The sequence below is a fragment of the Marmota monax genome, unplaced genomic scaffold (genome assembly GCF_021218885.2).
Source record: "Marmota monax isolate L192 unplaced genomic scaffold, Marmota_monax_Labrador192_F-V1.1 WCK01_AAM20220418_F8-fsc00041, whole genome shotgun sequence".
Taxonomy (NCBI): Eukaryota; Metazoa; Chordata; class Mammalia; order Rodentia; family Sciuridae; genus Marmota; species Marmota monax.
Genome location: NW_026695238.1, coordinates 6,964,570 through 7,108,748, shown reverse-complemented (window position 1 = coordinate 7,108,748; position 144,179 = coordinate 6,964,570). Strand labels below are relative to the sequence as shown.

The 144,179-nt window shown below is 38.8% G+C and overlaps 1 protein-coding gene across 3 annotated transcripts; it reads right to left on the bottom strand.

Annotated features, from left to right (window-relative positions):
- Positions 1 to 29,415: 29,415 nt before the first annotated feature.
- On the bottom strand, positions 29,416 to 102,678 carry Acsl3 (acyl-CoA synthetase long chain family member 3). Of its 3 annotated transcripts, XM_046439875.2 has the most exons (17): positions 102,471 to 102,678; positions 77,966 to 78,034; positions 77,292 to 77,349; positions 56,350 to 56,767; positions 49,699 to 49,876; positions 48,573 to 48,682; positions 47,613 to 47,751; positions 46,003 to 46,153; positions 44,646 to 44,769; positions 44,342 to 44,413; positions 42,731 to 42,870; positions 41,285 to 41,457; positions 40,016 to 40,090; positions 38,795 to 38,986; positions 37,358 to 37,472; positions 35,567 to 35,724; positions 29,416 to 30,158 (listed from the first exon to the last, which is right to left on the bottom strand). In XM_046439875.2, the coding sequence occupies exons 4-17, from the start codon at positions 56,725 to 56,727 to the stop codon at positions 30,001 to 30,003; spliced, it is 2,163 nt and encodes a 720-aa protein (XP_046295831.1). In that variant the 5' UTR covers positions 56,728 to 56,767; positions 77,292 to 77,349; positions 77,966 to 78,034; positions 102,471 to 102,678; the 3' UTR covers positions 29,416 to 30,000. The 3 variants fall into 3 exon arrangements, with proteins under 3 accessions (XP_046295831.1, XP_046295832.1, XP_046295833.1); XM_046439876.2 differs by lacking the exon at positions 77,966 to 78,034; XM_046439877.2 differs by lacking the exons at positions 77,292 to 77,349; positions 77,966 to 78,034.
- Positions 102,679 to 144,179: the final 41,501 nt, after the last annotated feature.

Genomic DNA, 144,179 nt, shown 5'->3' with positions numbered 1-144,179 from the left:
GGTGTAGATGGGAACAGATTGGCTAACAGGTGCTAAGTCACAGCCAGATAAGAGAAATAAGTTCTGGCACATGATTATGCAGGGAGATGATTATAGTCAGCCAATATTGTACTATATAATTCAAAATAGCTACAAGAGTGGATTTTGAATTTACTCACCACAAGGAAATGATAAATGCTTGAGATGACAGAGAAGGTTACCATCCTGGGTTGGACGTTATACCGTGTATAAAGGGGCCAACACATCACACTGCACTCCATCAATACGTACGCTTTTTAACAGTCTGAGCAAAGGCACTTTCACACTTGCAGCATTTTGCTGGGAGAGGGAAAATCAAAGCTGATGTTGCCCTTGAATGAAGCACTCAGATCTGCTGCGAGTTCAGAAACAAAGAAGCTGGGTGCTAGGTGGTTATCCACGCTGCTCCTCACCTGAAGAAGAGACGGGCTGGGTCAGGGTTCCGAGGGGCAGGTGGAGGGGGAAGCAGCCGGTGGGCTGGTGACTAATGGCTGGAGCACTACCCGCGGGCAGCTGGGAGGACAGAAGCAGCAGGAGCCAGGGCCAGGCATCCAGAGGAAGTGGTTTTCCTAAGAGCAACAGAGGTTCTGGGAAAACAGAGGACGCCGTGGGAAGGTGGGTGACCCAGAACTCATAATGGGAGCTTCTCGGGATCAGAAGATGTCTACTCACGGTGACATTTTTTAAATTGGAGCCCCGATAGATAAACAAGTCTTCCGAATCTGAAATCTTCATTTTAGTCAAAATACAGCCTGACCCTCCCTGAAGGCTGTCCTGCCATGGCTTCAAAATGCCTTCGTTCTCCTAGACGTCAAAGGTCAGGCTTTCAAACAGGCACCTCTGCCACCGAGATCAGAGGAAAAAGCAAACGAGAAAGGGGCGGAAAACACAGCCGCTGTGGGAGGCGCTGGGGTGGCATCAGGGCTGCAAGGTCCTGTGGAAATCAGGGAGAATGAAGTGCCCTCCCCTGGCCAAAGAGGTGGCCTCTGGATCCCCGGTGGCCCATGTTACTGCGAAACGGGGTTTGAAAAGACAGTTCTACGCGTTGCTTCCTCTTAGACCCCGGGGTTCAAAGGTGTCAAGGATGTCTCCAATGGGAGAAAACTAGTCCATGGTATTGTTCTTTAATCCAAGCTTTTAATTTAATTTTATATGGAAAGTTCTCTCTAATCTTACAGTAAGGGCATTTATTTTAAGTCTTTTTTTTTTAATCCTTAAATGAACGTTGGAGCCTCAGGGCCCAAAGTGCTCCATACAAGAAACTATCCCAGACTCCTCGTGCATCGTATCCTGTGCTGTTCTATGTGCTTGTTTCCAGGCGATTTACTAAAACGACCCAGTTCTACAGATAAAGCTGAGAGCAGGTTCCTTTCCCCAGCAGCTGTGCCTCCATCTCTGAACCCAGACCCAGCAGACATGAGGGAGGAAGGAGGGGCTCCCTGGCGACCTTGCTGTGCCCGCAGACACACGGGGAAGGAGGTGAGGGTCTTAGGGCAGGAGAGAGGGGTACCTCGCTCACCCCTCCCAGGCAAAGTCTGGACACTTGTCAGAGCCGAGTTAGGCGGAAAGGCTAGAGCTGGGCTGGAAGTTGTCCCAGAAGCCTTTGAACATTGCGGATATTCCCCAAGGACAGCAATGTCTCCTGAGGACCAGCTCCACTGGTCAGGGAGGGGCAGCAGGGCTTCCACCAGGCACACAAGCTTTCCCAGTGGGTGGAGCGCAGTTGGGGTAGGTCAGGCTGCCCCGCAGACATGGCCTGAAGTGTGCTTCTTTTATTTATTTTTTTCCAGTTTTATTGAGACTTAATTGACAAAATTGTATCAGTTGAAGATGTAGACGATGATTTAAATATGTGTATATATTATGAAATCACCACCACCATCAGGCTGGTTAACAGCACATCTATCACCTCACCCAGTGTTATGGTTATGTTATGAGATATCCCCCAAAAGCTCTTGTGTGAGATAATGAAAGGCAATTTAAATTTGGAGATGAAATGATTTGATTATGAGAGGTGTAACCTAATCCGTGGACTGACCCACTGATACGGATTAACGGGGCAGTGACTGGATGCAGATAGGGCATGGCTGGAGGAAGCGGGTCACTGGGGATGTGCCTTTGGGTTTACATTTTGTCCTTGGTGAATGGAGCTCTCTTCGGCTTCCTGGTGCCCTGTCCTAAGCAGTTTTCCACCACCAAGCCCTTCCACCATGTGGGTCTGCCTCACCTTGGGCCCAGAGCAATGCAGTTGGCAGACCTGGAACTGAAACCTCTGACACAGTGAGCCATAACTTTTTCTCTTCTAAATTGTCCTGCTCAGGTGTTTTGGTCACAGCAATGGAAAGCTAACCAAAACACCCAGTTACCATTTTGTGCATGAGTGTGGTGAGAAGGAAAGAAATCAGTGGCTCAAAGGAATAGTTGCACTCCCACGTTCTTTGAGGCATTATTCACAACAGCCAGATATGGAATCAAACTATGTTTCTATTGACAGATGCACAAAGAAATTGCAGTATATGTATATGCAGTGGAATATTATTCAGCATTAAAAAAGGAGGAAATCCTGCCACCTGTGGAAACATGGATGAACTTGGAGGACATTATACTAAGTGAAATAAGTCATACAGAGAATGACATATACTATATGATCTCACATGTGGAATCTTTAAAAAAAAAAAAAAGTCCAATTCATAGAGAAAAGAGTCGAATGGTGGTTTCCAGGGGTGGAGCTTGGGGAACTGGGCAATTGTTTGTTAAAGTTTACTCCTTTGAGAGAACTGAATGCACAGAAAGCTGCTAGCCAGTTACAGGTTAAGCCACTTGAATACAAATAACCTTCCCAGTTTCTCAAATCAAATCACTAGAAAGCAATCCTACTATTATATTGAAGATAGAGCATTAGCTGCACTATGAAAGAAGAGTATCATATTGTTTTCCACCTAGTCCTAAAATCTTCAGTGGTTTATGGGAGAATGTGGTGACCAAAGAAGAAAGTCTAATTGCAAATACCCAGACATACCAACAAAGTGAGGGTGGGTGCCCAGCAACCAATATCCATGCAGAACCCTGAGGGGACACTTACACTCTGCAGTGTCATGAGACTCGTCCTCCAGTGCGGTTTTTCCATTAGCTGCAAAGAGACCTTCGTCTAGTCAATTTCCCCAGGAGCACCGTCTCCTCGTTTGTTCAATATCCAGTAAGTACATTTTGAGCCCCAAATACTTTCTAAGTTAAATAAGCTGAGATGGTTTCTATACTGCTCCAGGTATAAAAGATCATATCTTAACACCAGAAAACTTCTAAAACTCTTCCCTATGAATGTCGCCACGCTCTTCCTATTGCTTTAGAAACTTTCTAAAGGGCAGAAAGCAATGGACTCAATGATTCTTTTAATACATTCATATTTGCTAATTAGAAAGGCATCAAGACAGATAGTAAAAACAGCAGTAAATCCTTTTGCAAGACCTGGAATTGTATAAACAGGACAAGTGCCCAGGGCACACACAGCTCCACTGGTTCCTCACAGGGATTTAAAGGTCCCAGGACCTCCAGGTCCTAACTCTGCTCAAAGATGTTCAACCATTCAACAAACACCAGGGCTCTGGATCTATGATGTGGACATTATCCTCTCCAGGAAAACCACTCCAATGCCCCTGTCAAGTTAAAGTACCATTGCACTCTGGCTTAAACCACTCTGGCTAGACTTTGACCATCAAAGAGTCCTACCGCCTGAGATAATCTTCAGATCCTCAAACTCTTGGGAATTCCCAGGTCTACTCAGCAGATGTGGTACCACTGATGTTTCTGTCTGTAATTTCAGTTTTTCTCCACTGGAATGCACATGCTCATAAGACAATGATCATTTAGATATAGATAACATCTAAAATGACCTCAATTAAAAAGAAGATGCCACAGAAACATATAACTTGGGTGAATTTCAGACATGTTAAATGAAAGAAAGTAAACATGAAAGAGTGCAGACTGCATGATTCTATTCACATGAAGATCAGAAGTAAATAAAGCTGACCTGTGGTGAGGGAGGTCAAAAAAGGCTCCCCTGGAAAGCCCTGGCCCAGAAGGTCATGCTGGACATTTCCTAGGTACTAGCGATGCTCCAGTTTAGATGCAGGTGACGGTTACACAGTTGCACACCTACATAAAAATTCATCACATATATGTTAAGGAATGTGTCCTTGAATGCAAATACAACATGTTTCAGATTTTGCAAATGAAGGGAAAGGGAAGGAGAATTCAACCAGGGAAGTGGCTGAGAGACAGAAAGAGAGTCCAAGAGCAAATCTTGATGCCCTCAGCTCAGGGAGGGGAGCATGGAACCATTAGTAAAGAGCACTAAGACAGAGAATTCAGAGGAGAGGAGGAGAGGGCTTAGGACAGATCAGGGAGGCCAGCTGCAAGATATTCTCAGTAACTTGCAGGTAAAGAAGGATGGAGACAGAATGACCAGGGAAGAGCAGCCAGGCTCGCCTGTGGAAGTAACATGAAAGAAACGCCTTCTCGTTTGTCAAGTTTTAGAAATTATCTGGGTGATTTTTAAAGCCTGCGGAAAAAAACTTCAAGTCTCTGTTCAAGGAAACTTGAGTGTCACGTCCAGGGACCACCGCCAGCATCCAGAGTAACCCGAGGACCAGTCTTCCGGGCCCTTCAGAGATACCCATCCAACAGTCTGTTTCCACCTGGACAGGACACGCTCACCACTGGGAACTAGTCAGCCAGGTGACCTTCGTCACTGCTCTGATGACCCTCAGGGACAACAAGCCCACGGTAGGGACATAAGGGGCTGAGAGAAGCACAGCAGCGCTGATCCCCACAGGTAATGAAGGGACTCAGTGTTACACACGCTCCCTTAGAAAGAACAGAACCCAGGTGGGTTCAGGCTGCACAGTGTGTTCAGTCCCTTGCGGAGAAGAGTTTTCAAAGTAGGGAATCAAACAGTTCATTCGACCAAAGACTTTGCTTGTATGAATATACTGTTTTCTTAACTTCTATAAAATTTTGGTACAAATCTCAAGACTCCTATTCTGATCTTCCTGTATTGTATCTATTTGGAGAACTCTTTTTACTCCAAATTCGATGGTAACCACCCTGAGCACCAAATATGGGTCTTTCCACATTGTAGACACCTGCCCCCCACTCCTCAATGGCTGCACATAGTTGGAACTCATTAATTGCAGAATACAGCAGGTACATCCCCCTTGATAGCGATGACTAATAACTTGGTGTGTTCCAGATTTAATCTTTAACTGGATTTCTGGGGTGATTAGATGATGAAGAGCAGAACGGCTTGCTTCTCTCACTGATGGGTCCTTTAGGTGATGCTATTGGCACCGCAGTAAAGGAAAGACAGCCCTGGAGCCTGGACCTCCATCTGAACGGAGCCTCTACCCTGAGGAGGGACCCCGAGGGTCCAGTTGTACTGAGATGCACCCTCTGTGGCCAAAGGCATTCTGCTTTTCTGAAAGAGGTAAAAATGAGTTGTTTAAAATCCAAGAAGATATTTCAGAGAAACAGAGACTCGATGAAGACAGTTCTGTGGCAATAAATAGCAGAGAGAGAAAGACAGAGGCTGAGCTCTGAAGGGGACAACAAGGTTGCCTTGCCCTCGGGTCTCATTACTGGAAATAACACTTTCAGGGAGGTAACATCTTTAAAGGTATTTAGAAGTTTCCTGAGGGATTGTGAAATTGCCGGTGGCAGAATGAGGCTTTCCGAACACACAGAGCAAGCCCTCAGAGAGCAGCTCCATTGGCAATTAGGACAACGTAGTGTCACGGAGCTCTTCTTCTCTTCTCTAGCTATGAGTCACAAGCTGCTAATTAAGAAATCAGTGACATGTCAGGGGCTGGATGCTCTCTAATGGGCTATCGCTCTTGATGGCGATGACTAATAATATTGGTGTGTTCGGGATTTAATCCTTAGCTTGATTTCCTGGGGTGATTAGATGATGAACAGCAGGATGGTTATTTCACTTTGACAGGTCCTTTCTGTGAGGATATTGGCGATGCAGTAAAGCAAGGGGAATAAAGAAGTTATGGCCTCGCACTCCCCCTTCACCCCGACCCTCCCACAGCCACGTCGGGGTAGCAGTCTTCACATGCAAACGGGGTTCTGGGTAAGATGGACAGGAATCCCCGTGGGCCAGACTCCAGGTGGACTCGGCACCCTTACTGTGCAGACATCACGTCAAAGCCATGAAGAGAGCAGAGCCAAGACATCTGAAGAGCACGGACTCAGAGTCAAGCTGACCCGGTTTGACCCCTTGCCAGCCTCAATCCAGCTTCTTAACCCCTCTGAGACCCGGCTTCACTCATCTGTGTAATGGTGATGACTATAGTACCCACCTCACACGACTGTTAAGTGAGATACAACATGTAAAAGTTTTCATGTAGAACCTCGTTCCTGATGCAGTGCTAGCAGAAATCTGCTAATATTATTGTTATCTTTGCTAGCCTCTAAAAAATTTCTGATAATTTAACCATTTTTCTTTACCGAATAGAAAATATTTGCAGTCATTACTCCATCCAGGGAGAGAAGGGACCCCTAATGATGGAGGAAGACCACAAATGAGTTGCTCCTCTGTACAGATTCCTACCATCAGGCCTAGAAGGCAACTCTTTGATCTAAGCTAGTTGGGACCTGGCAGGGAGCCATTAAGATCCAACAGAGGAGACATTCATTAAGTGCCACACATCCTTGTGGGATAATGGTTCCAAAGCAAGGCAAGACCTTCAAAGACTGGTTCCCTATCAGTCTCAGTCTTTCCACAGCTGGGGAGGGATCTCTAGGATTGGTGCTGGGATTTTGTCATAAAAATAGAAATGGCGGGCCCAGGGCAGCCAGACTCCCGCAACCTGAGTTTGTGTAACTACTAATGCAAAAGGGAGGCAGTGGCAGTGGCCATTCATCAGGAGACTCTTGGCCCTTCCCACCCCTGATACGTAGTTTTCCAACCTTGCTTCCTCGGGACACTCTGAAGAGGGCAATATGAGAAGTGGGCATTTCTTCAGGGCTGATGGACCTCAAAAGGGGAAAACGCATGAAGTCACTGTCCCCTGTATCACTGACAAGTGCACATCAATATATAGAGACACACTTGGCAGAGTCTCAGTTCTGACCTGGACACCAGGATGGTTTGCCAGGGCATCTCAGACCATACCGTGAACAGTCCTTGGTCACAGCGTCCACTGCCAAGCCAAAGTGGAAGGAAAAGAAGAGGAAGGAAAAAGGTTCCCATGTGCTCAACAGAACTCGCCTAAAATAAAAGTAGAAAATTCATTTTCTCACCTGTGTTTCTGCTAAGATCTGACCATCATCATTGAGATACCAAATTGTTTTTTGACTATTTTTTAAATGGAGAAGTCAGTTTCACAAAATTACAGGATTCCCTTCTTGTCTTAGACCTGAAACTCCTTCGTTTCTATTTAATAGAAACTCCTTCATTTCTATTAAATGACACTGTGGTGTCCAAGGGCCAGTCAGAACCACCTGGGGAAGGTTTTACCAACTACAGATGACTTGAGGGTACCCCCGTATGGATTCACCCAGAATCTCCAGGGCAGGGACACATTGTTTTGAGCATCCCTGATGCTGGTGAAGGATGACTCCCTTTGGGAACCCCTGATGAAAGCCATTTCCATGTCCAGATTCACAGGGTCCACCCCGAATGTCAGGTTAATCAATTGGTGTTACTCCTTATAAATGGCCATCAGAAGGCTTTGTCAAGCAGGATCCAAGAAGACAATGTGCTGCAGCCAGCCACTCCCCCACCTCCCCCACCTCCACCCCCCACCCCCACCTCCCCCACCCCTACCCCCCACCCCACCCCACCCTCATTTTCCCCAAGGTGTCCCTGTGCCTCTACTGGAAAGATCCCTCCTCCTTCTAAAGACCCTAGCCCTTCCCTCCTAAGCTGACCTTTACCTTGAGTTGCATCTGAACCATCCCCTCCTCAAAGTGGAATCCACATTACCCCTTCCCATTTTGAAGACTTTCTCTGATGAGATTTGTGACATGAGCTTGTCCTCTGAAAAATAACAGCAAATGTCTAGGAACTGAATTGCTGAGAATAATCACTCCAGTAAGTGCTCAGTAAAACCTCCTACTGAACCCACGGTTAGCTGCTTTACAAAAATGAATTGTGTGTCTCTGTGTGTGTGTTTGTGTGTGTGTGTGTGTGTGCATACACGTGCACATATCTGTCTAAGGGAAGGAGAGGTTTTTTTAAAAAATCAAATTTAAGCAAGGTTATACATTAATTTTATATTCCAATAATGGAAAAGCAATCTGATCTCATATCTGAAAACTAAGAGAAAAACAAGTTTCTTATTTATCATTTTGGAAAGATGCCAAGGCCCAGGAAATGGGAGGGGTGAGGGCAGGGCAAAGGTGCAGGTTTTCCTTTTTCAATCTCAGTTTTTAAAAAAATTAAAAAAGAGTGTTCCATGTATTGTCATGCCTAAACCTCCCTTAACTAAAGTTTGGAGAGAAACAATCATTTAACCTAGAGTCTTGCTAGGTTAAAAAGACAGATGTCATGGAAACACAACTGTGTCTAAAGCAAATGATCGTTAAAATGACATAACTGTTTCCATGACTCCAAAAGGGACACTGGTCTCCACACAGAGACACTTATTTAGCACTGGGGACATTGCTCTGGCTGGGTGTCTTCCCCACTGAAACCCAGCCACTTTCTGTGGACATTCTACCCAGCCTTCAAAGTCCAACTCAAATGTCTCTGCCTCCCTAGAAGCTTCCTCTGCCCCCAGTCAAAAGAGGTCTTCCTTCCCCAGAAGGAACAGGCAGTTTTGTCCCAGAGGGGAATGTGGCAAAGTCTGAAGATGGTTCTGGTTGTGGGTAAAGACAGGGATGCCACTAACCCTCCTCTGATCCACAGAACAGCCCTCCACAACCAAAGACTATCGAGCCCCAAACATGGACCATGCTGGGTTGAGAAGCCAGGCTAGGAGGACTTGAGATGGCCTGCTAGCCACAGTGGACATGGCTGACCACACTCTCTAGATTCAGGTTTTCTCCAACCACATTGGCCCACCCTTCTTGATCTCCTCAATGCCTCTACTTCTAAATGTTAGAGTACACACGGCTCCATCCTTGACCTTCATCCCTTGCCTCCTCTTTCTCACTCCAGTCTGTGCCTTTAAATATTAGTTATGGGCCCTATTCCAAGCATAAATCTCAGTCTGGACACCACCCCTGAAGTTCAGGTTCATAGATCTACACCCACCACTTGGACATCACCAAGGCACGTCCAACTCAGCATCCCCAGAACTGAGCCCCTGATCTTTCCCCCAGAAACCTGTTCCTCCAAGTCAGCTCAGTTAATGGCAATTCCATCTGTCAGTTGCTCAGGGAAATAGCTGTGGGGTTTCCTTGACCTTGTTCTTCCTCTCAAATACTCATTCCAGCTACCATCAGGTCTGCGGACTCAAAAAATGACCAAAATTTGACCACTTCTCCCCGCGTCCACCATTGTGACCTTGGTCCCAGCCAACACCATCTTGCAACTGAACATGGCAGTTGTCTCCCAACTGGTCCCCTGTTCCTGCCTTATCTCCTTCTCAGCACAGGAACCAGAGTGGTCCTCATAAAATATAAACCAGGGTGCTGGGGTTATGGCTCAGTGCTAGAGCACTTGCCTAGCATGGATGAGGCACTGGGTTCAATTCTCAGCACCACATATAAATAAATGAATAAAATAAAGGTCCAACAACATCTTAAACACACACACACACACACACCAGATCTTGCCAATCCCGTCTCCAGAACCCTCTGTAGCATTCATCAATCCCAAAGTAAAAGCCAAAATCCACAGATTTTAGTCAGTTTTTCACTGTTGTGACTAAAGAAAGTGACAAGAACAATTAGGAGATTTAAAGTTTATTTGGGGACTCACGGTTTCAGAGGTTTCGATCCATAGATGGCCAGCTCCATTCCTCCATTTCAGGCTCGAGGTAAGGCAGGAAATCGTGGCAGAAGAGTGTGGTGGAGGGAAGCCACTCACATGATGATCAGAAAGAGAAAGACCCACTCACCAGATACAGAATATAAACCCCAAAGCCACACCCTCAATGACCCACCTCCTGCAGCCACACCCCACCTGCCTTCAGGCCCCACTCAGTTAATCCCATCAGGGATTAATTCACTGGTTGGGTTAAGACCCTCACAACCCAATCATTTCACCTCTGAATGTTCTTACATTGTCTCACACTTGAGCTTCTGGGGGACACCTCACATCCAAACCATAATACCACATTATATTCTACACAACCTTGAAGGCTCCATCCTGCTACCCAGGCGCACTCCACTCCCCAGCAGATCTCCACCTTGTATCCTGCTCTCCTCCTTCCTCTGCCCCAGCACCCACACCGGCCTCCTTGTTGTTCCTAGAGTCCACCCAGCACCTTCCAACCTCAGGACCTGTGCCTTCCTTGTGCCCTCTGCCTAGAACAGTCTCCCTCTAAAATCATCATGGCTTACCCCATCAATCCTTCAGGTCTTCCTGAACTGTCACCTTCTCAGGTCACTTTCTATGACCTTGCTGTCTAAGTGTGGCTCTCTACCTCCACCTATCGGTGTCGATATTTTTCCCATAGTGTTTATCACCATCTGGCACATTCTAATTTTATGTCTGATTCTCCCAATCGGATAAGCTATTATCTTAAGCTCTATAAAGGCTGGAACTGGTTTTTTGTTTGTTTTTTATTGAGGGAATATTTATACATCCTTATGGGGTACATTATGGTAATTCAATACATACATACAATGTGTAATGATCAAATCAGAGTCATGAGCATTTGCATCTCTCAAACATTAATCATCTCCATGTGTTGGGAACTTCATTCTCTCCTAGTCATTTTTATTACTTTCTCTGCAGCATGACACACTGTCCACAGGAAAGACCCAGTGTGGTGGACAATCAGATCCCCAGTTAGACATCAAGGCTCTCTAGGAGTCCCAGGTGCTTTGCACCACTCAACACAGCCCGGGGCTCAGGTTTCCTTTGCATCTCCTTCTCTGACCATGATCTCTTGTACAAGCCAAGCTTCTGCCAGGAGTTTGTGAGCACATTTGTCATTTCATGTATATATATATATATATATATATATATATATAACTCAAATTTTTAATTAACTATTCAATCACAATGCTTAAAATGTCAAAGACATCTTTGCCAAGGTGAAGGCTTCGTCCTGCTCTCCAAAACAGCATATCCACTGCCAGGAGTCTAGCAGTGGCTGCAAACCTGCACCCAGAGTGGTTTTGTCAAACTGTGAGCGGAGCTTCTGCACCATCTTGTGGAAAATCTGGGAATTACACCTACTCCACAGGACGTTTTCCTATGCCAGGGTTGTATGAGGAGGGCCTCTATTTACTGTCTCCTCTCCACTCAGAAAGAAACCCCTTACTTCCTTTCCTCACCAGCTCTTGTCTTCCCAAATGCTCCTTGCCTGGGGGCGAGTTAACTTTGGTGATTCTCACTTTCAGAAGGAAGGAAAAAAAAAATCTTTCTCCAGGTCCCGCAAGGAGGGAACTGAAAGCCTTTTAAGTTCCCTCAGAGCTCTCAGCCACCCACTTCAGTTCCTTCATCAGGGAGCCCTGTGGGTCAGGTCACCCTTCAATGCCCGACATGTCTGTCCTGTGAGGCCTGAGTCCAGCTGACCTCCAGCCTCAAACCTCGGTACCAAGAGATCGATGGGGAGTTCTGTGATATTCCACCGTGGGAACTCAGGTTTCAGATGTAAGTAACTCCTGGGAGAAGTGACAGCTTGATTCCATTCATCCCAAACAGCCAACAGCCGACCTACATGCTTCAGAGGGCCGGGGCAGAGGTGAAGGATCACTGGTCGCCTAAAAGGCAGGACATACTAACAGTGGACATGAAGAAGCAGCCTTGTGACAAAGAAAGGCCAGTGGAATCCCAGATTCAACTTCATAGTCCTTACAAATTACTTCACACTCAGCCTGCCCACCCCCAGTATGACCTCACTAATTCTACCCTGTGTGTTTGGGATTGAGGACAGCGAAGGGCCAGATTGATTTTCAGTTGTGAAAAGTCTGCATTACAATAACTTATAGAGTACTTCTCCAGACCCTCCAGCTCTCTTGACTCTCACCAGCAAAGCCTTCTGGGAAAAGACTCAATTGAGAAGGATGGTTTGTAATTAGCACATGAAGTCTTTCAAAGGTCCATGTGCTTGTCCAGGTTGGCCTTGAACTTGTAATTATGAGAAGTTTCTTTCATTATTTTAGCCAAGATTAGGGGGATTGTTCACTCTTGTGGTATCTAGAAGACAACGAAAGAAAATGTATACAGTCTTAAGTCAATTTAAACTTTAAGCCAGTGTATCTGAACTACCATCAGAAGGGGAAAGGAAAAGAATAACCATTAATCGAGAGTCTTTATCAGGAAAGCACTCCCTGGGCACATTACTACTTACCTCTTTAGGAGCCTGCCACATGATGGTGGACAAGTAGCACAACCTCTCCAAGCCTCATTTCCTCATCTGTAAAATAGTATTCTGCTGCTATAGAAAACAGTTTGGTGGCTCCTCAAGACCTTTAAACAGAATTACTGTACAATCGCACAATTCCACCTGTGGATTTGTACCCAAAGAAGTGGAAACAGGAAATCGAGCAGGTGCTCATAACATTTGTGTGCAGGTGTTCATCAGATTTTTCACAGTAGCCAAAAAACGAAGCAACCCAAATGTCCATTACCAGATGAATGAACAAACAAAATCTGGTGTCTACATACACTGGATTATCATTAAGACTAAAAGGTGATGAGCCAGGTGCAGTGGCACATACCTGCAATCCCAGCTACACAGGACCCTGAGGCAGGAGGATCACAAGTCCAAGGCCAGCTTGGACAACACAGCAAGCTCCTATCTCGAAAAAGGCAGGGTGAAATTCTGACGCATGCTCCAGCACGGATGAACCACTCACACTAGGTGAAGTCAGCCAGGACCGAGGACAAACAGCCAATGACTCCATGAGACGGCTAGGATTAGAAAGGTCACAGAGACAAGGACGGAGTGGGGTTACCAAGAGCTGTAGAGAGAGTGGGATGGGAGATAGTGCTTAATGGGTGTGGAGCTTCAGTTTGAAATAATGACATTCTGGAAATGGATATTGAGAATGACTACAAAACATTGTGAGTGCCTTCAATGCCACTGGTCTAAATTTGCTAAGTTTAATTCTCCCCCCCACCACCAAAATAAAAGTGTTGAAAATATGTTGTAAACTAATTGGGGATAGTTTTCCCAAAATAGAACGACATAGAAAGAAACCACCCAGTTTTCCCTCTGAGCCAATTCCATCCTGGACCAGTCACCTGCCCCAAAAGACCTCCGCAGGACAGGAAATGTCTTTCTTCTATCTTCAGTGACAAGCCCGTCAGATACTTTTTCCCACCTATAATGTAGACAAATGACTGTTTTTCCTCCATTTTTAATTGAGATGGAACTTTTCGTGGCCAAGAGAGTGTCGTGCACCAGGCGAGAAAGCCAAACATGACGGGAATAACAGGGAAGGGACACAGCATTGCCAGAAACGTGACCTGAGAGACTCACGGAGCATGTCACACTGCTCTGCTTGATGGTTTTTATTTGGATGAACTGAAACCACCAATTTGGTTTTCTTTTGAAGGGGAAACATCTAAAGTATACTAAAGTATGGGGCGGGGGTGAGTCAGAGGAGGATGAGCATGTGCCATGGATGTGGGGAAGGGAGGAAGGATACCCCACAACTCAGAAAACTCTGAAAACTATAAGAGGAAATAACCTTCTTCGCCTAGCAAACCAAACAACCACCAAAAAAAAAAAAAAGTCAGAGATAAGGGATCATAAAATGCCCAAGTTGTTCTTTTCTGAAAGGGAAGGAATCCCAAAGGACTGCAGCTTTGAAGGAAAGTTAGAATCTGAATCTCTCCACAAAGAATACTTCCCATATTTTCTCATCTCTTTCAAATCCTGCACCAGGGCAGAGTCAAGACTGGAAATACGAAAGGCCATAAACTGGAGATGCAAATGGCTCCCCAGAAGTGTGACTCCATCTATGAGAAACACATTGGTGAGGCAGATAAAAATGTGAACCAGAAAGGGCAAGGGAACCAAAATGTTAAAGCCAACTGAACCACAGAGCGCCTTACCCCACAGGCACCAGGCCCCTGCCTTCCCCAAGGTGGATTTCAGTCCAATTGTGCCATTTTTCCAACCAGGTCCCATTTCACAGAAAGCTACCTTGATTCGAAGAGTTAATTCAATCAACTATGCAGAAAGCAAAAATTCCAGCTCCAAACACAAAATGTGTTTCATTTCTCCCTCATCTGAGTTGACATTCAATCGCTACAAAACAATTTTAAAGGCTATAAACCCCAAAATAGAGAAAATAAAGAGGACAGGGCTGCATTCAGTGGACATTCAAGTGACCAGGAGATGGAGAATGGAAGAAGCATAGTGAAATGAAGCCAATCAGGGGAAGCCACGGCTTGGAGTCTGCATGGAAGGGGGTGCACTCCAGGGAAATGCCCCACAGCCATGCCCACCCCAGAGATGCAAAAACAGGAGAGGCGAGTGCAGGGGGCCAAAGGCGTGGGCTTTGGGTGGGGCCTTGCTGAACTTCCTCAGATCACCAGGAAGCTAGATGTCTCCCCACTGTCCTGCCCCCAAGTCTAATCATCAAAGACTTATCCTCAAAGCAAATAAAAATGCTCCACTGGAAACATCACATTCTGGCATCTAGAACGTCCCCAGCCTCCCAGAGGCAAAGCCACCCAGCTGATAGGTTCTGTGCTTATGCAACACCCCTTCAACCTGAATGGACAAGGTTGACCAGTCACTTCAGGACACGACAATTTATTAATGATGCCATCCAATACAAAACAAAATAAAACAAAAACCTCTAATTAGTCATTATACCCATAAGACAAAAATATGATACTCTATCATGAGAAAAAAATCAGAAACAAAAGGAAAGCCATTGGAAATTTTTAAATGAGGACAAACAAAATTCCAATGAGGATTAGAAAATAAAATCCAGATGATCAAATAAAAAAAAATAGGTTCACAAAAACAAAGAAAAGATAAGAGATGTAGAAGACCCAATGTTAGATTAATAGAACTGCGGGGAAAAGAGAGATTCGAGAAAAGAAATCATCAGAGACTTAAAACAGAATAGTGAGAACTGAAGTGGGACCGGTCACTGGCGGTTCAGGATGCGGGGGTTTCAGACCAGCCGTGGAGGATGTGCAGGACTCTGCCCAATGGGGAGAGGCAAGGCCCTTCGGCTTGTAGCCCAGCAAGGAAAATATTCAGACCAGAAAAAAAGCAGCTGTGGCATAGGGAAACTGCAGCGCCTCAGCCCCTTTGCCCAGGCTTGGAGCATCTCCGGACACCGGGCTGAGCCCCGTCACCCTGTGCCCACTGGAACCTTCCAACTGTCCCTCGGCCTGGGAGAGAGAAGTGATGCATCGCTATGTCCAAGGGTGGCTGGTGCTGGGCAGAATCACACCCAGGGTGCCCTCCCTCGGTCATCTGACCGGGATGAGGGACCTCTGTGACAGAAAGGTACGTTGAGGCTAGATTTTCAAAGACCTCAAAGTTAGGCCAAGGAGTTTTAAGTATATCACTAAAACAAGGAGAAGCCTTGGGGTGGGGGAGGTATGAAATGGTGCAAATAGTGTTTTAGGAAAAGCTTAACCAGCAGCACTTGGGGTGTTGGGGTGAGAGGAGAGAAAAGAGGGCTCTGAAGCCACTGTAGTGGCTGCGGCCGCAAGGAGCCGGGTGCAGGTGGCGGTGGCAGTGGAGATCCAGCAAGTTCCAGCAGAGCACACTCAGTGTGCTCCCGTGGTGGCCCTTTAGCCACGATCCACACCCTAGGAGAGGCAAGCCCGCACTGCCCTGCTCCCCACTTTGAGTACTTTCTGTGCTATTTTTGCGGACCCCATCTTGTTTCCTGTGCTTTTGATTCTAACGAAGGACACTTTTTTTTTTTTTTTTTTTGATTCTAAGGAAGGCTGGCCCTCAGGCTCCCGGGGTGGGTTTGTCTCCAGACGCAGGCTGCGGCGTCTGCGCTCTGCACCCCACGGCCCTTCACCAGCGGCCCCTGCAGATGGGATACAGCAGCCCTCTCGCTGGCCCTGCTCGGGCATTTCTGCAGTGGGACTTGGACTCCAAGGTCCTCTGCGGGACCCAGAGAGGCTCCCTTCTGTGGACGTTGCCCAGAGCCACGCGGTCGCTTGCCCTCCTCTGCCTCTAATTCCTCTACCACTCTGTCCTGGGCGCACACCTCCCTCTGTCGTGGGCGCACACCTGTCCATCTCATGGAGTGCTTCTGAGGACGCCAACAAGAGACGAGGGAGAAAGGGCAAGCGAGGACCAGGTAGAGGAGAAGGATGCGGAGGAGCAGCCAGATCACTCGCAGCCACATCACCCGCGGCGTGGTGCGGAGCAGGCTTCGGGACCACCCTGCGCAGGCGCAGTGGCCTCTGCAGGTCGCACCGCTAACCCTGCGTGGCAGCCTTTTCCGGAGACTCGAGAGGGGAGGCTGCTCCCAGAAGTCTGGAAACGTTCTTCCGGTGGCCCAGGCCACCCTCGCACACCACCATTCCCCAGGGGCTCCTCCGAGATGTCTGCAGTAGTGCTCCAGGACCCACCTACCTGGAAGAGATGTCCTGTCCCAGAGTTTAGAAAACCTTCCAAGTTCAGAAGACAGTTAGACTTTTGCTCCCAGAGAGCTACATTTATCTCCTTCCAATTTCCTTTTAAAACGCGCTCGGGGCGAAAAATTCTCCTGTTTCAGTTTAAGGGAGGAGACGAGAAGCGGCTTACATTCTGATCTAATTAAATTAGATCCTCTGAGGCAGATGCAGGGACCAGACAGGAAGTCAGTGGAGGTGTCTCAAAACCAAGCTGTGTGCTCCTCTCCCTGAGAAATACACATCGCTTCTCACCCTTGAGGAATTCAGTTAAATGGCAGATCTGGGGTTCCCTTCACCATGGGAAGCAATAGTCTTATCCCTGATGAGCTTGTTTTTCCAGTAAACCTTATGAGGTCATCCACTGTTGAGTAGTCACCTCCCACCAGTGAAGTTCTGCTCATCTGCTGGTGTGGGCTTTGGGAAGCTTATGCCCTTTTATTCTTTGAAGCTATGTCATAGTTTAGCTGTAATCATTGGATAGATTCATGTTTCCATAACAGAAAGACCAAAAACACTTAGCTGAACTGGATATGGCTTGAGATGTAATCATAAATGTGGAGATGATGACATTTTCTATCCAATGATGGGAAAATATTTTTGAGTACCTACTATGTCCTGGGCACTGAATAGATGCTAGAGCTACAAAGGGAGGTGTGAAAAAAATAGACATGGTTGACATATTAGTGGGGGTTCTCCAATGGAATCAACAGGATATGTATAGAGATATATGAGGGGAGACTTATTGGGGCAATTGGCTCACACCATTATGGCAGCTGAGAAGTCCCACAACAGGTGGTCTGCAGGCTGCAGACCCTGGATGCTGGTAGCACTCGCTCAGTCCAAGTCAAGTGTGAAAATCTCAGACCCAGGGAAGTTAATGGTACGACTTTCCATTTGAAGTCAGAAGCCTGAATCCCCAAGGAGAGGGCCACTTGTGTAAGTCCTGGATTCCAAAGGACAGAAAGCCTGGAATTTTGATGTTCCAGGCTGGATAGACCAGTATGTCCAATCCCTCAGGGAGGGAAACCAATCTGCCTTCTGTATTTATTCTCTCTGGGCACCCCCAGCTGATTGGATGCACCCATCACACTGAGGGCTGACTAGAGGTGCCCATCCACACTGAGGGCAGGTGTTCCCCACCCAGGGCACTGACTCACCTCCACTGGCAACACCCTCACAGATGCACCCAAGATAATGCTCTGCCAGGCCTCAGGGCAGACTTTAATCAAGTCAAGTTGACGCCCAGAAAGACAGAAAGGCAGTGGGTTAAAAGTTACAAACAAGTACTACAGAGGGCTACATGGTACAATGGTGGTGTGAAAGGGGAAGTTGATGTCATCATGGAGCTTAAAGAAGGCTTCCTGGAGGAAGTGACATCGCTACACCCTGAAGGAGAGAGTCAACCCAGGGAAGAAGGCAGGCGTGGGAAGACAGGGACCAGCCCAAGGCCACAGTGGCCCAAATCCTGGAACACAGTGAGGAGACTGGCAAGGCAGGCGGGGTCAGACCATGAGGGAACATGATCACCAGGAAAAGAGGAGCCAAATTCATCCTAAGAGCATGGAATGCCATTGAAAAGCTTACGAAAGAGGTGTGATTTACCTTATGATCAAGTGATCCCATTCCTAGATCTGTGACACCCAGGAGAAATGAAAACGTACCTACAGACACTTGTACATGAATGTGCATGTCAGCAGCAGCGTTCATAAGAAAAAAGTGCCCATCAAGTGATTGATACATAAGCAAAATGTGGTATACCCTACGAGGCAATACCATTCAGCCAGTAAAAAAAGAATGAGGTACGATACATGTTGCAACATCCACGCACTTTGAAAACCCACCGAGTCAAAGAAGCCAGTCACAAAAGACCACATATTATATGGTTATGTTTGTTTGAAATGTTCAGAATAGGCACATCCATAGAGAAAGCAGATTAGTGGTTGCCTAGGGCTGCAGAGGGGGAAATGGAAGTGGGGGCTAATGGGTACAAGGGTTCTTGGGGGATGATGGAAAGTTTCTTAAAATTAGATTGTGGTGATGTTTACACAACTCTGAATACACTAAAAGGCATGAATTTTATGCTTTGAATGGGTGATTATATTTCAATGAAATCATTTTTTAAGGCATAATTAAATTTGCATTTTGGAAAGATCAGCCTGGGAGCAATGTGGGGAAAAAAATGGATATAAAAATGCATGCAGGAAGGCCAGCAAGGAGGCTGGTTTTGAGACGGTAGTCGATGAAGACAGTCTGGACTCCAGGGGTGGAGCTGAAGGTGGAGGTAGAGGGAAAAGAGTCCCAGTCCTCCACGCCCAGCAGTTGGTGCCCCTTGGCTACCCGGCGGCTCCCAGGTCTTGGCCAGGATGGACAAGTGTCTGCATGCACAACGCTGGAACCGAGGGCAAGAGGACCGCCTGCTTTCATGGACTAGATCTGACAAATTTAGCTCAGAAGTGCTTTTGAGAACATCCACGTGCAGATTTAACAGACAAGGGCTTGGCACTCAGAGAAGATGGTGCTGAGGCAGAAGGTGTGGCTACTGCTGGTTGCCACCATGAGGCTTGGGGTGTGGAGTTCACCAGGGAGGACAGCAGGGGGCGCAGGGCTGAGCCTGGGGACTCCTATTTCAATGGCTGATGAGAGGAGGACAAGCTTACCTGGAAACACCGAAGAAAGGTCACAAAATGAAAGAGGAAAGCCAGGGAGGGGGCACCAGAGAATAGCGTCCATGGCATCCAGTGGGGCTGTGCACCTTGGGTTCGTCTACATGGCGTCACTGGGGCTCCACGCAAGAGCTGCCTCCTTAGAGTGATGGGGCCCAAAGCCAGAGTGCCCTGGGCCAAGGAGGGAATGAGAGATGGGAAATGGAGGTCGTGTTTGGAATTAGCTCCCCAAATGCAGACTCTGGAACATGCCTTCAAGAGCAAGTGATTGATTCAAAGACCCCAGGAAAATACGTGTCAGAAAGGGAGGGAAGAACAGAGGGGGACAAAGCCCTGCAGGAAGCTCCAGCCAGGGCCCGTCCCAACCTGACACAAACCATAGGTTCCTGCCTTAGTTACCCAAAATAAATTCCCGGAACTTTCTGGATCCTATGGGAATTGCCTGGAGCAGATCTCAGGCTCTTCTGGCTCTGGGGATGAAGAGGTGGGGACAAAGTGTATCCCGGAGCCCGAGGGCAGGACCTGCAGAAGTGCAGAGCTGGGAGTCAGAGGAGGAGGCTCTGAAGGGAGGCTGCCCCCACGGCCAGGCTCCAGGGGCCTGCGGAGAGGGCAGCACTGCTCAGACAGCAGGTGAGGAAAGTCGACTTTGAAAAGTTAGAGTTGGAAGAATAAGAAAAAGATGGAATGGAGGACTGGAGGGGTGACGGGCAGCTTTGATTTAACACGAACAACTCGCACACGTTTAAAATCAATGTGAAAAAAACAGAAAAACAAATAAAATGTATATAATAGTCAAATTGAAAGAAAGAGGCTGACTCTTCAAGAAAAGATCATCATGATTTCAGAAAGGAGGAGGGCGAGTGCAGGCGGGCTGCAAGCCTTCCACTGACGACTGGCAGAGGGCACTTGAACACCATGCCATCTAGTCCCACAGCAGACGTGGGCACGCTGTCTCCTGTACCTCCCATGGACAGGCTTCTTCTTTCATGAACTATTTCATTTAGTCCTGAGAACAGCAGGTAGACTGTTATCACTCAACAGATGAAGAAGCTCAGGTTTCATTAAAATTAACTGGCTGCATGTGACTGGAAACTCCAACAACATCCACTCAAACAAGGTAAAAGTGTTTTGTTGGTTTTTTTGTTTGTTTTTGTTTTAATCTGGGACTGATATGACAGTGCTTAATGATCAGCGACACAGGCTCCATTTCTCTTGCTAATGTAGCCACCTGGATGCATGATTCCCATTCACAAACCCACCTCATGGCCCAAAATGACTTCTAGGGTTCCAGTCATTACATTCAAATTCTAAGCAGTAGCAAAGAGAGAGGAAGGAGATGGATCTAAAGTATCCCATGATTTGATTTGCAATAAGTAGCTTGATACAATCATTGCACTTTGTACACATATATTACAGCATCACTTTGTACCCCAACAATATACATAGCTATACTCTATCAATATACAATAAAATAAAATTTGTCTTAAAAAATAAAGTTTCACAAAATGATTCACTTTTTTGGTTTGTTTTTGGGTTTTGGTACTGAATATTGAACCCCAGGGGAACTTTACCACTGAGCTATCTATCCCCAACCCTTTTTATTTTTTAATTTTGAGACAGGGCCTCACTAAGTTGGTTAGGGCTTTGATAAATTGTTGAGGCCAGCCTTGAATTTGCAATTCTCCTGTCTCAGCCTCCCAAGTGGCTGGGACCACAGGCATGTGCCACCCCACCTGGCTATCCATTATTTCTTGACCAAAACTTACGTTTTATTACCATACCGAGGTAAAGTAATATCTGGAATATCATCCTTTGGCTAAACACTCTGCTCAGTAAATTTGAGGTTCTATTACCAAGAAGGAATGGGAAAGTGGGGTGGGCAGCTAGCACCCTGAGACAGAGTACCCTGTTGAGAGCCATCTGCACCGATACCTGCTCTGCTCAGCATCGTATCTGAGACACTGGACAGTACAACTAGAAGAAATGGCGCAGAGCGTAGAGTGTCCTTGTCACCTGTTTACATCCCTGCTCGCCATCAACACCCTTCCAAGAACTCAACTGGGAACAGCCCAGCAAGTCGGAGTCCTTCCTCCTTACACACTGAAGGAAGGTGCTGCAATGGCGTGGATGTGATTTGAGTACCCCACCCAAGGTCCATGTGCAGAGGCGTGGTACTGGAAAGTGCTGGAGACCTCTAAGAATGGGGCCTTGTGGGAGGTTCCCGTGTCTCTGGGGACACGCCTCCAAAAGGGGATTGTAGGACCCCTGTCTCTCAGTCTCCCTTTGCTTCCTGGCTCAAGATACGAACACTCAAATAGACGCTCCTGCCATGATGTGCTGCCCTCGCCAGAGACCCACTCCCTCGGGCCACCCAGCCCTGCACATGAGTCTCCAGAACTGTGAGCCAAACAAGTCACTTCTCTGTACCAGAGGCCTCAGGCATTTCGTTATAGTGATGCAAAGCTGATTAATAAAGGAGCCGGTTGCAAATACTCATAGGATAAGTAATTATTACCCTCATTAGATGTTAAGGAGCATGATCTAATGATGAACAGGTAAATGAGAGGGTAAGAGAGAGAATATTAAATATTAGATGAAGGGTACCATTTAAGGGCCACATAACTTTAAAAGGAGGAGTCATCGCCAAGGGAAAAAGGATTTTTTCCCAATGAAAATTATTTTCAGGGGCTGGGGTTATAGCTCAGCGGTAGAGCGCTTGCCTCACACACATGAGGCACTGGGTTTGATCTTCAGCACCACATAAAAATAGACAAAATAAAGATATTGTGTCCATCTTTTTAAAAAAAACTTTAAAAAAAAGAAAATTATTTTCGGTCTTACATATTTATAGGGCACAGCATGACAGCAATACATGTGTATAATGTGCAATGATCAAATCAGGGCAATTAGCATTTCCACCTCCTTAAACGTTTATCATTCTTTGTGCTGGGAACCTTGGAAGCCTTCTCTCCCAATTCTTTGTAAAATACGTAATAAGTTATTGTGGACTGTGTCATCAGCAAATTGTAGAAGGCTGGTATTCATTCCTCTTACCTAACTGCACTTTGGCACCTGTTATCCAACCTTCCTTCCCTTCCTATCCTGCCTTTCCTATCCTCTAGTGGACACTACTCTCCACCTCTACCAGATCCACTTTTTAGCTTCCACACATGAGTGAGAAGGTGTGGTATTTGTCTTTCTATGCTGGGCTTATTTCACTTAACGCAATTCCTCCTGTTCTGTCCATATTGCCACACATGACGGGATTGCCCTTCTTTTTATGGCTAAATAATATCCCACTGTGTATAAACAGCATATTTTCTTTATCCATCTATCCATCAATGTGACACCTAGTTGAATCCATATCTTGGCTATTGTGAATGATGCTGGCAATAAACTTGGGGGTGCAGAGTATCTCTTGCACATATAGATTTTGTTTCCTTTCTGTTGTACCCGGGAGCTGATGGCTGAATCATATGATAGTTTTCTGGTGACTTTTTTAGACATCCCTAGACTGTTTTTTCCTAATGGCTCTATTAATTTACGTCCCTACCAACAGTGTCTAAGAACCCTTTGGGTTCCACCCCAGCTCTATCACATGCTAACTGAGCCCCTGTGAGCCCCAGGGTCAATCAGCAGGAAGGTGATTGACATGATAAGGACATGCAGCTAAGCAGCAGCATCAGGAGGCTTCATGGTGGTAACAGGCACCAAGCTGATTCTCAGTCATCGCTATTCCAGCACACAAGCATGAAGACTGAGTGTCACCCAAGGCACAGCTTCTCAACACAGGTTCTTAATAGAATCACAGCGATCTTTCTGTATCTTTAAAGCATGGGGTGGGGGGAGGAGAACAGGGCAAGAAGGACTAATCATATGCCTAATCATAAAATTCAGAAAGCAAGTCTCATTACCAGTATTGCAATAAAAATTTTTGAACTTGAGAGCATTATGTTAAGCAAAATGATTTGGATTCAGAAAGACGAGAGTTGTATATGTGGAAGCGAGAGAGAAAAAAGCGGAGCAAAGGGAGTAGGGGATCTTATGAGAACAGAAGAGAGACCTAGAATAGAGGAAGGGGACTAGGAGGAGGGACAAAAAGGGAGGTCCTGGGAAATGAAGTTGACCAAATTCACTGTGTGTGTGTACAAACATGTAACAATCAATCCCACTAGTAAGTATAATTATAATGCACCTATTAAAAAGAAGAAGAAGAAAAATCCTTTTTACACCTGCCCGTGATCAGACCTAATTGTCCATTCCAACAACAAGGGCACATAGGGGTCTAGTGCTCATGGGTATCTTATGGTGGCGAGCTGCTCCTTCATCCTCTCTACCTGTGCACACAGCGCTGCCTGCTGCAGCACATCCCCTCTGTTCACAGAAAGCTCCGGGAAGTGGCAGAGCTGGGGTATGTCAGCAGTCGGGTGGCCACAGTCACAGACAGCAGCATCAGTTATCCCCACGCAGCAGGGCCACAGTCTTCCTGTCATGTGGGGGAGGGAGGCAGGACACAGGAGCACGAGGCTGCCCGCCTTCAGGAATTCCTCCTAAGCCCTCTTGATTGACAGTACTGCATCCAGCTTTCCTTTACTCACTATTACTGTATTCCTAAGAAAGCCAAGAACTAAACACTCCTTCAAATGATTCAGAAGGCACATGAAGTTATGGCTTATAGTTAAGGATGGGAAGAGAAGGGACAGAGGAAGAAAGGAAGGAGGGAGGAGAGAGGGGGAGGGAGTCTCTGGTACCTCTTGCCTAATCAGGTTTAAAAACATACTTGCATTGAATATCACACTGTATCCCAAAAATGTGTACAATTACCTGTCAGTTAAAACTTAAATGATTAAAATCACTCAAAGCAAGAGAGGATAGTGGGTGGTGATGGGGTCACACTGCAGCTGAAAAACAGGATATGATGCAGGCAAACAAAGCAGAGCAGAGTGAGGGCCTGAGCCTGGGAAGCCTGGGAGGCACTCAGTGCTCAGAAGAAGAGAGCAGCCCATGGTGGGTGGGTTAGGAGTCTGAGGGACCCCGAGGACCATCTCTTAGCACCAGACACAGGGGCTTTGGGGACGCACTTGCTGGGGTGTTTTATTCGTGAGAAACTTCCCATCTCTGCCCTCTTTTCCCAGCCTGAACCCTGTCCTCCAGTCCTTTTTTGATCTCATTCAGACCTTCAGTCTTCAATATTCACCTGTTCTCAGGTGGCAGACATTGGGTACTTCTGGGGAGGACAGGGCCCAGGTTGTGGCCATGGGATGGTGAAGAGGTGTGACTCAGAGAGCACTGGAACTCTGGACTTATTCTTGAAAAGTTTAAAAGTGGGGAATCAACTATTCAGAAAACATAGGGGTCGGCTTTCCATTTCAATTTTAAGAATATGGGGTTTTGCATCTATCACCAAACGAATCTTTCTCAGTTGTGTTCTAACAGCTATGAAGTTTTCCCCCAAGTGAAGGTGGAAGGCAAGGTATCCACAGGTACAGCCCCCCCCCTTGAATTCTTGTCTTTGTTTCCCGTATCTATATGTACACACAAGCGCGTGCGCGCACACACACACACACACACACAGACTATGGTCATCACTAAGGAAAATCAAAGTGAATGATTGAAAATTCTCCATGTATCATGGTGAAGTACAAGTTCTTTAGAAAAAAAATATGAAACTTAAAAATAGCCCCAGATATAGGCCACATGCACAAAAGTTTTCTGGGATCCACAATAATTTCATCAATCATTTCTTTCAGAACAAAGGGATCCCGAAACAAAAAAGAACCACTGCCTTAATCAAGTGAAAAATCATACAGGTAGCCAGTACCATAAGTATTGATAAATTATCTTCCTAAAGACTGACCCTGCCTTTTTCATCAACTGAGAACACTAGTTTTAAAGGGTTGCAGTGGGGCGGGGCAGAGCTCTGTGGAGAAGCTCGCCCTTGACTGCACATCAAGATCTCACAGGGCTGGTAGCCTGTGAAGGCTGACAGTGTGGGAAACCTGCAGCTCCTGCCTCTCAGCACTAGAGGGCACTCTTCAGAGAGGAAAACTGCGAGTGCACGAACCACGGAAAACCTTCCACCATCAAAACTCTCACACTGTAAAGAACCCCTATTTCTGTAAAATTTATGCAGGAAAGTCTTCAAGCTGAGATCTCCTAACATTGGTTAACAAAAAGCCACGCAGAACCTTTCCTTTCTTCACAGAGGGCTAATATAAAAAGGTATCACCAAATGCGAGGAGTCGCTTCTGGATTCATCGGCAATCCTTATTCAAAGGATTGTCACTAATTAAGGACACAAATGGGGAAGGGGTTGCTGAAAAATGTTTTGAATAAAAGTCTGAACTAGAAAAAGGCATGACATTAGAGGCACATACATGCATTGTCACTATAATTTGGTTAACATTTTAATTCACTCAACAGTTCTTAACGCCTACTATGGGTCAGGCACCACGTTATGGCACTGGGTTTACAGAGGGAGTCTGAAATGGACAGGCGTTTTTAGCCTACACGTAGCATGTGAACTGACCAGCAGGGAACCAGAGCTTGTTCTTTTCCTTCTCAGTCTATGCATTTTATTATTTAAATCAAGCTGTTGGTCCATAGCCTGTTCTTTAGGCTCGTGTGTTGAAGGACTGGCCCCAGCTGATAGTGGTGGCGGAACTTAATTTAGCAGATGGGGCTGGTGGAAGGAGATTAGGTCACTGGTGGCATGCCCTTGCGGGGACACTGGGACCTTGGGCCCCGGGGCCAGTCGAGGTGAGCAACTTCACTCCACAAGCTCCCCTCACGATGCGCGGCCTCACCTCAAGTGAGGTGGGCTGAGGCCTCTGAAATCACAAGCCAAAATAAACTTTTCCCCTTGGAATTGTGTCACCTCGATGGAAAGTTAACTGAATCTAGATCCAGAAAACAGATCTACCTCATATTTGATGTGTATATTTGATCACAGAGTATTAAGCAACCAGTGTTTTAAAATAGAGCCAAGTGAATGAACAGAAAATTGACACAATTGTTAATACAAAAAACAAAACATACAAAACACACATTGAAACTTCCAGATGCTTACAAAAAATTACTTTAACTGGGTTTGCTGCAGGACTACACAAAAAGGCGTACTTTTTTATAAAAAGTATGTTACCATCAAGTTACACAGGCTGTTTCCCCTGACTGGCAGGGAGGGGTTAGCTCCTGAGATCATGGCATAAAATTTTTCCTCCCCATTCACAGGAGTAAATGATGTCACAAAAGGTGGGCATTTTATTGCTGGCACACTTCTCTACCCCACAAGTTTTAACACTGTTTACTTCCAATCTCTATTTTCACCCGCACTGACTTGTACCTGCTGACAGCATGAACCCAACACCAAAAGGGAAGGAAGATGGGGTAGGGCAAGGCACAAGAATCCTAGGAAACAAAGAACAGAACTTCTAGAAATAAAAATGTCCCCTCAGATGGGTGGATAGGCCAGGAAAGAAAATTCCCCAAACTTCTTTTTCAGCAGGTATTTCAGGAAGGTCAACTCAAGTTTGACTTTTAAAGGAAGAGCTTTTCTTTTTCTTCAACATTTTTAAAATACTGAGGCTTTAATATCAGAAACTTTAATTTTTTTATACATCTTTATTCTTCAAATTTCATGTCAAGTTACACATAAATAGTCCATACCAATATAACTATGGGGCTTCTTTATGATGCACTTTCTTAGGCAGAAAACACCAGTAACTAAGAATACACTGGAAATGAACTCAGAGTGAATAACAAGTATAGAAAGGATGCATTACATTTCAGTGTGGTCCAGTATGTACACTGTTTAAAAGTGGATCCCCCTTTAAAACATCACAGGTGTACATAAATTGTCTTACAAAAGGAACCCACACATCAGATTTTTTCCAAAAAAAAGTTTTAAAGTTGTATCATAGGGACTAATTGTTTAAAAACCTGTAAAACCTTGAGTAGTGTTAGTAGCAAACAAAGTTATTCCCAGTTCATTCATTTTTAAACATGGCTGAAAATTTATAAGAATGGAGAACATCATGGATATCAACTCCACGACTTAAAAACAAGGTAGTATTTAAAAAGTAGATACCACTTCCAGTTTTACTGTCTGTTAAACAACAACAACAACAACAAAAAACCTTTCTAATTCAATTTGTTTAAAAAAAAATGCCAACGGGCATGGGGTGGGGAGGTGGCCACCAGTCTAGTGTGCTATAAACTGCTAAACTTACTTGGACAGAAACGTCTATAGATTCTTCATATAGTTTATTTCCAGAAAACAATAGTTCTGAAGCAACATTCTTCTAGGATTCATACTGTATTTTTATATATGCATATAAATTTAGCAGTTTATTTGAAATTCCTTAAAGTTCTCCTCCTCAAACATCAACTGGTCATACCAGTCTTTCTCATAATTGTTGAATGGATGTGGTTTTTGTTTTTTCTCATTGGTCAACCTTTTCTCCGTGAAAGGGAGTATTGAAATAATTGGATTTTTCAAGTCATTAAAGATGGTTTGAGTTAGAGAATAATTTGTTTGAAAGGGGATTCTACTTCATTTCCTGTTCTCCTGTGACATCTGACCCTGCTATCTGACATTTTTAAGACTGTGAATTATAAATGTTAATCATGAGAAAACAAATGGAACTTGATATGGATTAAAACAGCCTCATTAGACGTTTCTGAAAAGAAATAATTTTTATTCTGAATCAGTGATAAGCTACCTATTCAACTGGTATTATTTCATGTCAATGAATATCGTTCCTTTAAAGCATTAAAGCTTTCATTCTAAGTAAATACAACCTTTTAATCATTTGAACAATCATTTATATTCTAAAGACAAAGCATCAGGAACAAACGCTTCTATCTACCCTGGACTAATGTTTAGATCACAGCATCCTGATAGAGAAGTTCCATGTATTTTTTCATATTTTTATTTTTTTGGCATTTCCCTAAACATTATTAAAATTTAAACTATGACAAGAAAAAAGCATCCAAAACACAATACAATAACACAACAATACGAGAAAAGTTGAAAACAAAACACTGTATTGCAATGTCTTCAGATACATTGTTTTTTATGTAACCCAAAACCACCAGGTCTTAGCTGCTCTCAACATTCCCACTACTGGATGAACAGATTTATGTTCATATTTTTTTTCTTTCTTTCCTTTTTTGCCTTTTATTGCCTAAAGTAACAGAATCAAGAAAATAGTTGGTCTGACATGAAAAATGCGGTGCCTATGACTTTTTAAATCCTAATTTGAGCATATCTTAAATGATGCAATATTATTTATATCTAGAATAAGACAAGCAATATATATGAAAGACTTACTACATACCATATAAGCAATGTTTTAATCTACACTGACATGAAAATCTACAAATCAAATATTAAATCTCCTCATTATAAAGCTAAATTCTCTTGTATCCAAAATTTCTCTTCGTGAGAATGCTACTAGAAGCAGCATTCTAAATTACTTCATTTTCTAGTATAGAAAGAAAAGGTGCTTTTTAATATAAGCTACCACCCCTGAATATATGTCTTTCTCTCCCCTCTCTCCCTCTCTCTCTCTCTCTCACACACACACACACACCAGTGCAAACTACTCTAAAAATTCTAATTTTAAAATTAAGTATTAAAAGTGGAAGAGTTTGGAGTAGAATAATTTCCACAACTGATGTGTTCATACAGACAAGTAAATGTACATATGATTAAATAAAGAATAACTTTTTATACTTTGTTCTTAAAATTCTACCCTATCTTTCAGAATTGCTCCGATTTAATTTTGGATATTTTCCTAATTTCAATAGCTAAACAGAAAACAGCGAACATCTTGAGAGTGACCTACTGGGACCAATCACCAACTGGTGTGGCACTGGCTGTTCTGTCCCCTATACTGTTAAATCCATCCCTTCTCTGCTATCTGTGTCATGCAATACCAACCGAACTACATTTATTCCTAATAAAAAATATATAAAGAAGACACTGTCAGGCATATATTCACAAGTTCTCAATTTCTTAAAACATAAGTATGGGTATATTTATTTCTCTCAAATGCATACAAGACAATAATTACACAGCAACAAATCTTTTGTTCAACAATGATTTGATTCATAGCATTTGAAATTTACATAATTTCACAATGATACCCTTGTATTTTTAAATACAATAAGTAAAAAAGCCCCCCCATAACCAATTCTTATTATTTCCTATTTATCCTTCTATACATCCAAACTTTAAAAAGTTACAAACTGAACATTATACAGAACATATAAATCATGTTTAAAAACTTGAGGTTTTTAAAATCACTTCTTCCCCAATCTGATTCAGAAAAATTCTCCTACTGACAAGTACAATTGTAGGTGGTAAACTGGAGGAGGGAGAAAGAAAGAAGAGACAGACACAAGTTTGCTGTCTTAACATTTTACTAATCTTGTCAGTTAAAAAATGGTGATGTCATGAGAAAGAACAGTTTAGGCTTAATATGAGGAATGGAGTTTGCCTCACAATTTGAGACAGGCATTTCAAGTATTTTCCTATTTGATCTGAGCTCACTGTAGCAAACTGACGCCAAAAGGGAATAATTACTTTCTTCCATACATTCGTTCAATGTCCGCCTGGTAATGTGTTTTAAGCTCTTTGCGTTTCAACTTGAAGGCATCTGTCACCAAACCCGTTTCAGGGGTCCATGGTTCAGGGCTCAAACGAATTTTTACTGGAATTTCAAATTTTTCCAGACTCGCTGAGATGATGAAGGGGAAAAAAAAGACATTAAAGCTGTATAATTAAAATTCTTAACAAATAGTATAACTTCCCCAGTGGGGTACCCACCAAAATGCCCAACCATTTAGCCCATGAATCTTTGTTGTGGAGAATGCAGGAGGTGGGACCCGAGCCCAAGGGAGTGGATGCTTGAGTATCTGTCTTGGGGAACTCCATCCTGTCTCCAAACCCTTGTCTCCCTTCCCTCTGCGTTTCCCAGTTGGCATGAGATGAGCAATTTTCCTTCACCACACCCTTCTGCATGATGTTCTGCTTCATCACAAACCCAAAGGAAAAGGAGCTGGCTAACAATGGACTAAAACTATAAGCCAAAATAAATCTTTCCCCCTTTAAAGTTGTTTTTCTCAGGTATTTTCTCACAGCGACAAAAAGCTAACTAGCAAATACACAAACACAATTTTAAAAAGAGGTGATATGAACCCCATGGTGCATACCCTGGCAATTCAGGAGGCTGAGACAGGAGGATCCCAAGTTAGGGGCCAGCCTCAGCAACTTAGCGAGACACTCTCAAAATTTTAAAAAAGGGCTGAGGATTTAGTTCAGTGGTAAAGCTCTCCTAGGTTATATCCCTAGCGCAAAAAAAAAAAAAAAAAAAAAAAAAAAAGTGAGTAGTATTTAAGTAACAACATCAAGGGAGAAGCAGGAATATAAAGTAGAGTTTTATGAGATTGGAGGTAAGTTAATATCAACATAGTTCAAGACATTTTAAGTAACTGCACTGGAAAAGAAAACAACAGAAGAAGACAGAAAAGGTAAATGTTATAAAACATACAGAACACAGATAACAAAATAGCAACAGTTAAATCTGTTCAGATCAGTAATTACCCTTAATCTAAATAGATTAAATGTCCAATTGAAGACATGAAATCACCAAATGGATCTCTCTCTCTCTCTCTTTCTCTCTCTCTCTCTCTCTCTCTCTCTCTCTCTCTCACACACACACACACACACACACACACACACTCAAAAGCTGTCAATAAGAAACTTACTTTAACTGCAAACACAAACCTGGGCTATAAAATGAAAGGATAGAGAAAGATACATGATGGAAATAGGACCTGAAAAGCAAAGGGATGGCCATACTTACATCAGATAACACAAGAGATAACACTAAGATAACATAAGACCAAAGGGCATTATATAATGATAAAAAGGTCAGTTCTCAAAGGAAGATGTAAGAAATGTATATTTTTCTCAATTATACATGAAACACTCTTTAAGACAACCACAGGTTAGGCCACAAAACAAGTCTTAACAGATTTAAGATGACTGAAATTATATAAAACATCTTGTCCAACCACAATGAAATGAAATTAGAAATCAACAGCAGTTGGAAAAATATATAATTATATGGAAATTTAAAAAAGAATCTCAAATCAACCACCTGACTTTACAATTCAAAGAACTACAAAAAAAAAAAGAACCTAAATACTAAAATGCAATTCAAAATCACAATACCCTGTCCTCCCTATTAGAATGGCAAGTGTTAGTGAGGATGTGAAGAAAGGGAAATCTTATACACATTGTCAGGAATGTAAATTAGTAGTCATAATCAGATGCTTCAAAAAAATTAATAAAGCTACCATATGATCAACAATCCCATTTCTAGATATAGTTCCAAAAAAATTCAAGGAGATATTTGAATACCCATTTTCATCACTCTATTATTCACAATAAGCCATGAGGTGGAAGTAACCCAAATATCCACTGAGAGATGAATGGATAAGGAAAAATGTAGTATATACACACAATGGAACATGATAAGCCTTACAAAGGAGGGAAATCCTGCTCCATGCCATTACATGGATAAATCTTGAAGACATCCTGCCAAGCAAAATAAGCCAGAAGCCAAAGAACAAATAGTCTACGATTCCATTCATGAAAGTCAAGTAGCCAAAATTATAAAAACAGAAAATAGGAAGGTGTTGCCAAGGGCAGGGGAAGGATAAAAGGAGAATCAATGCTTAGTGTGTACAACGTACCAGTTCTGCAAGAAAGTTCTAGAGATCTGTTGCATAATAATATAAATATATTTAGCATTACAGAATTCTACACTTAAAACTGGTTAAGATGGCCCAAAAAACCAAAGGCCAACGTTTTCTCTGATAAGCAGATGCTAATCCATAATGTGGAGTGGTTGGGTGGGGAAGAATGAAGGAACTTTGGATTGTAGGGAGGGCAGCAGGAGGTGTGGGGGGGATAAGAAGGGCGGTGGAATGAGACAGACATTAACACCCTATATACATGTATAATTACACTACTGGGGTGATCTACACCATGTTCAGCCAGAGGAAGGAGAAAATGGGCTCCATTTGTGTACAATGTGTCAAAATGCAGTCTACTGTCATGTATAAGTAATTAGAACAAATAAAAAAATAAAATTTTAAAAAAGGGTTAAAATGGAAATTCAATATTATGATTTTCACTACAAATTTGAAAAAAATAAATGTGCTAAATTAAGGGCACAAGATGCCTTACAAGTAAAAAACATCTATTAACTCTAGTTGTAAAAGTAAACATGGAGACAGAACACAAGTTTTGACTCTTCAAAGATTAAAAGTATTTCAGGAGATGTTTCCAAGAGGAAATACAAACACATGAGCAAAATCAGGAAGGCACATATCATTAAGACAGAATGGACAGAGTCTGATACTACTGAGATATGGGGAGACTGTAAAGTAATTGCTGGATTATTATTATTATTTTTTTAATTTCAAACCAGTCAGCATTCTCCTCTAGGAACCAACTTAAAATTATCTTCTTCAGTAGGTACTGAAACCACCTGAACCAGTGCTTTAAAAAAAAAAAAAAATCACACACAGCAAGACTGCAGGGCAGGCTGGAGAAATGAGGACTCTCAACAGCTATTTCTTTTTCAGTTATGAATATTTTTACTCCCTTATCTATAACATGCTTGAATAAAGTCACAGCACATAAGTTACAGGCTACCAAAGGACATGACTAAAAATCATCCCAGGAATTTGCATCCTCCTCTGGGAAAGGATTAGTGTTTTTGGTTGTAAGCAGGATAATTGTATCCTATTAGACAAAAGTCTAAACTTTGTTATTGCCTTTATTTGGAAACTGTGATTTAAGTAGATACCTCTGAATGCTTTGTGATGTTCATTTGTATGTTTCAACTGCCTACACTAAAGTGCCTGGTTATTCAATTAAACACTAATCTAGGGATTGGTGTGAGGATATTTCTTATAGTATAAACAATCTTACTGGGCCTTATTCAATCAGTTTGATGGGCCTTAAGAGCGGAAATGAGACTTCTGCAAACAAGAAGAAATTCTGCCTTTCAAAAACAGCTTCAGCTAATGCCTGAAAGTCCAGCCTACCCTTTCTCAAAGTCTGCTCTACACATTTCAGGCTTTGCTTAGGAAGTCCCCACAATCACATAAGCCTATTATTGGCAATACATCACTTAATAGATGTAGATATAGATACAGATATAGATAGATATTATATATAGATAAATGGTTTTCTGTTTAGGAATAAAGATCAATCCCTTCTTTCTATCATATACAAAATCCTATTCAAAATGGATGAGAGCTTAAACTACAAAACTCTTAGAAGAAAAAAGGGGAATGTTTTTGTGACTTCGATTAGGCAATAATTTCTTACATGTGAAACCAAAAGCAAAAGCAAGAAGAGATAAACTGTACAACTACAAATTAAAAACTTTGTGTTTCAAAGAACACCATCAAGAACATAAGAACACAGAAGGCGGACAAATATTTTTGCAAATCATATACCTGATCATCAACTTGCATTTAGAATATGTAAAAGATCCATACCAAATCAGTACTAAAAAGACAAATAGTACCATTAAAAAAGGGAGACAAGATCTGAATAAACACCTTCCAAAGAAGATATACATCAATAATCACATTAAAAGATACTTGACATTAGCCATCAGAGAAATGCCAAACCATAAGAAGATAACATTTAGGATAGCTAGCATTAAAAGAACAAATGATAGCAAGTGTTGATGAGAATGTACAAAAATTGAAACCCTGATAAGCCCATTTGGGAAGGTAAATAGTACCAACATATTGCAAAATACTGGAAAAAAATATTTTAGAAAATAGTTTTGACTCTTCTATTATTCAAAACAGTTTAAATATAAAGTTAACATATGTCAAATCAATTCCACTCATAGGAATCTATCCAAGAAAAACAGACACATGTTCATACAAAAGCTTGAACCTGCATGTTCATAGCAGCATTTCTCACATCAGCCCAGAGTGGAAACAAAAGAAATGTCCATCAATTGATGAATGTATTAAACAAAATGCGGCATATATCCACTTATAATACAAATATAACAAATATTTATATGACATATAACATTTATGTAATATGTTATATATCTATATATTTATATCAATAAAAGGGAATTAAGTATCATTGATACATACTATAAGGGAGAATGACTGCTAACGGGTATGGGGTCTCTGTGGGGTAATAACAATGTTGTGAAATTGATTGTGGTAATGGTTCTACAACTTAATGAATAAACTAAAAAATATCTTATTACACATATTAATTGGGTGAGCTGTACGGCAGACTAATTATATTTCAAAAACGTTATTATATAAAAATAAGCAAAAAAGTATATTATGCTTAGTTATTAATGTTTGGATATTTCACTTTATTGGGAGATAATATAGGTTTTTAATGAACATCCATTAATTAATTAAATCAATTTAGCATTGGTTCAAAGTTTTCTGCTACCTAAAAATTACTTTCAATCTTGATATACTCTTGAAATAAAGGGCCACAATAACTACTCCTTTTGTCTCAATGCAAATTTACATTTCTCATGATCTTACATAACATATTCAGGTAAACTAAAAATGCATGTTTGTGTTACATTTAATGCTTAACTCAAAAGATACTGCTGTTTTTACCAAATCAACAATTTAGTCTTGGACCAAAAAAAAAAAAAGGAGAGAGAGAGAGAGAGACAGTATAGGACATATCAATATAGTAAACTGCCAATACATTAACAATGTATACAATTCCAAAAGGAGTTTTAGACCTTTCACTGTGAGCTGGCATGCTTATGAAGCTCAGGAGAGCCTTGAAGAATAGCTAAGTGGAGAAAGGGCCATCCGAGAGAACAAAGGCTACAATGATTACAATATTAAAGAGACATGTACATCAGGTTGGTAGGAGTGGATGATTTGTGTGTACTGTAGGAGAGCTGAAATGGAAACTGGTAAGTATATATTCTTCTATCTAGTAATAGTAGAAATGGTTTCTGAGCAGAAAATGATGTACCCAAACTCCTATAACATGACAGGTTAAACCGATAAGAAAAGCAGTTCTTAAGAGTTAGTTTAACAAAACACTCACCTGAAATAGCAGCTTCTGAAAGCACTTTCAGGACCTCATTTTCCATTTCACTACTGTTACACAGCTCTTCCCAAGTCCCTTTAAGTCCTTTCTTTCGAGCTAGTTCTGTTAGTTCCTTTTGATTTGGCACAACAAATCCAATGACGTAAGAATGGTAGCTGAAATACATAAAGGACAACAACCGAGAAACAAGATAGTATCATGAGTTAAGTGAAGTTACTGATACCTTGATATTTTTTAACTAAATCTTTTGTTTTTTTTTTATTAAAATGCATGTGCCAGTACATCTGTAACCCTAAGCAACTCAGGAGGCTGGGGCAAGAGGACCACAAGTTGGAGGCCAGTCTCAGCTACTTAGTAAAATTGTCTCAAGATAAAAAATAAAAAGGGGTAGGAGAGTAGCACAGTGGGAAAACACCCCTGGGTTCAATCCCTAGTATCAAAACAAAACAAAAAAATGCATGTGCCATATTTGGTATGACATACTTTTTTCAAGCAAGAGCCAGTTTTACTGTCTGATTTATAATATATTCTAGGGGAGAGTTTACTATTTAAAAGCTCAATCTGACATTGCATGATAAATTTCAAATATACATAACTAATGTGAATAGTGCTGGATATACCTTTTTGAAAAGAAAATTGCAAATAAATAATTTATCTTAAAAAAATCAGTATTTCATAGCAACAGGTAAAACAAACATAAAATCTGACATATATTAGGAACTGTATCTAAAAAAATTTGGTGGCAAATCAAAATAACATCATTACATTCATTTTCTCTTAGTATGAACATCTGTATTCACTGAGGAACTCTGAACTCTGAGTATGCTCAAAGGCAGAGATTTTTTTTGAAGACTTTATAAAATAGTAACTGGAAGAATAGTAACAGCATCAAGAAGAGGAGAACAGTTGTGATAATTAAAGGTAAAATTTTATGATATTTATAAGTAAAATCCAGATCTGTAGTTTCACTAAAGAAAATACTAACTGGCTAATTAAATGGCAGAAGCATTTATAAATCAAAGTACAGCTTGCTCAGTCAGTCAAGTCTTTGCAAATATCCTTTGCAAACACTGTGAAAACAAAACACTTCCTGTCCCAAACATTTCAAATAAGGGGTATTCAACCTGAAATTCATCCCTAACTTGGGCTATAACACCAAAGTCCATTTCTAAATTGGTTTATCTGATACCCGATTTTCTTTTTCCAATTATGTCAACAGTTATACCCACAAAATATCTGATCATTATATCACCGGAGAATAATTATGCTGTGCAATACTGTTATGAAAAATGCAATCAAGAGTTCTAATCTGAAATTCTAACACACTTCCCAAGAATGTAGATCTGAGATTTTAACTTTAAATCCCCTTTCCAGCTCTCTGCTATCATCTGGACCATGATGCACAGCTGTAGGTGGGTCATTCCTGGCTCCACTGACAAGCCAGGGCCTAAGCAAGCTCGAGCTGAAAGCAGGGCACTAAGTACTAGCCAGAGGACCACTTGCTGACATTTCTTTACTCCTCTTTCCTCAGGCTGGTTCTGTGAAACTTCCCTAGGCAAAGAGACAGATAATTAACAATATCTAAGCACCCATAAGAAAGGTTTTATTTTATTTTATGCTCTACCACATAGGATCAGCTACAGCTGTAAGAAGGAGACTGTTCCCAGAAATCACAGAGGAGGGGAAAGAGTTTTTAGAATAATTTTACAAAGAAGCCCATACAGGCTGAAAATGCTTATGGCACACCCAGTGTTTTCAGTATAAATAGTACAAAGTCTACTTTCTTACCTGTTTGCATATGCACAAATGTTATCTATCAGTGGGAGATTCTTCAAAGCTGCCTCCACTTTCCCAAGAGAAACATATTCTCCTGCCTGCAGTTTTACAAGATCCTTTTTACGATCTGTGCAAAAGGGAGGGAAAAACAATGAGAATATTAATACATGTAAATACCTTCCACTCCCTGAATAATATGCTATCAAATTATTTAACTTTGCTAAATTAAACATTACCAGCTATACTAAAATTAAAAACATAATAAAATTGGGCTCCAACTTTTATAGAAGTAAATATTCTTTTAAAGAAAAATAATTAACTTCTATTTAAGGAACCCCATCATGAGGGCTTCAGGTGTATTCTGCTGAATAGGTATGTTCCTGGTATTCATCAATACCAGGAAAAAGAAATGAAATGCCATCAGTAAGCTCTCATTCTGTCTGAAGAAAGGCATAACACAGAAACATAGTATGCCAATACAATAGGTAGTGCTAAGTGTCAAGTCTCTCCAACCTGTAGATTCAGAGTTATTTCTGTAAGTGGAGTCTGAGCTGAGTCTGAAGGGAAGAGTGAGAAGTAGCCAAGTGGAACAGCACTGCCAAAGGCCAGAACCTGGTCAGCTTGTATTATTGCAGGATAGGGGAGAAGACAGGAAAAGAAAGAGGTAGGAGGTGAACAATGGTCATTTGGCAGAGGCACCCTGAACTGAACTTGGAGCAGCCACTGAATGATTTTAAGCAAGAAAGTGATCGGGCAAGGTCTATGGTTAGTAACCATAGAGTATCAGTGAGAAGCATGAAGAAGGGTGGGGACACAAGCAAACAACAGAGAGGAACAGAGTGGCAGAACAGCCTGACCTATGAACATAGCAAGAAGGACAGTGAAAGGAGGAGTGTACTTCTGAAGCACATCTCATAAGCTAACTCTGGGCTATGAAACAGGTATGGAGAGCTGGTTAAAGGGAGAGTCTCACCTCCTTCAAGGCTTCTAGTTAGCATGACCAGCATAGTCATGAACACAAAAAGTCCTAAGAAAACCCGAGGAAGGTATTTTTCACACCATATGGGCCATAGCACTGGAGCTGTCAGGATTTCCTTCATTTAACTGGGCAAGGTAAGACTAGGTTCAGACAGGAAACCCCTGACCAATAATCTATAGATGTCAAGTAAGTCACAAAAAGGAGCATTCCCTACAGAAGCAGGACAGAATGGTAAAGTCACCTAAGAGTAACTAAAAACACCAATGCTGCAGCTTTTGAGACCTCAAAGTAAAACCTCATAAATCCTCAGTTCCTACTAAAAATGTTTTTATATTCCAGAGATGGCATAGCAGACCACACCAACATTACACAAAGATATACCCCTGCACTGACGGCAGCTTCTCTAAACACAGCCCTCTAGCATAAGCCCAAGTGAACATTCACTTTCAAAAAAAAATCTGATGGCTCACCAACAATCTTCAAACAACCATCAGGGTCAAACTCTCCAATATCTCCAGTACAGAGCCACCTCTGCCCATTTTCATCTTCAAAGAAATCAGCTTTTGTTTTTGCTTCATTTTTGTAGTAACCCATTGTCACATTTTGGCCACCAATAAGAATTTCGCCCCTGGGGTGTGGTTTATCAGTATTAAAGTATCCACCTAACAGAATAATTTAAGAGTTAATTCACCATTTTTATCCTATATGTATCACATGAACATTTAACACTATCAGTTTCCTAATAGGAATATCTTATTTTAATCCAGAGTTTTCTAAAGTAAACAAGGCAAACATAGAGATTGAATGAGGTGTATCAATATAAAAACCAAGGGCAATATTTCAGTTGCTTAACCCTAAGCATTTATGCTTTTAAGGTCTATTACAAGGGGGAAAAGAATGTAATTAATCTACTACATAAATTACAAATACTACACAGGTAAATGTTTCTGTAGTCTTAAATGTCATGCTAATAAAGCAATAAAAGTACTGTCATGAATTAAATAATAGAACAAATCCATGTATAAAACTAAATTACTATAGATGTAGAAGATTTATTCTTACAGAAACTTCAGACTGACTCAAAGCTTAATTTTATTGAACATTATCATTAATTCTGCTAAAAATAATTGGAGCCTTAGAACTGATTTATCTTTACTTTGAATATAAGAAAGGTACATCCCAATAAATCATAGGCAATTTTTACACTTTAATATGATCAAACAAATTTTTAAAAAGTGATTTGTATTTTCAAGAGCAAAAGCAACAAACAAACTTATGTGGATTATAAGAAAATTTCCTTCTGACAAATTCTAAGTTGAAGTCCTCAGGAAAAAGAAAAAAAAAAAAAACACGTAAAACTCCTCAAAGGATTAATTTTATGATTCTGCTTCTATAAAATAATGTTATGATCACTCCTAATTTATTAACATTATGCATTTAGTACATTTCAAGTTTCTGCCATAATCTTACTTGTATTTATGTGATAATAAGCAAAATTAAAACATTTATAATTCTATAGAAACAAGCAAAATAAATGTATCTGACATTTCTGGATAAATGTAACTATTATAAATAACAAAAAAGAGTACCTGTAGGTAATTTTATATTCTAAAATAAGAAAATGAAGTATGCTTCTAATTTCACAATTTAATCATATAAAAATTAATGCTCTGGTTAAAATGGGTTATTACCTTCTTCCCAGTTCTTTAATTTGATTTCACAGCAAACTAATGGTGCTCCCACTCTGCCAGTATTGTAGTCCCACACTAAGATGCAAAGGGGAAAAAGTTATTTCAGAACAGTAGTTAATGAGTTGATTTTTCTACATTACGAAAAATGAAAAGCTTAGACAGCCCTAAAGCATCCTGAACAGCAAAGCTGCAAACTGCCAGCTGTGAGGCCAACACAGGGGTACTATTTGACCCACAGAGTGTTTTGCAAACCCCAAATTACTAGACACTATTATGAATTACTACAACAAATTTTCTCCATGAAAATCATCAAATATCAGAAATCAAAGACTGTTATTTATAACATATACTGATACTAATTAATAACACATTAAGCTTAAATCTTAAAATCAGAAATTAAGGATCCACAGAAGAAACCATATGAATGTATTTAGGACTGTTTATTTCGTACAAATGATATTTGTAAGTTACAAAAATATGTAAAATATAGAGAACACAACAAAGACACAGAAATATAAAAAAATCAATGCAAAGTAGACCAGACATAAGAAAGGTGTAATAGAAGCTCTCGTGATAAAGAGGGGGAAAAACTGCTCAGTTAAGAGGTTTAGCCTCTATCACTATCTAGAAAATGCACAGTAGTTTCTTCTAGGAGTAGAATTCTCTGAAATGAGATTCGCCAGGAACCACTGAAGAGGTAGTAGAAGAGCCCCTCCTCAACCATGACACCATGATAAACTCTGGCATTATATTATCTAGACCTGAATATAATTTCTCTACATACTTAGGAAGACTCCCATAAACATTTCTGGAATCTGAGTCTTACTACACTTACCCAAACAACTAGGAAAAAAGAAGAAATTTAACAGAAAATTAAATTTCTTCTACAAGAAATTAAAATTAAAATTTAAATTAAATTTCTTCTAGAAAGAAGAAATTTAATAACTGCTGTAAGAAAACTAATGTATACAATACAAGCAACATTTGTTACTAAAGCTTCTTTTCCAGAATGTTGATCATTTTTTAATATTATACATCCCATAGTTTAATATTAAAAATTCTTCTAAATGAATTATTGACTACTGATCCACATAATACATCCTAATAAACCAATAGTAATAATCACAGTATCTGGAATTTACCATCATTCTGCTACACAAAAACCTTACTTTCTTTCTTCTTTCATATATTATAAAAAATAAAAAAAGGCCTAAAGCTGTGCCCCAGCCTCCAATGGCACTCAGAGGACATTTCATGGACAACACTGACCTTCTGTAATTGTTCCAGCCCCAGTTGATTCAGTGAGTCCATATCCCTGACCAACAGGACAGCAAAAACAGATATTCATGAATCGCTGTGTGGTTGGAGAAAGCGGAGCACCGCCACACAATAAAAGGCGAATATTTCCACCTAGCAAGCCTCGAACTTTGCGGAAAACAAATCTAAAAAAAATTAATCGGAGAATCAAAGGATTTTAAAGCTGAATGGAATTTTTTCAAATATTTAGATTAACCTCTCAATTTTGTTATATGAGATTTTAAAATTAAGTTACCTATCCAAATTCAGAAGATATCATGACTCACTATTAAATCTTATTTTTAGTATATCATCAACCAGGTAAAAAAGTATGGCTTCCTTTTAAGAAATTTTCAAGTAACATTTGAACTCAAAATTGCCAGATTTAATTTTATAAAGTAATGGAAATCCCTTATGGCCAGAGCAACTTATATCATTTTATACGTATGTGTGAAAATATCTATCATTGTTTACTATATATTAATACTAAACAATCTCACATCTTTATAAAATTTATTAAAGGCAAACTAATTTTTTGCTTTAACTTAATTAGAATTTTATAATTCTATGATACAGCAATCTAATTTTTTTAAAAAAGTTCAGGATAATTGAAGTTTTAAAGTAGTTATTGCTTATTTAAAATCTGGCAAAGTATTTGGTATGAATAAAAAATGCAAACATTTTTTGATATGTTTCTGAAAATGCACGTTAGAGATGGTTTACTACACCTCAGTCAAAAAATGGAGAAGAGGGAGACAGGGATGTAGCTCAGAGTAGGGTGTTTGCCTTGCATGAGCAGCACCCTAGGTTCCATCCCCAGAAATGCATGGGGTGGGGATGGCAGACACTTTGAAAAAGATTAAGACCAAGTGACAATTCATTTGAAAAAGAAAAGATAGATGAACAGACTTCCCATAGCAATTATTTTATCTCACTAAAAATAGGTAATTAAAGTAAGGCAGGGAAAAAACATAAAATTTTAAATAATGTGAAGCATCTTAAAACTGTATTTATATTCCCATAAAAAATAATTTGAATGTAATAGCTTCATATTCTAATTTCTAAACTATTTGATAAGAAAATCATAAATCTACTGAATATAGGCAGGGGTAAAACCTGTCATTTAAAACTTTAAACATGAAATATTAATTATATTTAGTTATCACTTTATATTCATATTGAATTAAATTTTAAAACAAAAATGTGATAAAATTTAAGCATAATATTAAATATAACAAAATTATAAGTGAAAAATTTCAAATTCTTATGCAGGTAAATTTTTAAATAGTCCCTTGACTTTTAAAAATAAATTTATTTCTCACAATTATCATATTAACAACCCTTCACTTACCAAAGGGAATAGGAAGGGAAGATAGAAAGTGGGTGAGAGGGATAGAGAGTAGATGGGTCTTTACTTACCTGTCACATAGTGGAGTACTATGCCCTTTGGAAATCTGTTCCATTTTGTAATTATAGGCCAGAATAAACAGATTTCGTTGAAAACTACTCATTTCATTTACTTTATTCATGACATTTTTGTAGATCCGATCCATGATTTCCTACATGTATGAGTTAATAATGATATCATATCAGCTGCCTCATGTATTTACATAACCACCAATTGCTATTTCTATCAATATTAAGACATTTTCAAAGATGTATTCTATCAAGACAAGAATTTTAAATAGAGTCACAGTTAGCTTAAAAGTGAGATTTCTGCAGATAGTATTTAATAGCAGAAATAGATACACAAATGAATAAGAAAAACAAATGCTTTAAGGCAGGAATATACCATTAGTAATTGTTTATATTGCTTTGCTTGTTTATCTTACTTATTCTTAACTAAAAACTAAATTTATAAAATAAATGAACAACTATTTGAAATATTTTTTAAAATCTCCTAAAATTATCACATAAATATATAGACGTACCACCTATTTCATTCACAAAAGGATCATAGATAGCATTTTTTGTTTTGTTCTTTGGTTTTTGGTTTTCTTTTTAATGCTGCACCCATGAAATTTCCCTTGTCTGAAATGCAATTTGCTTTAATAAAAAAATAATTTTTCCTTTACAATTTTAAGTTACATTAACTTCTAAGTGAACTAAGAATTTAAAGTAGGTTACTACTTAGGAAATTGTAATTATACTCACACAAATTCCAAAACTACTAACCATTTTCATTTGATTTTGGAAGAACTATGTAATAATATTGTTCTGAGCATTCAAGTACCCAACACTTCAAAGCAAAATGAGAAAACTACATGAAGCCCACATGAGGAACAGACAGAAAATCGTTGCTGTCCCTTATCTATTATCTTATTCCCAGACCCATTCCACTCTCATATTATAATTGGATTCATGGTACTTCTCAGGTAATTCAAAGTTGGAATAGCTTCTCTGTCACTCTTTTTGGTAACTTGGTCAGACTTTCTGAGGACTCAGGAGGGAATATGTGTAGGTAAATGTGGCCTACCTCAGTGGTAGAGCACTTGCCTGACGTGTGAGGCACTGGTTTGATCCTCAGTACCACATAAAAATAAATAACAATAAAGGTACCGTGTCTATCTCCAATAAAAATATTTAAAAAGAAAAAAAAAAGTGGCCTTGTTCCTTCCTCCTATCTCCTACTGCACTTTACTTAAGGTTTGTACTAATCAGCAAATAGGTATCAGAAAAATGATTTTAACAAGAAGCTATTTAAGGGGCTGGGAGTAGAGCGCTTGCCTAGCACGTTCAAAGCCCTGGGTTCAATCCTTAGCACCACATAAAAATAAATAAAAAATAAAGTTTTTTTTTTTTTTTTTTTTAAAGAAGCTATTTAAGTAAATTAACTGACTATCAGGTAGAAGCTGAAACTAAATTGAGTATTTAGTAAATAAAAAGATAAAGCAAGAGTAAGTAAATCTATCATAACACTTAAGGCAATATTGATATTCGATATGGAATAAATCCTACATAAGCTGCCTTGTCAAGTGGGGTTGCTGATAGTTCTTTAGTACTCAATATTAAATAATCATCAATTCTTACCGGGACAGCTGCCATCAGTGTTGGTTTCAACATGGATGTATCCCCTTTGCTTCCTTTTTTTATTTTTGAAGACTATGAAACAGAAAGAAAAAGTGATCCTTATTTTAAAAACTCAATGGAATTCTTAGATTAAAAAAGCCTATTGTAAATTTATCCTTTTAATGTACTTATATTCTAAAGAGCAATTAAAAAGAGCTTATTTTTAAATGATTGTCATTCTTCTAATATAGTGTCATACTGACAGGAAAAAATTGCTAAAAATTAATTATTCTAGATAAGTATTTCAAGTTATAGACAGATTTACCTGATCTGCTAAAGTCTGTGGTGAAGAGTAGCCAATGCGGCAGCCGTGAGAAAGACAAACAAGCTCAGCACTTAATTCTAAAACATGGGCCAGGGGCAAATATCCAATGTATACATCTTCCTCTCTAAAAGAAAAGAGAGATATAAAAAGCAAAGTTCAGGTGCATTCTCCCTGCCACAGAAGGCACATGGAAGGGCCATAAAGTATCAGTTTGGGCTCCCTGTTGTTAGAGGAAGAAAAAGAAACACTGAGACAGACAAACAGACATAGAATATTAAGAAAAAAGCACTACAGCCCAACCTAAAACTGAGATGGTGGGTACCCTGGGCAGTGGCTGTTTCCAGTCCTACTTGAAGGCACACACTGAGTGCTACAGACACAAAGTACTAAGACATAGAAAGAGGAGACAGAAGAACAGAAGAAATCCGAGGAGGAGATGGTCTTTAGTGGTTTGCCAACCCAAAGAACTCAAATAGATTTCACAAGTGTCTTCCAGGAATTTTACAGAAAACATGCCTATTCTGGGAGCTAGATATAATTAAGAATAATAATATCTTAACATGTAAGAAAATATGTACATACCTATGTGTATATTTTTCAAGAACTGCCCCCACAACTAAAATCTGAAGGGCAACTGAGGCAAAAATTATAAAGAAAACTGTTGCTCTTAATTTTTTCCTGAAGTATATATAAATATATATAAAAAAGAAAAATTTCTCTCCATCCCCAAGTTCAATCCCACAGTAACTCCATGTGTATGTGTGTGATTTCTATACATAATGGCATCAAAAATATCCATCCACGGCACCAGATCACTCATTACAATACTGATATCATCTAGGATGTTTCCTTTACAGTCCCTCAAACTTCCATCCAGTTTCCTCCATCAGTCTCTTCCCACTTCATTATACCCTACCGTATGCCACTGGAGTCAGTCTTAAAAACATAAATCAGAGACTGTAAATACAGAAACTTAATAAATATTTCCGGGTTAGATTATCTGTTCACCTAAATTGTATTTAGATATAAAAATCACTATGCTTGTAAGGCTCACCTAAATTGTATTTAGATATAAAAATGACTACGTATGTAGGGAAACCATACCAACTGACTAAAATAATTTAAACTAGGGGATTTACAATTATAAAATCAGATAAAATATGCACTTTAAAAAACCTGCAAATTACATTTCAAGCCTCATACAAGTAACTGTTTTGTAACTGGTTTTAATAAACTTAAGGAAATGCCTACTATGAATAGACTGAAGAAATACTTTAATGATATACTAAAATGACACAAACATTATAACAACAGGTACGAATACTGAACTACTCAGTGCTATTTCACTATGACATACCCCAGTTTGGGAATCCTTTTCGCCATCCCAGTTATACCAGCAATGATGTTACTGTGTGAAATCATGACTCCCTTTGGAAGTCCTGTGGATCCACTGGTATACATGATTACTGCAATATCTGAGGGCAATGGTTTGCAATAAGATCTGTTTTCTGTATTGAAGGAAAAGAAAAAATGCATACTTTTAAGAAATTCAGCCACATCAAGTTTTTTCATAATCATTTATTTGTTAACACAATTACTCATACAGTGGCCAACATATAAAGGACATAAATTCTATTGGGACAGACAGGTTAGGTCCATAAAGAAAATAAAGACAAGGTGAGAAAATGACAGTAGATGCTATTTAGATGGATAGGTCAGAAAAAGCCTCTCTGTAGCGTTATTTTAGCGAATACCTGAATAAAGTGAGGAAGAGAGCCATGAAAACCTGGAATTGGGAAGACAGAAATCCAAGTAGAGGTAAATAAGCAAGTACAAAGGCTCTCAGGTAGGAATATGTATGGAATGGAATGAGCAAGAGGAAGAATGGCAGAAATTATGGTGAAGGAACATCCAGGACTCCACAGGCCTCAGAGGGCCAGGCTAAGGACTTTGGATTTCTTTCTCAAACAGAAATCAACATGTTTTAAACATAGCTATCATCAACTGTGACAAAGAGAACTATACTGCCGTGTGGCTACCTAACTTTAGAAAAGGTAGAAAGGAATTAAGGAGACAAAAGGCTATTCTAGTAATTCAACTAAGAAACAGAATAGGGTATCTGGATATTTGCTAAAAAATGTTCTCTGTTTCACAGAGGTGAAATTCACTTGATTACACTCAAGAACTTCCTAACATACAGACTTCAAGGGAAAAAAAAACTCTTTTCAACAGGTTCCCAAGAGAATGACCACCTGTCTCTCCAGTCACTACTTCTGCATCTGCCATTCACTCCTTCAGCTCACAGCATAATTATCTGCCACCATATCAAAACACTGCCCTTTCTAAGATGACATTTGCTAACTCTGATGATGGTCCTTGTCTCTGAACTTCAGAGGAAATAGTCCAAATATCCCAAGAGACTTTGCAACATCTCAAAACAATTGTAAATTCTCTAACTTTTTAATGCTTATTTGACAATCCTAACTTCTAGATTTACCATTCCTAATTGTGCTTATCATTGGAGGAAAATATCTGACCCCTCTAGAAGGTTACAGTTGGAGCAGGAAGTAAAAGGAGGAGTTCTAGGATTAGCCATCTGTTAATAACAGTGATTCACATGGGCAAACGGCATCATGGCATCACTTTATAAAATTAACTATAAACTCTCCAAAACTATCAGAAAAAGGAAACAAGAAAAATGAATGATGTAAGGGAAAAAGTTTTAAAATTCATTTCAATTAAGTACTATTTTCAGAATACCAATAAATTAATGTTGATGTTGGTGCTTTCCTTAAACTTTTCTTTTCAAAGGCAAGATGAAAAGTATTTCTAGAAGAGCCCACCTTCCCCAACTATGCCTAGACAAATGTGATTTTTGATCTAACCTGAGAATCAAATCTTTGGAGTAATTCTGGAGAACATGGTGATTGGAGACTGCACATAAGGAATGAGGGAAATGTGACATACCCATGCTGCCCTTTGCTCCAAGAGCCTGCACTGCAGCCATGGTGTGCACGATGACACCCTTGGGGAACTCGGACCAGGTCGGTGGCTTCCCATCAACAGTGATGATGTGCCGCAGGCGTGGGATCAAAGAAACTATATCCTGGAAAAACACATTTACCACATTCCTTATTCAAACAGTTCAGGATCCAATAAAAGAAGTTTACTATATTTAGTGACTTATTAATTTCTTGCCTCAAAAAAAGCAAGAGGGAGACGTGCACTAGCTAAAGATCTGTTTTTAGATCAATAAATACTGGTCTAACTCACTACTGCATTGTACTAGATTTACAGTGTGTACCCTGTTCTTGGGTCAAATCCTAATCAACAAAGTTACTGCCTAACAAAATGGGCAGGTAAATACAGGATAAAGTTTGCAGAGGCAAAGCCAGAAAGGAGAAGGGTGCAGGAAGGAGCTATAAGGAGAGGGTGTAGGAGGAGGAGGGGGATTTCTCTTGTAAATTTATTTTAAAAGAATATCCCAGATGTTGCTCTTTTTAGAGGAAGCTATCTAGAAACTAAAGATAGCCTTTTCCTATTTTATTAAGAATCTCCCTTTTGGGCAGATTTCTCCTAGAAATCATCATTACTCAGTGATTTAAACTCAGTGAATTACTGATTTTAAATATAGCCCTTCAAAATAACAAATTTATTTAAAATACACTAGAAAATAAAGGAGTATTATACAAGAAAAAGTTGTAGCCTCTTCAATTTAGATACAGGCCTATTAGCAATTTGTAACTCGAGTCTATCTGAATATATATGAAATCTAAGTTTTCTATTTCAAAGGAAAGGAATAAAATCTGATATTTTAAAAGCTTGCAAAAATATTAAAAATGTTAAAAAGATCAAAAAAGAACTAAGTTATCAATAATAAGGTTCATCATAGTAAAAATTTTGAAGTAAATTAACTACAATCCTCACCTTCAACTTTGTTTGTAAGAGCTCTTTACTAGTGATAATATTGGTCACCTCTGTTTCATTTAATCCATGAACAATGGCTGGACCTCCTAGGGTGGCATATAATGTAACAACTACAAGGAAAAGAAACACAAGTCAGATATTCAAAACACCTCATGAACTACCAAATGCAAACAGCATCCCTGGAAATGGATGTGAGTCACAAAGGAGCTTTCTGAACACTAGATTATTAAATAAATAAGTCCATGAGAAATGGTGTTATGTTTCCTAAAATTATTTTGAAGTATTAATCAAATTTTTATTTTTATTTTGTTTCACCTACAGCTATTACAATAACATGGATTTTTTTTCACTTTCTGCCTAACTGAAAAACGTGAGACATAAAATGACTTCGAAAATAATTCTTTTAAAGCTTCTTAAAATAAACAATGCAAATCCAAACCTGTGAAAACAAAAAGACAATGCTTATTTAAAGAAAAATTGGAAGATTTTACAGCAAGAAATCTGGTGAAAATTTTTTGTTCTGTTTCATCTGAAAGACGAAAGATTTCTGAACTAAGCTTCCAGGACCATCTCACAGATTGACCCATCATAGTTGCTGTCCAAATAACAACAACATTAAAATTACCAATCATTCCATTAAGCACCCTGAAGTCCACCAGTTTCAGTATGGACATGTTTTAGAGGTCAACTGTTGCTACTGACCGAAGTGGCATTAATGAGATGCCAGTAACTTCAACGGGGGCTCCTCAGAGAGGGCAGCAGAGCAATAAGCCCTAGGTACAGATGTAGTTCCCTAGACCCAGAAAGTCTCCTATTAATAGGTCCAAGTAGGGCTGGGAATGTGTCTCAGATGTAAGAGCATTTGGTTGGCACATGTAAGACATGGGTGCAATTCCCAGCACCATACACCCACCCCTGCAAAGATTCAAGTCCCCTTACTACATTTGACAGGTACAATTTACTCCACAACTGATTCCTTCTCCAAGAGACCAAAATATCCAAATCCTAACAAAGAGTTCTCCACTGATTGGATACAAGAATGTTAACCTTTTAATTTTAAAAAAAAAAATCACCTCTCCCAAATTACAAAAGTTCACTCTTTCAGAAAATAAGAAAGCTTACTTACGCTGAAAATTATACATAAAACACGCCTGTGCAGCAATCATCCACTCGGCCCTGGTCTCACAGAAGATGGCGATATTGGTCTTTGCTTTCTGACCCAACATCTGTAAGCCATTTCCAAAATTAAAGGCTCGGACAAAGACATCTTCATAGGACAGCCAATTATAATTTCCCAGAATAACCTAATAAACATCAAAAAAAGATACAAATAGCTTTTAATATAATCAAAATATTATTTACAGACAGAAGTCAGAATGTTTCAAATTTAATAACTACATCTGCATAAAACATTTTGCCCAATAAAAAGCTAGAAATTGAGTTTCAAGTGAAAATCTATTTTAAAAATCAGCTATTTTGTGATATCTTCTAGAACAACTCAAATCCTATTCTAAATCTTTAACTGTGACAGAATTTTTTTTAAAATAGGGGAGTACTTTTTGTTTTCAAAAATATCCAGTTTGATGGAATTTTATAGGTCAATTTCTTGGCCATCTACTAATAATTCACTTGCAGATTTCCTTTACTTAAATGATTTAGCTGTTAATTTAATGTCCGGCCTGGTACTAAGTACTACTAATGCCAAAATTTGACTTTCTTTCCCTTAGGAACATCTTTATTTCAATACTAAATGATACAACATGACCCTTAAATAGAAATTGGTCCTGCTCCCCCAAAGTAATAGAAATATTTATGGCTGTTCAATTTGAATCGCTATATACAGAATAAATAAGTCTTGATTCCAGCCTTTCATCCGTGTTTATAGCATGAGTGCAGGTAATAATGAAGTTTGAGTTAGAAATAATGTCCTTTAAAGCTAGTTAACATATTTTTGTCTTTAGGAATTTTCTTTAGACAAGACCATAAATTCCCCTTCACAAGTAAAGACTGAATAAAAAGCCCACTCTGCAGAAGCATGCTAGCTCCCAAACACAGCTTTAGTAATGTGCATCTAAACACCTTCAAAAACATCTGACTATATTCATTTTTTAAAATGCAAAAAATAGTCAGAAATTTCCAGACAAGATGGGATGAAGACAAAAAGGACAAATGCTGCCCTCTAGTGTCCTATTTAAAGATAGTTTTAATAAATAAAATTTTTATTTTGATGAATAAAGTAATTGTACCTAAGATGGTACTTACTTAACTCTAATGGTCCCAAACTCTCACCCTGCTTTGCACCCCTATGAAATGCTCAGCACAGGGAGCTCCAATGACTTCAAAAGGAGCTCTGCAGGTGTGAGAAGACAGTTGAGAATTGGGCCAAAATGCGCAAAAACTGCATTATAATTATTAATTGTATAATCCGAAATATAAGACTGAGTGACTTTTCAAAAGAGTCCAGAATCTAAATGACAAGCTTTCTAAATTTCAAAGAATATGTGTGTTCTGAAAAGGTATTAGATATATAATTAAAATATGTAAACTCATGTGATTTCACCATGTGGCAAAGAAATCAAATCAAATTTAATTCAAGGGTTTCCTTATATATAGAAAACATAAGTTAAAATCTTTGCAGATTTTGGGGTGGGGATGTGGCTCAAGGGGTAGCGCGCTCGCCTGGCATGCGTGTGGCCTGGGTTCGATCCTCAGCACCACATACACACACAGATGTGTCTGCCGAAAACTAAAAAAAAAAAAATCTTTGCAGATTTAAATATAAAGTGAATTCTTTAAACCACTGAGTCTTCTAGTAATTATATTTCTCATAAAGATTTCATTAAGATAACAATATTCACTCCTTAGTTTTATCTGACTTGCTCTGAAAATTTTCTAATCCTAACTCTGTACTGTTGTCCCTATGGTTAGCCCAATCCTAGACTAAACTCATTAAGTTATTCTGCCTTTGTTGTTAAATACTGCTGCAGGGGAAAAAAAAAAAATCACCTTATTAAATATAGCACACAGATCTCTGCAGCTCACAATCATATTATTTATTCTACCCTAGTATATTCATTTTCTCACCCTCTGAAATATCTTTGAAACCTTCTGTTTACTTCCTCCCTTTCATACATCCATCTGGTCACCCTGTCTCATATTTCACTGAGCAATTAAACAGAAATTCCCTAAGCTTCCTATCATTAAATTTAATAACCTACATTGATCTGTACTTAGACTCTGTAGTCCACATGGCTGAGTATTCCTGTCAAAAGCCAGATTCTGAAGAGCTTACTTCAAAGTCTTCAGAATTTTCATTTCCAGTCCAGACCCTTAACTTGGATACCCATTTTTTTTACATTCAAGTAGGCTATCTAACAGTCCTACAAAACTCAGCAAGTTTTGAAAAAGAAAAAAAAAAAAATTCTCATTCATTGTCCTCCCCGTTTTTTCTCTTGGTCATTCCTGTCAGTATTGTACCATCCCCTCAACTGTTCAACACAAAAATTAGGAGACACTCTCCATGACATTTATCTTCACAACTCATTTCTAAATCCACCTATAAGTTCTACCAACTCAATCTACAAAGTATGCTCAGAATCTAGTCATTTCTTTCCACCTCCATCCCTGTCATCCTGGTCCATCTTTCCCCTGAACTCCTACCAATTGGTCAAACTGCCCTCATTCTTTTTCCCTTCAATCCACTTAAATGAGGTCACTCCCCTGTTTAACATTCTGCAGGTTTCCCCTTCCAGCAGCACTAAAAAAGAAACCAAACACCTTACCCTGGCCTAACAAGCAGTAGGGGATCTAGAAGTGACATGCCTCTCTGTATTCCTCTCAAATCCTCTTCCCTGACTACTTCCTATTAATTCACTTTGTCTTCTCTATTCTTCAGACTAGCTAGGCTAGGGCAAGACAGGTATGTAGGGCACTCAGAATCTAAATGCTTTCTTAAATTCTACACCCCAAAGACAGACCTCATTCAACTGAGTAGTGCCTCTGAGACACTACTCTACTCTATCCCACTACAAAGAACTTTCTTTACCCATATCTTTGAAAAGTTGGTTCTTTCTTGTTATTCAGGCCTCAGCTGAATCATAACATACTAAGATGGGATGGTTTTCCTTGATCACCAATCCTCTTTATTTTTTTCACAAAAGATCACATTTCTGTTATCTTATTGTCTCTTTTCCTCCCATGCAAATGTTAAGATCCAGAGAAGAGTAACCACCATAACCTGTTCACTATTGTTAGAGGCCCTCAACAATTATTTGATAAATATGGAATGGATGGTATAATTAAGTACAACTTCATTTTGAGCCCAAGGAAGTCTATCTGTCTCCCCTCTGGCTGGCTGCCTCACTTTTTAAGACTGATTTAAAAAAAAAAAAAAGCCATGCCCATCTGAACATTTAACTACCATAGTTCTGTTGTGATCAACAATCACATACATTCTCTGCCTGTCACTTCTTAAATATTCTTACCTGTGCCCCAATACATGATGTAAACATGGTCAACTTTCCTCACAGCATGGTTATCTGAATGACTTGTCAGGGAATCTTTGAGCAATTATGTCATCAAAACTTAGGGAGGGGATTAAGATGACTCCAAAGATCACTTTCCTCTCTCACACTTGTCTATATTCCTATTTTATGAAAGGTATAACATACATTTATAACATCAATGTTATTCTGACTATTACTTCCTGGAATATATCAACTCAGTAATTTAGTTTTGTTCAGGAACCTATAGTCTTAGATGCTCTGACCATGGTCACTTACTTTAAAAGAAAACTATAAAAATACAATGGTGACAACATAGAGAACATACTATAAGATAAAAGCACACAAATATGTAACCATTCAGGACTCAGAAGGATGAGACAGTCTAGTGAGGATCAAGATTTCAGACAGCTGAGTCAAACCTTTTTATTAAGTACTAGGTCTTTTTTTCCTTTCACTATTTGGGAAAGAACTATTCAAAAATTGTACTTTTTCTGGGGGTTAGGGTTGTGGCTCAGTGATAGAGCACTTGCCTCGCATGGGTGAGGCAGTATTCTGTCCATCTATAACTTATCAAGAAAGTCCATCTAGCTTCATTTAGCTTCTATGCACTCTAAATAAAAGATCTTGCTTGAGCAACTTGGTATACCCAATTGTGCCTTTCATAAATAAAATGACAAGAAAAAGAACAAGTTTCAAAGGGAAAACCAAGAAGAGACAGATATAATACCAAACCACAGATCCTGGCCAAGATACCCATTACTTTTTACATGAATTATGATGTTAAAGTTCTTACAAATCGGGAAGTAAATATCACATACATACACATTAAAGGGTAAAAAAAATGACTGGAGGAAGAGGCAACACAAAGGAAGGCACTGAGGAAAAGAAAGTGAGGTCAATTTACAAGGACAGAAATAAGTGTTTCTATTATCTTTTTGGATCAATTTATAAGGAATGTCAGTAAAGTCTTCTGTGAGCACTATGATTATATAATCCTCTAATATGTAACAAATACACAAGAAAAAAATTAAAAGTATTTCAGATATTTAGCTCAAAAAATATCTGAACCAGACGTGTGGTCTTTTCCATTTCTGATATGTTCATTTTTTGCAACTCTTTTCTATTCAGGTTCACATGCATTTTTAAAGTTGCTCTGAAATCCAATCTTCCACAGTTCTTCATTTCAACAAAACATTATTGCTACTGGGACAGTGAGAATCAGGTGATACACACACACACACACACACACATACACACACACACCTGCCAAGATGTTTATCTTGCTATATAGTTTTATAAAACATAGAGCTTGGAAGAATAGGCAAATAGTCATGAAAAGGCTCACCAAGCCTCAAAATCATAGCAGAATTTGCTCTGTGCCTTTGTTTCTCAGTTGGTGCAAAACAAAGCTATGAAATTCACAAATGGGAATATAGCTCAGTGGTAGAGTGCCAGCCTCACATGCATGAGACCCTGGGTTGGATTCCTACCATCGCAAAAAAAATAAATAAATAAAATAAAATCATTATTTTGAAATAAGGTTTGTAAGGGTATGGTATACAATATTTATAGCTTTGCTTTACCATATCAGATACATCCCAGCTTAAACAAGCCCTAAAAGTGTTGTCTCCCAAAGCCTTCAAGTATGGTAATCATTTTAATGAAAATACTTCATCAAAAGTATATCTTCTAACCCTCCTGCTGAGCTATCTTTGTTTTGATCGGTGGCAGGGTGGCAGGGTAGCAGGCACGATGGACAGAAGTCAGGATACTTAATACCCTGTCATGACAAAGGCTGTTACAACCACAATACAATGGGTTTAACGAGAAACCATGGGCCAGGGAAGCCCAGAATGTTTAACATGCAGCTGAGATACCCACCTCCTCTCCTGTGTGCCACAAGGCAACACAGGGCCAAGAGAAATGCAAGGCTTAGCTAACTGGTGGCCAAGCACACTTTCTTCTCCAGGAAGACCAAAAGAAAATATCTGCTTCATTTATTACACACAAAACCTAAAAATTAATTCAATTTCCCAATGAACTTGATTTCAGACAAGAAAAATATTCCATTTTTTTTAGTCAGTCTATATACAACCTTTTGAAGAGTTTGAGGCAAATACTAACAATAGGTGAATCTTCTTGACATAAGGAAACTTAAAAACTTCCTATACTGAATAGAGCCTCATAATATTGTACTACAGACAGAAAAGACTGCTGATTAAAAACAGTATGTCTCGCTGTCTAACCTTTTTTATTTTAGTACAAAAACTTCCTGCTTTGTGGAATCTATGCATACAGCAGGGTCAAATTACCTAACCCATCTCTGCCTCAATGCTATAATCTGAAGAGACATTAATATTAATTCTTAGGGTCATTTAAACTCTAGAAAGTTGATGAATGTAAAGATCTCAAAACAGCTTGGCTCACAAAAAATAACAACAAATGTGATGATCATTATCTCCATATTAAAGATAAAAGAACTGAGGCAAATTTGACTTTTCCAAAGTCACAGACCAGTAAGAGGCAAAGATAAAATTCAAATCTACAGTCTGCATCTGGAGTCCAGGCTTTCCCCCCGCCCCCTGGGAATTGAACCCAGGGGCACCACTATGCTACATCCCCAGCCCGTTTGGGGGGTTTTGTTTTTGTTTTTAATTTTGTGAGAGGGTCTTGAGTTTCCAAGGCCAGCTTGGAACTTGCAATCCTCTTGCTTTGGCTTCCTGGTCACTGGGATTACAGGCAGGATTCCAGGCTCTTAATAACTATGTTTCTCTAACTCTGGGGACAGCTTGTTCTGTTTCAAATCAATAATGGCAGGTTCCTCTATAGTTATAAAAAGATATTTTTTAAACCATTCAATTGCCATAATCAAAGTATTAAGACATTATGTACCCACAGCAACCCACATGAAAATCAGAAACAGAAGGTCCACACCCAAAACATGGAGGCATCTCAAGTACCCAGGTGCTTCTGGAAACCAGGGAATACAGTTTCATAGCCAAAACTACATGACATTCTATTCTAAGCCCTGTGAGATAATCAGATTCAAAAAAGCCCCAGAGCAGGGGGCATTCTAAATATCTTTCTGAAAATTGCAGAATAAATTAGGTTTATGAGGTTCAGAGAGATGAAAACATAGTCTAGTCCCCTTTCTCCTCCAACATCAGCAAATTCCAGCAGAAGAAGGCTATACTTGTCACTTGTCCCTTGCCACCACTTCTAAAGTACACTGTATTCAGAGGGAAGTCAAAAGCAATGAAATATTACCTTACCTTTTTAAAAAGTTTTCCATTTGGTTGTATTTCATCTTCCTCGTTTAATATTTCACGTGTTCCCAAGAGTCTTTTGTCCTTAAATTTGTTTTTTGCATACATAAAAATTTTATCTAGTGTATCACATCCAGGGTACAATACTGAAACCAAACCATCTAAACTATTAATAGCTCTGTATGCAGACTCAGGGTTTGAATTTACAGGTTTTGCTTTAATTTGGTTTGATTTCTCTTGTCTTGACTCAGATAAAAAATAAAATGGAATATATGTTATAATAGTATAAAGTAATATTATAAAATGTATGAAATACAAAAGAATGGGATTGATAGTCTGTTTTAGCTTCATGGTAGATGATTTTGAAGACACGTGGTTATTCATAAGTGTTCAAGAAGTAGAATTAACAGGTTTCAACAAAAATCTAGAAGGAAGGAAAATACATTAGTTTGAAATTATTTTAAAATAACTTTAACGAACAGTTCTTCATATTAGTCAAGCAAACAAACTTTCCCAATCAGGCAGGAATTAATATTCTGTCCCCTACCAATATCCTGAAGCTTCTAATAGTCTCATTTGTACCAAATTCAGTAACAATGAAATTAGAGAAGTTTCCACATCACACTGTAAACTGGTGGCCTTTCCAACCTAACCCTTCCCAGTAGTTAAGTAGGGGAGCAAGCCAGAAAGGGGTGGGGGACCAAAAATTTACTCATTTCCTGTCCTTTAGCATCCCACTACATTAAAGATGGTAAATATTGTGCATAAATGCCACATTCTTCTCTTTCATGACTCAAGCAGAAGCCATTACTAAATAATCCCTGAACTCTTACCCTGTGAACACCATTCTCACTCTAGCAAGTACTGGAGTTGGCAAACATGTAAAATTCATTTTTCACAGTACTTCTAAATATCTGCCAACTGAGGCAGTAAAATGAAGCAACAAGGCGATAAACTGTGGTCATTTTATACTCTTCATTCATCAAATTTATTGAAACTTTACTGTGTTAGATACTGTTCTAGGATGTGAGCTGCTCTAGCTGCAACATCTGTCACCCTACTGATCACCAGGTTGATTCAGCTCATCTGGCTGATTAGGTGGGTATCCCTTCCCTCCTCACTGCTCCACCTGTGTCCCTCCTGAAGCTGCACGCTCAGTCAAAGAGGATGAAGAGGACAAACTTCCCCAATGAAGGAGGGCTGTTCTTCAATCAAGGGTACAGGAGGAGCTGTGCTTCCCTGATAGAACCTCCAAACAGGCTCTCAAGACACTATTCTAAATATGGGTTATACAATGGTGAACAAAACAGACAAAGTCCCTGCTCTTAAGAGACCCACACTTTTACTGGGAGAGGTAGACAAGCAAATGCATACATGTGTATGTACACATGCCCAATGGTATTAAATGCTATTAGGAAAAAATAAACCCAAGTAAGTGAAAGATAAAATGATGGCGACAATGTTGGAAAGGTAATTTGTATGGAAACTTAGGGAAAGCTTCCCTGGCTCTAAACAGAGACTCAGAAGGAAAAGAGTGTTCCATGTGCCTATGTGGAGATAAAGAGTGCCCAAGGCAGAGGAAATACCATTGTGTGGTACATGGGGAATAATGTCATTCTTGAAAAAAACTGAAGCAAACTACTAACTCGTTGTCTGCCCTGATCCAAATTCTGGACTATGAGTTCACCTCAGCAACACGTTACAAAAATTCTATTCCAGCAAAGTGTAGTCAAGAGATCTGAGGAATCCCTTCTTTAACCCAATCTCCACTTATAAGACAAGAGTTCTATCCCAGGTGCAGCAGGACAAGAACGGTGAGTACAGATTATTATTTTTTAAGTGCATCATGGAGATATATATATATATATATAACCAGTAGGGTTCATTTTAACATATGAATCAATACACATAACATAGTTCTGTCCATTTCAGTCCTTAGTACTACCCCATTTCCTCCCATCTTCCCTCCCTCTGATCCCCTTCCTCTATTCTATTTATTTTTAATGGATGCAGTTATATATAAAATTGAAATGCATTGTGGTATATTCATACATGCACCTAGCTTAGTTTGATCAACTTCATTCCCCAGTTCTTCCCCTCCTTCTTCCCCCTCCCTCCTTCTTGGTTCCCTTCTTCTACTCTACTGATCTCCCTTCTATTTTCACAAGATCCATTTTGTTCCTTACTTTCTAACTTCCACACATGAAGAAATTATATTTGACTCTCTGAGTCTGGCTTATTTCACTTAGCATGATGCACTCCAGTTCTAACCATTTAACAGTAAATAAAAATTTCATTGTTCTTTATGGATGAGCAAACTCCATTGTGTATATATACCATATTTTCTTTATCCATTCATCTACTGATGCACACCTAGGCTGGTTCCTTAATTTGGCTATCGTTGACTGTGTTGCTACAAACAATGACATGCATGTATTACAACAGTGTGCTGATTTTAGTTCTTTAGGATAAATACCACGGAGTGGAATAGCTGGGTAATATGGTGGTTCTGTTCCTAATCTTTTGAAGGATCCCTATACTGCTTTCCGAAATGATTTTAGTTCGCTTTTAAGGCAGAGGTTCCAGGCAGGTAGAGAAACTCCAAACTGACATCAGTACCTAAATCCATGGCCTAGCATACCACTCATAAGCAGAGAAGAAAAACCAAGCCACTGCCCCAGCCTCCATATCAATGGCATAAAGGTTCTGCACAGGCCAGAGACACAGGCAGCAAGAACAGAAAACTCCTTAGTAATTTCTAAGATTGACTTTATGTGGAACAGAAAATGGAGTAGTTCATGTCTGATGGCACTGTCAAAAATTACAAAGACTTTGGTGGTGAGCAATTAACACGAAGTTGATGGCAACATGAAAGCATTTAAGTAAAAGAATAAGCCAATCAAATTTTTAACAGAAAACCAGGAAGAACCCTCTAAGGTTCCTGAAAAACCCAAAAGACCAGCCTCTGGTACAACCCCTATGAAAAGGCATGTATTTTAAGGAGCTATTTATGGCCCAGAGCTCTGTCCAAAATGATTTTTTTTTTAATTACCCAACAATTAATTAGTAAAGAATAACTGCTGGCTGTGATACCAACAGAGACAGAATACTTACAAACTTAACAAGGAAAGCAGAGAAAGAGACAGTTAAAGTGAACTCTGCTAAAACTGCTGTCACCACTTGAGAAGGGAAGACTGTGTGCGGGCCCAAGAATGTGCCCTCAGAGGAGCAGTATCAGTATACTATGCAAGAAAGAAAAAGCTCAGTGAACTACTTTAACCAAGTCACTAAGCAAACAAACACCACAATAGCAAGAAGTCCTGGAAGAAAAGGGAGATCACTAATCAGAGTTGTTATACAATACTATCTAAAATGTCCAGTTTACAACACAAAATTATGAGGCATGCAAACAAATAGCAAATATGACACATATAAAATGGAAGCAAGCAGGCAGAAGTTGTCCCTGAGAAGACCCAGATGTCAGACTTAATTTAAAAGAGATCAAAGCATGAATACGTTCAAGGAAATAAAGAAAACTATGCTTTAAAAATTAAAAATCCAATTCTCTTACAAGATAAGAAACACCTCCAAATTTGCTCATGCACAACTGGGGAGAAGCTAGGACTCCAAATGGGGCCCAGGTTCTGTTCACCCTCCCAGGCTGTTTTCTTAGACAACATATTGTATAATATTTTGAAGACCAGTCCAAAGAATATGGATCATTGCCATAAAGGTCATGGAGAGACAATGAAGGTCTCCATTCAGGAAAATGGCACATAAAACAAATGGTCTTGCTATTTTGAGGACATCAGAGTAACAACAACAAAAAAAAAATGTACACTAATAACCAGGAGAATGATATTATTTAAGTACTCTGAAATTTATTTTCTGTATTTTTATTGGTGCATCATAATTATACCTAATGGGGGGATTTGTTGTTACATATTCATACATACACAAAAATTTGGCCAATATTATTCCCCAGTATTTCCCCGTTCCTTCCCTTCCACCCTTCCCCTAGTCCCTTTCTTCTACTCTATTGATCTCCCTTTGACTTTCATGAGATTCCACCACCACCACCTTTCTTGTCCTCTATCCTCTCTAGCTTCCACATGAGAATAAAACATATGACCTTTGACGTTCTGACTTATTGCACTTAAAATAATATTCTCAAGCTCCATCCATTTTCCTGCAAATGACCTAATTTCATTCTTCTTTGTGGCTGAATAAAATTCCATTTTATATTACACACCACATTTTCTTTATCCATTCATCCATTGATGAGCACCTAGTCTGGTTACATAGTTTGGCTGTTGTGAATTGTGCTACTATAAACATGGGAACATATGTATCACTGTAGTATGATGACTTCAATTCTTCAGGATAAATACTGAGGACTGGTACAGCTGGATCATATGTAGTTCCATTCCTAGTCTTTTGAGGAACCTACATACTCATTTCCTTAGTAGATGTACTAATTTTATCCTACCAACAAATGTTCCTTTTTCTCCACATCATTTCCAACATTTATATTTTTTATATTCTTAATGGCAGCCATTCTAACTGGAATAAGATGAAATCTCAGTGTAATTTTGATTTGAAGTTCCCTAATTGTTAAAGATGTTGAACTTTTTGTCTATGTTTGTTGATCACTTGTATTTCTTCTTTGAGAAAGAAATACAAATCAGTTTAGTTCATTTGCCCATTTATTACTTAGGTTGTCTGTTTGGGATTTTGTTTTGTTTTTTGAGTTCTTTATATGCCCTAGATATCAATCCTGTCAGAAGAGTAGCTGACAAATATTTTCTCCCATTCTTAGCTGTTTCCTTTGTTGTATAGAAGCTTTTCAATTTGATGTCATCCTACTTATTAATTCTGGGCATTATTTCCTGAGCTTTAGATGTTGCCTGTGCCTATATATTGGGAGTGCTAACCCTACATTTTCTTTAGGAATTGCATAGTTTCTCTCTAATTCCTAGGTTTTTGATCCATTTTTTTTAGTTGATTTTTGTGCAAGGTAAGAGATAAGGATCTAGTCTCATCATTGTACATGTTTTCCCAACGTCATTTATTTAAAAGTTTGTCTTTTCTCCAATGTATGTTTTGGGCACCTCTGTCAAGGATCAGATGACTACGTGTGTGGGTTTGTCTCTGCCTTCTGTTGTGTAGCTTGGTCTATGTGTCTATTTTATGTTACTATAGCTCCATAGTATATAATTTGAAGTCAGGTATTATGATGCTTTGAGCATTGCTTTTTTGGCTTAGAACTGCTTTGGCTATTCAGGGTCTTTTATTCTTCCAAATTAATTTAGGACTGTTTTTTCCAGTTCTGTGAAGAATGTCATTGGCATTGTGATGAGGACTGCACTGAATCGGTATATTGCTTTTGTAATATGGTCACTTTAATTATATTAATTCTTCCCATTTACAAACATGGGAGGTCTTTCTATCTTATTATATCTTCAATTTTTTTCTTCAGCATTTTGGTTTTCATCATAAAGGACTTTCACCTCCTTGGTTAGATTTATTTCCAGGTTTGCTTGATTTCTGTTTGGATTTTTTGAGGTTATTTTGAGTGGGATTATTTTTCTGATTTCTTTCTCAGCAGACTGTTGGTATATAAAAAAAACTATTGATTTTTGTAGGTTTGTATGTATATTAAGCTATTTTGCTTAATTTGTTAGCTACAGCAATCTCCTAGTAGAACTTTTTTTTTGACCTTCTAAATATAGAACTATATCATCTGCAAACGCAGTAATTTAAATTCTTCCTTTTCTATTTATCCCTTTATTTCCTTGTTTTGCCTAATTACTCTGGCTAGAATTTCTAGTACTATATTGAATAAGAGTGGTGAGAGTGGACATCCTTTTCTTGTTCCAGATTTTAAAGCAAATGCTTTCCGTTTTCCCCCATTCACTATGACCTGACTTTGTTGTATACAGCCTTTATGATGTTAAGTTCCTTTGATGCCTAATTTCTTCAGTGCATTTTCATGAATGGGTGCTGAATTTTGTCAAAGGCTACTGAGATGACTAAGTGATTTTTGTCCATGATTCTATTTATGTGGTGAATTACATTTATTGACTTGCATATATTAAGCCATCAATGCAACCTTGGAATAAAAGCTACTTGGTTATGATGTACAATCTTCTTAGTATGTTATTGAATATAATTTGCTAGTATTTTATTAAGGATTTTTTATTTATTAAGGATTTTTCATTAGGCATACTGGTCTTTAGTTTTCTTTCCTTGATGTATCCTTATCTGAATTGGGTATTAGGGTGATACTGGCCTCACAAAATGAATCTGGAAGTGTCCTATCCCTTTTTATTTAATGGAATTATTTGAGGAGCACTGGCATTAGTTCTTCTTTAAATGTCTGGTAGAATTCACCTGAGAATTCATCGGTCCTGGACTTTTCTTTGTTGGAAGGCTTTTATTATTGCTTCTACCTCACTGCAAGTCATTGGGCTGTTTAGGCTTTCTCTGTCCTCTTGATTCAACTGTGGCAGGTCATGCGTCTAGAAATGTATCCAATTCTTCTAGTGGAGTGTAGGTTTCCAAAATAGTCCCTAATCATCCTCTGGATTTCTCTGATGTCTGTGGTGATTTCTCCTCTTTCATTTATTTTTTTAATATTTATTTTATAGTTGTAGTTGGACACATAACTTTATTTTATTTATTTATATATGGTGCTGAGGATCAAACTCAGGGCCTTGCACATTCGAGGCTAGCACTCCACCACTGAGCCATAACCCCAGCCCCTCCTCTTTCATTTCTAATTTCATTAATTTGGGTCTTCTTTTTCTTTTGGTTAGTTTAGCTAAGGACTTATCAATCTCGTTTATCTTTCTGTTTTCTGAAATTTAACTTTGCAAGTTTGCATTTTGAACTTAAAATATCATGATTTAACTTAAAAACTATTCATAAAATCATAAGAAATCCACTAAAAAGCAATTCAAATATAGGATTCAGCAAGATTGTAGGGATACAAGATTGTGTTATTATGAAAGAATGATATAGATAGTGCATATTTGGTCTTTATTCCTGGTTCCTGGCACAGAAGTCCTAAAATCCTTGGAGTTTCTGAGTGATAAGGGAGGGATAAGGGTCTTTTATTATTCCATAACACACTCTTTACCTCAAATTTTATTAATGAAGTGACTGTTGGAGGATGGGGGCTAGTTACCACAAGGGGCTAGTTGCTAGTAGCTACATGACTAGAACTGGAGCTTTCAACCCTATCTCTTACCTATGGGGAATAATGACGGGCTGGAGATTGAGCTAATACCAATGTCCAATGATTTCATCAATTATGTAACAGAATCTGTAAAAATCCTAAACAATGTGCTATAGAGTGGCACACCGCAGTTCCACATGTACTAAAGCCCTGCACTCCAGAGACCCTTCGAGACTTCAACCTATGTACTTGGTCATGTGGCTTCATCTGTATCCTTTATTATATTCTTTATAATAAACTGGCAATTGGAAATAAAGTGTTTCCTTGAGTATATTACAGCAAATTATCAAACTTGACAAGAAGGCTAGCTCCCAATTTTTGTAGCCACATCAGACAGCAGTGTGGGTGACCTGGGGACCCACTACTTGTAATTAGTGTCTGAAGGACAAGGACAATCTTGTCAGAATGAGTCCTTAATCTATGAAACATGTGCTAACTCTGGGTAGTTGTCAGAACTAAAGTAAAATGTACCCAATTGGTATCCAGAGAACTGGAGAAGTGTTTGATGTAGAAAATCCATACATTTGGTGTCAGAAATGTTCTGACAAGAGATAAGAGACATCCTTTTACCTTTAAGGATGCATAAGCTAAGAACTGATAAACAACGCTAAAATAAAAGCAAAGATAGTTTTACTTGGTACAAAACAAATTTGCCAATCAAGAAACACAGGCTCAGAACAAGCATCCACCAAAGAAAGTGAACTTGGTCTTTTTTAACCATAAGTGGATCCATGCAGCTTGGCATCATTCTTTGGGGGAGGTAAGCAGGACTGAGATAAGTTGGAAACTGATGCAAATTAGTGGTGGTAAAAATGTTTAAGTCCACTGAAAATGCCAGGTCAGGAGGCAAAACTGAACTCTGTTATTTCTCCATTCTTGCAAGATATTAGGTTTGGGAAAATAGCTCCCTCTGGTGGAATCAATTTCTAACATGATATCTGTGTGGTCATCTACCTCTTTTCAGCAAATCTCTGGCTCAGAAAAGGATTTCTCCTCTCCTATTGTAGTTTCTACAATCTCCTCTGTGTATAGTGGGGCCTGGGCGGTGGCGGGGGAGTGGTATTAGGAATTGAACCCTGGGCATTCTGCCACTAAACTATATCCCTAGCCCTTCATATCTTTTATTTTGAGACAGGGTCTCACCAAGTTGCCAAAGCTGACCTAAAACTTGCAATTCTTCTGCCTTAGCCTCCAGAGTAACTGGGATTACTCGTGTGCACCACAGCACCCAGCTTCCATTTTGATTTTTATATTCTACTATCAGATAAATATAGAAAAGTCAATTTATGTTTATATACTAGCAATGACAAATAAGAAAATGAAATTAAAGTAACAATTTATAATATCAGAAATAATACTTAAATAATAATACTTATATAATAATACTTTTAAATAATACTTAGATAATAATACTCTTAACTATATCAAGAACTATAAAATTTGTACCCTGAAAACCACAAAACATTGTTCAAGGATATTAAAGAAGATCTAAATAAATAGAAAAATATCCCCTGTTCACAGACTAGAAGATTTAATGTTAAAATGGCAATATGCCTTGGGGCTGGAGCTGTAGCTCAGTGGCAGAGTACTTGCCTAGCATGTGTGAGGCTCTGGGGTCGATCACCAACACCGCATACAAAAATAAATAATAAAAATAATAATAATAAATGGCAATATGCCTCAAATCAATATATAGACTCATTAAAATTTCAGCTTTTTTTTTCAGAAACTGGTAAATTGATCCTATACAATTCATATGGAATCTCAAATTATCTAATATAGCTAAAACAATCAAAAAAGAAGAATGAACTTGAAGGACCTATATATTTTCATTCCAAAACTTATCACAAAGCAACTGTAATCATCACAATGAGGGTATTAGGAAAAGGACAGACATACTGATCAGTGGAACAGATCTTCAAGTCCAGAAATAAACACTTATATTATGGACAACTGGATTTCATAAGGGTGACAGTATTTAGAGAAAGAACAGTCTTTTCAACAAATGACACTAAAACAAATAAATATCAACATAAGAGAATAAAGTTGGACCTCCTTCCTTATACCATATAAAAAAATTAACAATAATGGATCATAGGCATAATATAAAATAAATCATAGGTTAAAATATAAAACTTTTTGTAAGTATTAATCACTGAGCATAAATAGCACTTCAGGAAGAATGCAGTAAAAAGCACAAATAACAATTTATTAAAATCATGAAAATTAAGTGAGGACAGGGATAGGAAAAAAGGGGCTTGAACAAGTACCAGAAGCAGCATGTGTTCAGGAAGCAATATGTAAACCAGGCCCAGTACACATCTGTAATCCCAGCTACCCAGGTGAAGTAAGACGGAGGTGGAATTTTTATTTTAGAAAAATTAGGTAGAATTATAAATCTTTGGCAAATTGCACCCTATTTATTGGCTATAGAAAAATGTAAAGAACTTAGAAATCTAGTCAAGGGCAATTTTTCATATTTCTACATTTGTATTAACTCTGAAAAGTAAACAGATCTGTCAATCTTTTCTTTCTAGGTTGCCAGTCTAACTGGTTTTATCTATCCAAAGATTAAGCTAATAGACTCATATTTTTTCTAGTATTTACATAATTTTTCATCCAGATTTTTAAAAAAATTTTTTTAGTTGTTGATGGGTCATACTTTATTCATTTATTTATATGTGATGCTGAGAATCAAACCCAGTGCCTCACACATGAGGTAAGGGCTCTACCACTGAGCCACAGCCCCAGCCCTTCATCCAGATTTTTAAACAGACTTTACTTTCCTATAAAGAATGTTTTTTTCTCAAGAACCTCCTAAACTTCTCCCAGTTAACCAAAATACCACGTTCACTAAAAACTTCTCATTTACCCTTGGATATTTATAACAGCTATTCTGTCTCTCTGATCTATTTTTCTACTGCTTTGCTAATATTTTACTACTCTGAATATAGATTTACAACAGTGTCTCTCAAACATGGTCCATGTACTAACCAATTACAGTATCAGAATTACCTTAGAGGTTATTTGAAATAAGGTTTACTCAAATATGCCTCTTCCTTACCACCCCAACAGCTATAAAATGCAAACTCTAATGGCGTGCGTATCTTCAAATAGAAACCACGTGAGTTTTATGTATAATAATGCTTGGGAACTACAATTTTAAAGACCCATATTTTTCAAATTTTTCTCACAAATTCTTCTCCTCCATAAACTTTAAAGATTTAACAGTTTTGTAAGTTGAAACAATTTAAAAATCAAAAGGAAAACAAGACTCGGGGGGAAAAGTAACAATGACAAAATATGAAAAGTGTCCATAAATTTAAAAAGCAACAAGAGGAAAACTGGGCTGTAGAGAAAGAAAATGCAGATGGCTAATACTCACATGACAATGTGCTTTCTTTACTTTGTAAGCAAGTGCAAAGTGAGGAAGGGAACATGAGCAAGAAGGCTAACCAGAGATGTCTGGCACACTTCCCTCCAGAGCAAAGTACCAAAACAAGGAAAAACCAGGAACTATTCCACTGGAATGTCTGAGGCAGAGCACCTGAGTGCAATGTGGATGTGACAGAGATGTTGTAAAGCACAGAAACACAAAACAGCCTCATAAAGAAGGAAGTTAAGCACAAAGCAGCTACCATCCTGTCTGTGGAGATCAACCCTGAACCAAGAACTTGACCAAGTGGGGAATTCCCCCACACACCACAAATACCTAAGGCATTTGCTGTTGGAAAAGCCTGCAATCTTTACAAGCCTCCTAGTTACTACAGCACTGCATTGCCCTGGATAAAGGGCACAGTACATCCCCCACCCTGCCAACCCCAACCAGGATCCTGATGCATAGCTCTATCTGGAGAATCCACCCACACAGGGTCCCATGAAACAGCAGGGCAGCTGCACCCAGCAGCTTCACTGACCCAGCCTTGGGAATCTTCCAGGTACCCCACCTACCCAACCTTAACTCCAGAAAAGAGTGTGGCAGCCCACACTGGGCAGTTTGGCCCACAGAGGCCCCAGGAACAAATGGAAAGGAGAGAGAGGACAAAGGGAACTGAGATTGTTTCTAATGATGTGATTATAATGATTCATCAGAGAATTAAGTTAAGGAAGGCAAGCAAGCACACTCATCAGCCTGAGGAGACAGTTTATCAAAAGACAGAATCAATAAAATTAGATCCTGGGTCACATTAGAACCATAAGAGGTGACAGTCTGAGACCAATCCTTTAAATTCCGATTACAGAGAATGAGAGTTGGGTTCCTGTGGAGATCCAGGTTATGATCAGGAAGAAGGGGGTAACAAATGCAAAATGGAATACAAAATCACTTAAAGGCAGGCTGTCAAGGAAGTGAAGACCAGAGTATTGGAAAGATACTGAAATCATTCATCTCTAGAGTAACAGGAAGCCTACTATTCTGGTATTCAGCTATTTAAGGCTTTAGAAGGAAGAAGGAGGTATAGATGACTACATCAAGAAGGGGTAGTAAGTGGCCCAGTCTAAAGGCAAAGCTTGGAAGATATGGAAGTATTGTTTCAGTGACCAAAAAAGGAAAAAAATAAACAACTAAAAGAGGAAAACAATCTAAAGATCTACTTATCAAAGAATGACTGAGAAACTAAATGGACTGTGATGCAGCCACTTATAGAGATTTATAGGTACAATCATCCCTGTATATTAATGGGTTCTTCATCCACAGATTCAAACAACCATGGTTGAATATATTGAAACAACTTTTAATTGTGTCTAAACTGAAAAAAATTATATTTTTGTCATTATTCTCCAGTCAGTAAAGTTAAAACAACTATCTACATAGCATCACATTGTATTAGGTATTCTAAGTAATTTACAGACTATTTAAAATATATAGGAGGATGTGCACAGGTAATATACAAATAGCCCCTTCTGTAAGAAATTTAAGCATCCTCATATTTTGGTACGTACAGAGGTCTCAGAACAAATTCCCTGATGATACTGAAGGAAGAGTATACATGCATTGGCCCAGAAGGAGTCTATATCTTGCTCATTTTAGTGAAAGGGCAAGAAAAGAAAAATGCATACACAGGTACACTAGGTTATATGACTGACCATAGTGGAAAAAATAAACAACTCAAGATTTTAAAGCAATTATCTCTAAATATATAAATGCGGGTCAAAGTATATTAATCTTGCATCACGAAAAATATAATAACTCCCTTCTTTACTATTCTCAGAATTGCTCATTAAAATAACAAGAAGAGTCAAGTTTAACAGCATTAAAAGAAAATGACCTATTATTATTCATAAAATGATAGATGAGCAAACACCAATTCTTAAAATGTGAAACTGTGTGATAATGGATAGCTAGGTTCAAACACTTCAAATGTGTTTTTAAAATGTCCTATGTAAATGATCAGCTGCATTATGTCAAGAGTTTACATCTTGTATCACTTTAATTAGTAATTGTCTAAAATCTTAATAATCAAATAGTAAGGAAGATCTTTCTCTGTGTGACCTCTATTATTTGAGATACAAGAGTCTTGGAAGGAATGAAGAATACAAAAGCCTTCGAAAAAATGAAGGAGCAGAAGGATTTTCTGTCATTGACAGAAAAGTGAGGACAAATCTTTGGATTATGGAAACAACTATACATAAAATAAGGAAGATTAACGTCCACCCACAAAATTGCTCTCAAATGATACATTTTCAGAGTGTATAAAAATGATGTTAAGTAAAGTTTTACGCTAAACGGTTACTAAAGAGTACTAATAGTATCACAGTCCCACCACCTGCTCATTTTTTAAAAGAAAAAAATTTGCTGTAATTTCTTATCTGAAAACAGAGATGGCATGTTTTAGTAACAGAAAAATGGTGACTAGGAATCACATTTATATGTATATCAAATGGTTCTACTTACTAAGATCTGTTTGCAGCTAAAGGGAGACATTTCAAGATCATTGTAAGCTTGAAAGATGCAGCACAATACCTCAATCCAAACTTGGTAGATCTGTGAAATTATTCTCTACAAAGTTGGTGAACTGAGCAAAGAAAGAGGAGTCACCCTCAGAATTGAAGACATTTGCAGTATCCACAGGATAGAAATAAAAGTCATTAAATTCATTCTATAGCAAAAGGGTCTTCTGGGTCCCTATAAATGCAACCAACAACTCTTATTTGCTATCTGGAAAGTTTCTTTAGAGTAGCACCATAGTTCTAGTGAAAATATTCACTTATCTATCCCTAAAGTCTAAAAGCATGATAAAAACATATATTTGATTTAGGAGAATGGATTTAAAACATTCACTGACTGTATACCCTATATTGGCCTGTTTTCCATTACTATTAGAAACACCTGAGATAAATCAGTTTATGAAGAGGAAAAGTTTCTTTTGGATCACTGTTTTGAAGGTTAGGTCTATAACTGACTAGCCCCATTGCTCTGGGCCTGTGGTGGCACAGTCCAAAATGGTGGGAGCATATGGCAGAGAAGAAGGTCCACTCAGTTCAAAGTCAGATGGAAGGAGGAAGAAGTCTAGGGTCTCAAAATTCCCTTTGAAGGAAGGCCCCCACTGACTTCAAATCTCCCTGTAGGTCTCACCTCCCAAAAGAGCCATGAGCAGGGAACAAACTTTAGCACATGGGCCTTTGAGGAAACATTTAAGATCAAAACCATAGCACTCTGGTGTACCCAGCACCACCACAAGAAAGAAAAACCCAACCAGACAGAACACATGCATGGATACATACATGCAAAAATATCACACACATCTTAGCTCTGCCACCAGTACCTTGATCAGGACAATAAATCTTAATTTGCTTGCCATTAATAGTGATGGGATTTAAGATTCAACTATCACAGATCAATTTTAATAATATATTCTATTGATGTCTAAAGCTCCCCAAAATCAATTATTGATAGCCACCAAATAATGAAGATATAAGTGACCTAAATATTTCCCTTTTTGGAAGGTGAGGGTGAGAGGGTTGGGAAAGAGTTCCATTGGATTTATTTTCACATTGCCCATTAAAAAAAAAAAAAGTCTAAGATCCTTTTCAAGACTTCTTACCTTCTCCAATCAAACCAGATTATCTCCATGATGAGTTAGTAAATAGGTACAAGAAAGAAGAAAGATTTTAATTCCTTTTCATTTTTGAATCACATGAATGGACTATCTTAACAACAACAAATGCTTTTCTAACATGCAGTCTAAAGATAATATGCCAAGCCACAAGAACTGCTGGTTTGAAGGAGTGATCCAACAAAGAACGGATGGGCTCAGGCCTGGGTTAAGTTTACAGTCAAGTAAAGGAGAACTGTTTGTTTCAAACTACAACCCCCACGTACCACTGAAGACACACCAGTTTTACTGAACTGGGTAAAATCTAATTTTATACATTCATCCTGACTTCTCTGTCCACACAGCTAAAAGCCCAAGAGCCAAGTATCCTAGAAAAGGAACCTACCAGAGGGTGTTCCTTCAAGCAGATAAATGTGTGAAGCCCAAGGTCCACAAACAAAAGCAGTTAAGTGAACTTTTTACACACAGGAATGTCCCTTCATTCCTACTATGGTTGCCATGTTTATCAAATGTGAACTAACATTTAACTTGTCTTGTATTTTATACGGCAACTCTATGCCAATTTCCAATCTACCATATGTTAAAATTAATTAAGATGAGCAACTACCCTAATTTGCCAGAGCAGCAGGGTTTCCCAAAACACAGAACTTTCAATACTAAAAACCAAGGAAGTCGAAGGCAAGCCAGGATATGCTGGTCATCATAACTTACCCAATACACAAAACTAAAGTATGAATAAGATGTGAAATGCAGTAGATGCAAAGGGATTTTAAAAACTAGTTATCAATATAGAAGGTACAGATACAAAGTTCAGTCGGTGTCATTCAGAGTTTCAAAGCAGACAGTACCTGTTGTATTTACATACTCTATAGGATTCACTGGCAGTGCTATTACTTGCAACTCTAGTTTGATTACATACAATGTTTAAAATGGACTCATTCCTTTTAGAACTATGGCAATACGCTCTGGGTTTGATGCCAGCTTTTAATTTAATAATTATGTGACATGGGGCAAGTCCCTTCACACCCTCATGCTTTAGGACCAACTATAAAACCAGCACGATGACAATGCCCCACAAAACTCCTATTAGTAACAAGTAGGTGAAAGTCCTCTAATAGAGAGAGTACAAAACTTAACAAAAGTGTTGACAGTACTTTAAGTGCTGTTGATCATACAACCATGTATATACCACTATTCTTTTGTCTGGATTAAATAAACACTGAAGTCAATTCAACTTAAAAAGTATACCTAGGCTACTACATTTAAGGTTTTAAGGTTGGTTGGAAGAGGATAAAATCATGTCTATCCATTAAGTCCCTTATAAAACATAAAATAATAACAAGCAAAAGTAAGAATGATACTTAACACATCTTATATTGAAATTGGTAGTATTCCACTTGGCATCTCTGGCTAGCTAGTCAGTTTTGGGGATCTCGCTCCATGAGCTTCAGCGAGTTGATTACAAAATTCATTTTTGTTTAAGATGTCATCACATGCTAAGAATATTTTCCTGTTTTGGGTACTTTGTGCTAAAATTTAAACATTTGGATTTTATAACATAGAACTACTGAATTCCACTTTCTGGATCCCACTCTAGTCCCAAAGGTAAAGAATACTTTTGGATAACACTCAAAACTGTTTAACCAACCATCATATATTTAAAAGAGATGTTCCTTAACAAACTTCCCTAACAAGATACAGCAGAAGTGACTCTGTACTTCAAAAGTGCTCTGTAGTCCACTCAGCCATCTCAGTTGCCATGAAGTGTGCTGCTAACCACCTCCAGTCCCAGCACCCAAACACTTATCCTCCAATCAGTTCTGGGTTCTGAATCATTTTGCTTCAACTTGCTCACCTACAGGAAAGCCTACTCCTGTTTTCCTTTCTACTTACTTTCCCAAGCAGTATTCACCTATTATATCTAAAAAGAAGTGACATGAAGGTTTCTCCATTCAGAAGTATAACTTTTTATATTAGAATTTTGTTCAAATTTGACACATTGAAGGGGAGTGGGGAGGGATGACAAGACATGTAAAGCTGTAGGGCATGATGTAACACGTGGGGCATGTTGCATCAGAAAAGAGGAAACCTAACTTGCTACCCACATCCCGGTCCTGGGGCCACAAGTGGCTGAGATAGCGCCTAGCAATCAGCCAGAAGGCGTTGCCTGGGTTGTGAGGAAAAATCTGAGGACCTCTAGGATAGGCTCAGAACCCTTCCAACCTTGTGGACAGCTCCTGTCACCCATTACTGCCTGTAGGATGGGTGTACACGTGAACTCTCCCCACCCTGCTGACCTTTATCCTGATTTATCCTGTATAATATATTAGCTGTGTGTGTTTTCTCAATAAACGAGATCCTGCTTTGACTGGTCTCCCTGACATGTCTGATTGTCCTCCAGCGGGGGAGTGCTAGGTGTGGGCGGTCAGTTGGCCTTTTCCTTTCCTGGTCCGGGCATGCTCTCCCAATCTCTCCCGCAGGTCAGGAGGGAATGTGTGTGTGTGGGGGGGGGGGGGGGCGGCTAAAAACCCGGACATCAAGCAATCATTGCATTATCCAAATGGTGGAGTAGAGAAACTAGACTCTAGTGCCCTATTCAGTAGCACGATTTTGTATATGCCAGCTAGAAAAAAATGAATACCTTAACTATATTAAGAAAATATAGAATAGGACTATTCACCCTGTTGGTACTATTCTTTATTTATTCCAATCATCCTTAGTAAAATGGTTATTGAGAGTAAGCTGTAGACATACTTACGGAGAACATAAACTATTAAAATTACATAATGACATCAATCTGGCTGGTTGATAATCTATGTCTATCAGAATCCCACTCCTTTTAATTTGGCTCGCTAAGATTTCTTGAATGTTTCCTTATCTTTTCCTTCATTCCCCTCCTGCCCAAAAAGCCCATTTACCTTTATTTTGGGCAAATCAGCTAAAAAACAAACTGAATAAAAGGCAAATAACATATAGCATAACTGGAATTTATAAAAATATTGGAGAAATATAGCTTAACTATGGAATGAATTACCTGCATCACGACTAACATAATTTCACTTTTATACGTACTACTTAAAGGTTAAATAGTTAGGAAAAAAGTTCAAACATGCAACTATTTCCTTTGGTCAAGTCTTACTATTTTGTTTTTTCCTTTTTAATGCTTAACAGTGCTTTATTTTCTCATAAATCTTCAATTGTTTTACCTCTAATAAAGCTTTTCCTAAGTCTTATTACTATTTTTTTTATTATTTTTTAGTTGTAGTTGGACACAATACCTTTATTACCCTTATTTATTTTTAGATGGTACTAAGATCAAACCTAGGGTCACAACCCCAACCCATCCTAAGTCTTATTACTTTATTCATACAATGTTATCTACTTTTATGTTAGAGTCTGTAAACAAGTCAGGATGGCGCCTGGCAAATGTTAGAGTCTATAAACAAGTCAGGATGGCGCCTGGCATTTTGCCAGAGGGAGTGGTTTGAAAAGTAACGCCAGCGAGCCATTAAGTGTGGAGATTTCTTATTGGTTGACTGCTGTATCTAGTTTATGCTAATTAAGATAAGCTGTGTGGAATGTATAAATACCTCTGTTGTCCTACAATAAAAGGCTCCCACTCCTGCTGTATCAATCTACACAAGTTGCTCATCACCCCCCGGTTATTTTGCTGCAACTTTTTTCCTGATAATCCTTCTTCTTCTGAACTTTCTTTTTCTTTCTGACTAGAGTTCCTGGGCTTTCATCAACACATGCCCTAACTATTTTTGGTTTCACTGAGGTGCCTCTTTCCCTTATCAATTTACTTAACACCCCTTCCATATTTTCATCACAAAGACAATACAACATTTCAAGACAAAACAAGACACAAACATACTGTATCAATCTTCTCCATTTTCTCAAAATGGCCATTTTTCCTCTCGCCCTATCTGCCTAGGGACGAGCAGATTTGCTCCCATCCTATCTAGGGACAGGCAGCTTTTTTTTTTGTCACTTACCCCCGAGTGTCCCGGGGCTCCCCGTAACGGGCCACCATCTGCCGCAGTCTGGCTGCAGCAAAATAACCGGGGGGTGACGAGCAACTTGTGTAGATTGATACAGCAGGAGTGGGAGCCTTTTATTGTAGGACAACAGAGGTATTTATACATTCCACACAGCTTATCTTAATTAGCATAAACTAGATACAGCAGTCAACCAATAAGAAATCTCCACACTTAATGGCTTGCTGGCGTTACTTCTCAAACCACTCCCTCTGGCAAAATGCCAGGTGCCATCCTGACTTGTTTACAGACTCTAACATTTATGTTTTTCCCCTTTTTTTGGTGGTGGTGCTGGGGATTGAACCCAGGGCCCTTGCACATGCCAGGAGAGCACTCTACCAACTGAGCTATAGCCCCAGCCCATATGTTTTCCCTTTTTAATTCTTAACTGTGCTTTCTTTTCTCATAAATTTTCTATTGTTTTAACACTAATAAAGCTTTTCCTAAACAACATGTTTCAAAACAAAAGCTACTAAGATAAATAATTGTCTTCTCTCTCCTCTTTTCCATTCTCTGGTGTACCATTTTCTGGCCTCTGAAGTTTTAAGTATTCAAAATCCAGATTACATTTTTTAAAAAGATACAAGAGAAAGCAATCCCAGTTAAATTCCTATGTGGAATGTTTGGCCCAATTCTAAGAAACCTTTTCCAGATAAACCCTACTTGCTGTCATACCCATTCCTTTAACTTCTCATCACTTTCACATACAAATAAAAAGTTTCTGAACAATTTCTCTAATGCAGGGCTATACACATAGGTAACACTTTCTGATGCCAAGTGAACACAGAACATTGAATAGCAAAATAAGTTATTAAAAGCTGAAGGTCATTAAAAACGTCTACTGTACAAAATATTTAAATATGAATTATTACTATAATCATGACAGGATGATTTTTATTATCAACAGAACTGAGCATCAAGGGAAAAAACTGAGAGTAACAAACTTGCTGAGAATCCATACATAGACTTAACACATTTTACAATAGCTGTGATGAAGGTCTATAAATTTATTCATATACAATTCTATTTCTTAATGATATCTTTGAAATTCTAAAGTCATTTTTAGATAGACTATTAAAAACATGAAATGAATATAAAATTCTGTATTTAAAAATCTGCTTTCCTAGGGTGTTTAAGGAGTTTTAAATCTGACAATCTCACATAGGACATGTACAGATATAAATCAGTTTCAGTGCTGACATCATTTCTTAATTCATGGGACTTCCGAACATAGGCAGTTCCTAATTGTGAAAGGTTTGAGTTCTAGTTCCAGAATTCAAGATACTGGGTTCCCCAAGTAGTTCATGACATCCCCTTTAATTCATCACATAAATAACTTATGAAATATGACTCTGAGCTTCCTTTCCACTTTTGGTTACCTGGTCAAACCTAGGCAAAATTATGATAGGGACAAAGTTACTCTTGTCACCATATGATACCACTGTTTCCCCATGTACCATTCCCTACCCCCAGTTATGTCATCCTACTTTTACAGGAAGACCCTCAAGTGTCCTAAGTGTCCTACATTGAGCACATATAAATGTACTAAATCTCCCAAACCCACTTCTCCATCCACCACAAGCTAGGCAATACTAATTATAATCATTTCTATAAATGCCTTACTATTTACTACCTATTTTTTAATGTCATAAGTTACCTTGGTAATTTCAATTTGATTGTAAATCTAAACTCTAATTATGTATTCTTAGCTAGGATCAAAGTTTGGTAACCTACTGACCACTAAAAGAAATTTGTTGAGGGGGTTGAGGACTACTGTATTGTTCTAATATGTTCGCTTAGTAACTTCAAAGCACTAATAGTTTTGCAACATATATCCCTCAAAGAGACACAGCAAAGAATGTCTAAAGTGAAGGACATCAACGGGCAAAGTATATTCTTTTATCTAACACCCAGCTTCGTCAAAAGATGGTAAAATTAGTTATGCACACAAAAGGTCTGAAAGGACACACTCCATACTGTTAAGGGGTAGGCCCTAGCAAAAGAACAAGGGAAACTATCTAATTTTATTTTCATATCACAGAATGCTAAAAACTTTCAGGTCACTTGATCCTTAAACTATTGCCCCCAATCTCACGAATCTATTTCAGAAACCATAATAACGAAAACTTTGATATATTTTGGCATGCCCAAGACTACTGTAATTATCATGTAGAACCTTCTAAAGGTTAACAAAAAGCCCATTGCTGTTTTCTAACCTTGAAACTACCATTTCTGTTAAAATGTCCAGTTAGAAATTTATAATAACACTAGTACAAATTTAAAGTGACTATCAGAGGTTGAAATGGTTAACATTAGTATAATTAGCGATAAACTTAATAAAATAAAGAGGTTACTTAGTTCATATCTTTTGTACAAACACTTCATGAAATCCAAACTGAGGAAAGGAAGGTACACAACGGTGCTAAACAACATGCTTTAATGCTCAATGGGTTTGTATGGAGTTAAAATAAGTATGAAACTACTGTCTCATAATGTTCCTAATTCTACAACACAAAATGGAAAGCGTTTTCATCAGTTTAGCCATAACTTATTTTAACTTAATATATTTTATGCTTAAAGCAATATTTCATAATAAAAAATTAAATATTTTACCAGTTGACAATGGTAGGAGGTACTAGTGCCTTCAAGATAAGGGCCTTTGGGTCACTACCTGTCAAAACAAACACATGAAGACAATAAGCATTTTAACTAATCACAGTTTAGTTAAAAATATGAACCTTTCCCCAAAGATATTTTACTTCTAAAACTCATAGGAAAATTTTTGGAGAGTTTTTCTAGAAATACCTTCTATCATAATAGCAAATAATATTTTATCATGTAATCTTTCTCAAACAACAACAACAAAAGTGTAGTATATTTACTGCATATCTACTAGCATAGCCAACGTCCAATATACTGACAATACCTAATGCCAGCAAAAATGAGGAGCAAGGGCTGGGGTTGTAGCTCAGTAGTAGAGCACTTGCCCCACACACATGAGGTCCAAGGTTCAATCCTCAGCACCATAGAAAACTAAAATAAAGATATTGTGTCCATTTACAATTAAAAAAAAAAAAATTTAAACGAGGAGCAACAGGAATTCTCATTCATTGCACATGAGAATGAAAAATAGTATAACCACTATGGAAGAGAGAGAGAAGTGTCTTACAAAACTAATATACTCTTAACATATGATGTAGCAATCATACTTCTTGCTATTTACCAAAAAGAGGTGAAAACACGTTCACAAAAAAACATGCACATGAGCCAAGTATAATGACACACACCTGTTATCCCAGCTACAGAGGATCACACAAGCTTTAGGCCAACCTCGGCGCAACTCAGCAAGACCCTCCCTGTCTCAAAATAAAAAATAAAAAGGTATGGTAATGTAGCTTGGTTACTAAAGCACCCCTGGCTTAAGTCCCCAGTACCAAAAAATAAAACTGCACATGAATGTTTATAACAGCTTTATTCATAATCACAAACTTGGAAGCAACCAACAAAGCCTTCATTAGATGGATGGATAAATAAATTGTGGTACATTCAAACAATGGAATATGATTCAATGCTAAAAAGAAAGGAAACCTATATATCGATCCACGAAAAGGGAAGAAATGTAAATATATATTACTAATTGAAAGAAAACAATCTAAGGACTACCTCCTGTATAATGTCAACTATATAACATTAAGGAAAAGGCAAACATATGGTGACAGTAAAAAGGATCAGTAGACACCAGAAGCTTGGAGGTAAGGAGAGATGAACATGTAGAGCACAAAGGATTTTAGAGAGGTGAAAATACTCTGAATGGTATGTAATGGCAGACACATATCATCATACATTTGTCAAAACTCAGAGAATATACAACACCAATAGTGAATGTTGATGTAAATAACAGACATCCAGTGAAGGTAATGTGTCAATGCATGTTCAACTGTAACAAATGTACCACTGGTGTGGGATGGTGATAATGAAGGCAGCTGTATGTATCCTGCAGTAAATTTCTCTTAAAACTGAGAAGAAGGTATAGAGATTTGGTTGTGACCCTAAACCTGCTTTAAAAAAAATAAAGTCCATTAAAAACAAAGGACTTCCAAAATTAAAAAAAAAAAACGAAAAACAAGAAAAGATCAAATTTATTTACTCATTAAAATGATGATAATAAAGAATAATAATTACTGGGGGGGGTGGGGGGCTGTGGATATATAACTCAGCTGGTAGAGTGCTTGCCTTGCATGCACAAGGCGATGGACTCAATCTCCAGAATCACCAAAAACAAAACAAAATTTTTAAAAAGAATAATAATTACTAAAATTATTCATAGCAGCATACTGTACATAAAATACATTTTTACATTATCCCAATGTTTTTTCTCAATCAACTATAAAGCAAATTGACTGTCATTGATGGTCATTTTTAAAAATATTTTAACACCAACCCGAAGTCACAGAGCTAGAAAGTAGAGCTAAAAGTTAAATCTTTTGGATCAAACTTCAGCATACCACTGCAATATTAATTTTCTCATGTTCTGTAAGGCAGCCTAATATAGAGAGGAAAGAAGAAATAGGCCTTAAAGCCAGATATAACTGAGTTCAAAATCCCTGCTCTGTTTCCTATTAGCTATAACGCTAGACATGTTCAAATATCCATCTGGGAGGAAAACATCTTATAAATGTCCTTGCTAATATCTTCTGCCAGTTTCCCCATATATAAGTGAGAACGGCAACATCATTCATATCCATATTTGTACAATTTCTGTAGATAAAAGAAAGCAGACTACATTAACAGAATTTCACATACTGAAAAAACAATGGTCAACCTCACTATCACGGAAATGTAAAGTAAAACATTATCATTCTCCCCATTAATTTTCTTTTAATGAAAAAAAATACAGGAATTGAAAAGGATATAGGGAACAGAATAGAGCTTAGTACTTAGGGGGAAGTGTAGCTGGTTTGGAGGGCAATTTGGCAGCATCTAGCAAAGGCTGAAAATGTAAATTCCTATGACCTAGCAAATGCCTCTTAAGTAAGTAATTTGCCCTGGAGAAAGTATGGCACGTGTGTATACTTACTTTGGCCTACTTTGTTGTGTTAATTAAACGGTCCAATGGACAGTCCCTAGTGTTTAATTAGTCTTCAAAAAGTTCCTAGACTTTTTGTAAAGCCTGACAAGGCAAAATGCTTTAAGGTGACAAATACTGTTAGAAGAAGTACAAAGACTATAGTACAAAATCTGACAGGCAAATGCAGTCCTCTGTCTAGGAGGAAGAAAGTCAAAGAAGTCATTATGAACTGAATACATACATTTTTGTCTAAAAACAGAACAATAAATAATGACATTTGCAAAAGCACAGAGGCATACAAACAAAAGAGAAACTAGAGGGACTGGGGTTGTGGCTCAGTGGTAGAGCACTTGCCTAGCATGTGAGGCACTGGGTTCGAGTCTCAGCACCACATATAAACAAATAAATAAATAAAGGTCCATCAGTAAATAATAAAAAAAAAATTAAAGAGAGAGAGAGAGAGAGAGAGAAATTAAAGAAAACTCAGAAGTACTGACAGAAAGCTAAACAAACAACCTCAGAGGTACCAGGCTGTAATATCTGGAACCTGCGAATGTTACCTTATTTAAAGGATCATTGCAAATGTGATTAAATTAAGGATTATGTGACAGGAACATGATCCTGGATTATCCAGTGAACCCTAAAACAATCACAAGTACCCTTGTAAGAGAGCAACAGAGGGATATGAGACACACACATACACAGATGATGTGAAACAGAAAGATTTGACAACTCTGGCCTAAGAGACTAGACTGAATGCCAACAGCCAACAGAAGCTGGAAAATATAAGGGACAGATTCCTGCACAGAGCTTCAGAGGGTCAGAACCTCTGCTGGTACCTTGATTTGGCCCGTAATACTGATTCAGACTTCTGGCCTACATCACTATAAGAGGATAAATTTCTGCTCTTTTAAGTCACCAGCACTGTGGTGATGTGTTGCAGCAGCCCTAGGAAGCAAACACAGGGCTGCCACTGCAAATGAATGTCATGCAAAGTGGCTGAGACGTCAACCAGGTTTCTGAAGAGGTATCATTTTCATGCATAGAATGACAAAATCAGATCTATGTTTCACAATGTTAAATCTGGTGGCAAAAGAAACAGAGTAGCCATTAAAACTAAAAATCTAGACAGAAGATAAAACTTCTGGATCACCAGATAGATGAGAAAAACCACTGCTTTAAAAGAAAGAGAAACAGAGGGGAAGAGGAACCTCAATGGAAATATATAATGTAGAAAGTGGGGGGAAATTTTAAATATGTATATGTAATTGATATTCAATGGGAAAGAGACTCTCATATATGTCTACAAAACAAGACTGGGATGCTACGTAGAAGGAATAAAAATAAGAAAAGCTCTTGGAAATTAATAATAGCAGCTGAAATCAAAAAGTCAACATAAGTATCAGAAAATGAGATTAAGAATATTTCCCAGAAAGGAAGAAAAAAGCAAAGAGAGAAGACTAATCAAAGAATTTGACTTCTATTTAAAAATAAGGTGTCAAATGTATCTAAGAGATCCAAGTGCCACTACAAGGAGTTCTAGAAAGGAAAAGTAAGAGAGGAGAGGAGAGGAGGAGGAGGAGGAAGATAATGAGGAGGAGAAAGAGGAGGCAGAAATCACTGAAGCAGTCTACAATAAAATACTTTGGAGCTGACAGACAGTAGTCTTCAAACTTAAAGAGGAGAGCAGATGAATGATGGAAAAACTTGACCTCTTGATACAGCCTGCTGAATTCTCAGAGCACAAGGTGTAAGAATACCCTAGAGGTTTCCAAAAAGACACAAAAAGCAGATCATCTAACAAATAAGGTGTGCCGGTAAGTGATCAACAACAAGGATACTTCTCAGAGTAAAAGCAGGTGTTATTAGAAAGTATAATTTGAGGGTGCTTCCAACAAATCAGGATACATTGTGGAGCTTTCCATAAAAGAATGAGAATCACACTGTAGCAAACAGCTGAGCACCCTGAAGCCAGGTGGCTATGAACAATTTGCCTTAAAAGGTTTGAGGGATATTAATTTTAACCTGGAATTCCACTCCCAAATAAGCTGCCCATCAATTACAAGTAGAATAAAGAAATTCTCCATACATGTAGGGACCCAAAGTCCCTCAACCATGTGAATATATACCTTTGTTAAAAGTTCTCAGACAGTTTTTAAGCAAGAATTGATCTCAAGTTTTATTATCTATTTTACAAGCATACATATGATGCTAATTCCAAAACTAAACATAACCACACAGGACAACCACTCTAGGGAAAAAATCTCCAAACACCAGCAGATCTAGTCTAGCAGAGTTAAAAGAATACTACACCACTGCAGGTGGATCTCCATTTCAAAGCCACCCTCTGCTAAGCAACTCAGTGAGACCCTGTCTCTAAATAAAATATAAAATAGAGCTGAGAATTTGGCTCAGAGGTCAAGTGCCCCTGAATTCAATCCCCAGTGCCCTCCCCGCAAAAAGATACATCACATTCAAACATGGTTTCTTTACAAGTATAAAGTTGCTTCACAACTAGGACTCCACAATTATCATTCTCTATATTAACAGGCTAAATGGGAGGGAAAAGGAATAAAATTAAAAAATAAAAGAAAGGATAAAAATAAGAAAAAGCTCTTAGAAATTAATAATAGCAGCTGAAATTAAAAAGTCAACATAAGTATCAGAAAACTTTTTATGTTTTTCCCTATATAGTATTAACAGCCAGTTAGCAAATAAAAAGAAACAAGATCTTAGTCGCAACAACAAAACAACCTTAAAACATTTCATGTTATAAAACACCCATACTAGGACACCCATACATCCCCTGTGATCATGTCAGTGTATGTTTTTTAGAAGTATTTAAGAGAAGTAATGTAAATCATTAACTTTAATAGATACTTTTTCAATTTTGTTAAATTTGTTCTAATTAGTTATACATGACATAGAATGCATTTTGACATATCATACATAAACTTCTCATTCTTCTGGTTGTACATGATGTAGAATTACACCAGTCATGTAATCATATATGCACATAGGATAATAATGTCCCATTCATTCAAAACTGTCCTATCCACCCCCAAACCCCCTCCCCTCCTTCACTCCCCTTTGTCTAATCTAAAGTACCTGTTCCTCCCTACCCTGACCTTATTGTGAATTAGCATCCACACATCAGAGAAAACATTCGGCCTTTGGTTCTTTGGAATTGTCTTATTTCGCTTAGCACAATAGTCTCCAGCTCTTCCCATTTACTGGCAAATGACATAATTTTATTCTTCTTTAAGGCTGAGTAATATTCCATTGTGTGTGTGTGTGTGTATATATATATATGTATATATATATATATTTTTTATTTATTTATTTATTTATTTATGTAAATTCACTCATCTGCTGAAGGACATCTAGGTTGGTTCCATAGTTTAGCTATTGTGAATTGAGCTGCTATAAACACTGATGTAACTATACCACTATAGTATGCTGATTTTAAGTCCTTTGGGTAGAAATTCAGGAGTGGGATAACTGGGTCAAATGGTGGTGCCATTCCAAATTTTCTGAGGAATCTTCACACTGCTTTCCAGAGTGGTTGCATCAGTTTGCCGCCCCACCAGCAATGTATGAGTGAACCCTTTTCCTCACATCCTCTCCAACATTTATTGTTGCTTGTATTCTTGATGACTGCCATTCTGACTGCAGAGATATTGAACGTTTTTTCATATATTTGTTGGTTGATTGTATTTCTTCTTCTGTGAAGTGTATGTTCAGATCCTTAGCCAATTTACTGATTGGGTTATTTGGATATTTTGATGTTATGTTTTTTGAGTTTAAAAGATACTTCTTAACAAAAGAAAACTATCCAAAAAAAAAGGAGTATTTATCAGAAATGAACAAAAGCTATTTCCATTAAAGTAAAACTAAGACAAGGAAGCCCACTATGAACATAACTACTGTATATTATTAAGAAGACTCTAACACGTGTTAACCAATGAATTAACAACTAACCACAGCACTACTGAGCACTTGGGATGAGGCTTGTCCAAACTGAAGTATACTCAAAGTGTAAAATACACAGAGGTTCCAAAGACTAAGTTTTAAAAAAAGAATATAAAATTGATCATTAGTAAGTTTTGTACTAGTTACACTGAAATATTATGGATTTACTGCATTAAATAAAATTAAATTTACCTGTTTCCTTTCATTATCATGTATCAACTAGAAACTTAAAATTATACATATATGGCTTATATATATACTTGGCTTTCACTACATTCTTTTGGACAGTACTGTGGTCTAGCCAATACAATGACAAGTTAAAAAAAAAAAAAGAGAGAGAGAAGTATAAATGCTAGAAAAGGAAAAACAAACAACATCACTCAGCATGGATAAGTGGCTATCAGGCAAAATCCAAAACAATCATCTGAATACTATCCCACCAGAGGCAGAATTCACTAAGGCATCTGGACATAATAATAATAGTTGTGTTTTTCTCTATATAGTATTAACAGCCAGTTAGCAAATGAAAAGAAACAAGATCTTCATCACAACAACAAAAACAACCTTAAAACATTTCATGTTATAAAACACCCATACCAGGACAGGGGATGTAGCTCAGTGACAGTCTGCTTCCCCAGCATGCACGAGACCTTGGAAAGGTTACACACACACAGACACACAGACACACACACACGTACACATGAAAAATGCTATTGTGATAGGCACTAAATATCCTAAACATAAAGACAGGCTTATTTCTGAGTGGAAAGGAAAAATATATTTCTGCCAAAATTAACCTGTTATCCAAATGTAATCCCAATCAAAATCCTAGTGAGATTTTTCTAACTTTTTGTTTTGTATGGTTTCTTAATATATCTTAATATATTAATACTAATATATTAATATATGGAAGAAAAATTAAGATTATCTATTAAAATTTGAGAAAAAAGAATACTTAATGCACATTTGTCCTACTAGATATCAAAACAAACACTATTATTCTGGTACAGAATTTGAAAACCAAACATATTCACGCAATTTTTTAACTAACAATTGTGGAGTTTTAGATCAGTGAGTAAAACTGATTATAAGTTGCAAAGCAGCTGGCTTCCACATCCACCCCAGCATCACGGCAAATATGGACATCCACAGTTATCTAGAGTGACGCTTATATCAAAAATATGAATGTGTGGGCACATTCTTGGCTTCACCTTGTGTGTGTCTTCACCTTGAAATTGAAATTGGGATATGGAACTGGAGAGAAACAAAAGAAGCTAAGAGGACTGCCAAAGTAAACTCATCCTTCAAGATTCAGTTTAAACCTCCATGAAGTCCTCCTTGGACCAAGAGATGAGCTGAATCACTCCTCTATGCTGATTCCTCCACCATGCCAGCCCAACAAACAGAAGCTCGAATGAACACAATGAGGAACCACAAGCAGCCCAAAATGGCTGGAACACAGAAAACCTGGGAGGGGTTAGAAAATGCTGAAGACAGAATGAGCTAGGTTTTTAAGTAAGGCATTTGAACAAATGGGTTTTTTTAGATTGACTGCTCGGGTCTACATAGAAAATAAACCAGAAGGGATTTCAAGCACACACAGAATGAAGAGGTGCAGAATTTAAGGCAGCAGAGGATAAACAGGACCAACTGTAGAAACTTTTATGAGGCAAAATGAACAGGAGGGAATTCCGGAGGAGGGAATTCCTGTTGGGGTCCGGGAGAACACCGCGTGTGTTGGTCGGCATATTTCCCGGGAGCATACGGGGCATTGGCGGCACTTTCAAAAATAAAGTTTGTTCCTGCTTGAGTGGCTCGTGATTTTGTGCCCAGCCAGACTGCGGCAATTGGTGGCCCGTGCGGGGGACGCCTGAAGCTTGGAGGTGAGTAAAATTGCTCGCCCCTGAGGGAAGGCAAGAGAATGGGTGACCATTTCAAAAAACAATGTGTTCTTGTTTTGATTTATTTTGTTTTTGTTTCAAGCTGCCTATCCTTAGAACTTTCTCAGGCAAACTGGGAAAAACGGCTGGCTCAAGGTTTGAAGATGTTCAGCCCTGAGAAAGAGAAAATTGATACAACGATTTTTTGTTCCGTTTTTGTTTCATTCTATTTCGGTTTTGTTTTATGTTATCTTATTGGGTTGCATTACCTTTATAGTACATTAGAAATTAGTAAAAAACAAACCGAAAGACTGTTAAGTAAATTGTTAGAGGTCCAGACTATGGTAGAAAACATGTTAGGTCAAGCAAAAGAGAAGGTCTCTCGAGCTAGTCAGACAGAGGAAAATTTAAAGGAAGAAAGTTTGAAGGACAAACAACCATGGGGGGGAGCTACAACAGGAGGCTGCTACTAACTCCGTTCTATCACCAGAGGGCGTAATTCAACCAACAGCTCCATCTACAGCTGAGTGGCCCTCAACTCCAGTAGTTGATGGATGGAATCCTGAGGCAGGACCCCAAAGATTAGCATGCCCTGTACTTGAGCAGGCAGGAGGGCAACGAATTCAACGTGCTTTAGATTTCGAAACAGTGAAGCAATTAAAGGAGGCTGGAACAACCTATGGTCTGCAAGCACCCTTCACTGTGAGCATGGTCGAATCCATTACCAACTTGGACATGACGCCAGCAGATTGGGCTAACGTGTCGATCTGTGCTAAATGGAAGACAATATTTGTTATGGAAGGTTGCCAATGAGGAATTTTGCATGGAGACAGCTAGGCGAAATGCAGCAGCCGGTTACCCTCAAAGAAATCTAGATATGTTGTTAGGAAAAGGACCTTATGAGGGTCAACGGCAACAAATTGAATATGATCCTGGCGTATACGCACAAATTGCTATAGATGTGGTTAGGGCATGGAAAACTTTACAGGGGCATGGAGATTTACAAGGACAATTATCTAAGGTAATACAAGGAACTAATGAACCTTACGCTGAATTTGTAGATAGGCTTATTCAAACAGCTTCCAGAATTTTGGGGGATACAGAACAAGCAATGCCATTTATAAAACAACTGGCTTATGACCAAGCAAATTGTTGCTGCAGAGAGGTCATTAGACCATGGAGACATGAAGATTTAAACACATATATTAAATTATGTAGAGACATTAATGAACAAGGGCAAGTCTTGGCAGCAGTACAACAGGCTTTAGATGCTAGGCCAAAAACATGCTACAATTGTGAACAAACAGGACATTTTAAAAGGAGTTGCCCCATAGGAGGAGGATTTAACAAAGCTAGGTATCAAAGGAATAGAATACTGGGTATTTGCCCACGATGCCGTAGAGGGAGACATTGGGCTAATGAATGCCGTTCTCCAGCCACCATAGAGGGTATTCCGTTATCAAAAAACGGACAAGGACCAAGTGTTTACCCACGATATTGTGGAGAAAGGCATCAGGCTCCATTGCCAAAAAACGGACTGGGGGGCCCAATGCTCCGGGGCCCACAACCACAAATATACGGAGCACTGGAGGAACCCAGCAACACCATCAGGGTAGTGCCCAGGACACATTATCCATTAAATCCTTCATCAGACAAACTAGAGGGAGCACAGGGTTGGACATCTGCGCCTCTGCCAGAGCAGTACTAACTCCAGAGATGAGAGTTCAAATAATTCCCACAGGAGTAAAAGGACCTCTTCCCCAAGGAACAGTAGGCTTATTATTGGGACGCAGTTCTTCTACACTAAAAGGACTTATGATAAGTCCTGGGGTAATTGATCCCAATTATGAAGGTGAAATAAAAATTATAGCTAGTTCTCCAAGAGGTATATCAGTAATTTCACAAGGAGATAGAATAGCACAGTTATTAATAATACCCAGCCTGCATGATAAATTTTCCAGTTGTACTGTAGAAAGAGGTTCCAGGGGATTAGGCTCCACAGGTGTGGATTGGGCTATGCTGTCTTTAAATTTAGATTCTCGCCCAATGCTAAAACTAAATATTCAAGGACATGAATTTAATGGACTACTGGACACAGGAGCTGACCTTAGCATCATATCTCGTCAAGAATGGCCAAAACATTGGCCATTACAACAAGCCACTCAAACGTTTCGAGGCCTAGGAGTGGCAACTAATCCCCATAGAAGTGCAATGGTATTAGATTGGAAGGATCCTGAAGGATGTGAATGAACTATACAGCCATATGTATTGGATCATCTTCCTATAAATTTATGAGGACGAGATGTCCTAGATCAATTAGGTTTGACATTAACAAATAACATCAATCCTAACACGCCCACTACTAGGGCTAGACAAGGCTTTAGGAAAGAAAAAAGATTAAGAGAACAAGAACAAGGTATAGCAGCACCAATTCAAATAGATCAAGGAATAAATAGACATGGATTGGGTTTTCAGAAAGGGCCACTGAGACAATCAAAATTACTTGGAAATCAGAAAGACCAGTGTGGGTTCCTCGGTGGCCCCTGACTAAAGAAAAGATACAAGTAGCCCATGACCTGGTCAAACAACAATTAGCGGAGGGACATATACAACCTTCCGTATCTCCCCATAATACTCCCATTTTTGTCATTAAAAAGAAATCTGGTAAATGGAGATTATTGCAAGATTTAAGAGCCATTAATAATGAGATGGTTATTATGGGACCTGCTCAATCAGGGATTCCCCAATTTTCTGCTTTGCCAAAAACCTGGTATGTTTTAGCTATAGATATTAAAGATTGTTTTTTTTTTTTTTCAATTCCAATTCATCCTGAGGATAGTCCACGTTTTGCATTTACTATCCCTGCACTAAATCATTTTTGTCCTGATCAGAGATATGAATGGAAAGTACTCCCTCAAGGGATGGCTAATAGTCCAACTATGTGTCAAATTTATGTTAACAAAGCAATCCAGCCACTTAGAAATCAAAATCCTAAACTACAAATATTTCACTATATGGATGATGTATTATTGGCACATAAAGATAAAAACACATTGCTAGAATGTTATGCCACACTTACAAATTTATTAAAAAATTATAATCTAGAGATAGCAATAGATAAAGTACAATTAAATCTTCCAATTAATTATTTAGGAGTTCTATTATCCTCAACCATGGTCCGTCCACCAAAAATTCAAATACGAGTAGATCAACTCAAATCACTTAACGACTTTCAAAAGTTATTGGGAGACATAAATTGGATAAGGCCTTATCTAGGCATACCAACAGGAGAGTTAGGACCTTTATTTGATATCCTAAAAGGTCCATCAGATACAAATTCGCCCCGCATGTTAACACCTGAAGCAAGAAAGGCATTAAAAATCATTGAAATATATATGGAAAATATGCATTTAGATAGAATTGATATAAGTTTGCCTTTATTATTTATTGTACTACCAAGAAAAAATATTCCTACAGGAGTACTTTGGCAAGAAGGTCCATTATTGTGGATACATTTATCTTATTCTCCTAACACTATTCTTACTAGGTATCCTGAAGCTGTAGGACAATTAATACTCTAAGGAATAAAAGCAGCAAAGGGAGTGTTTGGGATTTCTCCCAATAAAATTATTACTCCATATACTATGGATCAAATTGATGAGTTAGCTAATGAGTTAAATACTTGGGCAATAATCATGTGTAAATCTAATGTTACATTTGATAATCATTTACCATCTAATCCTTTGTTGTCTTTTTGGTCTTCGCATCCTGTAGTTTTTCCAAAAATTACAAAAAAAAACCCTATCATGAATGCTCCAAATATATTCACTGATGGGTCAAATAATGGTACAGCAGCAGTAGTTACCCCTTATCAAACTTTTACATTTTTAGTACCCAAACAATCAGCTCAAAAGGTAGAGCTTAATGCAGTATTACAAGCTTTTGTGATGTTTAAAGATACTGTATTTAATTTATTTTCTGATAGTCAGTATGTAGTTAATGCTATAGTATCCCTTGAAGATGCTGGTAGGATTTCCCCTTCCTCTACTGTTTCCTCTTTGTTTTCCACTATACAAAGTCTAATCTAGGACAGAAAAGATCCATTCTTTATAGGACATATCAGGGCACATACAGGATTGCCTGGAGCCCTTAGTTTGGGCAATGAATTAGCAGATAAATCTACACATGACATACATATTTTCTCCACAATAGAAGAAGCTATAAATTTTCATAAAAGGTTCCATGTCAATGCTAATACTTTACAAAAGCGTTTTAAAATAACTAAAGAACAAGCCAGACATATAATAAAACAATGTCAAAATTGTGTGACATTTTTACCACAAGTTAATCTTGGAGTCAATCCTAGAGGATTGATACCTAACCATATTTGGCAGATGGACGTCAGACACTTGCCAGAATTTGGAAAATTAAAATATTTGCATGTTACAGTTGATACTTCTTCCGGATTTTTGATGGGATCCCTTCATGCCGGAGAAAAAACTAAAGATGTTATAGCTCATTGCTTACAAAATTTTGCCACTGTGGGCGTTCCAAAACAGTTAAAAACAGATAATGGTCCTGGTTATACTTCTAACTCTTTTAAACAATTTTGCTCATCATTTGGCATTACTCACATAACAGGAATTCCATACAATCCATAGGGACAAGGCATAGTTGAAAGAGCTCATCAAACTATTAAAATGTACTTATTAAAACAAAAGGAGGGAATTGGAAAGGGGTATATATCCCCCAAAGATAAACTTAAAATAACCCTTTTTACTCTAAACTTTTTAAATTTGGATTCATCAGGGCTTAGTGCTGCGGAAAGACATTTGTATCCAAAAAATGTACATAAGCCTAAGGTACTTTGGAAGGATATTCTAACAGGACAATGGAAAGGTCCTGACCCAGTGATTGTCTGGAGTCGGGGCTCTGTTTGTGTTTCCACAGGGAGAACAGCAGCCGATTTGGATTCCAGAGAGACTAACCAAAACAATTTCTACAGACCAAAAAAGATGATGATTTGACTCAAATCCATAACAGCTGATATCCAGAGCTCCAGCTTGGCTATTCTTACATCTGCGACAGTGATTAACCAGGATGCTTTTTTCAATATCTATTTTATTATCGCTTTTTCCCACATCATAAAGTTCTATTTTATTTTTGAGCTTATACAGACCTAGGTTAATGTTTTTCTGATCAGTTTTATTTTTTGACTGTGGAGTTTTTAAACATTGCAATGGAGATTTCACCTATGTAAAGCTACAAGGCCTTTACTATTGTCTTATGTGTTGTATGTTATGTGTGCACACTTCTGTTTTGTGTTGTATGTCTGTATATACGTATGTCCATGTATCATATATGAGGAGCGCTCATGAATAAATGGATCCAAATTTTTTTTTATTATTCACGTGATTTTAATGGTTTAATTTAAATTGGGTAAACAGCTGTTGAGGATTGTCTTAATATGTGTACACATAAGCAGGTTAACAGACCTGTTTGTTTACTTTCACCTTTCCTTTTCATTATATTTAATAATTCTATTCAGGATAATGTAAATTGTTCAGAAAATTGTTTTCTTAATACCTGTTGGAATGTTACATAATTTTTTTTTTAGCATCATTGTCAGAATTCCTATCTTCATCCCAGTGCCGGTGAAGACAAAGATGAAACCAAACTACAGCTTCTTCGATAGTTATCCCAACAAACTGTATAAACTGATGCATCAATGAATAATAACTCAACAAGTAATGCTCAATCAAGGAGTCGATTTACTTTGGGAGGAAATGGACATATTGATAGATTCCTCTGCTTTGAACTGCTTGTAGAACTTGCCTGGACTATGTATCACTTGTATGCATTGTGATCTATCTGTTGATGCAGTGAATTATGGTAGTGCTGGCGTATCTTTGCTGATGTGTCATCAGTGATGCAATTTTTCCTAAGGAGCCGTCAATTGGCTTGGTGTCCTGGCATTTCTGTATCCTCCTCCCTTCTACTAGTGATGGTCTAATTTTGGGGGCCAACAGAGGTGAGGCAAAGAACCTCACCCCACCCACCGGCACCAAGGCCAAATTTGGGGGCCAACAGAGGTGAGGCAAAGAACCTCACCCCTCCCCCACTAGTGCATAGGCCTATCCACAAGTATGGCTATATGCTGGACCGGTAGTCAGTGACGGGTATGATCCAATTGCAGTGGTATCAACATAAGACAGGAGGCTGACGCCTAGAGGTCAGTTCATCCGATGACGGGTAAGAACCATATGTTGAATTGGACAACCTAACAGGCAAGGTCCCTAGCCACATTGCTTGTTGCTTAATTAAACAGAAGGGGGGAGATGCTAAGAGCCACAGCCAAGTAATATGATACATGGCATTTTTGGTTGAAAGGTGATGCCAGCAAGCCATTGAGATGATATGATTATGTTAAGATCTGCATTCATATGGATATTGGACTCCTGCTGTCCACCTCGGCCTGCTACGGGACTCCTGGAGAGTTCCCATTGGTTGGGGAAGTGTGGTAGGAGGGAATTCCGGAGGAGGGACTTCCTGTGGGGGTCCGGGAGAACGCTGCCTGGGTTGGTCGGCAATCTTCCCGGGAGCGTACAGGGCATTGGCGGCAGTTTCAAAAATAAAGTTTGTTCCTACTTGAGTGGCTCGTGATTTTGTGCCCAGCCAGACTGCGGCAAATTTTTACTTTTATACCTTTAAATAGAATTTTAAATCTTGAAATTTTCTGTTCTCCAAATTCTTAGCAGGGAAGGATGCACAGAGCTAATGAATTTAAAAAAAAAAAATTTAAGTAGGGCAATTATTTAAATCAGACCTAGATTAAGACTGGTTCAACCAAAATAAATATTTGGGCTGCTAAGAAAAAAGTTTTTAATTTCACAAAATATTCTTAATATGAAAAAATATTTCTCCTCATTTTCAATACATACAGGTACTACGTGAAAACACTCTTACTAGCCACTAGAGGGCACAAAAATAAGTACAGCAACTGTGGAAAGCAGTTTTATAATTTTTATTAAGAGCCTTAAATTTTTTCATACATTTTGACCCAACAATTTCACTTCTGGGAATCTTTAGTGAGGAAAAAAGTTTCCTGAAGATTTCCATTATGGTTATTTATAATAAGGGAAATAAAGGAATTAAGCAAATATCCAATAACTGAGAAATGGTCAAATACGTCATGATATATATATAACACTATATTATTATGTAGCCATGAAAAATATTTTCAAAGAATATTTAATAACATGGAAATTGCTCCTGATAAATGAAGAAAGTTAATTAAAAATTAAATACAACTCCACTTTTGTTATTAACACATACAAATATACATCAACACTAAAGCACCAAAATTTCAGCAGTGGCTATATCCGGAAAGTAAAATTACTGGTGATTTTTATTTTCTCCTTTATGTTTTTATGTTTTCTAATCTTTTTCATGTAGTCATTTTGTGATGAAGAAAAACTTTAAGCATATATATAAATGCATTATAATTTCTACAAATTTATATAGAAACAGTACTAAAATCCTGTTTTACACAAGAAATGAACAGAATCTGGCAAATAAACATTTATTTAAAATATGTGCTCAAAACATACAACACTACAAAATATTATAAAGTATTACATAATCCAGCTGGAAAATTTTACTAACAACTTACTATGTGAGTAATACCAAAACCAAAGCAATAAATTACAATTAGATATATTGTTGCAAGTTTATAGATGTTTAATAGTGCTAAAGATTATTTTGGTAAATTCTAACATTACAAATCATACAATTCAAACCACAAGAAGAAAAAAGTTATTACTATATAATAATAAAAATTAAACTTTCTGTAGTAAATGAGAACCAAAACAACACACTGACTTGGTATAGCTACTCTTAGTTGGCACCACAGAGCCTCCAAGTTCCTGAATATACCTACACACTCTACTCTCAATAAAAGGCCTTTAACAGAGAGCTTTGTTTTCACTCCTGTCTTACACATTCTGTGTTCCTATTTACCTTGTGCCCAATTTCATCTCAAACAACTGACAGGAAAACTCCTGTCCTCTGGCCTTCTTGTGGATTCTTCCCAATGCCAAGTCTCCACATCACTCCCCAATGCTTCAAGCCTCTGTCTCACAAGTTGCCCACTCATCCCTACCTCCATACCACATCCCCTTCACCAGATTTGTTCAATGCCACTTCCTCCGAGAAGTGTCCAAACATGGCCTAGGTTGATTCTTTACTATCAGCACCCTCAATTCTACCTTCACAGTATCTATTGTATTTATAATTAAAAAGCTGCTTATGGAACTACTTAATGTTCATGTTCTCACTCTACGTGCCAAAGAAGGGCAGTATTTTTCTAATTTATCACTCTATCTCTAGTGTACACTAGCACCTTCTGTGTACAACCAAATTCTACTAATTTCTTAACATACAATTGATTAGACAATCTCTTGTGCCAAACCTCCAAAGGCCCTAACTCCATCCTGAACTTCTCTATGGATGCTGAGAATCTTATTTATTGAGATGTCTAAACAGGAAGAGACCAGGCAAATACCCCAATGAATTACATGTAGTAAACAAAACAAAAAAAATAAGAACAATGCTAATAGGTAACACTTAAAAGAATTAAGGCGTAGGTAACACACAAATCCTGAGCCAAGTAAGAGAGGGGAGAGGGAAATGAAAAGAAAAAGAAAAATGGTGGAATAGCAGATATTTTTTAAAAGTAAGAAAGGATTACAGAAAAGGAAACTGAGGTCTATTTAGACTAAACATCTTGAATAATGCCACACTGACAATCCTAACAGCAGAATAACAAACCACTGGGACCAGGTCCCATGTTCTTCCTGTTCTGTTCATTTGCTAGCTGCTCATCTCCGTTCCTATTCCAATAACCTTTAATTCATTCAACAATTACTTTCTGAGTTGAATCAATAAATTAATGAGTTTATGCAAGGTCTTAATTGTTTTTGTTCCTTGCATCTCTGTTCCTTGTTTCCCCATGGGATGTGATTTATCCTCAGTCCTCCTAGGCATCAGTTGCTTATCAATGCTCCTCTTCCCATCTCTACTTCCCCTGAACACCCACTGTGAGCATCTTTCTCAAACCCAAGTCTATGTACAAATCTAACCTAACTTTGTGCTTAGCTGATCCTTCCATGGCTATTCTAGACAAACATGACCTCTCTGTCCTTCATACTGCTTGTTTAACCATTACCACATCTAACCAGTTACCTCCATATAGCCTGAAAACTCTTGACCTTAGGAATTAATATTCCTAGTCCCCTTTTAATGACGTATACTTGTATTTATATAACAGATTCACTAACTTGCTGGATTAAGAATGCCTTGTTACTGTTTACTCAAAAGCACAGTGAAGGGAAGGAGAAGGAATAAAACAGAACAGAGAAAACAGGAACAAGGGAAGTTAAAAGAGAAGTTAGGAACGAAAGAGGGAGGCAGAGAGATGAAAGAAGCAACTCACAAGTAGTCAGTTGTGTGCCCTGAACTACTATCTACTACCTCCCTCAATCCTCATGACCCGGTACAATCAGAATTATAATATTTCTGTTACAGAAACTGAAATGGAAGGCTGAGAAAGGTTAAACTCAAACTTACATATCAAGTTTCACACACACAAATTTCAATGCTTCCTTCTCAACACAGCAACACAGTTGATAAAGAATAATATACTTAGAAATGTCACCTGAATTATTATCAGATTCATATTTCAAGGTATTTATAACTAATAAAAGTAGACTCTTATCAGTTATCTGAATGAGAAGTACATGATATTGACATACTTTCAATATCCTGTGTGTGTATGTGTATGTATATGTATATATATGTGTATATATATATATATATCCAAAAGAATTTAAGCACAAAATGAATCCTAAAAGATTGATGTCAAAATATAAGAAAACCTAGCTAATCTCTCTCAATTTCATCAACATCTCTTCCCAATCTCCACTAACAAGAGTTATAATGAGACATCTCCTTGAGGTATACTTATATATGTGAAGATTATAATGCTGTTTCAAAAGAGAAGGCAATAATAAAGAGTAAACTTGAAAATACTGCATCCTCTAAAAATGAAACGAATAAAAATAGTTCATATTATTGAATACTAACTATATTACAGACACCAATCTCATTTAAAATATTGTGATCTATAGGTAGATTCTATTAACTCTATTTGATAGATCAAGAAATTGCAGCATAGAGAAATTAAATGAGTTACCCAAGTTCACATATCTATTTAATAAAGCCAGGATTCACATCCAAGCAACTTAACTCCAAGTCCATGTTCCCACCCACCAAATTGTAATGGAAGAAGGCACTATATTTTAGAGGAAAATTCTTAAAGGAAACAAGCACTAAAGTTCAGGACTGAACAAAGAAACATAGCCCAAAAGAAGCTGTCGTTTATGAAATTAGAAGTAAAATAATATTTACATATCTGCAAAATACTAAGAACAAAAAAGAAACAAAGTAAAACTAGATTAATTAAAATAAAGTATACTAAAAAGAGCCTTACAGGCAAAGTGTCCATTATAGTTTATATTTTAAGTACAATAGACAAAGGCATCTTAAGTCAAGAAATATAAGGATTTGAGGAGGGCTAAGATTAAAATATAAAGAACAAAGAAAAAAGAGTGCAAGGTAACCAAGATGTCAAAAATGGGTTTAGAAAAATACTCTTGTTCAAGAAGACTTATTGTAATTAATATTGTAATAACAAAATAATGGAAATAACCTAAAAGTCTACCAACAAAGTAAAGGGGAAATAAATGTGGCATTGCCCTAAATGTAATATACCATGTTCCAGTAAAAATGAATGAAGTAAATCAACATGTACCCACACTCAGAAATTCAATTGGTGAAACCACACTGATAAGTGACACTGAGTGGGAGAAAACCATATGCTCCCAAGAATACATAAAGCACCATCAACACAAAGTTTAAAAATATACAAAACAATATAATACGCTTTGAGGATACTAATGTGTAGTAAAACTGTGGGAAAATACATAAAAATAATAAACATCAAATTCAGAGTAGTGGCTAGCTGGAAGATTCAGGGGATGGGAGTCAGTTTCTTTAACTGGATTAAATGTTGTGAAGTATTTTTCAAACATTAAGTACCTCTAAAAAAATGAAATTGGCAGATATGGCATCCCAAATTCCATTATATTTCTGATCCAAAAAAGAAAGCTAACAGGGCGATGATAGGGTTGAGGATGTAATTCAGTGGTAGAGTACTTGTCATGCAATGCACAAGGCCCCGGAAAGGAAGGAGGGAAGGAAGGGAGGGAGGGAGGGAGGGAGGGGCAATGATAATGATTGCTTTGAAGGAATGTTAAAAGAGAATGTATCTGAAAGTATGTATGTTCAAGTACAAGAAGAAATTTCTAGTAAAATTCTGTTTGTTATTCCTTATGTTTTCCCTACTGTTAAAAAAAAAAAATAGGGCTTTATTGGGAACAATAATTGTGCAACTTAAAATAGATATAACATTGCCCTTAAATGTCTTCACATTTCCTTTCCAGATATAATCATGCCTTTAGAAGTCAATGTGAATGAACTTCAAGAAAAAGGGTGGCCCTTGAGAAGAGGTAGAGAACCTCGATTAAGAACATGGGCTCTGGAATGAAACTGCAGGGGATAAAACCCACCAATTGAGGCAAGTCACTTTTGATCCTCTGTTACCTCAGTTTCCTCAAATGTAAAATAAGAATGATAAAAGAGTCTATCTCATAAGAGAAAAGAAAATTGAAAAAGTACCTGGCCACAGTATATTGTAAATGTGTTAGCTATTATCTTTATTCCACCCGTTTAAAAAAGAAAAACCAGGTTTTGTATCAGAAGAATATAATTAAGACCAATACTTTTTACATGAAATAGAGGATAGAATAAAGAGTTGACCATGATAGGGCAGGGAAAACTGAGCAGCTTTGCACCTCTTGAGCAAGCAATGTTAGAATAGTAAGAAATTTTTTTTTAATTTTCTTAGCAATATTATTCAATCATTCTTCGATGTGAATATATCTGTGTATGCATACACACACAACCACCTGCTCCAAATTCAAGGTAAAGCATTCTATTTCCTGGCTTCCTTGTTCACCTGGCAAAACTCATTTCATCTTGGAAAACCTGGCTCAGCCCCACTGCTCTGTGCCCACTCTGCATGTTTTTCTTCCACTGCTGCACTAATTAATCATACTGTAACGGATCTACTCATATGCCTTCTTCCATCACACCACGCTTCGATGTTTGTTCACGCACTTCTTTCCTGTCATGAGCTCTCTGAGAGCAGAAATTAACTGTTCATCATTTCCAAGTTCCTGGTACCTTGCAGGGTACACATTAAATAAACAGACAATAAATGAATCAATGTCCCTGCATACCATGACAACAAACGCCTTCACAAATAAGTAGATACCTATATTTGGAAGTGACATATCTAAAACAGGCTAGTTACTTGAGTAGCTTCAATTCTAAATAAATGGTGGATCAAATGAGTCCACTGTTTCCTTCAAAATGGAAAAATTCTGTTTGTTATTCCTTATGTTTTAATAATTAAAACATAATTTAAAACAGAATTCCTTATGTTTTAAACAGTATATAAGAGAACATAGTTCAGTAATAAGAGATGCTAAAACTTTAATTAAAAAGGTAGCACTTAAAATCTCAGAAAACAGAACAAATCTGAAGACTTTTTCTTAACAAAAATAAGCACATAGGAAAGAAATCACAGAATTTAACATTTCTCCTTCATAAAAGGCATAAACTATAATCAAAAGTCAGATTGAAGTATGTAACTTAATAAGGTAAATGAAGTCAAGACTAAACCACTTACTAAACCAATTTCACACAATGTTTCTGTGGTGTGGATTTCTCAAAGACTAGGTCATGAATCAGCAAAAATTGGCTTGATTTTTAGGAATAAAATAGTTCTTGGCAAATTAAAGGAACGTGTTTAGAACTCTGTGATGAAGTACAGGTTTGTTTTCCATTATTATAGAAGACATGCCCCTCGCCCCTTTTCCCAGCTAAGTCACAGGTCTGGCTAGTGCTCTGAATTTCATGCCCTCCCATCCTCTTAGGAACTATACAGAAATGAGTGACCCTTTCTCCGCTATATTCAACCTCTCCCTGTCAAGCAAGCATTCCCATCAACATTTAAACAAATTTCCTATACACTTGCTGTCTCCATTTCCCTCATCTCCTGCCACCAGATCAGCATTTCCTGTGTAGGTCACCAATGACTTCCATGGTGCTAAACCAATGATGGTTCTCAATTCTGCTCTCACAGGAGCATTCCACAGAAATAAATATCTTCCCATGCAGGAACATCTGCTCCTGGCTGTCCTCTCACTTTCCTGGCCACCGTTCTCCTTTACAAACTCAGCCTTCTCTACCCAGCACCAGCCTAGGCCTCCTCCTTTGGCCTCTCCATAGGCAATCTCACTAGCTACCACTAGTGCTCAAAAACCTTACTTCTGCACCCTAAACCAGTACCTCAATAGAGGGCAGCTCCAAGTGGTCATCTCCAAAACTACAGTCATGCTCTCCCCATATCCAAAACCTAGTTCTAGCCCCATCACTGGCCAGCACACATAGTGACCTACAGTTGGTGAATTCAACATCTAGTAATCATTCAATAACTCACATCTTATACACTGTTTATCACCATGTTGTGACAATTTTACCATAAAATCTCCACTTTCTCAATATTTCTGTTATCAGGGCTCTTTTAAAGGCTCCAATGAACCAACATCCAGTAGTACATTGGAAAGCAGGAAGGTTAAATTTGAGTATTAGTATTAAAGGTATTAATTAAATTGAAATCTTGAAGGCAAGGGACTGTCATTTTTGTATTTATTCCACACGGTACAACCAAGTTAAGTACTTTGCATGCAGCTTGATTTTAGTAAAAGCATTGTAATGAATTATCTACATGGGCTTCATACATGTTCAACTGAAATATTTATGTATTTAATAGTTTATCTATTCCCCAATCCATGCCATCATTTGCCTCCTGAGAGCTGAGAATTTAAAGTTAAGTCACTCTATAAAGGATAAACTACAATAGATACTTTTGATAATTATGATACTGCTTATCCAAAATTAGAAAAGCCTATCATCTTTGGCCCAGCTTCCTGGGGGAAAAAAATCTAAATCCCATCTTCAAATCCAAATCGCACACAAAAGATTTTTGCTTTCCAACTGTTCCTCAAGGAAAAAAAAATGTAAGCATTTCACGAATATTAAAGATTTAAGTTATCTATTTATGTGGTGCTGAGGATCGAACAACTTTTGAAAAAGTTTCCTATCTCCCTTTACTTCTCTTGAAAGGTGAGCTGGAATAGCATTATAGATAATAGATGCTGAAATGAATAAGCACTGCTCCAAAGTTCTCAAACTCTTGTGTTACGTATGTTCAACTACAATCTCAGAATACAAGACTGTCATCTAGTAAAATCTCACCATATCAGTTCAAAAAAGTTACCTAGATTTCTATCTAAATCACAATCTTGATTATAATCTTCATTCCCTCAATACCTTTCCTTCAATACATGTACCATAACTTGTAATTATTCATTTATCTGTACAATCATTTGCTTGGAGTCTGTTTTCTGCCTAAGGGCACAGGTCACATTAATCCTGTTTACTGCTGTATCCCCAAGCACCTAGCAAGGTTCCTGACATGAAACAGAAGTTAGAAAGTTCTAGTAAACTAATTAATTGAATGAAAAAATGAATTAGTGCCAGACATGGTGGCACCCACTTGTAATCCCAGGAACTCAGGAGGCTGAGGCAGGAGGATCACAAGTTCGAGGTCAGCCTCAGCAACTCAGTGAGGCCCTAAGCAACTTAGTGAGACCCTGTCTAAAAATAAAGAAGGCTGGGGATGTGTGGATCAGTGATTAAGCACACCTGGGTTCAATCCCTAGTGCCCACCCACACCCACACCAACTCCCCAAAAAGAATTAAGTCATTTAACTGGAACCAGACAGCAGGGAAACACAATGAAATAGACCTTGAAGCCTGAATATCCGATCCCCCTCAACACCGGCCCCCTGCAAAGAAAAGAGAGGCTGATTTTCCCCTCATAATTGGTCTGTCCTTCATTTCTCCTTTCAAGGAGGACATTTTTAGACTCACAGAACATTTGAACTTGAAGTTACTCAGTCCAAATAACTTACTACCCCAATAACTGAGCCCCCAAAATACCATATGACTTGTCATCTTGACCCTTAAGTTCAATAGGCCATTCCCCTAATAACACTGTCATCCCACAGAATCAACCCTTTTGGCAGAAATCAGAAAACGCCTAAAGGGGAAATGAATACTATAGTGACCATAGTGACCTTACTCTTACCAACCTATGAGAACTGCATAGGAAGATGCCAGAATGCCAGAAAACACAAGAATAAAGTCTGTGCTGTGGACTCCCATGTCTCAACACCTCTTTCCTGTGGAAACTTTTTCTTTTTTTCTTTCTTTTTGTGATGCCAGGGATTGAACCCAGGGCTTTGCGCTTGCAAGGAAAGCACTCTACCAACTGAGCTATATCTCCAGCCCTGTGATAACTTTCTAACACGCTCTCTGGAGCGCACCCCTTAACTCTTGGAGCCAAGTTGGGACCACAAAATAGGTTCCAATGATCACAAGAAATGGTGTCACCAAACTACAGCTCTCCTGGCCACCCAGACCAAAAAATCCACCCAGGAAACTATTCGGCCAGCCACCAAGGAGAGGCAGCACATTATAGTGGTGGATGTAAGGGCTCTGGATTTAGACAAGACCATCTGAACCCCAGCTTCTCCTCTTACTAGCTCAGATCTGGGGCAAGTTAATGTGTCCACGCTGCAGTTTCTCCCACCGTAAAATGGGAAACCACCACCCTAGAAGGTTGTTAACAGTGTAAAGATACTGTGCATAAAGCTCTTAGAACAGTACATGGCATTCAATAAATGTCAGCTGTCATTTTATTCAGCTATAATCGCTTGCACAAAGCCTATTCCCTCTTTAGCTCCCATATAATGTTCAAGAGGTTGTTCTACTCTTTCTGTTTTGGAGGGGCCCTATCAACAATAGCTTGGAGCACATCTAGAACTAGATAGTCTGGGCAAACCAGTTCAATTTGTGCCTCGGGTTCTTCATCTGTGAAACGGACCTAATAAAACCTACCCCCCTAGGACTGTTGGCGATAGGCTCTCTCTCGGTGTTACTTACGCATCCCATGACATACTAGTATGTAATGAAAATGCACTCAGGAAAACTACACCGACAAGAAGCAACCCCAAACCTCGGTCTCAATTCCAGTCCTACCACCTAGGAAGGGTGTCCACAACAAACAGCCAAGGTCGACCCTCCTCACACGCTCAAATTCTTCCCACTCCCTGCAGCAAAGAACACTCCCGTCCCTCCAGCCTGGGTTTTCCGAAACCGCTGGGATGGGTTGCCTCCCACGGACACTGCACCAGCTTATTAGAGTGGGCGACCCCGCCCCCGTCCCCGCAGCGCCGGGAGGGACCTGTGCATCCTTCCTCCGGGGATGCGGCTCCCGGCTCACGTGGGCTCTCCAGCAGAGGCCCCCGCCGCCCGCTCCCCAGACCCTGGCACGGACGCCTCCCGGCCTGACCGCTGCTTCTCCCCAGCACCAACGACCGCCTGCGCGCACAGCCGCAGAGCCAACTCCGCGGTGGCGCGGAGACCCGGGCCCAGGCCGGTTGCGTCCCCCGCACCCGGGAGCCCCTCGGGCCCACCCGGGAGCCCCTCGGGCCCACCCGACCGCACGCGGAGGCCGCGCCGCCAACCGGCCCCCGCTCCCACAACGGGCGCCGCACTCACCGCGACGCCGGGGTCGCGGTTCCTCCGGCCTCGGGCCCACGCAGGCCTGGCTGAGCCCCGGAGCATTCACGCCCCGCGCCGCCTCCAGGGGACCCGGCGCGGCCGGCGCGGCCGCACTGCGAGGAAACGACCGTCTGCGTCCCGTCCGCCGCCTCCTCGTCCCAGCCCCAGCCGCGGCGACAACAGCGACGTCGCTCCCCGGCGCCGGCTGAGCAGCGTCTGTTGAGCCGAACCCCGGGACGCGCACCCCGGGCTGGCGCTCGTTGCATATGCAGAGAGGCCGCCGCCCATTGGCCCGCGGGCGGTGGCGCGTGCGGGACTGGGCCTATCGCAGGCCGGCCGGGGAGCGCGGCGCTGGCGGCCCGGGGCGGGGCGGGGTTACTCTGGGTCATTCTGCTGAGCCGCCGCCGGCGTCCAGACCTGGCCGCAACCGGCGCGGGGCGGGGAAGGGGTCGGCTCTGAGAGACCTGGCCGCCGCCGTGCAGGGACGTGAGCGGGACGGGCGGACGCGATGTGGGAGAAGTAGCTGGTCTCCGAGGGTCTGCGCGAGGGCTGTCCCTCAGGAGAAAAGACCACCCTCCCCCCCCATAAAGAACTACAAACCGGCTTTTATTGCTATCAGTGTAAATCGGAATTTAGATCATGAAATAATGATGCATATTCTTTTTTTTTCTTCGTTGAACTAGGTTAGATACCCTGTACACAATTTTCTGTTAAATCTTGCAAAATAAAACTACTTTTGGAAATGCCTGGAGCGGGAGGAGACTCTAAATCTCCAAACATGCCGATTATTATTTCTCTTTTGTAGACTTCATTTAACCCAGTATATAACCCGTTTTTTCCTAAATTCACTCACTATGCAAGTTTGCTATCTGCTTTCGAAGGTTAAAGTTTACTCCAAATTACTGGGAATCTAAAAGTGTAGTTTCTATATTTTCAGAGTTTGCCATTGCTTCTAGTTTGAAACGCTACAAAAAGGAAAAAAAAAAAAAAAAAAAGGGTACTCCGGGGCAGGTAGACTGCCGCCGCCCCAGAAGAAAGCAAAACAAAACACACATACACACACACACACACACACACACACACCAAACACTAATGAGTAGAACGAAAACTACAGTGTACTATATAAGAAAGAAAACTTTCATTAAACTAGTAACAGTAGAAGTGGGTGGTTTTTTTCCTCATCCTTAACAGACTTATTATTTAGCCAGTCTGTGAACTTTTTTAAAAAATTAGGTGAAAGGTTGCGTTCCTGAGCCAGCCTTTCACCTAATTTTTTAAGCAGGGGCTCACTTCCCAAGAGAATCTCAAAAGGGAAGCTGCCAGAACTTGCACAAGGTGGAGCAATGATGCACCAGGCAGAGAGCTCCCTCACCTTGGGCCCAGAGCCAGTTCAGCTACCTCAAGGGAAGAACACCTGACTCAGGCAACCTGTTTTCCTACTAGAAAATATGGCAGTCCGATTTCTCCTTAATCTGTGGAAATAATATCCATAGACACAAAGACAATAAGTGGAACTCAAAATTTCTGCTGTGCAGAGGGTTGCATGTCTTAGAAGGGGCAGTTCCAGAGCCATGAGAAGTCTCTGGAAAAACCTTCTAACTTCTACTGGATAAAAAATAACAGTAGACCTTTTTTCCCCATCAATGACCACAAAGCAGATGAGTAAAATTTCAGCACTGTTTCTTGATTATCTCTCTCCATATACATTATATATTATAAGCATAGAATTATATTAAAAGAAAATATTACTTGGAATTCAAATGCTAAATTCTTGGGGCTAGAGTCTGACTCATGTGAGGTACTGGGTTTGAATAAGTAAAATAAAAGTATTGTGTCCATCTACAACGAAAAATAAATTTAAAAAAATGCTAAATTATTGTCTTCTGTTTAACAGAATAAACAGAAATGTAATATCACTACTCTCTAGGTTGTTTTTATTTTTTCCATTTAAAGAACCCACATATACAGTTGCTTTTTTTTCTGGGAAGGTTCTCAGTATATTTTTATGGAGAGCTTTTGAGAGTTACAGAATTTGCCACATTTTCCTTCTTCTTATAAAAGTTTAATTTAGAAACTAATGACCAACTGAATGAAACATCTATAGGAACAAGGCAGTCCCTTTTAACGTTTTGTTTATTCTCCCAACAACAGGGACATTGAGGGAAGATGTCTTTGTAATTTGCCAGAATACCTAATGATCTGTTTTTACATTATAAAATACTGTGTGGGAAAAAAAACCTGAATTTCCCTTTTTAATATAATACCAGGGCCAGCTAATCTTTAAATTTTCAACAGAAATTATTTTGGTCTTTCACTTCCAGTGAGTTTGTTGGAAGAGGGTTTACGGTGGCAGATGATATTCTGTGAGATAAGAAGCTTCTGGCTTCAAGAAACAAAATAGTCTACCCTCCCCCCAAAAAAAAAAACTTTAAAATGACATTTATTAGTTTACAGAAAGAAAACTCAAGAGGCAGGGCAAGTCCAAAATCAGTCCAGGGACTCTGTCATCAATGAACTAGCTTTTTCCATCTTTCACTCAGTCTATCAGCTTCATCTGTAAATCAACCCCTCATAGTCCTCTGGGTCAGCCACAGTTTCAAGTGTCACATAAAGACACAGCTGCATCTAGCCAAAGAATAGAGGTATGTTCACCCAACTCCATTTTTTGTTAAACTCTTTCACAGCAGACCTTTCTGCAAATACCAAAGATCACACAGCCATGTCCTAGCTGCAAGGGAGGCTGGGAAATGGCCGCATTTTTGGTGTCTCTAATGGAAGGTCAGCACTATCAGCACAGAGGAAGCCAAGGGAAGGAATAAATGTGGCCTGTATTTTCACCTGAAATCACCCATGTCTAATAGTGGCTTAAACAATAAAACCATCTGTTACCCAACTTAACAAAATGTTCAGCAGGCAGTGCCAGGGTTGCTTCAAAGGCTCCACATTGTCTTTTAGATCCCAGCTCCTTCAGTCTCTTTACCTTTCCTAAGATAACTGCAACTGCTCCAAGCACTATTGTTCTATAACCATCCCAAGCCAGAAGGGAAGGGTGGCTTCCTCTTACAAGTTACAAGTTGTTTAATGGGGAACTGAAGTTTTTCAAAACTCATTTATCCCAGTCCCCCAAACCAATAGCTGGAAGATTAAATAATCCTGATAAATCCAATTTCATAGAAGCTTTTAAGAATATCTACTAGGACTGCAGGAGAGCAGTCTAGCTACTAGGACACAGTATCATTTGACCTCTAAGTATAAACTATGTTTTAAAGGACAAGGCTGCACCCCAACAGAGCATCATCCCCAAGATGGTTCCTTAGCTGGACTTTTATGAGTCATTTTAAGTGTCCCAGCAGGCGGTATTTATCAGTTATGCAATATGTTGGACGAATGGATTTCATAGTCACATGCCTATTGTTGCACCTCTGCCATAAACCCAACACAATATTATGCAGGATTCTATTGTACAAAGTAGACACTCTGTGAGCCCTGGTTTGCTCAGCAAACTCGTACCCAAGTTGTATATCTGCCCCAGTAAAGACAAATGCCTTCTTTAGACACTGATGATGGGAAAATCCCAAGGTAGAATTTCACAAATACCACAAACACTATTAATAACAAGTTCCTTTCCAATCAGGTGCAGTGGGGTATGCCTGTAATCCCAGCAGCTCAGGAGGCTGAGGCAGGAAGATTTCGAGTTCAAAGCCAACCTCAGCAGTTTAGTAAGGCCCTAAACAACTGAGTGAGACCTTGTTCTAAATAAAATATAAAAAAGGCAGTAATAAGTGTGGACAAGGATGTGGGGGAAAATGTATACTTATACATTGCTGGTGGGACTGCAAAGTAATGCAACCACTCTGGAAAGCAGTATGGAGATTTCTCAGAAAACCTGGAATGGCACCACCATTTGACCCAGCTATCCCATTCCTCAGTTTATACCCAAAGGACTTAAAAGCATAGTACAGTGACACATCCACATCAATGTTTATAGCAGCTCAATTCACAATAGCTAAACTATGGAAACAACCTAGATGCCCTTCAATAGATTAATGGATAAAAAAAAAAAAACTGTGGTATATATACACAATGAAGTATTACTCAGCTTTAAAGAAGAATGAAATTATGGCCTTTGCCGGTAAATGGATGGAGCTGGAGAATATCATGCTAATCGAATTAAGTCAATCCCAAAGAAACAAAGTCTGAATGCTTTCTCTGATTGGTGAATGCTGATCCATAATGGTGTGGGGAGGGGCATGGGAATAATGGAGGAACTTTTGGCAAAGGGGAGGGTAGAGAAGGGAGGAGGCATGGGGGAAAAAAAGATAATGGAATGAGACGGACGTCATTACATAAGCACATGTATGATTGCACGAATAGTGCTACTCCGCATGGTATACAACCAGAGAAATGAAAAGCTGTGCTTCCTTTGTGTACAATGAATCAAATGAATCAAAATGCATTCTGCCATCAGGTATAACTAATTAAAACAAATGATTTTTTTTTTTTTAAAAAAAGGCTGGGGATGTGGCTCAGTGGCTAAGCAGCTAGGTTCAATTCCTGGTAACAAAAAAAAAAAAAAAAAGAAAACTCTCCTTCTTCTTTTTTTCTTTTTTTGTAGTTCTAATAGACAGGATGCCTTCATTTTATTTGTTAGTCTTTTTTTTTTTTTTAAAGAGAGAGGAAGAGAGAGAGAGAATTTTAATATTTACTTATTTACTTTTTAGTTCTCGGCGGACACAACATCTTTGTTTGTATGTGGTGCTGAGGGTCGAACCCGGGCCGCACGCACGCCAGGCGAGCGCGCTACCGCTTGAGCCACACCGCCAGCCCTTATTTGTTAGTCTTTATGTGGTGCTGAGGATGGAACCCAGTACCCCACACACGCTAGGCAAGTGCTCTTACCACTGAGCTATAGCCCCAGATGACTCTTGAAGTATGTGAAATACTTTTGAGTCCTCTCTTACTTTTTCTTTGCACATAAAACTATGTTTTAACGCCCTTTCCCAAATGACCTAATTTCTACCCTTTTACTCATTTTTATTGCTCTTTTTCCCCTCTTCTTCATTCAGAAAACAAAACAGACAATCCCTAAATTTTAACAGGACCTGGAAATTGTGAAATATATTGAAAGCCTCTATTTCAATCCCTTATATGCCAGAATTCCATTAAAATAGCCTAAAATTAACTAGCTGTTTAAAGAAACAATACACACTTTTTTATTTTATTCCTGGTTCATTTTGATTAATGATAATTCTCCGTTAAAGCAGCCAACATTTATTAGCTACACATTCTTAAATGTCTAAAAAGTTACTTCAGATCTATAAACAAATATATGAGCCTCTGCATATACAATCTTTTATGTTATCTTTACTAAATCTTCTCTGTAATTTATCAATTCCTTTGAGTCTCTTTCCCTCTTATATACATAAAGAGCCCTGAATTCAGGAAGTTATATTAAATTCTCCAAAGTACTTGTGGTTTTTCCTATTATTTAAAAAAAATCTTCTGTAATATGGACTTGATATATCTGACTACAAAAGATGAACCCTGGGGCTGGGGTTGCAGCTCAGTGGTAGAGCACTTGCCTGGCAAGTGTGAGGCATCTGGGTTCGATCCTCAGCACCACATAAAATAAATAAATAAATAAAAGTATTTTGTCCATCTACAACTAAAAAAATATTTTTATAAAAAGAGGAATCCTAGATGTAGCACAATTAAGTTTGGCTACATGTAACTAAGAATATAAAATAGTAGTGACTGAAAAGATACAAGGGTTTTTATTTCACAGGAAGAGTCTCAAATTTGGTACCCCAGGATCATTATGGCAACTCCCTGAAATCATCAGGAACCCAAGATGTCTCCTTCTGTTTTATCACTCTCAGTGTGTGACTTCCAAAGTCATAAAATAACTACTGAATTATCAGCCATTATATCTGCATTCCGGGATCAGAAGGAAGAAGAGGAGACTGGAAAAAGGAGGCGATTTCCAGTAATTCCTTTAAGGACTTTTTCTCCACACACACAGTACGACGCCTCACATCTCATTGACCAGAATGTCGTCATGTGCTATGGAAGCTGGAGCACAGAATTTCTTAGAAGCAGATATTGCCATCTTAAATAAAATCAAGTTTCTGCCCCTCACCATGAAGAACAGAATATTTATTAAATTAGCAACCAAAATTCTCTGTTTTCCTGATAAAGATGGGGTGGCTGAAGGAAGAAACAGCATTTGAGCACTGAAATACTTCCCTTAGCCTGATGATAGACAAGTATTTACTAAGGACCTATAAAAGTATTCGTTTGTTTCTTCCTTTGATTTAGAAGTTTGTGACGACAGAGAACCAACCTTCCTTCCTTCCTTCCTTCCTTCCTTCCTTCCTTCCTTCCTTCCTTTCTTTCTGTCTGTCTTTCTTTCTTAAATAAAGAGCATTTATATATGTGATGGTTTGGATCTGGAATGTGCCCAAGGCTCGTGTGTTCAAAGTATGGTCCCATCAAGATTTAGGCAATGATTGGATCACAAGGGCTCTGACCTCATTAGTGGATTAAGCCATGTGTCCATTTGATGGATTAATTCACTGATAGCTAGATGAACCACTCGGAGGAGGGACCTAGTTGGAGGAAATAGGTCACTGGGGGCATGCTCACAAGGGTTTATCTCCCCACCCCCAGTGCTTGTGTTCTTGATCTTGTGTTCTATCCCCCCCACCACCACCACATACACACACCTTCCTGGCTGCCTTGTGCTAAGTTGACAAGGACCGAATCCTCTGAAACCATGAGCCAAAATAAATATTTCATCCTCTAAGCTGTTTTTGTCGGGTATTTTGTTAACAGTGAAGAAAAGCTGACTAACTTAATTTAGTTGTGAAATAAAGTAATCTCTGAGGATTCTCTTTTCCAGAATTATCCCTATTCCTCCCTTCCAGAGTTGTTTGATGAACTTGCTCCGCAACCCTTCATCCTTCTTATTTCTTTTCTATGGATCCAATAGAATTTCTCTGTATCATTACAAAATATTTGGAAACCAAGCCTGGATTCAATACTCTTAGCTACTTGAACATTAATTCAACAAATATGTAAGTACCTCCAGATGGCAAGTACTGGGCTGGACCATACAGATACAGCACCTATAGAGACTGAAAACTTTCTGACCCTTAAGTTTATATTCTAAGATCATAATAATAAATAAGTAAAATGGTAAATAAGATAATGAAAAATAAATATAATTACAATGCTCTTCAGGCATTTAAAAATGAGGAAAGGGAGGCATTGAGACAATTTTAGATAGAGAGGTTAGGAAAGACAACTCATATGTGACATTTAAGCCCTAATGAAGAACTGCCTGATTTTTATAGCAGAAAAAAATATATTCCTCTGACTTTAAAGGGCTTCTCTTAGAAACTAGGAGCACATTCTTATATAGTGTGGACTAGACCTGGCATTTTTAGAACTGCTGCCCAATTTTCAGAATCCAGACATGTCACAAGGAAAAGTTCCTATCATCAAAAGGTCCTTTAGATCTTGCATTGTCATTTAAGGCTCTGAACTTAAATGTCAAGTGCAACTATGAAACTCCTATGCAAAATGACTTGTCCCATACTCTGTGTTTTGTGCTATTTATCAGTTAGGCTTCTTTAGTTTATAAGGAGTAGAAATACAAATTAAATTTGCTGAAGCAAATGGAATTTGTTGGCTTACAAAATTAAAGGGCTCAGGAGTATATCTGCCTTCAGGGCCAGCTTGATAAGGGGCTCAAAAGATATGAGAACATTGTTGGTATTGATCAGTGCCTTAAGTGCCTTGGTACAGGTGTTTGCTCCATCCTGAGGTTCCTTTGCAGCAAGAGGGCAAGAGGCCCCTCCAGACTCTTATCCCATTGGAAATCCAGATTCTCTTTCAGAAGACTAAATTTCTCTTATGGGGTTGTATGTCTCTCCTTGTTCAGTCTGTGTCCAGAACATCATGCTGTCCATCCAGGCCTGACTCATGCACTTTACTTTCGATCTTTGGATGGAATCCATCAGTCCACACCCCAAAAACACTGAGGGAATATGGTTGAGGAGGTGAGGAATTCCACGGGGAACTCAGAGTGCAATAATTAGCAGAGAGGTTAAAGGGAGCAATACATCAGATGGCACCACCATGAGCTCAGAGCTTCTTGTGCTGGATTTTGCCACTTGTATTTCTTTCTCAATTCTGTGATGAGCTGCAGGAGCTTCATGTCTCTGTCCTCAGGGTCTCCCCAATGTGCTGGTACGTATACTGTCTGCTCCAAGTCAGAACGTGGGTTGGATTCAACTATGAGTACTGTACATTCATGCCTGTGTTTAAAGGTATGTATACCAATGTTGGTATTGGCAGCTCATGGAAATCTGCCGTACATCAAACTGTTTTTATTTGCTTCTTCTACGACATTTGTTTATCACTCTTTTTGCAATAAAATTTATTCCTATATATTTTTCTTAATCATTTATTTCAATCCACATTTAATTGACCCTGTCATAAGTCTTCTAGTCTTTGGTACTCAAAGTACGCTCTAAGGGACAGCAGTGTTAGCATCAGCTGGGAGCTTGTAAAAAAATGCAGGATCCCAGGCCTACTTCAGGCCCACTTGGGCCAGATCTACATTTTAACAAGGTTTTCAGATTAGTCCTAGATACAGAAAAGTCAGCTTCACTGATCAACTGCTCTAGACCAGCACCATTCGTTGGAAATATAATAGGAATCAAATATGTCATCTAAAATATTCTGATAGCCACATTAAAAAAGAAAAGAGGGAACAAATGAAATTAAATCCAGTAATATATTTGTCATCACCCAACACATTTAAAATAGTTATTTCAACTTATAAATCAATATTTAAAAAATCATTACTGAGATACTTTGGGGAGATATTCTTTTGAACCTGGTGTTTATGTTGTACTTGTAACATAGTCACCTTTCAAGTGCTCAGTAGCCACATTGGCTAGTGGCTACTGCATTGCTTAGCATAGCTCTAGACTGTAAGGTGCATGAAAATGATTAATCACATCACTCACTGCTGTATGTCAGTGCCTAGCACAGTGCCTGACCTGTAACAAGCCTGCAAAAAGCATTTTTTTTCGGTTTTTTTTATTGGTTGTTCAAAACATTACAAAGCCAAAGCTCATGATATATCATCTTTCATACATTTGACTCAATTGGGTTATGAACTCCCATTTTTACCCCAAATACAAATTGCAGAATCACATCAGTTACACACTCACATTTTTACATAATGGCATATTAGTGACTGTTGTATTCTGCTACCTTTCCTATCCCCTACTATCCCCCCTCCCCTCCCCTCCCATCTTCCCTCTCTACCTCATCTGCTGTTGTTCAATTCTCTCCCTTGTTTCCCCCCCTTCCCCCTCACAACCTCTTATATGTAATTTTGTGTAACATTGAGGGTCTCCTACCATTTCCATATGCTTTCCCTTCTCTCTCCCTTTCTCTCCCCCCACTCGTCTCTGTTTAGTGTTAATCTTTTCCTCATGCTCTTCCTCCCTGTTCTGTTCTTAGTTGCTCTCTTTATATCAAAGAAGACATTTGGCATTTGTTTTTTAAGGATTGGCTAGCTTCGCTTAGCATAACCTGTTCTAATGCCATCCATTTCCCTGCAAATTCTATGATTTTGTCATTTTTTAGTGCTGCGTAATACTCCATTGTGTATAGATGCCACATTTTTTTTATCCATTCATCTATTGAAGGGCATCTAGGTTGGTTCCACAGTCTAGCTATTGTGAATTGTGCCGCTATGATCATTGATGTGGCAGTATCCCTGTAGTACGCTCTTTTAAGATCCTCAGGGAATAGTCCGAGAAGGGCGATAGCTGGGTCAAATGGTGGATCCATTCCCAGCTTTCCCAGGAATCTCCATACTGTCCAAATTGGCCTTACCAATTTGCAGTCCCACCAGCAGTGTACAAGTGTACCCTTTTCCCCACATCCTCGCCAACACTTATTGTTGTTTGACTTCATAATGGCTGCCAATCTTACTGGAGTGAGATGGTATCTTAGGGTGGTTTTGATTTGCATTTCTCTGACTGCTAGAGATGGTGAGCATTTTTTCATGTACTTGTTGATTGATTGTATGTCCTCCTCTGTGAAGTGTCTGTTCAGGTCCTTGGCCCATTTGTTGATTGGGTTATTTGTTATCTTATTGTTTAATTTTTTGAGTTCTTTGTATATTCTGGATATTAGGGCTCTATCTGAAGTGTGAGGGGTAAAAATTTGTTCCCAGGATGTAGGCTCTCTATTTACCTCTCTTATTGTTTCTCTTGCTGAGAAAAAACTTTTTAGTTTAAGTAAGTCCCATTTGTTTATTCTTGTTATTAACTCTTGTGCTATGGGCGTCCTATTAAGGAATTTGGAGCCCGACCCCACAGTATGTAGAGCGTAGCCAACTTTTTCTTCTATCAGACGCAGTGTCTCTGATTTGATATCTAGCTCCTTGATCCATTTTGAGTTAACTTTTGTGCATGGCGAGAGAAAGGGGATTCAGTTTCATTTTGTTGCATATGGATTTCCAATTTTCCCAGCACCATTTGTTGAAGATGCTATCCTTCCTCCATTGCATGCTTTTGGCCCCTTTATCAAATATAAGAAAGTTGTACTTTTGTGGATTGGTTTCTGTGTCCTCTATTCTGTACCATTGGTCCACCTGCCTGTTTTGGTACCAGTACCATGCTGTTTTTGTTACTATTGCTTTGTAGTACAGTTTGAACTCTGGTATCGCTATACCTCCAGATTCACACTTCCTGCTTAGAATTGCTTTTGCTATTCTGGGTCTTTTGTTTTTCCATATGAATTTCATGATTGCTTTATCTATTTCTACAAGAAATGCCTTTGGGATTTTGATTGGCATCGCATTAAACCTGTAGAGAACTTTGGGTAATATCGCCATTTTGATGATGTTAGTTCTGCCTATCCATGAACAGGGTACATTTTTCCATCTTCTAAGATCTTCTTCTATCTCTCTCTTTAGGGTTCTATAGTTTTCATTGTATAAATCTTTCACCTCTTTTGTTAGGTTGATTCCCAAGTATCTTATTTTCTTTGAGGATATTGTGAATGGAGTGGTTTTCCTCATTTCCATTTCAGAAGTTTTGTTGCTGATATACAGGAATGCCTTTGATTTATGCGTGTTGATTTTATATCCTGCCACTTTGCTGAATTCATTTATTAACTCTAGCAGTTTCTTTGTAGACCCTTTTGGGTCCATTAAATATATTATCATGTCATCCGCAAATAGCAATAATTTAAGTTCTTCTTTTCCTATTTTTATGCCTTTAATTTCTTTGTCTGTCTAATTGCTCTGGCTAGTATTTCAAGAACTAAATTGAATAGAAGTGGTGATAGAGGGCATCCCTGTCTTGTTCCAGATTTTAGAGGGAATGCCTTCAGTTTTTCTCCATTTAGGATGATGCTAGCCTGAGGTTTAGCATATATAGCTTTTACCATGTTGAGGTAAGTTCCTGTTATCCCTAGTTTTTCTAGTGTTTTGAACATAAAGGGATGCTGTACTTTGTCGAATGCTTTTTCTGCATCTATCGAGATGATCATATGGTTCTTGTCTTTAAGTCTATTGATGTGGTGGATTACATTTATTGATTTCCATATATTGAACCAGCCTTGCATCCCAGGGATGAATCCTACTTGATCATGATGCACAATTTTTTTGATATGCTTTTGTATTTGATTCGCCAGGATTTTATTGAGAATTTTTGCATCTAAGTTCATTAGAGATATTGGTCTGTTGTAGTTTTCTTTCTTTGAAGTGTCTTTGTCTGGTTTCGGGATCAGGGTGATGTTGGCCTCATAGAATGAATTTGGAAGAACTCCTTCTTTTTCTATTTCTTGAATAGCTTGAAAAGTATTGGTATTAATTCTTCTTTGAAGGTTTTGTGGAACTCCGCTGTATACCCATCTGGTCCAGGGCTTTTTTTTGGTTGGTAGTCTTTTGATGGCTTCTTCTATTTCTTCCTTTGTTATTGGTCTGTTTAAATTGTGTGTGTCTTCCTGACTCAATCTGGGCAGATCGTATGACTTAAGAAATTTATCGATATCTTCATTATCTTCTATTTTATTGGAATATAGGATTTCAAAATACTTTCTAATTATCTTCTGTATTTCTGTAGTGTCTGTTGTGATATTGCCTTTTTCATCCCGTATGTTAGTAATTTGAGTTCTCTCTCTTCTTCTCTTCCTTAGCATGGCTAAGTGCCTGTCAATCTTATTTATTTTTTCAAAGAACCAACTTTTAGTTTTTTCAATGGTTTTTTTTGTTTTAATTTCGTTGATTTCTGCTCTAATTTTAATTATTTCTTGTCTTCTACTACATTTGCTAAGCATTTGTTGAATTAATACATTTGAAGAGAAGAATATTTAAGGCATTTAACCAGCACAGCAAAGACAAAACAGAGAAGTCATTTCAGTTTTTCCTTTTAGTTTTTTTTTCCTTCAGACCTTGATTATTGAAAAACTTCAAAATTTGCATTTTTCTTATCATTATAAAGACAGTTTTTAGTCTAGAAATTTTTAATGAAGTAAGACTATAGCATAATATCAAATTTTTTAAAAAGTAAACCACTTGTAAACATTGTTACAGGACTATGGCTGGTAATTTTATTCCCATTTATACTAAATAAACTCTAACCTATTAGAGTTATACTCTAATGATCTTGTGAACATTTCTAGGATCTATGCACAAATAGAAAAACATTTTGTTTGTTTATATTGAATCTGTTTTATATATCTTCTCTGTGGTCTTTAATCCACAACACTCAAGTAGTCTTTATATCATCATGCATTAAGAGCATAGTGCTCAAACCTGCACAAATGACAAGAATTCAAAGCACTAACTAAAAGGGTAAACAGGATTTAACTTACCTCATTGAGGTACAAAACAGCTTTAAATAAAATGTGGGAACACCTACCTATGATTTTACTGCTTTGTTACTTAAAATGTTCTATGGAACAGCAGCAGTGACCCCAAAGGGGAATTTGTTAGAAATAGAGACTCCCAGGCACCTGCCCAGATCTGATGAAGGGGAATCTGCAGATTTTTAACAAGGTGATTTGTGTGCACATTAAAGTTTAGCCTTACTGTGGGATCCCTCTACCACCTAATGTAGAAGTGCTTGCTGCTTACACAGAAAGCAGCCCCAGAGAGAAGAGAACAACTGTCCCAAAACAAATAGAGGATCTCTGATTTCTAGTACCTTGTCACACTGAATAGAAAGAAGCATGAGGGAGCTTCCCACAGAAGGAGGAGAGGCTAGGGGGGAGAGCAATAAAAAGCCAGACCTAAAGTTTATCCTGATTGTTTCATCCAGAAAGCAGGGGCTTCTACCAAATTCTGAGAATTTGAGCTAAGTTAGAAAAGAAGAAGAAGAAAAAAGTATGTCATCTTAAAAAAAAAGAAAAAGAAAAAGAAAACAGGTTTCTCCGCAAGTAGCCTAATCCTTCTCAAGGATAACATTCTCCACCTCCCACCCACCACCTCACCCCACTCAACTGAGTGAAGCCAGTGATAACCATGAGGTTAGAATCTGCCTCCCAGACTCATTTTACACTAGTGGTATTATCTAAAGAAAACAGTAATTCACCACATACTGGTTTTAACTATAAAATCACAAATTCTCATCTATCCACTTTTCCATCAGCTACTTTTAGCAAGTACAGAAAGAAGAAAACCATCGAATGGACAATGAGTGAGAATTTAGTGAGAATTTGTTAGTTTTGATGAGACACCCCAGTATATCGTTTCCTGTTTCCACTATTGAACCAGCTCTGAAAAATAATCATTTCCCTCAATACTTTAGGATATGTTTTCCAGAAATAATGATGAGACAAATACACTCTCACAGGGAATGAAGAACCTGACAGATAAAATTTCAAAACTCTAATTTATTTTATGCACTCTGTTAAAGCTAGAAGATCATTTGTAGAAGATCATCTCTAGCATTTACATCTGTTGTGTTCTCTGTCCGGCAAATCTTCCTTCCTGTCTTTATTCAAAGTCATCTCTTCCCTTTGTGGAATGTCCCCTCCCCATCCTGTGTGTTTCTGGAAGAACTGCAGGTCACCAAATCTGTTCACAATGACCACAGAATTCAGTATTGGATGCAACCTTTCAGTCGGAATGTCTCTTCCCCCCTTGCCACCAATATTTGCTCAAATAATGGTCACATGACCCAGGGAGAACCAATCAGAGTCCCTCCCTGGCACTTGATATCTCTTCTTAAGAAAATAGATAGGTTTGGAACCATGTAAGCCTGAAGTTTACTGGATCCATATAGATGATCTCTCAGAAGCCACTGGCTAACACACACATAGAGAGCCCAGGAAGACATGGGGGTAATGATCTCCAAATCCAGTAGTACTTCAGGATGGCATCCACTCCTGTTTTTCCAGTAAAAAGAGTCAATACATTCTTGTATATGTGTATTTGTTTCAGCTAGTTTTGGATCATTCACAGACCAAGCTTCCAGATATACAAACAGGAAAACGAAAAGAGGATTTTAAAAATGAAATTTAGGAGGCTTAAGAAAGTAGTTAGCTACTTTGCAAAATTACTGTTATATCTTCACTAAGCAAACAGCGTTAGGTACTCTGTTAGCTTTTGAACATGCTTGGCATGCATTCTATCTTCTCATCTGTGTGAGTGGAATCACATTTCTAGGGCATCTTTTTCTTCCAGCTCTAGGTCAGATAAGCTCAGGTTTCCAAGGGAATAAAGCAAAAGAGATGCATAAAACAGTGTTTTCTTTTAGACAGAGCTTCTCATTGAATCACTCTCTCCCTTTCTGTCTTGCTTGAGTTGGCGGAAGTATGAAATTTCCATTGACTGTCAACTATTCTTAAAATCAAAAATCAAAGTGTTCAGATGAAAAAAAAATAGCACTCATCTATGGTATCAATGTTATATATGTATATTTTTAAAAAATAAAATCTGATAACTACCCCATAAAGCATTTCCCTGTTTAGGTACCTTCTTAAGATCCTGAAATTAGTGGGTAGTAGAACCTGCACATTTACCCAGGCCTGCCTGATTCCCTGGAGCTTATGATTTTTTTCTGTGGCACTACCTTGATTTCCAGAGAACAAGGTGTTATTGTCATCCTGAAGCCATATCTTGTATTACACCAAAGCCAACACGTTCGACTATTTTGGGAGTGTATTCAACACTCTCTAAGTCTCAGGGTAAAATGGTGTGTTAGGTAAGTAATCATAAGATTGAGCCTGCATTAAATGAAATTGAGGGAAAAATAATTTTTCTGCTCCTTTCTCCAAATATTACCTACTAGAAGAAAGAAAGTGGAGGAACAGGAAGAAAAAAAAGATGGGGGAGAAAAGGATAAGAAAGAGGAAATTTCGGCCACATAAACAGGAGAACTCAAAGCAAGGATCATTCCTCAACAGCCATCTATCTCAAGGTATAAAATTAGCACATGGGAAGGAAAAACGATATCTACCTTAATAAACATTAAACAATTAAACATGGTAATTTTAAAAAACATCAAATTTAAATAGCAATTAGGAATAGAAAAAAAAATGAGTCTAACCTGGGGGGAGCCGGACTAGAAAAATTAAAAGCTCAGCTACACCCATACAACTCTTCAATACCCCACCCAGCCCAGCTCTCCCTATTCGAACTTGTAGAGGACACTTTCTTGGCGCTTCTCCACCCTTCAAAACTTGCACATCCTGTATCTCATTACCTAAAGGCATACTCTCAGTTTTTCATAACTTAATCTTTAATCTTATAACACTGACATGGAAAAGTTACTAAAGCACATTACTCCATTACATATGAAAAATTGAAATGCATAGAAGAAGAACTAGAAAAATACACAATGCACGAGAAGAGGAACAAATGGTGAGATTGTGAAACGAGAGCAGATTTTTCACCTTTTGTTCCATGTATTTCTGTATTTTAAAAATCTATTGCGTTAAACTCCATATTCTTGTATTACTTATGTAATGTTTTAAATGAATAGGGGGAAAACACACACACAAAAAAAAATCTGGTTTATCTCACTTCCTTTCCCAGGAAGCCCTCTTAAAGAGGATTCCTAAATACCTAGAACAGGTTTAAAAGATGTGTAGGAGCTATCTCTGATTTGGATGGTAGAGTTAAAGGGGAGGTGTTTACTGGGACTTTAAATGCAACTCCACTCTTAGTGTAGATATAGGCAGAAACTTCATGATCACAGTCACCATCCCCTACATAACCATTTGAAGCAAACTTGGGTACCTATAAAGAGTTATAAAGTTTATTTGTTGTTGTTGTTTGTTTGTTTGTTTTTCAGTACTGAAGATTGAATCCAGGACCTCTCACATACTAGGTAAGTGGTCTATCACTGAGCTCTATCCCCATCCCAGAGTTACAAAGTTTTAAGGAATATTAGCTAAGTACAAGGTGTCCTCTGAAAAGGAAGGGTCAAGAAAAAGTCTGGACATTTTCCTGCTTTCTCTATAATATTTCAATTTCTACATTAAGAATATATTCATGTTTTGCTTTTGTAATTAAAAACAAATATAAAATAAATTTTGAAAAATGCAGCTGGAATGGGCGGTAGGAATGTTCCATGAAGTGGGCCATATTCATGGGAGTTTGAGACTCACCCATGACTCCAAGGAACTCTTTCCTATGCTGTAGGCTCCCAGTGTCAGACCATAGCCCCAGGAGAGTCATTGGGTGAAATTCTTTGAAAGACGAAAACACATGGCCATCATATGACCACAAGACCTCTGTATTTAGATTTCCATTCTAGATTTGTCGGCTACTCTGATTTCTGCATTTACTGTATTCATTTGCAAGTGATAAAGACTCAAATAGAAGTGAAACAGAATTTATTTTATTAGGTAACTGGAAAATCAAGACAAAATATGCCAAAGGGAAATGAAGAGAAAAGAAGGCGGGGGCGGGGGGAGGAAATAGGAATAGGAAAGGCAGTATAGACTGAATCGGACATTACTTTCCTATGTTCATATGTGAATACAAGACCTGTGTTAACTACACATCATGTACAGCCACGGGAATGGGAAGTTAAACTCCATATGTGTTTAATATCTCAAAATATGTTCTACTGTCAGGTATAACTAAAAAGAACTGAAAAAAGAAAAGACAAAATAGTCTTAGCATCATAGGAAGTTGGGTAACAGGGGTGTGTTCTCCTGCCTCTCAGCTCCTACCTCTTTTACATGGGTTTCATTGTCAAGTCTTCTTCCATATGGAGTCAAAAATGATAATTAGTTAGTGCAATCTTGGAGTCTCAGGAGCTCAGAGCCTTAATGTCATTGTTAGAAGGGGTTGTCTATTAACCCTTTATGATTTAGACTGAAAAGGAATACTTTTCTAGGCAGATATCATTCAATCAACATCTTTTATCCACTTCTATTTACCAAACATGGCATTTGACTTGGTTCTCACCTATAATAATTAGCCTAGTGAGAGTATTATGTAATAAAATTAATATTAAGACAGTGCAATAAGGGATAGGGTTGAGCTCCTACAGGATGGTAAAAGGGGCTAAACTGTGGTATATATGCACAATGAAATATTACTCAGCATTAAAAGAGAATAAAATTATGGCATTTGCAGGTAAATGGATGGAAATGGAGAATATCATGCTAAATGGAGTAAGCCAATCTCAAAAAACCAAAAGCCAAAGTTTCTCTCTAAAAAGTGGATGCTGATCCATAGTGTGGAGGGGGGGAGCTATGGGAAAAATGGAGGAATTTTGATTTGGCAAAGGGAAGGGAGGGGAGGAAGGATGCATCGGGGCAGGAAAGATGGTGGAATGAGATGGACATCATTATCCTAGGTACATGTATGACTGCACATATGGTGTGATGCTACATCGTGTACAACCAGAGAAATTCAAAGTTGTGCTGCAATTATGTACAATGAATCAAAATGCATTCTGCTGTCATATATGCCTAATTAAAATTAATTAATTAATTTTTAAAAAGGGGGGTGGGCTACAAAGAAGAAGCCTCCAAATCAGTTCTGGGTGGTCAAAACATGCTTCTAAGAGAAGATGATATTTGGGCAAAGTTGCTAAGGACATGTAGGAGTTGGGCAGACAGGTGGAAAACAAAGGAGTGGGTGGACATTCTAGGTGCAGAGAACAATATAGGCACATAGGCAAGATGGGCGATGGCACATTTTTGAGATTACTAGTAGGCCAGAATAACTGCAGCTCAGGTGATGTGTAGAAAGTGGCTAGAGAACGTGTAGGAAAGAACAGGAATGAACTTGTCAGTCAATCAAGACTGGATGTTGGGAACTAAGCTTATAAACAAACATTCACTACTGAATGCTTTTAAATCTAAAACAAAGAAAAATACGACCCAATGTGGGTTTTTTGTTTGTTGGTTTGTTGGTTTAATCACTCCTTGAAAAACAGATTGCACAGGACTGGTGACCCATGTGGTCTATTGAAGCAGATCAGGCAGGTTTTGAAAGGAAGAATTAAACAAAGCACAGTTAAGAGTGGAAGAGAAAAACTGGATTAGCAACATACAGGAGGATTGGCAGGACAGGAAAAGTAAGGGGAGTGAAGGAAAAGAGAACAGATGAGAAAGTGGTGGAGGCTCGGATAGTTCCCTGGTTTCTGAGTTCAGTGACTGGTTGGTTGATGCTGCCATTCAAACTGAGGTTTCAGAAGACGAGGGTGGATGTGGTTGGGGTGGCATCCACTTGGAGATATGTAATGAATATAAAGGTCAGGTTCAGGGCTAGAGATGTAGATGTCAACAGGGAATGAGTTGCTGAAGCCCATCTGTGAATGGTCGCAGTCTCAGGAGGTTGTATGACAAGTGGGACAGACAGCTCCCTGGGTGTCACCAGTATTTGAGTCCAGTGAATAAAAAGCAGTCAGAAGGAAGATGAAAATGAAGGAGTGGACTTGAAAGGGGGCCATGAAGGTGTCCACCTCACCGAGCATGGCAGAAGCTCTTCTTTATAATTGTTTGTAGTTTTGTTTTGAAAAGCAGTCTAATTCCCCTCCCTGCTCTGGCTTCTGTCTCCTAAAGTTACAGACAGGGCCTGGGGATAAGAAAAGGCTTCAGAAAGACTGCAGCCCCTACAGTACGGCCCATGTGGGTAGTTTTTCTGCCATCCTATGTGTTGTTAGCAGATGCTTTTCACTCTCTCTGCATGCTTGGCTGCCTTCCACACAACTGAGGCCATAAGATGCATGACACATTCCAGGGCAAACCTTGTCTTGATAAAGAATCAACTGGACTTCTTGAGAAAACTCCGTTTCCTTCTGAACCAGGAAATACTCTGTATGAAGTCCAGATCTCCCAGCCACCGCTCCCCCCCCCCCCCCGGACCTTACTAAGAAAGTAAAGACCAGTGGGTGGATACACACACCCACACATACACACACACCACATGTTTGATTATCCTGATAGACCACAGACAGAGAAAATCACGTATGGACCCCATAGCCCAAGGGAGAGATGAACTTGAATGCAAATCCAACTCTGTCAGTCAATGGCCACTTGGCCATGAGCCCTCCTCGGAGCCTCAGTTTTCCCTGTCAAATAGAGGCAATAATTCTTACAACACTATGTGAAGATGAAATGAGATCATCAACATGGTAGAGCTTCTGGTTTTGCATGAAAAGAATAGAATGATTATCTAATTGACTTATTTTTTTATTTAGTAATAAAATATATATATGAGATTTACATTTTTAAGTAGACAGTTCATTGGCATTATTTATATGCAATATTGTGCAAAATTTTTCTACCACCACAAAAGAGACTCTATACCCATTAAGGAAGTAATTCCCATTCACCCTCACCCCGGCCCACTGTAACATCTAAGGTACACTTTGTCTCTTTGAATTCACCTATTCTGGATGATACATAATGATGAAAGCCTGCTTGTTTGTCCTTTCTGTATCTGGACTATTTCACTTATCATTTTTAAGGTCCACAAATGTAGTTGTATGTGTCAGTATTTCATTCCTTTCTATGGATGAATAATATTCCATTGTGTGGATAGATTACATTTAGCTTATCCATTCATCTATTGATGGGCACTTAGGTTGTTTTTATCTTTGGTTAGTGTGAATGCTGCTGCAATGAAAAGGGCTATGGTTTGGATCTTGACTACCCCAAGAAAGCTCATGTGTTGAAGGTTTGGCCTCCAGTTAATGATGCTATTAGGAGGTGGAGGAAACTCAGAGGTGGGGTCTAGGGGAAAGAAGTTAGGTCCCTGGTGGCTTTCCCCTGTGTTATGGTTTGGATGTGATACATCCCCCAAAAGCTTACATGTGAGACAATGTAAGAAAGTTTAGAGAAGAAATGATTGGGTTATGAGAGACTTAACCCAGTCAGTGAATTAATCACCTGATGGGATTTATTGAGTAGTAACTGAAGGCAGGTGGTTTGTACCTGGAGGAGGTGGGACTTTGGGGGCATGACTTTGGAGTATATATTTGTGTCTGGCAAGTGGAGTCTCTCTTTCAACTTCTGATCTTCATGTGTAGCTTCCCTCCGCTACACTCTTCCGCCATGATGTTCTGCCTCACCTCGAGACCCAAGGAATGGAACCTCTTGTCTGTGGATTGAGACCTCTAAAACTTCGAGCCCCCAAATAAACTTTTCCTCTTCTATAGTTGTTCTGGTTGGGCCCTCTCGTCTCAGCAGTGAAAAAGCTGACTAAAGCACCCTGAACGGTATTTTGGGATCTGGGTCCCTTCATCTCTCTCTCCCTCTCTCTCTCTCTCTCTGTCTGAGTTCCCTGGACACCGTGAGTTGAAGAGCTTAGCTTCACCATGTGCTCCATGATATTCTGTCTTGCCACAGACCCAAAGTGATGGGCCAAAAAAACCATGGACCAAAACTTCTGAAACCATGAACAAGCTAAACTCTTCCTCTTTTTAAGTTGTTTATCTCAGATATTTTGTTCACAGCCATGGATACCTGATTAACAACAGGTATCTGCTTTAGTCTCTGCTTTCAATTATTTGGGGTATATATTAGATCAAGGAATAAAATTGCCAGGTCATGTGGAATTTTATGTAAAGTTTTTTTTTTGAGAAACCACAAAACTATAATTCATATCAATGTATTGCTTTTGTTTTCACTAGCAATGTACAGTGTTCCAGTTTCTTCAAATCCTCACTAATACTCACTAAAATCCTCACTAAAAGTTTTCCAATTTTTAAATTATAGCTATCTAAGTAGGAGTAAAGAGATATCTCATGATAGTTTAGTTGGCTTTATATTATCTCTATCAGTGCAAAAGATAATTTAGGTAATCAAATCAAACCAACAGTTCAAAGTATCTCTGTATTTTCACTCCGTAATGTATTGGTGTTATTTCAAAGTCTCTGTGCCACAAGCCAAGGTTGATTAACTAGTTGAAAAAATTGATTTAAAACAATAAATCCCTGTATATATTTCTTACTCAGAAGAGGCTGGAAGCTGTTCCCTGGCTGGGTGATTCATTGGGGCTTTCCCACTTTGCTAATTAATATACAATGTCCTCAATGGCATGTCAAGAAGGGCTTGCAAAAACTCACAATGACAAGAAAGTCTGATAACTTGCTTCAAGGTTGTCTTTCTGGTTTACGACTTTCTCAATACACAAAGATAATTAATTGTTTGGTTTCAAGAGACTTAATGACCTCCATCACTGAGAGTTGATAAGAAGAAATGACACCAATAATGGGCACTAGTGGACAGAAGTGATCTGAGCTCAAGTCTGTAAGAGGTGTAAAAATTACAAGGATCTACCACTAATCGATAAGCATTCATTAGGAGGACGGTCACTCAGCCTTGTATGAGGACACTCTTGGATGTATAGCACACAGAGAGGAAGCATCTTATCTACCTCACCTCCTTTCATATTTGAAAGGTCTCTTTAATTGGTTCCATTAACATTCCTATACATGAGAAAACATGCAAAAGAAATTTAGTAACCCAAGAAAGTGACGGAACCGCGATCAAGTCCATTCAACTTCTGAGCCATCTTCGTGGAGGATGTTGTGTGAGGCTGAGCAGAGAAGGGGCTGTCAGAATGGTTATGTTCATTTAGGGGAAGGGGTGTCCATGACAAAGTGCCACCAACCAGGTGGCTCAAACAACAGAAACTGATGGTCTCCGCCTGGAAGTCACAAATGCAAAACCAAGGTGACAGCAGTGCTGATTCCTTTAGAAGAACAGAGGGGAAGATGTTTCGTGTTCTCTCTCCTCACTCTAGTCTGGGGTGTTTCTTGACTTTGTAGCTGGGGTTCTCCCCAGGTCCTCACATCATTTCCCCTCTATACCTGTCTCTGTGTCCAAATTTCCCCTTTTAAAGGACTGCAGTAGTATTGGATTAGGACTCGCGTCAATAACCTCTTTTGAACTTGATTAACTTCATAAAGACCTTATCTTCAAATAAGGTCACATTTTGAGGTACAGAAGGTTAGGCCTCTATTATGTCTTCTTTTTGGAGGAGGAATGAGGTGGGGGAAGACACTCAGCCTGTAACAGTGACTTAACATTGAGTTGTTTGTACTTTCAAGTGGGCTTGCACTCCCATCTTCTCAAAACTTCATAAAAACAGCCAGAAAGACCTCAGAATGTACTTTAAGTTCAGAAAGAAGAATTTATAAGTTTCCAACTGGAAGCCTGCTCAGTATTCCCTCAGCTACTTTAAAATCCTGCCACATACTCTAAGACATCTGTTATTCCAATCTTTCCAAATTCTGAAGAAATCTTAAGAAGTTTTGCTCACAATGCCTGTGGGCCTGCTTAACTTTTAGCATTGGTTCAAAAGGAAGGTCCTCTTTATTTTTGAATTGCTTCAAGGTTTATTTTTTTTAAAAAAGTTTCCACTTCCCATAAATTCACAAAGTTTATAGTGTATCTGGAAAAGAAGAATTTAGGCTTCAGAAATATATTTTCAAACATAGACATTCACTTACCAAAAAATGATTTAATGCCTCAATTTTTTTGTAAGAAAATAGGACTGTCTTTTAATGCTTTCTATTATTTTTTTCTGTTTGCTTTTTAAGATGCTGCTAGGTCTTTGATTTTTACTGTGACGATCTCTAGACAGAGCTGAAGGCAAGGACTTAGAGGATGAAGAGTGGAAGACTAAGGACTGGAAGGGTTAAGGGATCCGTGGATGACAGTCTTCCCAGAGTCTGCCCCCTCCTTTAGGGGTCAAGGATTTATGTCCTCAGTTGCTGAGAATGATGGCAGCCCTCAGCTCTCAGATATCAGCCCTCTTTAGGAATTCCTAGACTGAGTCAAGCTGCTATGCCAAGGTCACCCTGTCTCCCATACCAGCCAACAGTGGTCTTCGAGGAGTTCATCAAGGCTGAGTTTTTGCTCCAGCAGGACAACTCTGAGGACCCATCCAGCTTTGGGGCTCTTCTGGGATGATTCCCTGTTGTACCTGACAACAGTCCATCTTCCTCCTCTGTGCAGTTGTGCTTCTGTTCTCTCACCCCACCCCACATTTAGATCTCAAGAGTACTCCTTAAAAACATACTGAATGATAATCTCAGGAGACTTTCAGGGAACACAACCTGGAATAGGATCCCAGATGTGAAGACTTCCAAAGAAAGAGCCAACTAAGAGGGCAAAAATGGAGCAGAATTCCAGACAGTGGCTAAGGTGACAGTACAAGAAAGCCTGAATAGGAAGGGGTTTGCAAAATGATTATTTCACCCAGAATTTCAGGGTGTCCTAAAGATTCCCAAAGGGTACATCAGAGCAACAACCCAAACCATCAAATGAACAGGAAAGGCAAAACAAAACAAAACAAAAAAGAGTTGGGGTGCATGAGAAAAAGTTTATTGTCTAAAATAGGGAAAAGATAGCAATAAGTGTCAGAAAATATTAAGTTTAATGATTTAAAATTGGGATAAGCCGACAGAGGAACTTGAAACTGTACCTATTATTTAGCTCCACTAAGACCTTGACATTTTCTCACTCTGTTGAAGAGGGTTGTTTGGCACTTGAACTAGTCACTTGATTGTAGCAAACAAGATAAATTTAGAATAAAGCTGGACAAATCCAAGGTTGGGAGAAAGGGTCAGAATTTAAGGGACATGGTTCCCGTGGAGATTCAGTCTTGCTTTTTTACCCTTAAGTAGCAACAGTACACCTGACCAGAGTGATGACAGGTAACCTGCTGTGGGTGAGAGATGAGGACTGATATGGGTCTTGTGTCCTGGGAAAAGTTAGGATGGGAGGATGAACCATGCAGACAGATTCCCAGTTGCAGTCTCAACTGTGGGACTTTGGGACAGGGCACCTGAACAGATGTGCTTATTTATAAGGTTTAGTTTGAATCTCTTCAAAAGCAGAGCCAGAATTTGAGTGCAGGTAGTTTAATTGGGAGGAGGTCCCTGGAGATGGACCTAAGAGAGAAGAAAGAGACAGAAAAGGAGGAAAAGAATAATAGAAAGGTGTATTATTCATCACTTGTGTGGGCAAAGGGTTTGGTTCACTGAGTTCTCTTGAGAAATGTCTAGAATGTCTCCCAGGACCTTCCGCCCTAAGGACAGGTGCCTGGAGCACTTCCCACTGGCTCCTCTCCCTCACTGCCAAAGGGCTGTCCCTGTAGACGTGAGCTCCCCTCAGTTCCAAGCTGTGGTTGAAGGTTGGATAAGCAGCCTCCTGCAGCCTGTGGGAGCGATCTCGGCATGAAAATGGAACAACACAGGCATCTGCTTGAGGTGGGTTTGAGCTCATCTCAGAGATAGCTGAAAATCAGAGGGGGTGGAGAGGTGTGATATCAGCCACAGAAGTTTCTGTCATGGCCATAAACTACCAGAGATCCTGGGAAAAGCAGTCACACGTTTCTAAAAGGTGCATCTTGGTGAATGTTCTTGATAAAAATTAAAATATTAAAAGAGAAGTTCTATTTTTAATTCCTTTGGCTTAGTAATAAACCATAACATTTGCTGGATTTTAAATAAAGTAGATGCTTTATATTGGGGGATTTTAAAGAGGAATAAATAATACCTGTTTCTTCTACTGCAGAATTCTGATGCAATTGAACTACAAGACACAGGAAATTGACAGATGGAGGTAAAAGTGGCAGCAGCTTGGAGAACACGTGTATCCACCTGTGACCTGCAGGGCTAGGATGGCTAACATTGTGAGCCCACATTGCAGTCTGGACTGTGGGACAGGGGACCTAAGCAGATGTGCTTACCCAGGTCACTTCTTTGCTCTGGCTGAGAGGAAAGAGAATGCCTCTCTGATAGTTGCAACCTTGCAGCTTTTAAATAGATAAATTGTACCCAAATGAGCAGGAACCATTAGGTGTGGGATCCTCACCATCCACCAATCAGATAATTCTAAGGCAGACGTGTGGACCAAATGGGACAAGGTGAAGAAGATTTCTCCCAACAGCTGTGAAAAGGAAAGGAATGGCAGTTATGGTGCACACTGAGTTCCCCCTGCAGGTTTGAGGACGTTCCACTACCTTGGCACAATTTGCCTGGATAACCAAGAGTAATGTTGTCTCCTTTAAGACCTGAACAGCTAGAATGCTAGCAGTAAGACCCAGCTAGCCCATAAGTTCAGAAAGGGTCTATGTCTACTTCTTCTGCAGGATCCAGAAAAGAATACCAGGTTGAGAGATAGAAAACCTAAGTTCTCCACTAGTTTCCCAGTAAAATGCAATTCTGTTTACATGGCCTTTTAGACCCATTTCAAATCTACATATTAGTTTCAGAATTATTTACTAGATTGAATTGAATAAACAGTGATAAAATAGGCGAGTTTAAGTATTACCTAATAATGATAATAAAACTTGAAAATTAGCAACAAGGTGCTGTGTACCTAAGGGGGAGAGAAGCCCAGGAAATGTGCACTGACTATGGCATTGGACAGATTAATGTTTATAGCCTGGATTTGTTACATTCGACCTGGAGAAATTTCCTTGGCTTTTATATGCATTCATTTTATCACTGGTAAAATTATAATTTCTACCTTGGAGATTTGTTGTAAGGAATTAATAACATAATGTAAGTCAAATGAATAACTTAATGCCTAAGAGGCATTCAATACATGGCAGAGATTACCTTTGTTATCTATGAAAAGAATTTTAAAGTACCATTAAAAATAGCCGATTGGAAAATAACAGCTTCTCAAGGATTATCTTTGAATGACTAATTAATGACCTTGATAATCATCAGGCATTTCCAGGTAAGAGTGGGTGGAATTAGTTATATGTCTATATTTAAAAATAAAAAAAAAGTCTTGGCAGTCCTGCCCATTAGCAAGAAAAATTGCTCAAAGATTTCCCTGTCTGCTCCCATCACCTCTGGGCATATTGGTTCTTCCTGGGCTTACCACACTCACTCAGTCCTAAAAGATGGGAAGAAAACCATAATATCAGGCACATAAATATATGTGTGGGATGAAGAAATCAGTAAATGAAATAATATAAATGATAGCCAAATGAATCACATCAACAAAGGAGTAAAAATATTGGCTTGCTCTGTGGAAATGAGTAGAGACAACAGGCTACTCTGAAGGTGGCAGATCTGAAATTAAATGGGCCATTTTCTACACCCCCAAGTCTCCAAGTAAGGAGGCAGTGGGCCCTGCTTACATCCATTATTCCATCTGCTGCTATCAGGGTACAGCAGGGATTTCATCCCAGCCCAAGGAAACAACCACATTTCTGGAAAGGGGGTGGAGGTGGTTGATTTAAGATAATTGACATGTTCCCTTTCCTCAATCACTGAGATAGTTCAGGGATGGGCAAGTTACACAATGTGGTCAAAGAGATGATTGATCCCAAGGCTTGTGAAGAAGCTAGTTATGCCACAAGTATGAGGTCTCAGAATGCTGCAGCCATTTTATCACTTGGAGCTGCTGGAGAGAGTTGGAAGGTGGTGAGAAGCCAGAAGAACTAGAAGATGATATCCATTCTTAGTGAGATTGGTTGAATTGTGAGCTTCAACTTCGTCTGAAGGCTATATATCTTGAGTATTTATGTAAGCCAGCAAATCCCCTTCATTGTCTAAATTAGGGGTATTTTTCTGTCACTTGCAAAAAGTCTTAATTAATACAATTAATCTTCTTTCCTTTGTGCCTGATGGATTGTTGCCAATTTGCTGACTTGGAAATAAAATCCAAATGAAATCAGTGTCTGAGAAAACCATAGATGTGAGGTTATGACCTTGAATATGAACTTCTGAGACATTTTTAAAGACTTTGTTTGGAATAGATTTAGTTAACCAATGACGGAGATTCTACATTGAGCTGTTTTCTATAAAGTCTTGCAGAAATTTTGAATTTCAGTGGTTTATTACTTAATAAATAGCCCTTAGAAAATCACTGGAAACTGTATATAAAATATTCAGAACAACTCATGTGATATTTATATTACATCAAAATCTAAAGACATTAGACTTGACTAAGAAATAAAAAACATGTACATTTCAAACAACAGTGTTTAATTCTTGGAATCCAAAAGGAGACTTCATAAGTGACCAGAAAGTCTTTGTTCTCATAAATGAGATTTTAAGTTAAAAAATACAGAAGAAAATAACTTCCAGCTCTGAAGATTAAAGAGTATAAACATGAATATTAAGAGAAGAATAAAAACCAGATACATTTTTCCAAGACAATATATCTAAAAACCCTACCATGAAGATGCAAAATCTAAAAACATTGTATTCAAAAGTTGGTGGAAAGAAAACTAAAGAGGTTCTTTGGTTTGTTTGATTTTTACTTGATTCAGATATTAAATCTGTATCTGATCACGGTAAGACTGCTAAGGTTTGCCGAGTTTGATTATGAGGACATGATCAATTGAGACCCATCTGCAACAAATTCATACTATTTCCTTATGCATTTTAGTTAGATAACAGAGATCTGATTCATAATTTTCTTCCAAGAAAAAGGTCTTTGAAGTTAAATAAGAATTTCAAAATTGTACAAGATATTAAATTATAAGAAATAGAAAATTAAGAGCCATTGGCTATTATGCACTGTGGGTAGCTACATTCTTTGTCAATGTGCAATGGAGAGGTGTTAAAATGTTTCTTCACCCAGAATAAAATTATGTCATTTGCATGTAGATGGATGGAGCTGGAGAACATCATGCTAAGTGAAATAAGCCAGGCTGAGAAAGTGAAAGGCTGGACGTTTTCTCTCACATGCAGAAGCTAGAGAGGCGGGGGGGGGGGGGGGGGGGGGGGGGATGGGCATCTCATGAGTAGAGGAAAAGAATGAAAAGGTCAAAATCAAAAGGGAGGTAGGAGGGGAAGGCATGGGAGAAGTACTGGGGAATGGAATCTACCAAGTTATGCTATATCTATGTACAAATATATCACCATGAATATATATATATATATATATATATATATATATATATATATATACACACACACACACACACACACACACTTTATTTGGAAATCCAAATAAAGTCAGTGTCTGAGAAAACCATAAATGTGAGGTTATGACCTTGAAAATGAACTTCTAAAACATTTTTTAGATTTTGTTTGGAATAGATTTAGTTAACCAAAGACCGAGATTCTACATTGAGTGGTTTTCTGTAAAATCTTACAGAAATTTTTGAATTTCAATGGTTCATTACTTAATAAATAGCCCTTAGAAAATTACTGGTATATATATATATATATATATATATATATATATATATATATATATATATATATATTGTGATATATTTGTACATGGAAAAAAATATATATTTTTTTTCACTAGTTAAAATAACAAAAGCAATAATAGAAGGGAAATCAATAGAGTAGAACCAGAAAATGGGGGAGGGAGGAGGGAAGGAACTGGGGAATGAGATTGAGCAAATTGTTATATGCATATGAGTTCATATGATGGCATAATGAATCCCACTATTGTGTATAATTATGATGTACCAATAAATAAAAATAATTTTAAAAAGTCTCTTCATCCAGAAATATGGATAATTTACCCACACCACTGGAAGGAAATAAGGTTAATGCAAGAAAGGATTGGGAAATAAAAGGGGTTTGAGTTCTATTGTACTTTTAATATTATTTTACCACTTAGTGCTAGTGCTAGTGCTTAGTGCTTAGTGCTTAGTGCTAGTGATTAGTCCCCATAATCAGGGGTATGCTGGAGTGGTGGGTTTTGGGGATACTGTGGGCAACTTTGTCCAAGGGATTGAGAGCTTCTGGGAAAACGTAGAGACTCACATTTCCTATTCTTTGGGGGTTTTGATTCTCTTTATGGAACTGAAATGATCTGCACAAGGAATCTAGCCAAGGGGAAAAAGGGCAGATAGATCCTCCCAGGCCCAGTATTGGGGTCTAGATTATTGAGAGCTGATTCTAGAGGAGTGTAAGACACTCTGACAAGGAGCTGTACTTTGGGGAACTGTGGCTGAGCAGGGCGAAAACCAGGGGCATTCACAAAGGCAGCAGCCTAAGAAAATGTGAGATCCGTCAGGGAGGCGAATCAGATTCTCTGGCCTGCTTCTAAATGGGTTTGGACTGTGTGACCCCTTGGTGTTCTTGGGAGAGGCATTTAAGAGAGGAAGCAGATCTCCTGTATATCTAAGTAAGTAGGGCTCCAGGGATTAACTTGATATTCTAGGGAGGTATGACCTTATTTAAATGATGAACATGATAGAGCAAGTCATATTATTTAAAATAACACCATCTCAGGATCTCAGTAGATGCTGGGTATTCTACAACTGCCATTATGCTAGACCTACAAATGTCTAAATGGGTATGTGCACTTCAATACCCTGTCCCTTCTATATTCTTGGCCAAACTACAGTGGGACACAGATAACCTTTAACTACATATACACGGTCCAATTTAATGTATCTTAAATCTGTTTCTTTTTAATTCTGAAAAAGGCCAGAAATATTCTTTCTTTATTTTATTACTTAAATCTTAATATTTCTCCTTAATATTTCAATACTTTAAAGATCAGAATTTTGAAATTTTTTCAGGTAAAATAAGCTTTAAAAATAAAAACAGCTCACATTTTACTTCTTTTGATTAACTTATTTAACTTCTCTTATATACTTACTTAGGAATTCTCCTTGAGTAAAACATCCAGAAATTTATCCCTGCAGTATAAGATGATATATGAATTTTTAAAAAAACATGGTTTAATCACAATGAGGAAAAACTATGTCAAAAGGACAAATCAAAGATCATTAATGTAATGTATTAATAAAGAAACAATGTAAATGATTTATATGTCAGTGTAATTATTAATTCAGAATGTAGTTTATTAGATAGTTTTAATCAGTTCTCCAATTGATCTTATAAATCTGTTATTCTTTATGTTGTTATATTGGTAATATTTCCTAGAAGGAGTAATTTATTAAATTTTAAAGATACTTATTAAATAATTACATTTAATAACTCAGGTAAAGTTACTTCAAACAGCTATTATTTTCTCTCCATTTTAAATATTTTGTAAAAATGTTGGTTGTCTTTCATGATCACATTAGTTGACCCAGGTTACAAATTCTATTTTGAATGCTATTTGGGCTTTTCTGTTATAATTTAAGACATTTTTTTCTGATTACTGGTAGTAGTCAAAATGCCATTTTTCTTAATAGGATTAAGTCACAAATTTGAATTCATAGAGATGACTTCCTGAGGTGATAGTAATATAACTGAGCTTACTTGACATCAATGATATTTCAGATCCAATTTACAAAAGTTATAACCAATTATCCAAGCGGCTTTATAACTGAGTTCTTAATATTTCTTACAGAAAATAATAATATTGGCTAAGGAAGATATCTAGAGAGATAATAAAATGATATAAATCCTTTAGCAAAATACTGAAGTCATACTTAGAGCTTTTTGAGCCAAACTTGAGAATGAGTAAAAAGACAACCAAAGTAGAGGCAAGATTTAAAAAGGGAAGGATTTTGCTAGCGAAAAGGCAGCTTCCATTTCCTCAACAACTAAGACTCAAGTCCCACAGACCCAATTAGAACTTCTGTTTAGATGACAGGGAAGAGATGTGCTTTATTGATCCAGCCAATGTTTATCTCTCTCTCACACACACATACACACACACACAGCCCTGCACCAGAAATTGTGTGATTTCTTGGCTGTACCACTTGTGAGCAAAACAAAGACAATGTCTTTATGACCACAATTAAGGTCCAGTCAGAAATAAGCCACGTGGCTGTTGAAAGGATAAGAACAGCAAGTTAAGAATAAATTTAGATGAAATGATCCACGCAGGCTGCCTGGAGGAGGTGACTTTTATGCTAAGATAGGTTGGACACATATTCCCAGCAGAGGGAGATTGGGTTCCAGAAAATAAAGTGTGCAGAAAGGAGCCTGTGTTTCTTCGCCATCCTTTCATCTTGTTCTTCAAGCTCCTCCTGAGGACCCCTGGTCTCCCTTCCTCCCCTTTTCTCCACTGATGGGGGTGGGGAGCAAGGTACTTACATAGATAAAATGAGTCACAACCTTAGCTAGAAGGGAATGAGGTTAAGAACCTCTTTCAACCTGAAAAAGTATTACAGAAGGCTGCAGAAAAAAGCAGGACCCACTTTGTCTAAAATGTCAGAACAAATGACGTCAAGTGCTCCTAAGTGCACCCTGTAACGACTCCCATATTGGCTCTGCAGAGCTTCCTTGACGGTCTCTCCAGGCTCCTTGTTTCCTCCTATCTCTTGACATTAGGCCTATTGAAACCCGCTTTTGACTGGCTTTGTGATCGAGCAAGTTCTGCACCGAGCTGTGGGAAGCACTCAATTGACAATTACTCTCATTGATCCATTGAAGGGAAACGTCTCGTGATACATATTAATATATAGTTTTTGTCTGATTCTAAGTCAGCATTTGAGTAGAGGCTCAGTCTTTTCTTCAATAACCAGCCTACAAGGCTTTTTTCACATTTGCACTTGAATAGGGGAGGGATTGTGATTGGTACAACTAACCTAATAAGCAAAGAGATTTTGCAGAAATAGAGATTAAGGAAACAAGCCCCATTCCAAGAAAAGAAAATCACTTGGGGAGAGGCTTTTGACCCTTTTTAATTGACATTTGTCTGTGTGTCTTGCTACTAGAGGACAGAAGGCAAGTGTGGTAAAGTACCTGCCCTGATATGATATGGATCATGAAGCCCAATTATATAGATAAAGCCAATGTATTAAATTTGAAATTTACTACTTCACTTGGCAATATAATTACCTAGTAAAAACTGGGGAGATATTATAAGGAATTAGTAATGACCCAGCTTAGTCATTAATAATACAAGTAATTTTATAAGAGGAATATAATTCCGCATATTTGATACCTCTCCCTTTTACTTTTTCTCAGCAAAAAAACTTAAATTGCTTTGACAAATGAAGAGGACTGATAATGGAAAAACTACTTCCCCACTTTGGAAAAGGGAGTGATTTAACGGATGAAAGGTTATTATTCGACCTCAGAGATAAATTAAAGGATGGGGTCAGGAAATTTACACTTGATGCCATAATTTGGACTTTAAGAACTGAGGCAAAATTTAAGACTGACCCATATCAGCAATAAATTAATATAGACAATACATGACAATCCTCGAAGAACCAGAAAAGTTGAAGAACTACTCATAGACATCTCTCAGGGTCAGCACAATGGATTATTAACCAGAGGAAAATAAAACTCCATGTTGGGAGCAGTCCCAAGGCAGCAGCCCATGAGAAACAATGGATTCAAGGAGCCGTATACACAGTGTAACGGAATAGAAAGATGTGTGAGGAGTAGCTGCACCATTGGGAGAGCTTGGGAATTTGCCCATGATCAAACCTGTGGTCTGAGGCCCAGACTCTGGTATAAGTCCATGTTAAAGCCATTCAGAATAGCTGGGTGTGTGTGTGTGGGGGGGACTTTGCAGAGAGTTGGTGTTGAGTGGGACCAAATGGGCTAAAGAGATGTTTGAAATGTCCACTCATTTATTTACTCAGTAAACACCAATTCCAGGCTAGGTGTTGTGGGATATAACAGGCAACATGCTGCCATTCTCTAGTTGCTGAGATCTGGGGAAACTTAGGTTATACAGCATTTTCTCAAAAAACACTTTTCTCAATTCATGATACACTATATTTTATCCCCCCACCACCAACAACTTTTTATTTTGAAATTTATAGAAATAGTGAAAGAACAGTGCAGTGAATATTCATATATGCTCCACCTGCAGTCATCAATGTTAACTAACGCCATGGCAGCTTGCCAGAGAGGTGGGTGGAGGTCTGGATACACAGAGGCATATGTGCCCCTATGCACATACATACACACACCTAAACATACAGACACAGGGGTACAGTGTGGGGCTTTAGCTAAATGACTTGAAACTCAGTGTCAGGTTTGGTGACATTTAACCTGAATACTTTAACATGCATCCCCTGAGAATAAAATACTCTCCTATAGGATCACAAAATCGTTTTAAAAACCTAAGGAAATTAATGATATTGCAAAAGTAACAATCATACTCACATGTAACATTCATACTCACAATCATACTCACATGTCACCCATTGGGGGTGGACATATTTCATGGGTGAAGATTTGTAATAAGGAACCAATATTGATGCTCCCAATACATAGAAATGATACATATTTGAGAAGATGGAAAGGCTAATTACCTAATTACTATACTTTATATACATTTACTGAATTACCATACTATACCCTGTAAATATGTACAAATATTGTGGGTCAATTAGAAAGTTTTCAATAAGTCAAAATTTTTTAAAACTTTAAAGGGAGAAAAAATGATGTTAAAGAGAAAAAGTAAGATGGTAGAAGACCCAACAGGATATTTTTTTTCTTTCTTCCTTTTAATGTGAATAGGGAATTTATTGGAGGAGAGCAGGGGCTCATAGCTGAGAATCAGACTTGAAAACAGTCCAGAAACCTGGGCAGCTCCAGGGGGCCATGAAGTCGAACACAACAATCTGGAAAGAACAGCACTGCTGCCCACCTCCCCTGGCTGCCAATTCATCTCTGCCTCATTACTAGAGAGTCACAAATCCCTGGTGGGAGCCACCAGCCAGTGCAGCCGAGCTTGTGTCCCGAGTAGTGGCTAGCGGGAGGCAGGGAAGAGGGGATCTGAAGGTTCAGGGAGATGGGGTACCCCTTCTGCTATCAGAGAATACAATATGAAATTCCAAAAATCACGGGAGGGGAAGGTTGGGTTTGGGTCAACCTAAAAAAAAAATTTCCACCACTGCTTCCCCCACTGCAGCTACTAACGCTGAGGACAATCATCTGAATTAATAAATCCAAACTTTTCTTTCAAAAACAAAAGCACCATCTCTTGGGCAAGAACATGTACAGCTGGTAGGCACTGTGCCAGGCACAGTGGGTGCTTAATGAATGTCACATGGGACCAGAGTGAGTGACTTGGTGCTGCGGAGATCCTCCCAGAGCTTGGTCGTATCTGAGGAGGATGGAGCATTCCCTGTGCATGGCCACTTCAGTGGAATCCGCTCCAGGTCAGTGAGCTCTGTTTGAGGTCCAGTTTAGATGGACACCTGCCGGCATACAGTACCAGAACAAGAACCACAGCCAACCCCTGACGGGAGTCCTTGCCTTAAACCTGTCCACCATCCTTGACAGTTCTGTAACCAACCTTCTCCAACTGATGATGGTCGTTGCCTCTGGATTTCTTCTGTTTTTCATCAACTGCAAATTGGCTTTCAAGGATTCTGAAGCGATACAATTGTAAACCCTCAGAGTTCATAAAAAGCTCAGAGATCATCTGATCCAGCACCTGGAATTTACAGACATAGAAATTGAGATCCACTCAATTGAATCTTTGCATTCTCCATAGCAATGAATGGGAGCTCAGCACTATGAGATTAATGATCAAAAGTTAGCATAGTCAGAGTCTTCAATCAGTCACAGTACCATACTGGCTTCTGGAACATTCTGTATCTCCCATGAGAAAATGAGTTTCTGAAAACTTTTCAGTATACCAATGACTCAAGTTTGGATGTATATCTCACTAAAACACCAGTGAAATCACAATTCATAAATGTGCTCATTTTGGGGGGGGTGGTCTTTAGCTATGACCAACTACTATGATTTGAAAGATATTTGTCCCCCAAAGCCCATGCATTGGAAGCTTGGTCCCAGGGAGTACTGGCCTGTATGTCCATTGAGGACATGTCTTCAGAATGGTCTGTAGCTCCTCAGTTTCTCTTCAGTTTCCTAATTTCTTGATGTGATCTCTTCCTTCCACCATTGCCATCTACCATGAAATGATATAGCCATAGGAAACCCTTGCCAGAGCCTCTACCAGGTTCTTCAGACTTTCAGCTTCCAAAACTGTGAGCTAAATGAAACCTCTTTTCTTTATAAAGTTAGGCTGCCTCAGTTGTTTCCTTATAGCAATGCAAAACAGACTGGTACATGACATGTGGCCAGCCCTCGAGTCTTTCCCTTGTGTATGAGTAATAACGGTAATTATGAGAACAATGATATTCTGTTTTTAAACACTGCCTTTCATCTCGGATATGTTAGCATCATCAACTCATTAATCATGAGAACACTCTTTGAAGTCACTTCCGTGGGGAATTTTATTATCCTTATTATGGACTGACAAGCTGCAATGAAAGTATCGTGGCATATGCCCAATGTCATACAACAAATTAGAGACAAAAATCCAAGACTCCTAAATTTTTCTTTCATTCTTATAGGCATATGTTCTTCTGCAAATTAATATTTGGGACATTCAAGTCTTGCAGTAATTTATTAGATTGATATTTACATACCCTAAAAACTTTAGTTTTGATAATACTGCAGGTTTATTAGGATAGATTTTAAAAGCTAATTTATTCTTCTTTAGTATGGATTTTACAGGTGCTGTCTCTAACTTTTCCTTATATTATATCCTTAAGTTTATTTCATTTTTTAAATTTCGCTTCTTATTCCTTTTAAAAAAGATTTTACTTTTCAGAGTAGTTTTAGGTCCATAGTAAAATTGAAAGGCAGGTACAGATTCTCCATGTGCCCACTGACACCCTCCTCCACATCCCCCTCCACTGTCTAAAACCCTCACCATAGAAGTACATTTACTTTAATTCACTGTCACCCAAAGTCCATGGTTTACATTAGAGTTCACTCCTGGTGAGTTAGACAGATGTATCCACGACTATAGAATCTCAGAACCCTGAAAACCCTCTGTGCTCTGCAGATTCATCTCTCCCTTCCTCTAGACCCTGGAAGCTCTGAGCTTTGCACTGTCTGCATAGTTTTGCTTTCTACAGAACGTCACGTATGTGAAATCATGTGCATATATAACCTCTTCAGCTTCTCTTCTTCCACTTAGTAGCATGCATTGAAGTTTCCTCCACGACTGGACAGCTCCTTTCTTTTTGGAATTAAATAATACTTGATTGTCTGGGTGTATCCTAGTGTGTTTATTTATTCAGGTCAATTTCTGATTTTGTTTTGGTTTTGGTTGTTTTGTTTTGTACTAGGGATTGAGCCCTGGGTCACCGTCACACTGAGCTATAGTCCCGACACTTTTTACTTTTCATTTTTTTATACTCAATTAAATTTCTTTCTTTCTTTTTATTTGTTCTTTTAAGCTATACATGACAGTAGAATGTATTTTGACATATCATACACACATGGAGTGTAACTCCCCATTTTTGTGGTTGTACAGGGTGTGGAGTTACATTGGTTGCGTGTTCCCATATGAGCACAGGGAAGTTAGGTCCAGTTCCTTCTACTGCCTTTCCCATTCCCATGCCCTCTTCCTTCCCCCAACTTCACTCTGTCCAACCTGGTGAAACCCCACCCTCCCACCCACACACAGCCTGCTGCATTGTGAGTCAGATCCACTTATCAGAAAGAACATTCAGCTTTTACCTTTGGGGGATTGGCTTATTTCACTTAGAATGATAGTCTCCAGTTTCATCCATTTACCAGCAAATGACATATTTCATTCTTATTTGTGGCTGAGTAATATTCCATTGTGATACGTACCATAGCACTTTTTATTTTTTACTTTGAGACAGGGTCTCACTAAATCACTGAGGCTGGCCTTGAACTTACCATCCTACTGCCTCAGTTTCCCAAATGGCTGGGATTACAAGTATGCACACTACACCTGCCCATTTCATTTTTAATTGGGCACAGGATCTTTGTAACTAATGATAGACACTTAGGAGTGAGAGGGGGAAACGAAGAGGCAGCCTGAGGTTTATGAAAAAAAAAAAAACATGGGGCCAGGTGTGGTGGCTCAAATCTATAATCCCAGCAACCCAGGAGGCTGATGCAGGAGGATTGCAAGTTCAAGGCCAGCCTCAGCAACTTAGCGAGTCCCTAAATAATTTAGTGAGACTCTGTCTCAAAATAAATAATAAAAAGGGCTGGGGATGTGGCTCAGGGGTTAAGCACTCCTGGGTTCAATCCCTGCCACCAAAAAAGAAAAAATAAATGTATTTCAGGTGCTTTGGGTTGAGCCACAGGAAGAATAACTTCTCTTCTCCCAGTTACAGAGGTGTTCCCGACATTCCTGGTCCTTTAGTGTGTTTTCCTGCAAGAGGAGTGAGGCCTGGAGGACAGAACCTCAGCTGGGCCATAACCTGGGCTCCCTGTAGGGTCTGTAACTGGAAAATGGAAAGAGACAGTGAGGTGATTTGGCCGGGAGGGTGCTCCCTCTGAGCGGGGCCAACCCAAGATTCTACTTCCTTTTTTCTTCTTTGACGTCTGTTTATGTCTAATGTGTTCAAGGAAAAGCATGGTTCATACATGTCAGCAAAGACCCTTTGCCTGTATATTTATTTGAATGTTCCACAAAACCAAGTCTTTGTTCCATGGCCCGTGGTTTATTTCATTTATTTATCTCTCCTTTTTTCTCCCTTATCCATGGAATCCCAGAAGCTGAGAGTCCAACCAACTTCAAGGTTCTTCTTAGGCGCTTAAAATGTACCTTGATTGTACTACCTAGTTTCAAGTAGGGCTTTGCTCATGACTTCATGTAGAGGTCAAAATGGACTGGTTCCTGCCAGGGATCATCATCAATTTGGCCATGTTCCTGACTCAGTTTCCTTCCAAGAGTATTATTAAAAAATGTCATCACTAAATGTCCAACTTTTGAATCATGACCAACTCATGTAAATACTTTTAGTGATTCTCTAATAGAGCACAAAATGTGTTTTTTTTTCTAAAAGAGAATTATGTAAAGTAATATTCTCATAGTTAAGCCATGATACAAAATTACAAAGAGCTCAACCAAAATCTTAACCATTTGTATAGTTCTAAGAGCATGTCTTGTCTAACTTACTCTAATATGTCAGGAGTTAAAAAATTCTATCTGGACTGAAATTCCCCAAGATCTGCCTATCATCTCCTTTTTAATGGAGTTTAATTATTTTATTTTGGTTGAGCCCAGGGGTGCTTTGCCACTGAGCTACATCCCCAGGCCTTTTTATTTTTTATTTTGAGACAGGGTCTTGCTAAATTGCTGGGACTGGCCTGGAACTTGTGATCCTCCTGCCTCATCCTCGCCTGTTGCAGGGATTATGTGCATGCACCACTGTGCCCAGCAAAATAGACTTTATTTCCATGATCAGTTTTAAGTTCAGAGCCGTACTGAATGGAAAATCCTGAAATTTGCTATATTGCTTGCTTTTGATACATCACTGTGAAGCTGCAGTCTTTTCAGTGAAAATCTGGGTAGAACATATTTAGCTAATGTTTGAAATCCAATTTACACAATAAATTAGTTGGGTAAACAGAATTAATGTTAAAACACATTAACGCCAGTAAGCATTAATTACTTTGTATTTCTTCTTATTAAATAATAACCATGCAGGTCATTCCTTATTAACTCTACAAGGCTTTTTCTCTGAAATATCTAAAAATGATGTAAAATCATTACACAAGTGATGCTTTTTGTTGACTTTTGCAAGGGACCTAATTGTTTAACACTATTAAAACACATGAACCAGGTTTATGTTTTATGTGAGCCAGGGAGAAGAGCTTGAAGGGCTTTAGGCTTCACTCTGATCTATTTTAGGATCACATTACCCAGCGTGGAGAACTAACCATCTCCACCATAAAACATCACAGCTGTTGAGCTGCCCTGAGTCACACCACAGGACAGTTTAGATTAGAAAATGAAAAGGAATCGCATGTCCAATTGAAATGACGGAGAAATTTGAGGGCTAGTGAAGACTGTTTATGGAAGGCAGTGCCCTTTCGAATCAGATAAACCTGCGTTTTGTTCAAAGGGGCCCAGGGGACATGCCCTTCTAAACACTGGGTCAGTTTAGTTCCTGGAACCAAGAAACCCATGTGAGCTTCAGTGTATAAACTGCATTACTGAACCAAGGCAGAACACTGGGGGCTCCGCCTTGTGAAAAGCTGCAGCATACACAGCCTAGATCCCACCCTCCGGCCGCCCTCCCCGCCCCCCCCAGACTTAATGCGCTGTTACCACTGGCTGCTGTTAGGAAGGGGGAGGGACGGTCCTCCTCCCCTTTGTTTTTCTTCCAGTACAAATGAAGTCAGGGCGGTGCTGGCAGCTGCAGGCAGACAGAGGCTGCTCAGAGCAGAGCGGCTTCTCAGTGGATAAAGTCCCCAGCCCAAGGCTCTGACAACAAGATTAACTAAGCAAACCAGGTGGGACTTGTCTTTCCGCACATGACAGAGCAGGTTGGAATTTCACTTCAGTTTACTAACCCTCTGCTTGTGTGGATCTATCTCAGGAAAGTGACACCTTGTAATCTTTAACATTTTAGTGTTTTTTTTTTTTCCAAAGAGATGGCACATGAATTTTGCCTTTAAAATTTTTTTCTGACTGTAAACATTTATATATATGTATATATGTATATATATATATATATATATATATATATATATATATATATATAATAGAGATCATTGCAAACAAAATTCAGAGATACAAAGGAGAAAATAAAAATTACTTCTATCATATACCCATATAGAAATGACCATTGATTCTTTGATTAAAAAAAAAAACTTAATTCTCTAATTTATTTAGTCTCTCAGGTTTTCTACATTTTAGATTCAAAATAGCCCCTTGAAGTAGGTGGATCAGGAATTATTATGTCAGTATTACTAATGAGGAAACTGATGAAATTCAATAACATGTCCAGAGGCCACACCAAATTCATATCATGGTGGCCGCCAAGGGACATTCCTAGTGGCTCTTCTCTATGGGCACCATACCTGCTCCCCTGCTTCTGCTACCAGTGCAGGATGCTCAAAGGTGTGGAGAAACTTTCTTCTTCTCAATTACAATTCAGTGGCTCCTCATCATTTGCATATTTTATACCTGCAATTTTGTCTGCTAGCAAAACGTATTGCAGTCCCTAAATCATTACATATTCCCCGTGCTTTCTTGGGCTTTCCTGGATCTGCACATAGCAGTAAAGAAATTCAAGCACACCTCCTTCCCTGTGGTGCACATTCCTGACTGAGGATAAATGAGCTGGCTTCTCTCAACTCTTATACTGGAAACAAGCTTCTCTTCTGAGGGCAGTTTTTTGTTTTTGTTTGGTTTGCATCTTTGTGCTTTTATGGGTGATTTCACTGTTCAAAATGCCCCCCACCCCCATCCCAGTATAGCACAGAAGTGCCATTACTGTTCCTGAGCACAAGCAGGAGGTGATGTCCATGCAGAGAAAATCATGTGTTAGATATACTTTATTCAGATGTGACTTGCAGTGCTGTTGGCTGTGAGTTCACACACAAAACAAGGTTATGTATTGATCAGTGGAAAATGTGTGCCCAGAGGCCTGCAGGAACCTAGCCATGTTTTACCCCTCAAAGCAACAGTTCAGTATTTCCTAAGTCAGTGTTTATGACAACCTCATGCACACAACTGTCATGAATAACTAGAATCTACTGTATTATTGTTGGTGTCATTGTTGTTGACTAACAGTAAAGATGGGGCCTCTCAGAAAATTTAGCTTATGCTAGAGAGTCCCACCAATAGTTTACGTTCCTTCCTGCTAGGGATGCTGGGGAACTGTCTTAGATTTTTTTTTTTTTTTTTTTTTTGCTAGCCTACACTCTGACACTCTAAAGAAAAAGCTCTTCTGCCCTCTCACTCCCGACCCCATAGCAATTGACCACTGGTCCAAGCCCTGATGCTTGTTCTCCAGAGAGCCCCTGTCTCCTGCCAGGCCCCCAGGAAGCATCAGGAGAGCCTGTCAGTCAGGGTAGGTTTGCTTCTGGTTTGCACAGGGAGTGTCTGAGTCAGAGCTCTAAGGGTCTGGCTGCCAGCCCTATCTTCATCATTGTTTCTCTCAGGAGATGTGGGCTGACCCACTCAAGGAGAGTTTGTGCTGTCCTGCTTTGACACCCCAGATTATCTGAGGCAGATATGCAAATTCCATCTCAATGCTTAATAGTGTTCTTTGAGAGGAAAAGTGTTTACCTCTCTCACAGCTTGCTGCTAAGGGAGGCACACACACTTTGGCTTGTGAACAAGTCTCAAAATTACAGTACAGTAAGCTTAAATCAATCAGAACCCATGTAGAAATCTTAGTTTCAAAAGAACAAACTCACTTGATAAAAAGTCTAATGAAAGAGAGAGAATATCTAGTGGAGCAAGGGTTTTGTTAGCCTTATTTTTTTTTCCAGGATATTCAATAGCCTTTTCTTTTTTTTTTAGAAATTCCAAATGAAACTGGTGGCAGGCATCTAACATATAATGAAATAGTTCAACTGGTTATAAATA

What these genes read in the sequence shown, in the direction of transcription:
- Acsl3 (XM_046439875.2), bottom strand. Translation starts at nt 56,727, where the DNA reads ATGAATAACCACGTGTCTTCAAAATCATCTACCATGAAGCTAAAACAG. An exon ending in AAAAGGATTCCCAAACTGGG is followed by an intron (nt 44,770 to 46,002) that starts GTATGTCATAGT and finishes CTTTTCTTTTAG; the next exon opens with AGAGGAAGATGTATACATTG. An exon ending in CACAGACTTTAGCAGATCAG is followed by an intron (nt 44,414 to 44,645) that starts GTAAATCTGTCT and finishes TCTGTTTCATAG; the next exon opens with TCTTCAAAAATAAAAAAAGG.